Raw genomic sequence first — 108,694 nt, 5'->3', positions numbered from 1 at the left:
GTTTAAAATTAATATCTTGTAAATTTTGTACCTACACAGAGAAAACAAGTGTGAGCTGGAAATCATAAAATCTTTTCATAATTGCTATGAAATGTTACATAAAGTAGTAGAAGATTACTGAATTCATATGAAAATGAATGGCATCTGAATGAACCATAAATACACAATAGTTTTTCTTATGGTTATTGTAGCAGTGTGAGGTTTAAAATCGCCACTGGAGGGCTCACTAATTTCATGTTAAATGACAAGCTGGACTTTAAAAGCCAGTACTTGTAGTTTTTAGATAAGATGGTATTAATTGACGTACTATCCATTTGCAGAAGGCTGGAAGATAACAGATTTTTTGCAGGTAATGAGCAGAGAGTACTTATCTTTTAATCTATAAGAATAGCACTCTTGTAATTAATAACTGTATCATGATGTGCGAACATTTACAAAGATTTGAAAGGTAGGAGGATCTTAATGTTGTAGGATAAACATACAGGACCGGAGTTTTCATGCCCTTACTGTAAACATTTAAAAAGTTGTTCTGTGAGGCAGCAGGATTTTCCCATTTTGAGCCATTCACTGACAGATTTTCCCTGTGTTCCTCTGTTCTGTGGGCAATGTTGAATCCTCAGTTATGAGACAGGCTCAGGGCTGTGGCATTTTTAGACTACTTCGTAGACTGGAATAAAATGCAACCATTTAATTGATGTCAGTTTCTCCTGGCATTTAGAATCAAGTCTTTCTTTCATTGTTAAACAGAACTTAGTTTTCAAAAGCTTTAGGAACAATGAATTCTGCATACATATTCTAATCTTTTTGTATTTTCCTCAGCCTGAATTTTTCCTTTGCCCTTGGTTTTTTTGTTGTAATCTTTCTTGAATATGTAGGTTATCATCCATCATACAGTAAATGCAGCTAAACATTTTATATTTGGTATTTCCATCTTGCTTGAGCTCACAGCACTATATACTGCTCTTCTGTGCCATAAACATGTGATGAATAAAATACACTGTGCCTAGAGTGATTTTGCCAGTCACATGGGAGGGTTATATCATTCTTCCTGCTCCTGTGAGTCTGTATTATCCCAAGAACTTCGTGTGTTGCTTTGTTTCATGGAACCTTAACTGATTTTTTGTTCTTTAGTGGCCATTTTCAGTTGTTCTTATTTCCACATGTTTTCCTTGCACCAAGTAGCTATTTGAATTATTTACCATTATCTTGAATCCTGCATTTTACAAGATGATTTTTTTTTTCTTTTTAGTCTCTGCTTACATGTCTTAACTTTCAGTGTTCCTGGTGACTCCCTTTGTTATTTTAGATACTAAAACAGTTATCTGTTGCAGGGACTATATAGAACTTTGAATTTATCTCAGCAGGTAAAGTTCTTTTACCATTCACAATTAAGTATACATACTTCTAGTTTCTTAGTGCTTAACCCACATCTTCCTAACTGCTTTTTAGTCTTTCATCTAAAGAAAAATATTCACAGTTAAACTTTCCCATTATACATTACCATGCAATAACTATGCAGAAAATAATTTAACAGTTATAACATTGATGGGAAGAAGACCATCCCTGGAAATAAGTTAATAAATTTTGTAACTCTCTTTTTCCTACTCCTTAGACTAAAAACATTAATTGAACTGAGTTATGCATTGCGTTTGTTCATGGTTCCACGATACAGAAAAGAACATTTTCAGATCACTTCTAAAACTGGCACATGTTGAAAACCTTGTCCTTTTTTACCAAGTGTATTCTTTTATATAGTGGAAGAGATTGCCTTAGCTATAACCTATTGCAGTTGGAACATAGAAGACCATACCTTTTTTCAGTTATCCTAAGAATATCCTTGACTGAAGTCTTGTTTGACCACACTTGAAGCTTGCATTATTACATACACATATATACAGAAAAAGTTTGGCAAACTAATAGAAAAGAAACAGCCATACTGATTCAGCTGGTGTTACAGGTATTAAAACTTAATGCCTTTTCTTGTTTTTAGCAGCTCATCCATAGTGTTGTCATGGATACTGAGCCAGGTCCTGTTTTGCCAGTTTGCAGAGGTGCTAAAAATGGGATTTTCCCTTCCCACCTGTTAACCATTCATATGAACTTGATTGAGAGTTCACTGAAAGCAGTGGAAAGTCTTTGGTCATCTCCGCAGATTTTGAACTAGGTTGTAGGTGGATAGTAGAATGCCAGTAAATGTTCTGTTTCATAATAGTTGTCAGCTATTTTTTAGGTCTTATTTCACTGTTGAAAATTAGGTACATCTTACGAGCTCTTTCTCATGCCGGAATGCACCAAGCTCCAAGCTTCTGCTGGCTTAGTCTGGTAATGCAGCTCCTGTATCTTAACGATTCCTCCCATGGTAACCTGTTGTTGCTGCAAGCGAAGCATAAGAAGCATGCAGGCTCAAACTGTTGGGTCTTGGAGTTAGCTTTTTTTATTTTTTTAAATTTTATTTTCAAAAATTTTATTTTGGGGCATAATCTTTGAATCAGAGGTTCAAAATATGAACTGACAGCAGATATGGAAATTATTATCCTATATTGTTGCATTTTCTATTTTCAGCTCATTATAAGTGCATCAGGAGCATGTTCTCCCTGGATATAATTGCCTGCAGGAACCAGGACCAGCACTGAGCCAGTGCAGCCAAGGGCGATTTGTGGTGGGAAGGGGCTCCCAGGCAGCACCACAGGAGCCCACGCTGGGGTCCAGCCCAGCCTGCAGGAGCTGCTTGAAGCTGGGTCAGGGCCAAGCTACGGTCTCTGCTGTGTCACAGTCATGTCTCTGCCTGGACAGGGACCCTGGACCTGCTGGCTCTCACTACCCCTTCCCTTAGGGACTTGTTGGTCCTTACATTGAAATTTTCAGCTGTATCTTCAAACTGTCACATCTGTCATACCTCCTTTTTTTGTCTTTTACTGTAAATTCAAACCCTGCCAAATACTGTGTGCCAATTTCCAGAGGGAGCTAATGTTATTTTGGTTTTCACCCTCTGCTCTGTGATGCTGGAGTCTCTTGCCTTTTCACAGCACAGCACTGCTGGTCCAGCCTTGCTGGCCCCATCACTCATCCTACTTGCTGTACTGCACAGAGCTGAAATCTGTGTGACTCTCCCCATCCTCAGCTTCAGGTCAAAGGTTATGTGATGCGCTGTCTCTGAAAATACTGCTGCTAGCTGAGACTTTTTTTTGTGAAATTCACTACACTTACTGCTAGTCATGCTGATTTTAATCTTAGATGAAGCAGTAAAGACTATGGAGAGCACCAGCTTGATTCTTTGTGAAGACAGACAATTATTGCTAATTATTCCGGAATGAGGTGTTTGGTAATGTAACCTCTGCAATGCAAGTATTTGTCAGGGAAAGAGGAGTGGGGAAGAGCAAACCTGATTCACATTTTTAACTGAATCTGCACTGTGAAACTGTACACACATCTACGCCCATGGGACGTGCCTGCCAAATATATCCTGGGCTTTCTCTGCACAGACCAAGAACTGGCCAAAATGTGCTACAACTCAATTTTCATTGGAAAGTACAGTGGGTGGTGGAAATGGATTACAGCCACATATTTACTGAACTGCAACCTGTGAGGCACAGTTGCCATACTCATCCAAACCTGGTTAGAAGTTCCCCTTTCAGCCTCCTCAGCTTAAATATCTTGCCTTATAAATCTGTATAATATATTGTGAGGACTTTAGTATATATAAATTTCTGTAGAGTATAACTTCAGCATCAAATCCTATAGCTGTCTTTAAAAAGAGCTGGGATAAATATTGCCACTGTTCTTGATTTGCAACTGCAGTATGATGACAATATACATCTGGAACAGTAGTGTTTAAAATAGCAATAAAATGCATAACACGTAGAGAATATACTTGGGTTTTAGTCTTACAAATCTGTTTTGGGAAGGTACCAGAAACAAAACTGAGAATACAGAGAGTATGTTTCAGGTTACCAGGTGAACTGTTGTTTGAAATTGAGACACAGGTTTTTTTGATTCAGTGTTACAAAAATAATGATGCTTTAGGTAGATGGTGTTATACCTGGAGTTAGAAGCATTTCATTTTATACCAAAGGAAATGGATTTCAAAGACCTTGTGTTGTCAGGTCTGCATAAAGCCAAAAGAAAGCTGAAACAAGTCTTCATCCCTTGGAAAAATTCAGATGACATTGGTCTGTTTTTAGCACTATGTATTATTGTCATATGAGTAGTAGATTTGCAACAGAAATGTTAACTAGTAAAGGGTAGACTTATTATCTAGCCTGAAATCAGGAAATTGAATTCTTTGTCCATGGTTCCAGTTGGCAGAAATATGCAAGCATAGTATGGATTTAGATGTGTGGGTTTTTTTCTGAGGAGATGAAAGTCTGTATATGGGATGAATGCTCTGGTTTGATTGTGCTCTATTTTCTCCAGTTCGATATCAATTACTAATCTGTGCTGCTGCAAGAGAGACCTCAGTGAAGATAAGGCTATTTTGGTTTTTAAGGACATGAGATCAGTCTAAACTTAGTATTACTGGTCATCTGGGTCTCGTTGGTGACAGAGATGGACTTTCATAAGACAAAATTAGTTTGTGTTCTGAAATTTGTTGTAGAAGAATCTTCTACTAACTAGAAAGGAAGCCTAGGCAGATTAACTCACCGTCCTTCAAAGTTAATCCTTATGTATATCACTTATCTTTTAATGACATTAATCATTGACATATGTAATTAGATACTGGGCAATGAGATTTAGATTTCAAAATTGCCAGTCCCCCACCTTGAGAGCACTTGAAATGTATTTTAAACAGCAAAATCTGTTGCATCTGTGGAATAACAAATTGGCTTTTATTAGGGACAGACACTTTTGCCACTGTCTATGTATAGTATATTATAATTTTTGAATGTAAAAAATATACAAATAACAGATCTGTGAAATCTCCTATAAAAATATTGCTGGAGTGTTTTTTTTTTTTTTACATTATTGTGCATTTTAAATGTCTTAGTTATGCCTGAGGAGTCTGAAAACTTTCTTCAATATGTCTTAAAGCATAGCAAGCGTTACCATGGTACCTTGTACATTTTTCCATTCAGCAGATGGAGCCATGAGTGGAAAAAAATAGATTTGAGTGAAGAATTTTGGAATGAAATAATGCTAAAATAAACTCGTTATAAAAATGCTCCATACGATTGACGATAAATTAAAACAAACAGTCCTGTAATGTATCATCTGTTAGTTAAACATGTGCTCTCTCATTAATCTGATCTGTACATAGCCAAAGTCAATTATTCTAAGTTGGTAAAAACTAGTGACAGCCTTAACTTGAAGCTATATCTCTATATTTAAGCCCTCATCCTAATATTTGAAACAGTGGAAAAAAAATAACCTGCAGGACATTTAGTATTGTAAATGAAAATAGGGTCATTGGACTGAATTTGGGAATCAGGAATGTGGTGATTTAAGATTTTCAGAGAGATTGATTTGTCAATACAGTCCACTTCTGTGTAGAGATGGGGTGGTGTGCAAGAAGGATACTGAAGGATATTAAATGGTAGCAAGGCTCCACGCCAAATGATTGCATCCTTTACACAAATCCAGTTTATCCATATTTATTCTAAAGCACATACTCTTCATGACTGACAAAATACATCCTTTTGCCCTGTTTCAGAGAGCCCTACCAAGTATGCCTTACCAAGTGTGAGGTTCGTGACGCTTTCAGGAGATGAGCTAAGTAGTGAGGCTTTAAATATGTTTAAATATGTTGCTTTTTTAATATAGTCAATCATATGATTGAGCTTTTATAACTACAACATGCCTGTTGAAGACATACTGCTTTATCAATATGGAATACTTTATATGCTCCAGTTTCAATTTGTCACTGGATAAGGATGTGTTTTGCTCCAACTGTTGTTCAAGATGGAATTTTTTACAGATGAGAGCATATAAATTGCAATACAGATTGTACAATCCAATAACCAAGTGCTGAACTCAGTCTACTCTGTAACTTCAACAAACAAGGGAAGTTAAACAGTAAAGGATGAAATTATTTTTGTCCTTTTGTTTGCTTCACGTTTATGATGACCAATATAAAGACATGAGGAAAGACTCTGAAGCTCATTCTAAAATTAGCAGTTCTTCAGCATGTATTTTGGCTCTGTCAGAATTCTTCCTGCTGCTTGAGGCAGATTAGAAGGAAGAAATTGGGTATTTTGAAACACTAGAGATATGAATGCATAAGCATACCTCAGATTTTAACTTGGAATATGATGGCTTGAACCTTGCTTTCCTTGGTGATTTGTCTTACATTAAGGTGCTGCTGTTTCATTGGCTATTAATACTGTATCTCTTCTGTGACTGAACAGAGAAGTTCAGTATTCAGAGCGACATCCTTGGAAACATAAAATGCATATACAAGCACTTTTAAATGTCAGAATGTAATTAGAGCTGTGAGTTTGACAGTTATTCCTACAAAATTACAATATTTTTCACTGTACAGAAGGCAAACCTAAATGAAATGGATGTTATTAGCATCTGGTAAACATGGTCATAGTTTTTTTGAGATGGCTGAATGTCATATTTATGGCACATTGAGCGAGATCTATAGCTGTGATTGATCGTGCCTTACCATTCAATTGTTGCATCTCAGTCTGCCCCATTTATACTTGAGCATTGTGAAGGTTGCCCCTTTCTGCAGCTCCAAACTATGAGTGGGAAGGAGGTCAGGTTCTGTTTAGTCATTCAACCACGAGTTCTCCAGTGCAATCACACATGGAACCACATGCTCAAGACTTACTGTTTGGGAAGGCAACTGTGCAAATAGTTGCAAGTGACAGAATTGGTTCCTTACATTCAATTATCTTCTTTTATTTAAGATTAGGAAAAATGCTGCTTTAGTTCTGTTCCTGAAGGTTCTCTACTCGCCTTCATGGTCCTGTTACACCCTGTGTTGTTAACTGCTGGTTTTACTGCATGTGTGCAATGTTAGTTTTTCTGCATGTGTGAAATGTTAGCACACACATTCCCTTGTGTTGAAAGAAGATGCATGATTTGATGCAGCATAGATGTGGGTTATTTGCATAAATTCCTTGTACTCTTCTAGTTCTCCATTAATTTCTATCAGTGGCACACTAAAGTGTATGTACGCATCTTAAGACTGTCGAACATGTTAATTGATCAGCCTATAGGCCAAAATGTGTATTTACTGACAACTTTCCATACATCACAGGCATCCTTTCATGATGATTTAGTTCTGTGTGAAGCCTTCTGATCTATGGGATTTTCTTGGATTGCAAGTTTTTTATTTTCTGGGTTTTTTTAGTGGTTTCATGCACCATTTTCTATAATGGTGTTATGGTCAATGACATATATCACTGAAATATGAATAGTGAAGGTAATGAAAATTAGAAGGATGATAATTGTAGGAGGGTCTCAGTTTGGTTTTAAAAGAACCTAGAGATTCTGATTTGCTGAGTTTAAAACTTTCTGAAGCAACTGAGAAGATTCCTATAATCTTGCACTGCTTGTGAATCATTGCTAATGAATGGGCTTCACTGGATTTAACCATCTCCTCAAAAATATTATGAATGAGAGAAGTGTGTATTTGCTTGCTTGTCATCATCTTTCTATTGAATATTCAACAAAGAAAATCCTATCGTGAATAGTGAGCAACAAAAGATTTATTGGGAGAACTGAAATATCACCCCATTTTATACTTGCATGAAATGTATTTTTATTCATTTATATATTACTTCACCTTCAAAAAGTTTGTTAACTTCTCATATACAAGTAAGAAAATATAGTACCTCTTCTGAAATGTTCATAGTATACTATCTGTGTACATCTGCAATAAATCCCAATAAATGTTGTAGAGCTCTGCACAGGTAAAAATGTTTCCTGCAATACCTATTACAGAGTTACCTCTCAGATTATCATAGGATGCAATAAAAATTTAACTGACTTTCTTCCTCTCCTTCCTCAAATAAAAGCTGGTATGAAAAGTGGTTTAATTTGCAAAGTAAATACCTCATGTCTCTTATGTATGATGTTCCTGGATGCAGAATGTGGTAATGAGGAAGGCTCTATAGGTAGATTTTCTGAGCAGCTGTGATAGCAGGTAGAACTGATGCTGTGTGAATATTTTTGTCCTAGGAGAGAAGTTTGTGGGTTTTTTTTTTTTTCTGAAACAAAATTTTAAAAATAAATGTGCATTGTAACTTAGGAATCAGGAGATAATTATATCTAAAGATATTTAAAATCTGCTCCCTCTGGGTTTGTTGGAGGGTTTTTTTTTTTCACATTTGCTTGGTTCTATTTTTGCAGTTGTACTCCATGTTTTTGCCTTTATTTAGTCAACTATATTTGGCTTAGAAAATGTATCATTACATTATATACTCTGACTAGAGAGCTTCCTATATTTATATTTTTAAATCATAGATGGTTGAAGTGGAAAAGGCAATAAATGCACTTTTTTTTCCTGTTACCATTTTCTAAGACTTGTTGTATCATCCAGTAAAATTATTTAACCCTAATTGTCAACAAATTCTTAGTTAGAGATTTTGCTTTTTGGAGTAAAATTGATAAATGGTGAAACATTCCCAGGCTTTCTCTTACTAAATAGCGTGTGGGACAGAGCAGAGGTTTTGACTATGAGAACAGAAAATCCTTGAACACCATTTAAAATATTTTGAGTTACAGGTATTTTTAAAATATGATAAGCAATTGGGTGCACAAGCTGCTTGCACACCCGCAGTTCTCAAAATACCCACCCAACTCTGTTGTGCTAGTCTTCTAGAGAACAGATTATTATTTATCTGCAACTTGAAGAAACAGGAGGAGAAAGGAGGAAGAATTATATCTTTAAAAAGATAATAAATACAGAAGGAATTATGATTAAGAGGACATCAAGCTGCTTTTCACAGAAATAAAGAGAAGACTGAATTAGAAAAAGAAATGTACAGCTCATTTAAGGATTAGGTGGAATTTGTTCAGAATGCTACCTAAACATTTGAACTGCTAATATGCAGATAGCTTCAACTGAGTTATTTATCATTCATTCAGTAAGTCTAATTCAGCTGTGGTAATATCAGCCCTCTACTGATAACTCTCTTTTTCCTTAGCCTGTAGAGAGAGTTTAGTATGACTACATTTCTAACTTAAGCCCCTCCACTAAGTACCTAAAATTAGGTGTGTTGAAAATGGACTTAAGGGACATGTCGCTCAATGATAAAACTAGCTTTGAACCTGGAAACTCCCACCTGCAATCTGTGGATTAACTTGTCAGAAACATGTACTATATAAGGATGGGATAAAAGCAGTTGTACTGTTTATGGTCACATTGCGTGTCTGCTGAGATGCAATAATTATACTTGAGAGAGCTTTCTGTGTCTGTTTTAAGCACATTGAGTTCTCATGGACATATCTGAACTTTCCAAGCAAACATTCATAGATCTCATTCATCATCTTTATTTGTTGCTATGAAAAGATTTGTTTGTCTTGGTCAACCTTTTACTATCTAGGAATTAATTTTTCACAAATGCCACAAATAGAAATCAGGAATTAAAAAAGCTACCTGATCTTAGTCAGCTTTTAAAATTGAAAATCTTTGTCTTCCCTTTTTTTTTTTTTTTTGTCTATATAACTAACATTAAGAGGATATCCTCTTTTCCATAAAATGTGCTGTCAAAAATCTGGCTTCCAGCAGCGTCAGCGGTGCCCTTTTCCCAACTCAGTACCTCTTTTGGGTTAAACCCTAAAAGGAACCTATCATGCTTATGGTCTGGCTATGATAAATGAAGAATTAGTCCTCTGTTATTTTTCCAGTTCAGTTAATTATTTTGTAATTTTGAAACAGCAGAGGGAGGTGAATATTATATTCTTTATTAACTTTAGGAAAAATATTTTCTCCCAACTAAAGTAGTTACACAGTGGTTAATATTACAGAAACGTGATCATACCTTGGAGCTGAGTAATCTTGGATCCCAACATTAATTATGTTTAATTCTATAATATGATTTATCACAGTGTTGATTAATTTCCTTCAAAATGTTAGGCAAATGTTTTACAACATTGGCAGCTGTTAGCACTACGTCATTGGGACATGGGACAATTTTGTGTTCTTTTGATTGTGTCTCATGTTGTCCTACTATAGCAATATATTTTTGTATGAGAGATTCAGTGAAGAGGGTGACCAATGAAGAGTACAAAGGAAAAACATTGCCATTTTCAATTTCCTACTTCAAATTCTCTGCAGCACTCTTTATAGCTTTAATGCAGGTGGAGGAGGTGTGACCTGTTATCCAAGCCTTCGTGCTGATTCCTAATTATATATCTGATAGCAGTGCTTTTGGAAAGACCATTCTCATCTATGAGAGCTTTTTTCACACTCTCTGAGTATAGCCTTAGAATATTGACTTTGTGGTGTTTTATGAATTTCTCAAATAAATTGTTTAATGCTTTATTGCATTTTGCAAGCAGGAAGCTGTTCCTTTTTAAGGAATAAATATTAACTAAGAATATATTGCTTGAGACTATTTTCTAGTCTGTGTTAAGAAATTAGTTGTTCTATCTATGGAAAACCTCCTTGCTTTTCTTTGAGAACTTTAGTATTTTCAAGTCTACCAATTATTTCCTATTGCAACAATTAATTTCAAATTTCTGCACAATTTCTCGCTAAGTTATTCTTCAGATGTATTTCTGGCCTGATTTTTTTTCTTACTTCTGTTTTCATCATCTTCTTGACTGACTTTACATGATTTTTCCTTTTTCCTAGTCTTAGTCTGTAAGTGAGGACCTTAATTCTATTTCTCATGTGCATGGTTTTTTTGGGTTTTTTTTTTTGTTTTTCTCCCTGCAGATACAGCATTTCATTACTTTTCCAAGGAAGGATATTTAAATAAAAAAGTTTGTGGATTTTAAATGTCCTTTGGTTCTTTTTCAATTTTTGTTTTGCTTTGTGATAAGAAACTGCTTTCAGTCTTTCCTATGTACCTCGAATTTGTGGCTAGTGGTTTTGGCTGACCTCTATCTTCTATGTCAAAATAAAATGAGGTCTTTTTTTCTGGTAACTTTTCAAACACTCAAATTTGTCATTAGGGAGTTCTTCAACTTTCAAGCTTTTCTACAGGTTCATTATTTTTCATGCTAAATAACAGTTAAAATCCTTATCAGTTGTACCTGTGCTTGAATATAAGATATGAAGCTGTAACATCTGCCACTAAGAATGATGTAACTGATCTGATATTTAAAAATGCCAGAGTGAGCAGGTAGTTGCAGGAGATGATTCGAACACTTCTAGCAGGTGCCTTGCTTTCCAGTAACCATGGACCTTAATATGGGGTTATGGATACCTGACCTTTTCATGTTTACTGGTTGATTTTTTCATTAGTTTTGTTTGAGTTTCACCTTGTGTATGTGGTGTACTCATATTGCAGCAAATAAACAATTAACAGAATAGTTAACAGTCACATGAAGTATCAAGCCAAAGATAGAATTTGCAGTGAGTAAATGAGGGACAGAAATAGGATTATGAAGGCGAAGGTATCTATTTTGGAATGGGGAGTTGTGATTTAAAAACCCTCAGGAACACAGAACAGGGTTTTTTTGAGCTTCACAGATAAGATTGCTTTGCTGTAGATTTTACACCCTTCAGTGTTCACTTTATGGAAATATTTTGTTTCAAACATTTTGCCATTACTATAATGCATTACCTTTGGTTTGCCTGCCAATTAATTAATACTTTTGTTTGATATTGTGCATTTGGTTTTTTTTCACCTGTAAGTGATCATTAATAATGCATAGGAGATCTAAGCTGAAAGAAAGTGAAAAAGTAATTTCATTATTTTAATGCTATTTTTATTGCACTGAAAGAAAAAAAATCAATGAGGAACAATATTTTTGTGTCATTGCAGCATTAGACATAAAAGCTATAGGATTAACCAAAAGCTACATATACACCTACAGCGTAGTATTTTGCACTTATGTGCTGATACAGTTAGAGTCCTCGCTGCCTTGAATGCAGTTCAATTCAGCATTAGATGCTGCAGTCTTCTATTGTGGTGCAGGTCACGTAGCAGTGAATGAGCAAGATTGCATGAATAACGTGCTCTTTATTCAGCGATGGGATAAAAATGAATGCCCTCAACACCTACATACATCCAATCTCCACCACTTCCTGTGTGCTTATTCTTCCTGAAGCTTTAATTACTTGTCCTTGGAGAAAATTTGACAGTTACCAGTAGTCACAACTCAGCAGGTTAACCCTAGAAACGCCAGAACGAATCTCCATATTCAAGTACACTTGAATGTCTCATGGAATCAAATGTTGAATCTGAAGTGATATGACTCCTAATTAGCAGAAAAAAAAGGGCATCTGTAAATACTACATACTTTTTAATATATCACTGTCTTTAATTAAATTCAAATTGGTCAAATGTTCTTGTTAATTTCTAGAGGCAATCTTTAGAGACTGAAAAGTGTGTTAAGTGTGGTATACTTCAAATACCAACATTGTTATTCTGCAATGAAAAAGCATTTTTCAGGAGAGAATGGTCAAGTAATGGAGAAAGCAATATTAGTTCACAGCCAAAATATGTGTGTAGTTGCTCATCATACAATATTGCATGGTGTAAGAGTGGACTTAAAAAGTGTGATGTAAACTGATTTTGTTTTATACTTTTGCTTATAATCAGTAAACAACTGGTTGATGGATTACAGTAGCAATTTACCAGAGCTGTGACAACCTCTCTGCATTTTTAATAAACACCAGGTTTTTGATGAGAAAGTAACACCATGGTCCAGTGAAGATTTATTTCACAGAAGATATGCTCCCTGTGTTATGGAAAAGATTAGAGTAGATATAATAAGTGGTTCCTTTTTACCTTTTGTTCTAGGAATTACGAATTGTAAATATTAGGGCTAAGCTTATTTCAAACCTGTTGGTAAACTGCGAAGTGTTATGTTTAGTGCTATTGAAATGAACAGCTCAACAGCTGGATCAGTGGTTGAAATTTGCCAAAATACTGAGAAATCCTGTATTCTGTATTCTGACCAGTGATAGCAATCATAATGATGGTGAGATGGATCTTTGACAGATGAGGTGAACTGGTTCTACTTGCTTAAGTATATGGAACATGGCAAACTCAGATTTTAAATTTTTTAGTGTTAGCATGAGAGGTATTGACTAAGATAACCATAATGAAGCAATTACAATGGATTTATCCTAGTCTGAAGAAAGATACAGATGAGAGGTAGGTTGGCATATTTTGTGAGATAGATTAAAGGCATATAAACAGTCTCGGGATTTTTGAGAAAGGAGAACCTGGTCTGAAGCTTCAAACTTACATTAGAAAATCATTCTTACTCCTCAATATAAACACTGCTCTATCACATAATACAAAGTCATTTTCTTCTAATCCAATGACAGCAAAACAAGTCCTGCTAACTATATTGATTATATTGTCAGTGTCATTATTATCTATGAACCAATATCTCTGATAATATGTAAAGCAGGTTTATTAAAAGCATTAGATTTTAAGAAATAAAGACTAACAATATGGTGCCTTTGTCTCTGGAGACGAGGGTAGAATTTAATCTTTTTCCCAGTCCATGAATGTGTTTTTACTAAAGATCTTTGAAACCTCCTCTTCTTTGTACTTTTTTGGCTGAATTTGATCAGCAGTTTCATTTACTGATGATTGACCAATGACACACAGATAGAGTTACAGAGTTACTGAGCAACTACAGAGTTAACCAAGAGATGGAAACAAGCTGAAGTGTCAACTCTGTGTATATGTAAAGGACACTTTTATGGTAGTTTCCTAGCAATTTAATTTAATTTGCTTTGGCCAAAGTCTTACTCAAAATAAACAAATTAATCATGGCCTAGAAAATAAACATTTCTGAAAAAAAGGCACTTAACAGCCCTTAAAGAACATTTTCATATTGGTAAAGCTCAACAAAACCTCTGGTGATGCCAAATTAATACTCTACTGGTTCAACCCACTATTTATTTATTAATAAGGTTCTGGTGGTCTGCCATATTGAGAGGTTTCAAATTTCATTGTCCTGGAATAAAATATTAATTGATAAAAGGGAAAATCTGTTGTGGGGAATAGAAAAATTACTCTTTATTTTTTATTATTACTATGTATGACATGAAAAATATCTTTCTTTTGAGATCTTTTCTGGTTCATAGCTACAGGATAATTTTGTGGGCAAAATTAAAGATTATCTATTGGCAATGTTTTGTAGACTGTTTGGTTTCAAAAGCACGAAAAGCTGAAACAGCAATTGAAATAGGGTTGCTGGTCATCAGTGTAGTGCACTCTGAACAGATGAGACAGGAAAGCAGGAGATTGCTGGTCTCTTAAACAGGATTAAATTTTGGTGTTACTTTCTGATAGCACATATTCATTTCTTGCTGCCAAAACGTGGCATTGAAAGGGTTTAGATATAAGGTTTTCATATTCCTTTTTCCGTTTTTTAGGCTTGATTTGCAGGCTGGTGATATAGCTTCTTGTAGATGCTAGTGCTTTGGAGAAAGTTAACGTGCTCTGGAGAGAGTTAATGTGCTCTGGAGAAGGGAAGGCTCTTTCCAGCTTCTGCGTCTTCGACAGCAGAGGGCAGGTGTTAGTTTTATGTGACTGAAAGTTTATTGCGTAGAATGGCTTTGTGTGTACACATGATGAAAGTGTCTGTGTGCTAGAAAGAGTTAGAGCAATGTATTTTTTTGACAGAATATTCTTTTACTTTTTCTTAAAAAAAAAAAATTGTCTAGGACAAAAAATGTTAAAATGTTATTGGCAAGGTAAGAAAGAGTGTCAGTCCAGGAACACTACCATCAACCCACATGTCACTATACTGAAATCTTCTAATATCTTCTTTTTTCCTCATAACTGTCATCATGGTAGCCAATGAATATTCATGTTGATATTTAAGTCACTGTATGGGAGATGTGTGTATTTATTCTGATAAAAAGTTTTGTGCAGTAGACTTATTTTCGCATTAACTGTTGTGCTTTAATTGTATTTAAGGGTTTTGTAGCCATACAGCAATCCTAACACTTGTATCTAAAGAACAGATTTCTGCCTGTTTAGATATGCTGGTCAGGCATATATTGGTCAGGCGCTATGCAAAAGCAGGCTTTTAGTATTTACACAATGTTATGTGCAAAGACATGTTTTTATTGGTATAATTTCTTGCACTTGGATAGACTAGTGGCTCTAGTACGATAAAGCACCACTCTGGCATTGTTTTGGTGGTCCTAGAGAGATAAAGTGCTGCTAGTCATAACAAAGTATCAGTTTAAAGGTAATTGCACTACATGGTGGTCAGTAATAACTGTTGGCAAAGAGGCTTAACAGGTTGCTTCAGTGGCACATAATAATTTCCTGACAGTGTAGGTCCTTACTCTGTCCTGTCCTGGTCAAAGTGAATAATAACAACAGACAACCAACTCCTGTCCTGGTCAAAGTGAATAATAACAGCAGACAATCAACATTTGTGCAGTGCTAACTTGTTGACTGTAATAATAGTGTTCAGTTAGTCTCATGGAAGTGCTGTCACTTAAGCTTGTTGAACTACCTGGAGATAACAGCACTACTGTTGCTAGCTGGTGATAAGGATGATTGCTTTCAGTGCTGGTTTGTAGGATTTTTCCTTCTACTTTACTCATTGCCATAACCAGCCTCAGGCCATATGCTAGCTTCAACGTCCCTTTTTCCTTCTTCTCTTCTGGAATTCCAAGCTAGGATCAGTGTCTGCCGGTGGCATTTCTCTTCTGCCCCTTCATCCTGGCACCAGTGCGTCATTACAACTCAGCTGTCAGCAAGCACTGTGCAGCTCTGGAGTTAGCCTACAGACTCCATTTGTCAACAGACCCCCAGAGCCAACTGTTTACTTGCATTCTGGGATAGCTTCTCTGACCTAGATGCCCATCAAATAGCTGTACTTGTCCAGTGAGCTTCAGTTCCTGTTTTTCTTTTCAAGCCCTGGCCAACTTTTTGGCTCCAGCATTTCTCCTGTACATACCTGCTACATGACCTTGTTGTTACCAAACCTGACCCTAGCTCGTGTGCTCAAAGACCTTTGGAGAACTGTTCACTCTCAGAGTATCAGTAGCTTCCAATCTTTCTCAACCTTAGTTGTACTGATGCTTGTTAGAGCTTTGTCTTGCCTCTGAAGCAGGCAAACAAAACAGATTTTCCAAGGGTACCTGGAGAAAGCTACTATATACTTTTGTTACAGCAAAGAAATACACAGGTTACTGCGTATGACAGTAGCGCAATACACATTTTTTTTTGTCTGCATTTTTTAATCTTGGGGTCCTTTTCAGAGTGGAGGATGCTTGTCTCCCTTGTGGTCTGATTCAGTGTGTGGAGCTTAAGACAGTTTCTCAGTTTTCTCATCTGCAGTTGTTTTACTTCTTGCCTTTCCTCACATTACTAGCAATGGAATTTGTAAACTTCAGTCCAGTTAAACAGCTTTAAATTCTGCCACACAACCCTGCTTCATTACTCAGTCTTTTGCAGGTTGGCCACCGTGTTTGCTATGCCTGTTGTTGTATCTAGGTAGTCCAACTCAAATGTAAGGAAGGCAAGTGACCTAGCTTTGCAATGAATACATCCTTAATGCATATACACACGTGTTCGTGGCTGAGCCCACGCACACATACACGTGTCTGTGCATGTGTCTTCCATGTGACTGTACCCAGAAAGAAATTCACTATCACTTCAGGTCAGGTAAAAAGAAGCATTACTGTAAACAGGTACAGTGACTCACACCTGTAATTTGTACAAATAATGCAGAAATACACCATATTCTGAATTTGTCGGGATGAGTGCTGCTGCGAATAACCCTCCCCTGGCACTGTTACCCACTGCTGCACAGTTGCCAGAATTCTTTCAGTACAAGCGCTGATCAGTAATGGCTTTGCTATAAATACAGCACAGCATGTAACTCTTTGTTTGCCAAGAAAATCTGTATAGTTTTGGTGGCATGAGTTAGTGGGTTGTGTTTCAAGTGATGCAAGTATTAGGTGTTTGTCCTGGTCTATACAATTAATGTATTTCCTCACCTTCTTCATAGTCCATGACTGCTTAATCCTACTCTTGCTCGCCTTCAATTCAATTTGTTTAGTGAACTAGAGTTTCAAACTGATATAGGTGAAAAAACTAACCATTTTGTTTTGTGTGTGTTATTCTTCAGCCAGATACCACAGCATGCACTATATAGCAACACAGCAAAGGTGATGCAGTCAGTGACAGGAGGGCAAGAGCAGGCTAAACAGCTCTGTGACTGCTACCAAACCTCTACACATGCTGCCAGAACTTTTGCATGATGTGCAACATAAGACAAATATGGCCATTTGTACACTGTTGTTTTTTGGTTCTAACCATTTTGATTATACACTTTTGATTAGGGGAAGGGGAACATACAGATTTCAGAAAGTTTGATATTTTTAATGGCCTGCAGTCTGCTCAGACAAGGTACAGTTAACTCTGCCTGATGCCAAAAGCTACAAAGAAAGAGAACTGGGCATTCCTCCACATCATCTTTTCTGTTGCTCCTCTTCTTGGCAGTATTTAACTACCCTAGTAAAGAGTAAGTACCTGATTCTAAATCTTATCATGTTGATAAGACACATATTTGTAAGCATACTGTATATGCAATAGATTATTTTTTCATTTATTTAAAAAGGAAAATATCAGTAAAACAATCTACATTTTCACAAAAGTAAACATACTTTTTGAATGGCCACCAATTAAATAGTTTATTCTAATAACCTATGTCTCATGGGTGTATTTCCACATATTAATTAGTTTACCTAAGAAATATTGTAAAAAAATCAGAAACAGTTAAAATTCCCAGACCTGCATTTGGATTCAGAAACCTGTATTAAAATTCCATTCCTATTGAAATCAATAGGAAAATTTATGAAGTCAGAACTTCATATACAGTTTTTTTTAAACTGACTTTGCAGACTGTTCCTAGGAAAATACAATATAAACAGAATAAAAATGAAGTACAGAAAAAAGCCTACCAAAAAACACCAGAACAAAAATAGGCTCCTTATTGCAAAGTAGAAAAGAGAACAACTGAATTATTAAATGTATCTCATGAATGAGAACCAAAAAGACGCTGAGTTAACAAGTAAGTAAATGACTAGCTCGTCATCAGAGGAAGACAGCAAAAACAATTCTTGAATAGTTTGTCAGTGAACTTGGTTGCTATTTACTTTCTCCTCTGAATCTCCATTTTTTCTGATTGTTTAAAATTAAAGCACATGGAGACACTTGGACATTAATGTACATATGCCTGAAGAGCTCTCATTTCCATCAGTGTGAATGCATCATAGGACCAGAGAGAAGGTTATGAGCCTCGTATTACATTATTCACAATACAGTACAGTTTTTTGACCATGTGATAGTTTTTCTTTCTGGAAGATTTTTCTTTGGGAAGCAGAGTTCCTGTCTAGGGTAATGCTCCAGCTGGAATGTGACTTCTGGTGCAGAGGGTTGGCGGTAGCCTGGGACATCTCTAGGGAGAAAGAGGGAGAGCACCTACAAAGGTCTATGAGAGGTGCAGGCAACTGCATGTACATGTCTGAGCTTTATATTGTACTTAGAAAATATATCCCCGTTATAGCACTGTACCTTCTCTTTCTCACCTCAGGGGCTGGCTTGCAGAAAGGAAGATTTACTGCAAAAATATGAGTTTTCGTAAGAGAGGTCTCATATAACAAAGTTTATTTAGTGTCAGTTTGAAGATTTTAGTGCACTCCCCTGTCTGGCCTACCTTGACAAAGCTTAGTGTTGTGTGCTGTGTGTAGATTTGGGTAGTATTTCAGATCCATCTTTACTCTGAACTTTTATATTACATTGAGTTTTAACAATAGGTGCCCCGGAACCACTAATGGAGCAAAATAAATTAGAAGTTTCACTCCATTCCAAATATTTCATGTTGTATTTCATAGGGTGAAAGTGTTTTAAGACAAAATTGTTTCAGTATTTTCAACTAACAAAAAACCCATCCCCCTTGTTTAGGGTCAGCTTCTGTTTCAAAACCTAGACATCTGTACTGAAATTTGTAGGCATATTTCAGACTTTAATTGTACATTCCACTGATGTAAATTAAGTCAGAAGTTGATGTCAGAAGTTGATCATTAATGATTAATGATCACTGGTTTTGAGCACCAACAATGTGGCTTTCCAGAGAGATAACTTGCAAAGCTGCAGATAATGCTCCCATTTACTGGCACAACCCACTCGTAGCAATACGGTTGCCACGGAAACAGCAGAACTCTGATTGGGTGAGAGGGAAGGGGTGAGAATGAAAGGGAGATAGGGCAAATTACAGCAGTTTTTTGTTGAAATAAATCAACTAGGATTTGTTAAAATAGTTTTTTAGGGTGAGTTTTTGTTTGTTTGTTTGTTTCTCTAGAGGAGAACCATAGCCTTTACCTACAGGCCTTGAGGGTTTTTTGGTGGTGGTTGTCTTTTTTGCATAGGACACTAAGCTGAGGTCTGACTCAAACACCCAGTGTGAAAAAAAAATTAAGCAATGTGAGCCTTGTCCATATTTTTTTGCTGCAAAATGTTTCAAAATAGAGGCATATAGTCATGGCTCTTTTTTATGACCCTGATGGAAACTTCAGTGCCCTTCAGTACTTCTCCCAGCTATCTGATGAGTCTCCCTTGAAATCATAGGAGCATGTAACTGAGATCTGTGTATAGGTATGTCTGAGACACAGAGGAAGACAGAATGTGTTTTTTTACATATGCACAAATGGTCAGATAGAAATATTTGGCTTTTTAAAATTTAAGTAGCTACATACCTTCTTAGGAATGTTAGATCACAATGCTTTTTAGCTTATCTTGCTTGTCTGTAACTACATCATCAGAAGTTGTCTCACATGAAGAAAGCTGGATTAGACTGATTAATACATCCATAAGAGACTTCTGGTGTTTATCTAGCTCATGCAAAGAAAGCTGGTGTTTTCACTTCTCAATTAACTAATCAAGAGAATAAAAGTGCCCACAGGATATTAGAAACCTTTTTATTATTGTAATGCTATCTTTTTATATGAGGAATAGATCACTTGTTATTAAAGACTTTATTAAAGGCTTTACAAATTGATTTACTAAAGCAGAGCATTAACACTTGTTTCCATCATATTACAGTGTGAGGAATGGCATCCTATTTGCTGATGGCTTAATGCTGCATCATAATAACATTAATTGTTTAGGGCCTTCTGTACAGAAGAATGTCAGCTATGATGGCTCTATGCCTACTTTTTTGTGCTGCAATTAAAACTCATAGCAACATCTATACTTAAGTTTGTCTGACATATTCGCTGTTTCTTATAACTTAGCTAACCCAAATTCACATTGGATTTTTTTTTCCCCAAAACATTGTCTTTTTGGGGGGCATGTCGATCATGAAATGGTTTCAGATCTTCATAGAAGCAAGGAGGGGGGTCAGCAGACCTGCTACCTTAGATTTCCAGGGGGCAGACTTTGGCCTGCTTAGGATTTTGGTTGCCAGAGTCTCTTGGGAGACAGAGGAGTCCAGGAAGGATGCACATTCTTCAAGAAGAAAATTTTAAAGGTACGGAATCAAGCTGTCAAACTATCCCCATTTGCAAGAAGATGAGCTGGTGAGGCAGAAGCTCATCCTGGCTTAACAAGAGGGAGCTTCTGCTGGAGCACTGGAGGAAAAAAAGAATTTATGACCTTTGAAAGAAAGATCAGGCAGCTCAAGAGGTCTACAAGGATGTTGTGAGGTCATGTAGAGAGAAAATCAGAGGAGCCAAGGAACAATTAAGCTGGCTGCTGTTGTAAAAGACAATAAGAAAAGTTTCTATAAATATATCAGCAACAAAAGAAGGGCTAAAGGGAATCTTCTTCCTTTAATGGATGAAGAGGGAAGCTTAGTGACCAAGGATGGGGAAAAGGTTGAAGTATTTATTGCCTTCTTTGCCTCAGTCTAGCCAGCTCTTCTCTGGCTCCATGAACCAGAAGACAGGGGCAGGGGACAGAATAAAGCCCCCTTACAGAATCACAGAATCTCAAGGGCTGGAAGGGACCTTGAAAGATCATCTAGTCCAACTCCTATGCCAGAGCAAGAACACCTAGAGTAGGTCACATGGGAACTCGTCCAGATGACTTTTGACCTGCTGCTCCATCTTGACTCACACAGGTCCGTGGGGCCAGAAAGTGCTGAGAGAGCTGACAGAAGTGCTCACCAGGCCACTCTCCATCACCTACCAAAAGCTCTGGCTCACTGAGGAGATCCTAGAGGACTGGAAGATCTACAAAAAGAGCCTGAAGCAGGATCCTGGGAACTACAGGCCTGTCAATGTGACCTCAGTGCTGGGGAAGTTTATGGAACAGATCATCCTGATCACCATTGTGAGGCACATACATGACAAACAAGGGTTCAGGCCCAGCCAACATTGCTTTCTGAAAGGCAGGTCCTGTTTGACTAACCTGACCTCCTTCTACAAGATGACCTACTTAATGGATGAAGGAAAGGCTGTGGATGTGGTCTTCCTGGACTTTAGTAAGGCCTTTGACACAGTCTCCCACAGCATCCGACTGGAGAAAGTGGCTGCCTGTGGCTTGGATGGACTTACTCTGAGATGGGTGGAAAACATTCTGGATGGCCAGGCACAGAGAGTCATAGTGAACAGAGTTAAATCCAGTTGTCAGCCTGTCGTGGTTTGGCCCAGCTAGCACAGCAGCACCACAACAGTCTCTCGCTCGGTGCCCCCATTCACCCCCACCCTCGTTAGGATGGCGGAGGCCCCAGCGAAATGGGAGGAGAAAGATAAGCAAGGTTGTTGTGGATTAAGACAAGGGCAGGGAGGGCTCACTGCCAATTATGGTTCTGGGCAAAACAGACTCCAGTACTTGACTTAGAGAGGAAAGTAGAAAAGTTTATTCTACAAGAAACAGAATGGAATAAAAGCAAAAAGGGAGTAAGATGATGAGACAATTACAACCAGCACTTTAAGATCTCCCTCCCCCATCTCTCCTTTCTTCCCAGGCCCAGCTCACTGCTCCCGATATCTCTACCTCCTCCCCCCTCAACGGCTCAGTGGGGCAGGGAATGGGGAATGTGGTCAGTCTCTCACAGATGGGCCCTGCTGCTTCTATCTTCTCAGATGAGGACAACTCCAGGCGTTCTTTGCCTGCTCCAACACAGGGTTCCTCCCCCGGGACACAGTCCTTAACGAACTTCTCTGGTGTGGGTTGTTCCCAACAGCTGTGGCTTCTGCCGATACAGGTTCCCTCATACGGGACGCAGTCCTTGGTGAATATCTCTGGTGTGGATTCTTTGCCACGGTTGCAGTTTCTGCAGTTACAGAGTCCCTCTCTCCGGACAAGGCCTCTTCTGGGCATAAGTTTAATGAGCTGCTTTGTCGTGTGTTCCTCCCCACAGTTACAGCTGTGGATACTGGGTCCCTTCCTCGGGACATGGCCTGCTCCAACCATAGTGATAAAGGATCCCTCCTTTGGGACATGGCCTGCTCCAGCCATAGTTTTAAAGAAGAAAATCACTGCCCCTGGCTCGGAGTCTGCAGTGAAGTGGTTGGGTCCCCCGCATGGGACATGGCCTCCTCCATCCTATAGTCACTGTCCCTGGCTCAAGGCCTTTAGTGAAGTGAATCGCTGCCCCTGGTCTGGGGCCAGCTTTAGCAACATGAGTCTCTGCCCCTGATACAGGGTCATTATCAAAATGAGTCTCTACCGTTGATGTGGGGGTCTTTAAAGAAATGAAAATAAATCTCAGCTTCACCAGTTCTCTCCATAGAATGCAGGGGAGTCTCTGCTCCAGCACACCTCCTCCCTTTCATCACTGACCTTGGAGTCTGCATGGTTGTTTCTCTCACTGTTCCTACTCCTTGCACCACCACCAGCCAGAAGAAAAAGAAGGGGCAGAGAAGAAGGAAGAAGATGGAGGAAAATGGAGGAAGAAACCTCTTCTTTCAGCTTCTCCTTAAAAAGTGATCGTGGAGGCATCTAATTGGCTCAGCCCCAGAAGTGGGTCTGGCTCAGAGCTGGGGAGAGTAGTGAGCAACTTCTTACAGGAGCCATCTTTACAGCCCTTTCCCCCTTACCAGAAATGGCTGTCACGTCAAACCATGACACAGCCAGATACCAGTGATGCTCCCTAGGGCTCAGTGCTGGGTCTTATTCTGTTTAACACCTTTATCAATAGTCTGGATGAGGGGATTGAGTGCACCCTCAGTAAATTTGCTGATGACACTAAACTGGACAGGATTGTTGAAGGCATGAAGACTCTTCAGAGGGACCTGAACAGGCTGCAGCAATGGGCTGAGGCAAATCACATGAGGTTCAACAAGGCCAAGTGCCAGGTCCTGCACTTGAGCCACAACCCTAGGCAATGCTACAGGCTTGAGGCAGAGTGGCTTAAGAGTTGCGTGGAAGAAAAGGACCTGAGGATGTTAATCGACAGCTGTCTGAACATGAGCCAGCAGTGTGCTCAGGTGGCCAAGAAGGCCCATATCAGAAATAGTGTGACCAGCAGGACCAGGGAAGGGATTGTCCCCCTGTAACAGGCACTGGTGAGGCCACACCTTGAATACATGCCTCTCACTATAAGGACATTGAGGTGTTGGAACATGTCCAGAGACAGGCAACAAAGCTGGTGAAGAGTCTGGAGCACCAGTTTTGTGAGGAACAGCTGAGGGAGCTTGGGATTATTTAGACTGGAGACATGGAGGCTGAGAGGTGACATGATGACTCTCCACAACTACCTGAAAGGGGGCTGTAGTGAGGTGGGGGTCAATGTCTTCTCTACAGTAATTAATTATAGGAACTTTTTCACTGAGAGAGTTATTAAGCATTGGAACAGGCTCCCCAGGGAGGTGGTGGAGTCACTATCTGATTTATAGGTAGATAAGTTTAGGTTATGGAAGCTTGCTTATTAAAACTTACAATATTAGTTAGAAAATCACACATATAATGTTGCCACCTTTGTAAGCCCACAAACTGAGCCATTAGAACGACACAGCTATTTCTTGTAACATAACTATTGCTCAGTGCTGATAGTTCCAAGACTGGTATGTACCTAAACAAAGTTACTATTGCTTAGCACTGATAGTTTCAAAGCTGGTATGTATCTGAACAAAATTATTATGGTGGAGCTATTACATTAGTTCTACACTTGAATATTTGGACATTGTATTCCACTGATAATTACAAGGCCTGCCTAGCCCTAAACAAAACTGTTATCTGGGGTGGCAGAGCTTTTAGGCCAATTTTCATCCTGTCCAAGGACCCAGGAGTAACAGATACATTGCAAGAAAAGTTTGGATCTTAATCTAACAGTGATCCCTAATGACCACTGAAGGAAGCAAGAGGACACTGAAAGCAGCATGATGGAGGCATAACTTGGGTGGACCAAGACAGGACTATGGGTGGGCCCTTTCCTGGGAATGTGATGAATATTCATGTTTGTTGTAAATATAAACTGAAAATAAGGGTGAGGTGGGCACGTATGGTGGAGAAATCCCCCGTGTTCCCCAGTGCTGCAATAAAGAATATGTGCTTAATAGTCCCATTGGCTATTGAGTCCTGACTGGCTTCTTCATGGCATCACATCCCTAGAGATACTTAAAGATGCATAGATGAGGTGCTGAGGGACATGGTTTAGTGATGGGCTTGGTCATGTGAGATTAGTAGTTGGACTCGATGATCTTAAAGGCCTTTTCCTATGACTTTATAATTCTCATGCTCAGTTCTTAAAAAATCAGTTTAGTCCACAAGGAATTTTACTGCCACTGGGCAGCAGCTGTTGAAATGCAGTCTTTGAGCACAATGTTAACAGTTGCTAGCACTTATTTGTGTACAGTATATATTTAACCACAGTGTGTTACTGAAAAAACAAATTTTTTTGATTCTGATTATATGATTACATATATATATTTCTCTAAATATTGGTCACTGAAAGTCACCTTTTTTGCATTCAAGAATATTTTGTACTATGGATCGTGGAACATAGCAGTTGTACTGCCCATGTTTCCTTTTTATGATGATCACACTATTTTATGTGGTTTAGTTTGTGTATTGACAATGTCTCCTACCTTTGCATCTGCAGCAATTTCAGTCCTTTTAAACCTTATCCTAACAATGGAAAGCAGAATGTAGTTTCTCCCCTTTTCTCCCTCTAATCTTGGCCCCTCAATATATTCATTTCCCCTACTCTTTGCTGTTAATAAAATTCACTTTTCTCTGAAATATGGGCTGTAGAGGTAGTTAAGGTACAGAAGGAAAAAAGGTAGCAGCTAAAGATGAGCTCCTGAGAACAACATGAAGGGAGAAAAAGGGAACAGTCACAGGAAGCACAGACTGCATCAGAGTGAGAGGAGGATCCCTGAAAAAACAGAACTGAGAAAACAGAGAAAAAAATAAAATAAAGAGGGACTGGTCAGGGATGTCAGAGTTACCAGTAGTTTATAAGAAATACTGTACTCTATCAGAGGCAGTGTACATCCTCTCACCCTGTATGCATTGGTAGGATTATGAATTATTCTGCATTTGTGAACATTAAATTTCCATTTGGCATTTTATTACTGAGTCAACAAGGAACTCATTGTTCCATGGCCGTTTGTTCCTCATAGTGGCAGTGTCTGGTTCACATTCCTTCAAAAAGAAAAGAAAAAAGGTTCATTTTCAACTTGGACCTACTTTACTGACTCAGCATAAATGCAGATAGGTGGGAGAGAAATAGTAGTTTGAATGTCTTGCTGTCAGTTGTGATATAATAGTACTTACAAGCTTGTTTAAGGCTAGCAAACTGCAGTGTACAAAATGCAGGCATTTTGTTGGAACTGCAAAAAATATTATAATGCTCTTGCAAAAGCTAGTTAACTAGATCATAATTTTAATTGCAGTTTATACCTATTACAAGGTCTCCTAATTTAACTCACTATTTCCTGGAGTTGGATTTGAGCTTGCTGTCTGTAGGGTGAAATTATCTACCTTTTCTAGTCCCAAGAACTATAAAAAGCTGGGGTTTAAAACGTTCAGTTCTCCCAATTTAGGGCCAGATATGTAAAAGGGAATGGTTCTCCATCAAACACAGAAATGAGCACCAGATTTCAAGCACTAGGTAATTCAGTGGCTGCTACTCCTCCACAATGTCTAATGTCAGATTTCCAGTAGAGCTCAACATCTGTCAGATGTCAGATGTCTTGGTTTCTGTGTGCAGTGTCAGCAATTAGTCCTTTTACTGGTGTTCTGGGAAGCTATTATACTTGTATTCCAGCGTTCCCTCTGTCACTCTTTCAGTATAGTCATGATAATACTGTTTTTAAATATCTACTCTGCTAATAGAGTAAATAAGTGCTTTTTTTAATTGCTCCCCCCCGCCCCGCCCGCCCAGGGGTGTCTGAACGCAAACCTGTAAAATCTGTGAATCTGCTGGTGCGCATAGGGAGCAATCGCACATCAAAGGAAACGTGCACATTCATGTTCCCATCCTGGATGTAAATGAACCGGCCGAATGAACACGTCGGGGAGAGAACTCAGACCCGACACTCCGCTTTTCCTCGTGTGGCCTGGCCATGGTCACCCCGTGCCTTTCTCCGACCGCACTGTCTCTTTCACGGGGGCTCTGCGACCCACCCTCCTCTGCTTAGACGCCGTCTTCTTTTTCTGGCGTTGTCGCAAAAAAGGTGCCGCCTGTGCTCGGAATGGGATCTTCCACTATTTAGCAAGGCTTTGCTGAATGAGTCATCAGAGCTGGCTGGTATTGGCTGGGCTGGTGAGCACCCAAGGGATTGCCTGGCAGAAGCTGCGAGGCCTCACTTCATTCACAGAAATGTGGGGATGCTAGCCAGCCCTTTCATTCACACGCACAGCATCTCATTCACATTTTGCAGTTTCGCTAGCCGCTTCTAATGAAGAGAGCCATTTGGGAGCCATAGGGTTTTCTGGGCAGTAGAGACATGTAAAATTAGGCTATCGTGTGTATATTTGCTGTTGCTATGCTAGGAGGATGAAGAGAGGAATGAATGGATACTGTGTGGATGCTGTGGCAGGCTCGCAGTGTGGTGACGAAAGGCTATTCTGCAGATCACTAGAAACCTGCTTTTACACTGACTAGGACATTGTCAGTACTCATCACTGCTGGGATAAGAGGTGCTGACTTAATTTAATGTGTCATGAGTATACTAGTTAAATACCTGTATTTGAGCTGACTGTTTCACTGTATTTGCACTTTTTATGCTGCAGCCTTTAGTCATGAGAGAGGGAACGAATTCCTTAGGATTTTTCCTTTAAAATGTGCTGCAGATGGTAATTTGTTTTAAAAATAACTTTGCACTATGCAACTTCTCTGGTCTGAATTTGTTCGTAATTCAGTGTATTGTCCTACATAGAAACAGACGTTTTGCAAAAAAAAGGTCAATTTATAGAGAAGACCTATATGACCTGTGGTGGGAATTGTGTATCACGATGCTGGACACATTTTGCATTTTTCAAAAAAGAAGAAAAAGTAGGAGAAATGAAAGATATGTTTTCTGTATGTTTTGCTGCTTCTCAGATTAAATGTTTGTGGCTGACATTTTTGCTTAATGAGACCTAGTGGTTTATTTATTTATTTTTATTTTTCATTGCAGGATATCAGTTTGCTGTTACCTAGTCTTTCAAATATTCTTTTAGGATTTTTTTTTTTTCAGAATTAAACCAAACATTCCAGTGAACTGAAGATCCTTTCGATGTTCTTCTTTCGAGTATCATTGGTGACAGAAAAAAAATCTCTGTTAAGCTGCTTGTTTGACATCAGAAAAATACTTTCCTCCACACATAGGTACTTACATAATTCCTGCATTAAAATAGAAGGTTGTTGTGGGCTAACGGGGGGAAGGATTTCTTTCTCTATCAAGAACTGGATGTAACAGTTTCCGTGAGAGACAGCATTGACTCAAAGGCACTTGTAAAGTCTGTTAGGCTGCTTTTGTGAAGAAAATGTGTATATGCTTTATATTTATATTTGTATATTCTGCTGTCTGTTCTGAAAACCTCTAAAGTGTCTGTGTTTTTACCGGGAGTGTGTGTGTGGAGATGTATATATGTAAATATTATCCAGATATTTGTTATCTAATTGTGACTTCTTTATAGGTTCAAAATTATGTGAGGTGGAAGAACATTTAGACAGAAGAATAAAGTGTGGTGTTTCATAGAGGCTGTTACTTCAGTTTTAAAGGTAATTGTCTTTGGTTCCAAAAGGGTGGGAGGCTGGAGGGGGGAGGAATTAAAGATTGGAAGGAAATATCTGTTGGAGAAGATAGGAAAAGGAAATTTGAGAATTGATTGGTGCTAGTGTGCTGTAAGTGGGTGGATGGGGCTTTTTTCTTCTTTTTTTTTTTTTTTTTTTTTTTTTTTTTTTGCTACAGGAAGTGATTTGCAGTGTTCACTGAGCCTTTTGTTGAAAAGGGTCCTTCTCATTTGTGTGAGTCATGCTTTTGCTGTGAGCGAGTTGGCAGCTCTAAGTAGGACTGGGATCTCTGTCACAGAAAACTCTTACTTCACCCAACCTTAACGGGGAACCATAAGAAATTTCTTCCAAATACTTTTTTTAATTATTATTATTCCCTGTAGTCTTTTTTACTCCAAAATCTTGTTATCCATCCATGTTGTTATGAATCGCCTGCTATGTTAGCACAGACATCTCCTGCGTTGGCATCAGGTTTGCTAGAACATATGCAGGAAAACAGATAGAAGGGCATGCTTCAACGTACCAAGTATAACCGCTTCAGGAATGATTCGGTGACATCAGTTGATGATCTTTTTCACAATTTGTCCATGAACAGCAAGGTCTCAGCAGTTGCTACGACTTCGACAGCACCTTCGTATGTGGTCTCACCAGAGGTTCTCCGCAAGGACCAAGAAGATGGACCCACCACCCTGTGTACCCTCATTCATAAAGTGTCCCACTTAAAACTTTCTACCACAGGCAGCCTTTTGGGTATCAAAAACCTCTCCTCTGCAGTGAAGGAGCTTGCTGTCTCTAAGTTGCAGGGAAGCTCGAGTGCTTCTAGCTCAGCAGCAGGAGCTTCAGACAACACATGTAACCTTGTCTCTGCCACTTCGTGTTCTCAGCAGGACGTGAGCAAGATGAGTATGGGGAAAAAACCACGGCCAGAGGAAATGCACCTGGGAGGTGAAGACTGGAATCAAAGTAGCAGCTTTGTCCATAAACCCTCTCGAGGATGGCTGCACTCTAGTGAGAAGATCCTGGGACCTGGTGTGACGTACGTTGTGAAGGTTGGTCTGATTTCTTCCATTCTCTGTTTTTATCAATGAAAAATTCTCTTCTAGTTTTGATGACAGGCTAGACAGGCTGGAAGGATCTCGATTTGTAAATTTTATTTTTTTTTTCTGTGCATAATGCATGATATGTAAATGCAGGAAGGCAAGGTTGGGAAGCTGTGTTAATTTGTTAAATTAGAGCAAACCGGCAAATAGGTTGTCAGATAATGCTGTACAGCTGTGTAAAAGTACTGTTCCTAAGATAAAAGCTGCTTTTCTTACTTTCTGGTTTGGGCTTTTTTTTTGTTTCTACTGAATTCAGGCTTTCAATGTTATATAGCATACTGTATATATCTTGAATAGATAGGCTTTTGATATGTCTGGTGCAATATACAGGAGGAAAGAAAGCCTCCTTGATGTGTGAAGAGCTGTTAATTTTTCATGAAAGTAACTGTTCTTGAAAATACCTCTAAGGACATGTGCATTTTTACAGTAAAATTGTATTTGAAACGTTACAGCAGTAAGGCACAGAGTACAATTCTCATGTTCCACAAATAGAAATGCTGTTGTGGGTAGAGCAGGAAAATGCAGCTTGTTTTACATAATGAGAATTCAGCCACCTTAAATGTTATTGCTCTTTTTAGTTCATTGATACAGCATGTTGAGAGCAGAAATCCCAAGTTTACAGGGTAATAGTTCTGTATGCTTTGAAAGTATTTTGAAATGACCTGTTAAATTAGAGCTTTAGAGTGAAAGGTATGAGCAATGTTTTTGTAGTCAGGTAAGATTCTGATTACACCTCTCAGCAAACTGTGCAAAAAGTGTAAAAATAACATTATTGTCCAAAATCTGTTCTTCAGTGAATATATTTTATTTGCAGAGTGGCTTTTGTATCTTATGTCTTAAATTGTTTTTTTAGACCACCATTAATATGAGATTATAGGCTTTTTAAATCTCATCTTATTCTGGGGTACAAAAGTTGCAGCTTGACTTTATATCAGGATGCTTTAAAACTAAGTGACAGCCTCGTTGCTTAAGTCTCTAGTTTTTCTCCAGTCTCACTGTCAAGAGCAGAGTGCATAGTTAACAGTTGGAGCACTAGGAAGCATTTTCTGTTTCTTTCTGTTAGTGGTGATGGAAGATGTTGCAAGAGATGGTAGATTTATTAAGTTGACCAATTCAGAGCACTATTGTAATGGTAATGTCTGGTTTTTAGTCTGTTTTTTACTGCTCTGAAATGTACTAGAACTACAAACGAGTCAGTAGCACATTTCAGAAGAAACAAACTGCCGCTCTGTTACTGTTCGAGAAGTGTCTCAATAAAAATAACCCATTGATGATAGATATAGTGGTGCCAAGACCCAGTCATTCTTTCGCATGGAAATATTCTGGTTAACGGAAAGTCATTTGCCATTGTCTCATTAGCTCAAGGAACTCAAATATTTTGGTTTTTATTTTGCTTAGGACTTTGTAAGTAGACAGGTAATGACGGTGAGAATTCAGTGCTGCTGTTTGTTTTTTCCGAAGTGATCATTATGAAGCAGAGCAAACACTGTATTTATTTTCTTCATGCTTTTTAGGGGTTGATCTTCTGTATACTAGAGGAAAATGACATCCTTGAATTGCAAAGAGAATTAAAATTATATACAAGTGGTCTTACATTTAAAGTTAATAATTAATGCATGTCTAACACTTGGTAGTAGAACAGGTATTTTAATTAGCACAGCTGGTGCCAGATACGTGAAAGCTTATTTACACACATTATGTATATGGTACTAATAATTTATTTTGAAAATTCTAATGTAACTTACATTTTAGGCGTTTGTTAACATCACTAAAATGTATGGAATTATTACAGAATTAATGAATTTTTGTTTATATTTTAAAAAATAGGATTATATCTTTAGCTTCATGCTCTCTGCCATATCGAATCACAGAATAGTGCTCTAAATGTGAAAACAAAGGTTAAAAATAAACATAAAAGTCAGTAGTTAATGAATGAATGAAAACAAGCAGTCCTGGTTAGTTCATAATTTGCCTCTGTTCATTAAGTATCTCAGAATTTTCCTCAGCAACTGCAGCATTCATATAGATAAGAATAGAAGTGCAGTTCCCACAACATTAAACATTGTTAGTTCCCAGGGCTTTTATGCATTTAGACCATCAAATCAATACATAGATAATGTACACTGAAGGGAAACATTCCTTGGATACCTTATGGCTATATTGACTGAGAGACTCGTACCATGTTTAATTAGTACCATATGCCTTGCAGAAAATTCCATATGCCATTAGTTAAATGAGACAAAAATTAGATTTGTTCTTAACCAGCAAAGCTTTTATCATTTTCTGTGCAAATGTGCACTGAATTACTATTTTATCATTAATCCACATTAAAAACGTGAACATTCTCTGTGAGATAGGGTAAATTTTAACTACTGGGCAGTTTGATAACTCGTATTGGAATCCTCTGAAGTAAGAGACAAAAAGTTCCTGTGTTCAGTGTATGACAAATCTGTAACTTTACAGCTGTCTCCACATTTTCACATACTTCCCATTATTTTAAAAGACAATTTAATGCTTAAAAAAAGGACATAGGATTATGGTAAATAGGAATTATGATCTAATCTTCATGGTCTGCTGCGAGTGAGTTATTTTTAGCCATAAAAATACTGACACTTTCTGTATTTTTTTTTCCCTATGGATTTCACATTGCAATTTGATATATTATTTTAATGAGAAAATGTTCAGAAAACCAAAAAAGATATTATTGTAACAAAATGAACAATGAGCATAACCATAGAAGGGGACATAAAGTGTTGAGGTGCTGATATTTGCCTAACACTACAGCTGAACAGTTTAACAAATTATGGATTAATTAAAAAAAAAAAGAAAGAAAGAAAAAAAAGAAATAGTTTGCTATGCTGGAAGTCATTTAAGACCTCAGTGTTTTCCCCACAGAGGGACTGATTACTACAGGGAGTGATTATAAATGTTCATGTTGTCAGAAAAACAAATACATACAATAAAAAACAAGTTAAACTATGCAATGTAATGGTAGTTAAATGTTTCAATGAAATATCTTTTTTTTTTCTCCAACAGTAAATGTCTACTTATGACTTTAAGTCGGTAATGTCATGGATGTTTTGGGTTTTGCTACATTTAATTAAAAACACCATCAACAGTCAAGAGGCAAATGCATGTCTTTCTTTAGGTAACTCGTGGATGGGTTTTGTAACAAATGCTTGTGAGCTTAAAATGTTGTTTCTAACCAGTCCAAAGCTAAATAAACAGAAAATAATATAGCATAATTTTATACTCCTATATAGAGTATATCCAAAAGAGCTAGCAAGCTGTAAAACCAAGACGATGGTATTGAACAGATTTGTTAAATCTAGAATTCAAAAATCAGGTATAAAGACAGTATGCAATGGATAGACAGGAAAGAAGAAACTTCATCTAAAAGAAGCACTGCAAGCCAGGCAAATAATATTTCGGTGAAAAGCTTATTAGCTTATTAAAATTAGAGTAAAGTATCTAAAGAGTAGAATCCTAAGCAAAATTATTTCTTTAACATCTTAACACTTTCATGCCTTGAAGGGAGATAACAAGTGATTTAGATCCAATGACAAAAATAGACATTGCCTGTGAACACATCACCAAATGAAGGCTTCAGTTGTGCAAACATTTCTGTGACACTGTTTACAGGAACATTTTCATTGAAGTAACTGAGGCTACTGCTATATGCTGAAAGTTATGTGTGTGCTTAAGGATGCACTTAATTGCATACTCCTATTGCATTCTTTTATTGTGTACCGTAGGATTCACTTCAAAGTATATGCAGGGCAGCTGTGTTTTTGGCAGATGTCGGCAAGGAGACACAGAATTTACTAAATTTCTTTTCTCTTTAGTGACTAACCTAAACTCTGAAGCACAAATTTAATGGGAGAGGCTACAAAGTTTGTGGCCTTCCCCTGGAAGACATAAGGGCTCTTTGGAAGAGGATTGGTTTTTTTTGGTTTTTGGTTTTTTCAAAATCAGATTGAAATTCTGCTTCTATTAGTCAAGTTGCAGCAATGTTAATGGTTAATCACTGGTAGTTTGATATTGCCTGAGTAAAAACACGCTCAGAAGGGTTTTGTGCATGTGATTCTAATAATAAGGAACATGGTCCCAAAGCATCCTGTTTTTAATGAGGTTTATATGTTTAAGAAGTGGGTTTTGTGTTTCAGTCATACTGTGGTAATAAGTCTGAATGCTGATCCTTTAGTTCAGAGTCTGCTATTCTCAACACAGCTACCCAAACAGTGTTAGCCAGAGCTCAGGGGCTTAGGCAGTTGGCTAATCATCATGGATTTTAAAGCTGTGTGCATGCAGGTTATGGGAGGGAGAAGTAAATCACAAAGCATTGGTTTTAGCAATTAATCCCTCCTAGTATGCCATATTGCTTTGCAATCAGTTGGTATCCTTTGCCTTTTCTTTCACTCTTATTTGGACTGTGAAAGAATGATACCTGTTGCTCTGTCAAAAATGTTTTTTTTGAGCTTCATGAATTTGAAACACTGTAGGTTTATTGTACAATCCACTGATATGAAAAGAACATTTCTCACGGATCCTACAAGCAGAAATCATATAGTAGAGCTTTTAATTATAAAATTATTCTAATTGCATGAATCAAGAATTACTACTGTACATTTGCACGTCTTTCATGGAAGACAAATCACATAATGGTTTTGGTGCTAAAAGATTCAGCTTTCAATGTGAATATCTATTCTGCAGTATATTTGGAGTGTTTGCAAAATGCCTTGCCACGATTTGCATACCTAGGGTTATTTCATGAGTAACATGATTTAGACACTGTTAATGTTGATTTGAATAGTTAAAAATCAGAACTGTACTTGTTTAAAGCAAAAATCATACACTTCTAGTTAGGTACAGGACTTAAAATCCAGAGATGAATTTAGCTAGTTGAATACTGCATTCATCCAGAAATCCTTCTCTGTTTTTCCTTGGAAATTTGATTGTTGTTTCCTTTACTTGTCTTCAAATAATGGTTACAGTAAGAATACCATGTGTCCAATGTAAATATTTGCTACTACAAACATACAGAATACACATGGATAACTTGAGATCTTCAGGGGAAACTCATGCCTTTCTTTGCTGCTAGAGACAAGGCACCCCTCTATCCTAGTGACAGGGCAATCCTTTTATCCCTAGCTAAATAACCCATTGAGGAACTTTGTGTCCACTAACACACTGATTATACTTGTGCCATAATCTGGATTCAATTTATAGTAGAAAGTTGAAGTGAATACACAAAGTATCGATATTAAACTTTCTAATTGTTTGGAATGGGAAAAAATGGAGATCTGCCCTGAGATATAGTGCCAACCAGACCTCCCAGCTACTGGCACTCTCTCAGGGTAATATTCTCCACTAAGCAATGAAACAAATTCCACAGTCATAGAGAAAGAGGGGTTCAGTATTGCTTCTCTGCAGTTCTACATAGTCATGCATAATTCAGATTTCATTTAATTCTGCATATTTATGACAAAATGCTGTACAGCTCTACTTTTGGCTGCTCCAGGCACGTCTGAGGCAGAGTCTGTCCATTTGACTTATGAAGGGAATAATAATGGGACTTGGTGCAACCCCATTTCTAGTCATCACTTGTTTTTGTAGCGGAATTAGGTGCAAATCAATACAGGTAATCTAGAACAATTAGTTTAATAAGTCATAGATATTCCCCATGATCTTTCAAGTAAGTTTTCATAGGGCAACAGAAGATTTCAGTCTCAAAGATTGACTCAGATGATCCAAGTCAGACTTAAAAGTTTAAAGACTTAAAAAAAGCTCTTTGAAATTAGATAGGATTAGCAAGCAAAAAGATAAAAGATAAAATTAAAGAGGTTATAGGGAGAAAAAAAAATAATGAGGGAAATGGAAAAAGCATTCTGGGCCTTGTTTTTTTCAGAGCATTTTTGCTGTTACAATGATTTTTGTCCTTTTTTTTTTTTTTGGTTGTTGTTACCTCAGAACAAATCCTGAAATTAGAGACATAAGTTGACTAAATGCCTTAAATAATAAAGGCAAGATGTAAAGGAGTATTTTATCTTAAGAATTTGTCTTCACTTGTCAGCACCATTTCCATCCCTCTGGATATGTTGTACCTTTGTTCCCATTTTTGGCTCTTGTTAAATGCATAGGAATTATACAAGGGAGTGTATGTCTTACAGGACACTAGCATCGTGACTGACATTTGACAATACATACCTTGATGAGGTAATAACCAGAAACAGAATTGTCTCTTTTCTTATAGACAGTCTGCTTTAATTACCCACAGGATATCTTAAAAGTACCCTTAACTTCTTGAAAAATTTGAATGTTTCAGAAACATTTGTGGCCTTTGCCACAAAATGTAAGGCCCATGTTTTGTCACCACATGTTGAGCATCCATGCTACAGTGTCATTCATTTTTACTTTTTTTCTAAAGTCTGAACAGGAATGAAAAGAGAAGGCCAGCCAGATAAACTGTGAAGAATCTTCTTCTGAAAGGAAATAATTAAGTGTGAAGCTACACCATGAAAAGCACAGTAAACTGTTAAAAACATATCAGTCAAGCTTCTTCTTGGGTCAGAGACAGAAACTATGAAGGCAGTCCCCAGTATGTCCCTGTTCCTAGAAGATGATTGTTATCCTTAACAACACTCAGGCATGATGAAAACGTTTACAAGGGCCTGGTATGAAATCAAGCTGCACTAGCAGATGCAATGAACCTGTTTCTCTCATAGTACTTCAGCAGCATTAAGAAGACAATGAAGTCTGGCTCACACTACTGTAGGATTGATAGTAATAGTATTAAGAATACCTAGCTCCTATAGAACACTTGTTACTAATAGATCTTCATGCTCTGCAAAGTGATACTTGTTTACAAGCTGTAATACCAAAGTACTATTCAACACAAAGTATCAGTATTTTGATTTTGCTGAAGTGGAAACAAAGATGTGGAGAATGTAAGCCATGAGTGAAAGGTGTGCAGCAAATTATTGACTGAGGTGAGGCTTAAGACCTAAGTGCTCTTCTACCAGACCCAACTGTAAAGTTACTACAGTGTATTCTGCTGCTGTAAAAGGTATCCATCTGGGTAAACAAAATAGGCCTGAATGTCTTGTCAGTTTGCAAATTGAGCACATTTATGGCAGAAGTTAGAGTAGAACTTTTGGAGGGATGGAAAGACAGCTTTGCCTGAGTCAGCAGACATGACTTTGGAATCATGATCTTTTGTGATGCACTTGTAATAGCTGGCAAAGGAGATCACCCAGTACACACTGCATGCAACAGCAGACAGAAGATTCCCTATGAAATGCATAACTAAAAAATGTTTTATAGAAAACAAGAAATTGTCCATAAGCTCAAAATTCATATGATGTATGGATGTTTTGCAGGATCAAAGTTGGAGAGAATACCCTGGATACAGTGAAATACCAAATAGATTTTGTTCATTTTAGAGACTTCAGTCTAGTGTATGTTGTGAGCTTGAATGGAGCAGTATTTCTAAGTATATATTTTTAGGACAGCATTACGAATTAGAATTCAAGTTGCTCAATGATGGGCACAAAGAGTGGTAAGTTATATGAGAGACTTCTGAAGAAGTGGAATGGATGCACAGCCTGTAGATTTAGGTGCAACCGACTTTTCAAGTTGGAAACGACATTGAGACTAGTTTAAATACTGTTATTACATAATGTGGACTACCTCTGGGTTTGGGACCGTTCTGTAACCATATATTTGTTACAGCAATATTTAGGTTGGATAAGTAGCCTGCAACATGAAGCAGGCCACCTCTGGAAGCAAAAACTCAAAATATTAGTTGTTGAAGTTAGATCTTTCTGTTATTTTGAATCAACGACCTGGATGAGGGAACTGAGGGTACCCTCAGCAAGTTGGCCAATGATACCAGACTGGGAGGACTGACTGATTCCCCAGGAGACTGTGCTGCCATTCAGTGGGATCTCGACCAACTTGAGAGTTGGGCAGAGTGGAACCTCATGGGGTTCAAGAAGGACAAGTGCAGAGTCCTGCGTCTGGGAAGGAACTCCATGCACCAGTACAGGCTGGGGGTTGACCTGCTGGAGAGCAGCTCTGCAAAGAAATACCAGAGAGTGCTGGTTAATAATAAACTGAACATGAGCCAGCAATGTGCCCTCGTGGCCAGGAGGGCCAATGGCATCAAGAAGAGTGTGACCAGCAGCTCAAGGGTGGTTCTCCTCCCCCGCTACTCTGCTCTGATGAGGCCTCATCTGGAGTCCTGTGTCCAGTTCTGGGCTCCTCAGCTCAAGAGGGACAGAGAACTTCTGGAGAGAGTCCGGCGCAGGGCCTCCAAGATGATCAGGGGACTGGAACATCTTTCATACGAGGAAAGGCTGCAGGAACTGGGGCTGTTTAGTCTAGAAAAGAAGAAACTGAGGGGAGATCTTATGAATATTTACAAATATCTAAATGGTGAATATCAGGAGGTTGGGACATCCTTTTTTTTGATGGTATCTAGCAACAGGACAAGGGGTAATGGGATGAAGCTGGAACACAAAAAGTTCCATTTAAACATAAGAAAAAACCTAATTTACTGTGAGGGTGTGGGAGCCCTGGTACAGGCTGCCCAGAGGGGTTGTGGAGTCTCCTTCCTTGGAGGTCTTCAAGACCCACCTGGACATGTTCCTATGTGACCTGATCTAGGTGAACCTGCTTCTGCAGAGGGGTTGGACTAGATGATTTCTAAAGGTCTATTCCAACCCCTACCGTTCTATGATTTCATGATCTTTCATACATTAATTTTATAGTCATAAAATAAGCAGGGAGCACTATATAAAGAGAAACAGTGTATGAATTCTTTCTTGCAATATATTTTGTTCTGCCAAAGAGCTGAAAGAGCAGGGACACTCAGTGCAGGAGTAGAAGCGGGGAGCTGCAGGTGCCCATCCTGAGCTGACAATGGCATAGATGCTACCTTTTGGGCAGTGGTGCTGAGGAGGGGTCCCTAGGAAGGCTGGTAGGGGCCTTTAGAGCCTGTTGGTCCCCTCACCCCTCAGAGCTGCTCTGCTGGGGTTCTTTGTGGTGTTTATGCTGAAAGAAGCCTTTTTAGAGGTTCTTTTTCATGCTTCAAATCCAGCCCAGGACACCTCTCACCTTATTCCTCTCTTCTGCACGTTGGAGGTCATCTTTTATGCACTCTTACTGTGAACACAAGTAATGATAGCTTAAATGTAAGAAAGTTGAAGATTGATAAAGATGTATTTTAACTGCAGGACTCATGATGAAGACCAGAGGTACATGTGGCACTCATATTAAAAAGGACTTCTCCTCCCTCTCTGTATATTTTGGATTTTGAAGTTTAACAGTGACAGATCCTTCCTAAATCATATCTCTAAATGTACAACTTCAAAAGTACAGCCATATATAATTTCAGATATACCTTTATATTCATCATAGGGGAAAAGCACCTGTTAGATCTTCCATCTTCTGGGTCTATGCTTTAATAATACTCCTTATCAAGCATTTCTACTTAATAACTGAGGTAGTGTAAGTTCTTTAATGACTAGATATATTTACAGCATCCATATTAGGTTTCAAATGCATAATTATGACTTTCAGATATTGAAGCATAATGTTTTGGCTGCAGAGTGTTTTGCATGTTTGTGTTATAGGAATCTTGATGCAGAACATAAGCTGCTAGAACTAATCTGCATGGTCCTTTAAAGGGAGATGGATCTTCAAGGTAGCAAGCAAAACAGGCTGGAAAGTGTTCACTGAATTAAAGTATGCAACTGTGAAAATGACACAATCCATCTATGATACTGCAGTGCATACTTCAAGTGATTACTCACATTGAATGGTATCATACTACAATAATTTCATTTTTCCAGTATTATATATTTTAGAAATTAAACCTTAAAGGTACAGAATGAAAGTTATCTTTACAAATGTAGCCTTTTTTTTACAGAAAACTTATGGCATGTAAAAAAATTGAGATGTAATGCAGAATGTGTTTACATTTAAAATAACAAAATAAGTGGTCCTATGTGTGCACTTTTGATTCTCACATTTCTGAGTTTTTGCATGCAAAAAATATGCACATCTGTAAAACAAAAAAAGAGAAATATTGTACTTGCAAAAATACCAAGGTGGGATTTTTGTGGAATCTTGTGAAAACCTAGTCTACTTAGCATCCATACTGCATGAATATTTTTGAGTGTGATGTTTGCAATCTTGCCCACATTCTGACTTAAGAAATAAAAGAAAGATATTTTCCTTGAGAATGTGTTGTTTTCAACCCCATTTGAAATGGAGATTAAAAAATTGTCAGAAGCAAAATTTGCTTCTCAGTGATATCTTTCCCCTCACTAGCGAGAAATGAGACCTTAAACTTGACTTAAGAAATTGCTTTTCAAGATAAGATAAAATATATTATTCTTCCTCCAGCTGAATCCTTTGGCTTTTTTTTTTATAAGGGTTTCCAAATCCTTACAATATAATTTGATTATGAGATGCTGCCAGAGTACCTTCATGGGGGACAAATGTAAAATCACTATCAGTATCTATTGAGAATTGCAGATCTATTCCAGATAGAATGGATTCTTCTTTTCCTATGGACATTTATGGGACAAACTTTTTAATTATTTCCTTACTGGTTAGATGCCCCATATTCTCATTTGTGTGGAGATTTCTATAGCTACTCCTATCTGCAATTCTGATATAGGAAAAGTATTAAAAATTCAGATTATTCCAGTAAAATCAAATGAATATACATTCCATTACAAAGGGAAACCACGGTCACGTAAAATCTTCCTAATTCAGAGATAACAGACATGTAAAGTTTTGCCTAGTATTGTTCTACCTTATGTTCTGATATCAGTGGCACGTCTTTTCTTTTACAAATGCTATGCTTTCTCTGTGCCTCGTCATCACTGAGATCTGGAGGCATTCAACAAATGCCCACATATTTTCCAAGGCTTATGGAGCCTCTTTGCTTATATGGATCCCTAGCTATAGAAGGACTTCTTAGATTTTCTGTTTTCTGTGGGAGAAAAATAAATTACCTATTCCTAGCTTTTCAGAGTGTTGTCAAATCTTGATACCTTTTTATATATAGTAATATTTTTTGTTTTATTAATAGATATATACAGCTGCCTGTCAAAACTTAAAAATAGTTAAAAATATTTCTGTATTGCATTTTATAAAGAATTAAAAATTAATGGTTTTTTAGACTTAAGGGCTCTTGATAAGTGTTCTTCGTAACAGTGGCACACTGTATATTTGTGTGTGCTTGAAGTCAAGATATAGGATTTCAAGGTCTGTGAAAAGATTAAAAAATACATATATGTGTATAAAAATACATATAAAACAAAAGTAGATATTCAAAAAGAAATTTTTTTTGGTCATATTATGGTATGTTTATTATTTTTTGCCTTTTTAGAAATTAAGACTAACAAAGACATGTGAAATAGTACAACATAATTGTGTTCCTCTGTTTAGAAGCTGATTTTTCTACTGGGAGCGTGTTAGGATGAATTTATTTACATGAAAAAGTTTCATGGCCATTCAATATTAATTAGTCAATGCTGGGCACTTTGTTTTATAGTTGATCCCAGAATCCCTCTGGAAGTCAGTCTTGCTTTGCTGATGACTGAAAGCTTTTGTTAAAGTCTTCAGAAAATTCACTGTAAAAAGATTTATATGATCAAAGGTAGATGTCTAGCAAATATGCAGTGAAAATTTAAAAATGTGACCTTTCTTTTTATTATTTTGTACTCTAGATGCTAAACAAACACCGTTTCTGTTTGGTACAGTGAATCAAAATACATCAAGGCTCAGTTGTACAGTGAAAGTCCTACTTCCCTGTCTCTTATGAGAATGTTTTATACTTCTACTATGATAATTAGATTGAGAGCTTATGAAGGTTACCTCTTTTAACTGAATAGTTTCATAGCATAATTTTAGCAGCATTCTTGCTATTGAAAACCCAAGCATTCATTTCAAACAATAAGAGAGGTGCAATACATTGTAAACATCATAAATTGCCAACATAACATTGGATTATACTAAAACCAATGTGTTAATTAAAGAATCACTCTTGTGTTAATATAGGATAAAACAGCTCATTAAAAGAATAGACTGTCATTCACCAGTTAAGAATTGTTAAAAGTCTACATATAAGGGACATTTGAAATATTTTGTATTATAGAACCCAGTTATAGTACAAGAGAGTGCAGGAAAGAGCTAGGTGTGTGCCAAAATTGGAAGTATTCTTGGGAGAACTGTGTTCTCCTCTCATCCATTATTGAAGAAGCAAACCACTATTTCCAAGAGTAATGCAATTAACAGTAATATTCATCATTGTTTTTACTAGTTCAGGTACTCTGTTGGTTTACTTATCTCATGGAGCAATTTATGTTGATAAATTTACAGCCAAAGGGTCAGGGCTTATTTGTAGTTGAACTCTGAAGAAGACTTGTTTTTAGATTTTCTGTTCCATTTCCATTAAATCAATCCTTACTTAGAGTTTTCTGTCTGGATTAGAACATGCATTCCTTAATGAGAAAAAACCCTTTGGGGGAAATATTGATTCACTGTAAACCTCTATACATGATTAGTTACTGGTATAAAAATTACTAACTGACGAAGTATGAAAGCCTAGAAGAGTGCCTTTCTGTTTTTCACAGCAGCATATGTTTATGACACATTTTTGGTGTTACATTCTGACAATGTCTAAATATAGAGCCTTTTTCTCATTCAGAACAAGTTTGCCAGTGTTTCTTTCATGGAGAATTGCTGCTTTCCTGAGCAGGTGTCCTGTCTGTTACGTAGACACCAGGGAAACACAGAGCAAAGGCATGGAGTGGGTCCCTCAGTGAACGCTGGTGGAGCACAACTACCAGGTACACATGGAGATCTGCATCTTCAAATAATGCTGAAGATGTGCCGTGCTTCAGGGGGAGGGAAAAGCAGGAGACTGGCATGACTGGGAGATTTGCATTCATGTTAGGTAAGATTTCAGTATCATGTTACTTGATAGCTAAAGAAGAGCATTTAAAGGCAAATACTTGTATCCCAAACTACTAGAGAAACTGAAATCTCTAGCAGCTGACTTAAAGCTCTGTGACTGCTGCTCATAGAAATGTATTTCTTTTCGAATATCCAGTCTTACTTCTGCCCACAGCTTTTTCTAATATTGCACTTTACCCTAGTTTAGAAATATCCCAGAACTATTCTTCTGTTTCATCCTTGTACTTAAAATATCTAGGTACATTAACATAAATCTGAACAGCGTGTGCATGCAAGACTTTCTCCCACTGTGCTATCTGCTCAGTTGATGGTAGTCAGTATTTACCAAAGGCTTTCTCTTTTGCCTAATGAGACCTTTACATTATCATGGGCATCCACAGTGAAAGAGCATCTCATAGACTTCTGTGGTATCAGGGTCTGGGTGGGGTGTTTGCCACAGAGATGGAAAGACAATGTACAACTGTTCTCTACCTACTAGAACAGTACAGGGTTTGCCAGAGGTTTGTCAAACACCTCCTTGGCACTGGGAAGCTGTTAAGGTTAAAAAATTAAGAAAAAGTTAATAGGACATTAGAGTGCAGGTCTTCAGAAAATTAGGACTTTTTGGTGATACTGAGAAGTACCTCCTTATGCTACTACTTTTTTCTCTAGTTTGGCTTCAGAAAAGTAGTTCTTATGCTCTGGTGGACTAGCTGGCTGTTGAGTCAAGAAAGATTTACCAAGTTGCCACCAATATCTATGTCCCAGTTGGGTAGGTGCTCTTCATCCCTAGGTCAATGACTAGTATCATATGTATAAGGTATGAATGCAATACCCTATACAGATTTGAAGTGGAAATTCTGTCTTAGGAGCTTCCCACTGTCTTCAGTCCTCATAACTTCACAATGACATCAGCTCATATCCTACTTCTTGTCTGCTGTACTGTTGAAATATGCTCAACAGCTTCAGTCTTTGCTATGTAGGGATGTCTTCAGGGTACCTCTCCTAAAGCAATCTTTTTATTCAATGTGAATTCTAAATGTAGGCTGCCTTCATATTCAATCTGGTTCAAAAAGATTTTACAATCTTCTGGTAACTGGTTACAAGATTTAAGCTGCTGTATAAGCACATTACATTTTATATTGTTACTATTGAAACAAAATGTTATACAAACTTGAGGGCTGTAAATACTGGCCATTATTCTAATAATTCTATACTAAGCATTATTTAGCAAATTATTGCAGTTAAAGGTAGCTATGCTTAAGAGGATAGTCTGGGATGAAGTTTGCTGGGTTCATAGGTAACATGCAATGCTGTGTGCACTGTTATTTAGCACATTCTCATTTCCTTTTCATTTTTGCATTGCTAATGGGAGACTTTAGGTGAAGAAGAGCTCAGGAAGGTCAGTTTTCTATGCCTGGGCCATTTTTGTGATCAGGATGAGGACCCACTGTTTCATATTAAAAAAGGAATTCTCACAACTATCTGGATGCAGATTGATGCCTCCAGACTTTCTTTGCCTCCCACTCAAATCCAATAAGCTAGCCTGGTACAGGGGTGTGCACATTATGTCAAGATCAAAGGGTGCAAAGGTATTTGTGTGGAGGCTTTAGGTCCTTGTGCAGGCTGCATGAGTAAGGATGGAAGAGTTGTCTGCAAAAATGCCAAGCAGTTAGCTTTCCTGAAGATGTGGAAGGAAAGGGCCTCCTGCTGCAGACCAATACCTTTACAACCTTTTGTGGAAGTGCTTTACCATAGGCTAAGGGAGTTTGCTGCAACTAAATGAAAGGATAATTATATATTTCAAGTTCTAGGTATAACTCCATACCCAGTTTATCTTAAAAAACCAGCAAGGACTGTGTCATTATTGTATTTCCTCCAGACAGTTTTTTGTCGATGACTTCTTGCTGCACGTGTTGACAGATCAATACTATGAAGTACCTGATGGACTGATAACTGCCAATCAGAGGGTTATTTTATGGGTTGCCAAGGGTTTTGTATCGCCAAATGTGCCCAAAATATTTTTAAAATGTATGTTTAAAACTTTTTCTCTCAACATAAAAGTTTAGTGTTTTCATGAATTTATAATGCTTCTAAGATTCTCCTGTCTTCACAAAATTAATGAATTTACTGTGACAGGATGCTGTATAGTTTAATCAAATGCATATAACTATACTATGATGTCTTTGTGAGATCTTTTCCTGATGATTAGCTGAGTAAAGTAGTTTGTGGTGCATGTCTCACTTAAATTAGTAAGATATTCAAGGTAATAAATGTTCAGTTAAAGCACAGTTTAAAGGACTGGGAAATATTGTTGCACTTATTTTTCTTTTACTTAGTTAATTTTATTAAAGGGAACACCTTCTGATTACAGCTCCTTGTTAGTTTGTTGGGTGTTTTTTGGTTCAGTGGTTTAGAAAGTGAGTACTGTAAATTTGGTTAAGCTAGGAAATTCATCTAATATGAAAGCAAAAGGTTTCAGGTTTACTGTTTCATATTAATTTACTAGAGGAAAAAATATTTTTTAAAGATACTTGCAATTATCAAACCTGCTGTCTCTGACTGTGTCTTGGGTTGCTTCTGGGCTTTTTTCTTCTCTTTTTTAGATATTGGTATGGATACTAAAAATCCTGACTGGCTCCACTATTACATGTGGGCAAATGTAGGAACTTGAAATCAAGTAGTGGGTTGTTACTATTTTTGTATTATGATCTGCTTGTTAGGGTGTATCTGGGCTTGAATCTTAATATGATTTAGGAGTAGATATCAGCATTGACAGTTAGTTGTAAGTATTGTGGGACATTGTGAAACTCTCTAAGTTGCAACAGAAGCACTATAGTCTGAATTTGAAATAAAAGCACTTTTTAAGCAAAGGAGTCCTCAACTGGAGTTAACTCGCACAAGTCAATTCATGCCAACTACTCATTTACATTTATAACATACTTTTATTCTGGACTAATTATTTGGCTAACAAGAGTAAAATACAAAAAACAAACACCCCCCACCCCTCCCCCTGAAAACAAGGAATAATCAAAATGTAAGCACAGGACTTAGGATACAGTGAGAAACAAATGTGGCAAGTAGAATGATACTTTTGCAGTTGCCAAGTAGAAGCACAGTCTAAGCATGTGGGTGAGAAACCTGCAGTGAATTGACCAGCTTATTACAAGGTGTCTTATGTTTCAGAGATTTCTATTTTAAAAAGCTAGATCTACATACACCAAACTGAACTGCAGGAGTCTGAATCTATCTTTTGAGCCTTCAGGCTATTATCAGCAGCTATACAACTTTAGTGCAAGTTCCAGATACATCAATATTTGACAGCACTGGCTAATTTTTGGCTAACAATGAAAGTGCATGTTTGTTTGCTGATTTAACCATGTAATCTCTTACATAAGTTGCACCAGGCTCAGTTTGTTGCAGGTACAATCTACAGTGTTGCAAATAACTTAGATTTGATGATGGTCATCTGGTTTACACAGATTGAAACCAGTTTATCCTAATTTACTAAGAATACCCATGTAGCTTTTGTGAGCTAATGATGCTTCAGTAGTTCAGATTCAGAGACAGGAGTCCTTGCTTTATTTGAGAGTAGTTGATGGGCAGATTTTCATGCTACTCAAGTTCAGGGCAGACACTCGTCTGCTATTAGATGTGTGTATGCCATTCAAGCATTCAAGCATTTGTCACTCCTCATACAGTTTGCAGTGCTGTATGGGGCTAAATATTGCGACACTTTTATAAAAATATTTGTTGCTGTTGTTACTACTAGCTTCCCAGTCAAACAGTGGAAGATTTCTTCCAGTAACTTAGTATTTTGAAGAGCTTATTAGGAAACACTGAACAAAGTTGTTCATGTTTGTGGAGCAAAAGGCAGTTCTGACAGTGACTACCCTTGTTTGCCCTTTCTTTCACTCCAAGCACAGGAATGCACTCGGCATGCATGTGTTGAACTATTTGCTTCTGACAAATGTTGGAAGAACTCAGTACTCTTTCTTACATGGGATATAGTAAAAAAATTTTCATAGTTAAACAAAAATTTTCTCATTGACTCGTAGAGAAGACGGAGATACTTTAGGGAACATGGATATATCTTCACCTATGGGACAAACCGGAAACATGGGATATGTAGCCTTCTCTTACATTTATCTGGAAAAAAACTGTAACTGCTACCGACTTTGGAACATCATGAAGTGAGAAAGTATAGTCCCAGGAGCATGTGTCATGGCTTTCAGATTTACATCAGCTTTCCGCAAGGTTCTGTTTAGCATGAAATGTACTAGTTATGAGTCTAAAACCTCTGAATGAAAAAGTGTTGATTCATATGACAGACTATTTTTCTTGGGGCATAGTACCATTCAATGAAGGGGTGCAAGGTGGAAACTCGTTCAAATGTCAGAAAGTAGACAGAAGACAGATCATTAAATGAGAGAGCTTGGAATCAGGAGTTTTTCTTCAAGGTGTGCTGCGTCTCAGTATACTTGTTTCCTGAGCAATGAAAAGGAGGATGCTAATGGAAGCTGATAAATATCACAGCGTACTGTAGCTGATTGGTTAGAATATGCATTAAGTGCTGGATGAAGAGGAAGTTTTTAGAAGTAGACTGTTTTATAACTATATTTTAAATGTTTCATGGAATGCCTAAAGCAAAAGGTAGCACTTCTTTTTAATCAGAATATATATTTGTTGAAATAAATGAATAATTTATTCACTTGCTATCTTGGTTGTATGTCTTCTTTCTGTGGATCCTTGTCAGGATGTACTTCAAATGGATATTTTTAGAGAGCAATGTTGGTCTTGGGGAATAATTGAAGCATAGCAGTAGGTGAGTTATATGTCCCTGTAGTTGGCCTTTGGACCTTTTGAATGTCAATTTTTCTAGTAATTCTGTTACTTAAAAACATGCTGTGGTGATTAAGTGTTCACATCTTTTATCCCAGAAAATCAGTTGCCATCTTTGCCTTGATAAGTCAGGAATACTGCAAACCTTACTATGTTGTGTTCAGCTGTCTCCGTGCTATATGTAAAACAAGTATAGGGTAATTTTTCCATCTGGCCTTCCTTCAGTCTGGTTTTGTCTCTACTTTTGTTAACACAGCTCAGGAGTATGACTCAAAGGAGTCTAAATGCACGCCTTCTAAGTATGTTTATGGATATCTGTCCAATTATTTGTATGTTTATTCTGACACTGACTTGTGTGCACATATGTTTGTGTAATTATTTGCACGCCTGCATGTATTTGTCAATCTGTGTGCCAGAGTTTACTTATGAAATGTTGGACCTGGTTCTCCAACTTGTACAATTACTTTGCTTTAAAGACTTGTGGCAAATATATATAAGTGAAGGAACAAGTGCAATCCAAGAATGTTTCAGTATTGAGTGGTCTAAATGAACAAGTTGATGAAATAATGAAAAACAAGTATTTCAGTAACACAAAATCAAAGGGATAGTTGAATACTTACACCATTTATAACATCTTTAATTACAAAAGTATCTCACATGAAATAAATATTTGGAATATTTGTATACAAAAGCATCCTAGAACTAAATGAAAATGACACAAAAAGAGTACAGGAAGACATCTTTCATTGTTTCATGTTGTCCCAAGTTAACTGACTTCAATTGATTATCTCAACTGACATTTAAAGAATTTCATCTCCAGACAAATCAAATCACTCCCTGAGACACTTAAAAATTGAGTTAATTGTTTATCTTCTTGCGTCTGAGCATGAGAATGTTGCTCTGGATGCTTTAAGTAACATAAAAAAGGAATCTACTTGTATTAAGACACAAGGGTTACCTAATTTTGCACTAATAGAAAGGTGATTATAATCTAAACATTGTGAGAGTAGGACCCTTTCATGACATGAAAACTCCATGTGTCAGTATCTCTATAGACAAGATATTTTCCATGAGGACTTTACAAGCTTTTAAAAAAACACAAGATAAGATTGCATGAAAGCTAAAAAAAAATTTAGTAAATGGATCCTGAAACAACCTCTCCCAGAAAACTATGGGCCATTGTAATTCAAGTTCCATCAGTTTAATGAATAGAAGTCACTCTATATTCTAGTTTATTTTATTTACAGAATAACAGAATCACAGAATCTAAAGGGTTGTAATGGACGTCAAAATATCATCTAGCCCAACCCCCCTGCCAGAGCAGGACCACCTAGATAATGACTTCACAACATATGATAGCAATAAATCAAATATAATGGACGTGTGAAAACAAACTAAATACACCCTTGGCTTGTAAATGGTTTGTAGTATGCATGTTTCTATAGAAAAAACCTGTTGGCATTCTGCACTTCACAATCACTTTTTCAATATAAAGTTCCTCAGCAGACACAAAATGGTGTCCTCACTTGGGTTTTTACACCAGTTTCATAAACAAATAGATTACATTGCTCTGCAAATAGGTATAAAAACTCACATAAAAATGATATAAAAACGTAATAATAACATTATCATGCTCACCCCTGTCTCCCCTGACTTTCAAAAGTCAGGTGTGAGATTGAATACTTAATCCTACATGCAAAGATACTGCCATGGGATATGACAGTCAGGAGTCAGTTTGAACAAAACCACTGTCCAATTATCTGACAAGACCTGTAGCTGCATGTAGAACCCAAGAAATGTAAACTATGCCCAGTTTTGGAAGCAAGTCTAGAAGAATCACCTGAGCTTTTCTCACTCCTGTCATAGATACTGTTATATTTTAACGTATTTTCTAACGTTACTCCCACTTTTTCATGGAGATGCAGAACAGAAATCGGGGTCTGTAAGTCTGTCTTTTTCCGAGTATTAGCTAAGTCATTAAATAATTCCTCTCTTGAGTGACACTCTTGAAGCCATCTCCCAGTATGTACTTTTTTTTAGTGCATCTTGTTACCATTTTCCTCTATCTTTATGCTAGTGCCAGTAATGAAAATATTAAGTTCCATCTGTCCCTGAGCTGGTTATTAAGCAATCCTCTTTGGATTGCAAGTGCTCTTTTCATCTTTCCCTGCTACAGCTTACCTTTTTTTTTTTGTTGTTGTTCTAATGAGGCTTAGTTCTGTCCCACTTAAATAAAGTTTTCCTGATAGCCACTGCTAGATGAATTTGCTTCACCACACTTCCTTTTAAAAAAAAATAGCCCATGAACACATTATGGACTAGGTGTATTACAGTGGTTGGATTTAATGTTTAAAGATATATTGAACCAAACTCAAGACTTAAATGAAATAAAATATTTATGGAACAAACCTGCAACATACAAGAACATGACCATAAAAACCTACCTAACATGTAGGATAAATCAAATGTGAAAATAAGAACTGTGCAACATCTTCTAAAAAATTAGCCTCATTTTCTGCCAGAACTCAAGAATAGTCATACTACATTTTACAATTGTTTCTTTTTCCTTACAGTACTTGGGATGTATAGAAGTCTTACGCTCAATGAGATCTCTTGACTTCAATACTAGAACACAGATTGCAAGGTAAGACTTTGTACAAATACGTTTTTTAAAGTAACTTCTGGAAAGGCCTGAAAGATGACAAAACATGTAGAAAATATTTTTTTGATAACATTAGTCCGTTTGTTCATTTTGCATTTACAGGTGAATCTCTCACTTGGTATTAATATAGCTCCAATAGGGCTTAAAGGATATTTTCTTCACAGTCTTTTGATGTACCGGTGAAGTGTTTTAGAAAATCTTTCTTTGTTATTCCAAATAAGGCACTTATATGGGTACCAATTTCATGACACTTAGACCAGTGAGAATTACAATATGCTTAAACTCTACAATCCATTTGTCAAAATTAGTCTAGTGTGCTGGTTTGGAGCCACATGTTTACAGGTTTTTAGAACAATTTCTTTTGAAAATATGTCACATTGCAAACTGGCTGTTCAAAGGATAGAAATGAAAATATATCACCACAAGGATAACAGAGACAAATGAAAGAATGTTGCCTTTTCCAGACTGTAAGAAACATTAAGCTCATATTAGGTTCTTACAATACTTTAAAAACTCGTCATGATGTTTTAAGAAGAGCAGTACCTAAGTACAGCATTGTCTTAAGAAGTATCTGTGAATAATATTGTTTCTAGAAGACTATTGTCAGAGAACTAGAGAAAAGTGTGTTTTGTGGGTGTTTTCACCTGAAAAGCTGAGCTCATTGATTTCAGAGGACTGTAACACTGGTGTCTTCTAGCAAGTGGAGTCCAAATTCTGGCATAAAAATAATGAAGTACTCCTTTCCAAAGGAACCTGTGTAAAGTGATATGATTGAATACAGTGCTTGAGTTTCAGCTGTTTGAGACATCTTACAGTTGCTGGTTGTTGTAAGCCATTTGTCATATCATAGACAGTTAAATATTTATTTTATTAAATGAGAAAAATACTTATTTTTAGGCTTGGATTATGATTGTATGGTCTATATGCATTTGCTTTGAGTTAAACTTGCATACAGCAGATTTACATAGGACACTGTAAATGCTTAGAGATCATTAATTTGCGAAAATACTGTGACTGATGAGAGTTGTAAAAGCACAAGGATGAGCAAATGACAGTGCTGGTTTTCAGGCAATATAGACAGTGGAGGCATTTGAGAATTTTACTACTATACTTTTTAAAACTGGTCTTGTACATTTCTGTGGTATTTGCAGCAGTGACCCTTTTAAAATGATTTCGTCTCTAAGCAGACTTGTAGTTCCAATGGAGGTGACACATTTCTGTTTACTACTTGGAAGATAAATGATACTGGCTTAAAAAAGTTGTGATAGTTACTGGTTTTGTGTTCCATACCCAAAGGTGAACTGAATTGGGCTTTATTTTTCTGCAATCTCTTTCACTACATGTCTTCATTGGAAAAATTTTGCACTTTTCTTATTACCTAGCCTAAAGGCACAGCTCTGCCATTAATAATTTAGGATATTTGCTGATCTAAAGCAATGTGGTCTGTGCAAACAAAGTATCTTTGTCATATAGTTATTTCAATACAAAAATGATTCTTGACTTTTGCTGTAAAGCAGATCTGGATTTATATTTTTTTCTCTTTAAGTTATAGCATATTTTACTAGGTGGTGCGCATTTTCTTGGCTCATATTTCTCTCACCACAACTAAGGCATGGATATTTTTTCCAATTAGAAAGCTCTATCTTCCAGTTTTACTTGTTATTTTGCAATTTTGCCATTTTCTATTTATCAAAAAAGAAGGAATACTCATCATTCTAATCATGTAATTCCTGATGTAAAACTTTTTTGAAAGTGGGAGTTTTTAGATGACTGTTGAATCAGGCTCTTTCATATTAATCATTAATTCATCTGGATGTAGAAATCTCCATGCCATGTCTCCATTAACTTTTAAGCATCTATATGCTTTGTCATGTAGCATTTCACATACAAGCCTATTCTTTATTAAGAAGATATTCTTAAGGAATCATTAAAAGCACATTTGCTGATTAATTTGTTCCTATGAATTAAGAAACATAGTATAAGCCTCAGATATGTACTGAATTAATAAGGCTGATGTTTTGAAAGTACCTGCACCAGTTCTCTGTTAAGAAGACACATGGCACCAAGTGGTCTGTGTAAACTTTTGGTTACAAATAAAATCACCTGAAATGTGAATTAATGTCTACTACGTCCTACATTTATATTTAGATATATCCGTTGCTGATTTCTTTGCAGCTTGCTGACAGTAAGGAAAGTGTCCTTGTAACCTGATGGCTTGTGATGGACTTGGGCCTGTAGACCTAGTAATGCTAGCTGTGACTGCTCCAGCTGAGGAACCTAGATCCATAGCTGCAGTAAAAGCTCCTGTGTCCATGGGCCTGTCTAAATTTCTCTGTACCACTTCTCATTACTGGAGAAATAGATGTCAAGACATGTGTGATCCTTTTCTGACACAGAATTGCATAAAAATTGATCCCACTGCATGCATCACATCTGTTTAATCTGTTCTTTTTTTTCCCAAACCTTGTAAAATCGACCATAGAAGATAGTGATCTGTCTTGGGTCAACATGACCTCAGGTATTGTTCAGTACTTACTGGTAAAACACAGGTAGAAAAGATGAGTCAAGTTACCTGATTTAGTGTGGAAGTCTGGATGCATCTCCTCCTAATAAACTTGTATCATGCGTGACACATACAAAACACTTACTCGCTTTCTAAAACCACATCACACCTCTGATCCAGCCTGCTTGCTTAGACTTGCTTTTCCTTCACAAATCCTACATTTGCCTTTTCTCTGTCTTCCAGTTATTATGTCACTTTATCTCTCTGCTAGCCTTAAGGAGGAAAGAAACCCCAAAGTTAGATGAGCAGCACTAACATCTAGAAGAAAAAAACTTTTGTGACTCAATCATAAGAGATGTGTAGTCTCTGGCTCTGCTGCAATTTTGGTGTTATTTTGGAAAAAAACATTAGCCCCAGTGACAGATAACTCTGTGATTAAATGGATTAGTGCTTGTAAAGGGCACTTAAATTGTCAGGGGAACATTTAGAAATTACTTAAAAAATGGACTAAGATTTCCAGTTCCAGTGAATCAGACATCCATTTTAAATAAAAAGTTAATGGGAAAAGTTTGTCCAGGTATTTTAAATGGCTTTGAAAATCACAACAGTTATAACTAATACATTAGGAAAGGGTGTACATCAGTGTATATGCATGGACTATTCTGACAAATGAAGAATTGTGACTTCAACTCCGGGAACTGGATTGAAACCCTAGTGGAAGCAGTTTGGTCATCAATCTTTCTTTCCTTTTTACAACCACATGAAAAGTTAGCATGTGCCTTCTAATGCCATTACACCTGGCCTGTGACTTGGCGGGTTTTTTTGCTTTTTCACTTTATGTAAATCAAATGTGACTTACAGCAGTACATTTATCTTCGTGTGAAAGCAGTGAGCAAGCACTTTCACTTACACTCTTCATCGAATCTTAACAACCTTGGTGGTGCCTGACAGAAGGTATTGTCCTAATTTTGGATCTGATTTGGGGAAAAATGAGCAGCTATGCACAATGTATAACAGATTTTTCCTTTCATTGTTACATATTTGAAATCTCAATATTCTTTCACTACAGGAGAAATAGACTGGTATTAATCAGTTGCATTTTCTGTAATGAATGTAATGGCGTATGAATTCTTGGGCAAATGAATGGATGTGCAAGACAAGGGTCAGCAGTTATGCATAATGATAAATAAAAGCCATCTGACTCCTCATATTGCATCGTTACTCATCCAGTGATAATTCTTGTAACATACGTGAACTCAAGATGACTTTCTTGGGCAGCAAGACAAACAGAAGTGTTTAATTTTCAACATAGTGGTGGAACAGGAGGACTAGCAGGCGAGAGTACTGAACTAACTGCAAGTGGCAAGTGATGCTAAGTTCATCTATACCTACCATTGTCGTCATGGAAAGGGACCACTCTTAAGTTTGTGTGGCCAGGCCCTTTGTGCCCCCAGGCTGTTTGTTTAAAAAAACAAATTAAAAATCAGGTAAAATTCTTTTGCAACATGTGCAGTGCTTGCATTTCATATGTTTGCACACTTAGTGTTAGATCTGGTTTAGTGTAATGAGTTATACTCCTGTGTTGTATGCATGACTATAATTATGCACTGATGTGAATTAGAATAACATTGCATGCAGTGTTTGTCATACAGCAGTGTCTGGACTACAAGGCTACGTGTTCACTGGGGTTTAATTGAATGCACTCAGTTTGCTGCATGCAGCTTCAGAAAGCCACACCTCTCCATGCTGAGTAAAACATTATATTGCATGCTCTGTTAATAGCAGGTATATCAGAGGACTGAAATACTTTGTGTCAGCAGTGGGTCCAAATCCATACTCTGATCTCATTTCTCTCTCTGAGCCCCATTAAGGCTCAGAAATTTGAAGGACATCCCTACACAAATTGGAGCCTTGAACTTTATTAATTTTGAAAATTAAATCTACTTTTGCCAATATTATAAGCTTCTGGAAGGGAGGTGATGGAAGTGCAGATTTTAGAGCTGGGTTTGGGTCCAATGCTAAACAATATGAAGTTCAGCTGATGTTGTGATTCTTTCAACCATATCTATATTCTTTGCAGAAATTCACTGTCAGCAAGCATCATGGAAAGAAATGATGGAAGGCATCAAAAAGGAAGAATGTGTTTTTTGAAGGTGAATAGGTAACGTTATCTGCAGTGAATTCTGTATTCAGCCTCCTTCTTAACAAGCTCTCTTGCTTGGAAGGTGAGTGTGGTTCACCCTTGCTTTCTGCTGGTGAATGCTGGATGTGGGGTAGGGCTTAGAGGATTGTGCTTTGGAGATAGTGTTTAGGGACAACAGAATACACATACCCGCACCACAGTCTGCACGCGCAGCTGTATGCCGGGAGGGATGTGAATGAGAATCCTCTTTCCTTGTGCACACCTACTTCAAGGCCAAAGTTCTGGGAAGCATGGGGTGCTGACTACTGCTCAGTTCACTGGGAAAAAGATTCTCACAAATGAGTGGAGGCATCCTTATAATTCATACATCTCACCTCTGAGTGGGCCAATGACGCCTATAGTGTCTGATACTTTCAGAGAATAATTCACATTTGCTAGTTCAGTTGTCATAAGCATAGCAATGGGTCAGAGTAAATAGAGTTTTGTATTGTTAACATTGAAAGCTTTCGTTTTCAATGTAATATTAGTAGAGAAAATGTTAGCTAGTATTTGGATCAATTTGACTAACGTATTATAATACAAAACCTGAGTGAGAATAATCAGTTGAGGTCCCCCATTCCACTTGATTTTTTTGAGAAAACAAAGATACTCTGAACTTCTACTATTATCACCTAGCAGCTTGATTAAACAGAGAAACAAAGGTGTAACGAATCTGAGTGTCTGTTGTATGGCATGTCCAAGCAGTTCATTAGCACTGGATAATCCTATTTGGCAAATACAGTTTTTGTGTTTGTAAAGTGTCATGTATATTATGGGGTTATTCAAAAGGGCCGTGTTAGGACTACATCTCTCTAATAAAGAAGAGGTTTTGTAGGATATCTGTCACCAAAATCTTGCTTTGGACATGAAAAAATTAGAGAAAAGTACTTGTTAGACTAATTTTTTTCATTTTACTTTTGTAAGTAAATGTAAACTATGGCTTCCTTTGAAATATCTGCTATGAGCTGCTCTTTAAGAGAAACACTTTTGAAAATGACCTGAGGCTCAAGCTGTTCTGGAGGTTACTTTGATCCTGGTTTAGCAACAGAGCACAGTTTTAATTTCTCTCTCCCCATGTCCCTGACTGCTGCTAGGATAAAGAGCTAGAGATCAGTCTGAGTGGAAAAAAAGGTCAAAAAAGAAGTTAAAGATTGAGCTATGTAATAGATCTAAACCTCCTTATTGATCTTATTGTTGATAGATGAAGGGCTGTGCAGAAGGAAGGCATTTGTAGATGTGCATTCATCACCGAGGTTCTGTATACACCTACTTTATATTTGTAAAAATTGCAACCAATATTTTAAAAGGTCTCCTTTCTGAAAGGTATCACAAATTAAGAACCAAGAATGTTAGAGTCTAAATAATGCTTAATTGCAGGTTGATATGACTATGTTCTTAGCAGTGGAGGAGCAGCTGTGCCTTTCTGGTATCCCCTGTTGGAGGCATACTTTTGCCATAGCTATAAGGAAGAAAAATGTTATGTTTGCTTCAGTTTTGCCAAGCACAAATCTGACTCTGTGTGTATGTGCAGAGTGAAGAGATATCTAAATGAGGTGTGCTACTGGATAAACAGTTTCATTGTTCAGAACTAGTGTATTAGAAGAGTCAAGATCAAATAGACTTCTCTGGTACTGGTGAATGAAACAGTTTCTGAAGCTTGCATGCGTATTATAGAGGAAGATACAGATTGTATTGAAATTGCCTCAAATACTCCTTAAAGATAGATCATCTATAAATTTGGAGAACAGAGCTGTCATTGAGCATACCAATGAATAAAAAGTTTCCTTGGCATTAAAGCAAGAGTCCTCTGAAGTTCATGGACTTCTGTTAGAATATTGATGTAAGTCTCACATTGAAGATGAAGGAGCTTAAGGATAACAATCATTGGATAGAATATATAAAAGGCTGGTGTCAGGAAGATAGAGCCAGGCTCTTCTCAGTGATGTCCAATGATAGGACAAGGGGCAAATGATAGGACAATGATGGGTACAAGCTGAAATATAAGAGGTTCCAAAGAAGTACAAAGAAGAATTTCTTCACTGTGAGGGTAATGAAGCACTGGAACAGGCTGTCTAGATGGGTTGTGGAGTCTCCTTCTCTGGGGACATTCAAAACCCACCTGGACAAGTTTCTGTGTGACCTACTCTAGGAGGTCCTGCTCTGGCAGGGGAGTTGGACTAGGTGAGCTTTCAAAGTCCCTTCCAACTCTTAAGACTCTATGATTCTGTGATTGCATGCTAGATACTCAATAGCATACTCTAACAGTTGCCAGAACTAACCCTTTTACTGTATGAAGTTTATTCAATAAACTAAAATGAAGTCTGCTAGCTTCCTTTCATTTTCTGCTTGTAGATTTTCTACGTGTGAAAAAAATCCATTTCAAGAAACAAAATGAAGAGCTGAGGGGAAGAAAAGGAAGAGTCAGTCATCATTTCCTTGCTCTATGTTTGACAACAGCTTGTGTGCCACATCTGCCAATGTCACCTTATTCCACAAGCCTTTTCCTCCAGGCTTCCCATTGTTGCTGCAGTCAGGAGTGGCTTTACTGCAGCCAGGCTGGAGAGACAAATGGCACTGCGGGATCTCTGTGTCTGGGGGTGCTCCCCTGCAGGAGTACTCCCTGCACCTGAGCTCGTGGCAGGGGTCACATCCATGGCACAAAGTTAGCCTCCCATTCCCATCCATCCATCCATCCATCCATCCATCCATCCATCCATCCATCCTCTTTGTTCTGTTTCCCTTAGCTGCTTCTCCAGATGAGGTCAGTTTACCAGATAGCGTTTAAAGTTCTGTCAACAATGACATACTAGTTTAGTCTTCAGAGCCTGTGAACGTCCCTTGTGCTACTTCAGGCAGCACATGCTCTTTTTGTCTGTTTTGCAAATGAACAAATGATATTTAAATTATTAAACAGATTTCTAAAAATTAATTTTTGGTCTCTGTTGTTTTTTCTTTTTCAGAAGCAAGTTATTTTTATATTTAATATAGACTTTGTAATTCCTCAGCCAACATCGGTAAAACACCTTGTAATGATTTTTTTGTTAATGGCAGAAATATAATACAGTTAAGAATTAACTGAAAGCCTACTGTACAGTTCTAGATATGTCATACTTTCATACGGAAGTCTATCTTTTGATATCAGTTCTTTTTTAACCCATGAAGACCTACACATGGGAACTATAGAGTAATAGAAGATACTAACAGAATACTGGTTGACTTTTAAGTCTTGTCATACAAACTTTCCAAACTAAAAACTAGTCACAGTTTCTTTTGTTAATATTTGAGATAGCTATGCTTTTTCCAAATCTGTTGAAAATGCTGTGTATGTCCCTGTCATTTTCCCGAACTATGAGTTCCAGAATTCTGGTTTATAATCGATTAAATAATATTAATTAAAACCAGCAACAACAAAACATAGCATCACAGCCAAAAAACCAAATCTCTGAAACTACAAGAAGGGAGAGTGTTTTCATGTGATGATGTTTCATAGAGGAACAGATCTGAGCTTCCTGAGCAGGCTACTTTATATAACAGAGTAAAATATGACTAAAGTTATGAAAAATATTAGGGCATTAGCCTTTTAATGGAAAAAAATGTGCATTTTTGTGTGTGTGTGTGTGTGACAGAGAGATGTCAAGTCACCTTAAAGCAGAACAGGTCAGCCTCAGCCTTGGAAAATGCTTGTCGGTAATTTTTCACTGGATGTATTTGCATGCTGAAGTTATATGCAAAATACACACCACGTTTTGTGCCAAGAAAATGACTCCATGATATGACCATCTGCAAAGCAGAAAGTACTCTTGGACAGATTTGGAACTCAGCATGTGGTCCCTACTGCAGACAGCCCAGTAGCTAATTTTACAAGAGATCAGGGTAACTACACTGGTATTTATCTGAGCCTAGGTACTGAAACAGCATGTGGCTTAGCAAGGTGTAATGTGTGTCTATGTCAAATAACTTTCAGATTGGAAAGGAAGAAAATGTAGTCACATCTAACTTTTCCAGACTGTGCAACTGTTTAGCTGTGCAGATATATCTAGAACTTCTGCTTTTGCTTGCCTCAGGCAGGTGTTTGCATGCACAAGTCAGATAATGGCACACTCAAAACTAACAGGAATATCTATTTCTGGGTTTGATTTGTGGCTCAGGTGTTCATGCTGCAGAAGCATTTGCAAATCTGATTCTCTAAGTAATAGCGTATATCTGCCTGTGCTGCCTGGTGGGTCAGGTTAGAAAGGAGTCTTTAGGATGTCTTTTCCACATCATCAGGGTATCTGTGTAAAGAATTCTCCTAAAATGATCAAAAATATTCTAAACAAAGCGATATGGGAGTCCTTCCCGTGGTAAAAGTGTATATCAGTGTTGTGGCAGATATTCAGTCATCTTTTTACTTCTATTTTTAATCACATATCTTTGTAAGATTACATAACTCCCAGAGGGGGAAAAGTGCTGTGCCTTTTGTTGCAGGTACACAGAGTTTCTGTGAGGCCGCTTTGACCTTGCCTAGGCAGAACAAGGCAGACTTGCCTAGGCAGAATATTTTTTCTGAATTTCCTAGCATTTTCACGAAGAGCATTGTTAAGTTAAACCCTGCAATTGCTTGAGTACATGTAGTATTCACAGAGTTTCAAAAACTACTTGAAAGAGTTGTCAAAGTTCTAATGTCCTGTGTCATCTGACGTGTATCTCAACAAACCTTTCTCAGGTCTTTCCCCCAACTTCCAGGCTTCAGTCTTCCTGTAGACTTTGGGAAGAGTGAGTTCAGTAAAACCAAGATATTTTACTAAAAGTGAGACAGGTAGTTGGAGAAATTTATAGTGCCTTGTAACTGAATGTGAAGATACATATCCTGGCTTTTCAACTGCTTAGGGCTTTCTCTGCTGTGCCAAGGCAGGGGATGTACAAACAGTAACCAGGGCAGCCTTGCCAACCCTAAGCTCTGGGCTTCTGCCTTTTCAGCTGGTACGTTTCCTCTCCTACACTCAAGTGTCAGTTTTGATCAACAAGGTCCTTGACTCAGATAGGTCTATTGAGTAGTACATTTTATGTCTGATTATCAGAAACTGACAGGCAGAAGAGGTAGTAGCAAAACCACCACAAATCCCAGGCCTGCACCAGAAAAATAAGCTTGCATATGGTTCTTTGTCAGGCGTGGCAATCTAAATATTCCCTTTTCTCCCTACCTGCTCCATGTTGCTGCTAGAGGGAGAAGATGGTGGAGGCAAATAAGAAGAGGAAGGAATTTACAAACAACTTTATCTCTCAAGCACATTTCATGTCTCTGAGAAACAAAGCCTTTTAGTGAGAGGCAAACCTATGAGGGATCTCAATGTGCTAACTGGACAACTGGAGGCGACAAATAGGATGAATTGCTGGTGATGCCTCTGTGTCAACAGCTTGCAGAAAAAATGCCTGAGACACACCTGGTGAAGCACAAGGCATGGGTCTGAGAGATAGTAGTGGGATGGGGACTGTCACAGGCCTGGACTTCCCACCCTATTGCCTCCAAAGTATTTGGTTAAGTGCAAGAAAGAGATGGAAAACTACAAATTTTAGCTCTCTAGGAAGGCTGAGGGGATGGATCTGTAAAACATAATGTCTTTTTGCTTTTCATGAGTCAGAAAAAAACATTGTTGGTGGAGAAGAAAAAGATTAATTTTTCCCGATTACATTTTCAGGAGTAACCTATCTCACCATTATGATCATGGTATGGGCTGCTTGCTGTGCTGTATTTCTAAGACACAACAGAGTTGCTTTTTTAAACTGACCCATTTTTACTTACTCTGCAAAAAAAGTTAGTAGTCACTTTAAAATACTTGTTAGGAGTCAAAGCAGCATTTTGGTAAATGTGGGAACTAAATACAGGTACTGAACTGTGAAATAGAGTATTGTGGTAGCTGTGGCAATGTGAGGGCATAGGCAAGGCAGAGTTTGTAGTGAGAGGCAGTTTATTAGACAAGCAGATGTAGTTGCAGGGGGACAGGGAAGAGAATGGCAATCTGGAACAAACAAGCTGTCCTTTGCATCTGAAGAAAGAATTGTGCCTGAAAGCTTTCTTGACTATCTCTTGCTATAAATTTTATACTTCTTTGGAATGACAGGACTTTAAACCTGCTGCAAGACCTGTTCTACCCACACAAACACCCACCCCCCAAAATAATAAATTCATGTGATTCTTTCAGGTGAATTAAACTGCATACTGGGTCCTAGGTAAAAGCACCTGAGGCATAACTATATAGCAATTACTTATTGCAATGAGATGAATCTGTGACATTTGCTGAACGATTGTATATTGAATGCTGATACGGGTATGACATTTCTCTTGTGACTCACTTGTTGATCCAGTGCATTCACCTAGTGCGTAGTTGAAATATCACCCTGCATATGGCATAAAATTAAAGTAATTTGTGTTTTTATCAGGATGATGTTTCAAGGTTTTTATTATTTTGACTGTTCTTTAGCTTGTAGTCCATTGTCTCCCATTCTGTTTTGTTTGATTTGGGTTTTTGTTTCTAAAATACGTTTTATTGTCATATTTTTAGTTCTAAATATAATGTGCTGTTAGCCTCAATCCATGTTTAAAACTATTAAACAAAGCTGGGAGTTACATTTATTCTTCCCTGTGCAGCTACACTGTCTTACAGTATCAAGGGGACAGGTCTCTTACAGTTTTGTATCTACTGGTCACTGCAAGGTCTCTGTGCACAGGAGCAAATTCTAAATACTGACGAGATTGCCTATTCAAATAGTATGTTGTTAAGTGCTGAAAGGATCTGTAAGATTTGTTTGTAGCAGTATGATTTCAAGAGTTTTTGTAGTATCTACTTACTCTCCTAAGAGAGAGTGTGAATTCAAATTAATTTTCAGCACACGTTTCTTTCACTCAACCTGAGCACAATGGGAAGAATGAAACAAGATTAAGAAGCTGAAGAAAAAATGTCAATGGCATTTATTCTGCTTGCAATAGTAAAACAAGGCCACAAATAAATTATCAAGGTCATATTGAGTGAATATAAATTAAAATGTTGTGCACTGTGTGTACTGTGCGCAACAGGCATATTACCAGCAATAGTTCAGGTTTCTGATGTTACCTAAAGCCAGATGGTTTTGCTCTCACTGGCAAAGTGCATAAAATAGTAGTGAGAAAAATGATAGGTACTACGTCTTACATTACAATAAATGTTTAAAAAGAAAGTGGAAAGACACGTCATAGATTCCTCATGGCATAATAAGGTACAACAATGAGACTTGGAAGAAGGTATTTAGACAAACATTCTAATTTATGGTGAGGAAAGATCTTTTTGATAGTGTGAGAAAACATTTTTACACTTTGTACATCTCAAGATACTCTTCCTTACACTAACATTATCTATTTACTGTCTTCTGCTTTGCACTGAAGTAATACAAATTTGGATTGCACATATTTTAGCCTTGAGAAGAAAGCTAGCTGACCTTATCCTCACTTTTGAACAAAACTAAGATCTGAATCTGTTTTCTCCTAGTGCATTTCAAGTGTTATGAAGAAACCCACACATTTATTTGCCATAAAGTTTTTTTCTGTCTCTTCAGGGAAGCAATCAGTCGTGTTTGTGAAGCCGTGCCTGGTGCCAAAGGAGCCTTCAAGAGACGAAAGGTATTTTTATCTTCGTGTAGTGCAGTTGACTGCATTTTCTTAGTTCAACACAGAAGGGACCAGGCACAGCAGGCAGGTGACTTTAGAGCAGCTTTGAGAATTGCAGATCATGAATGATTTAAAGTGTTGGCTGTTTTTACCCACTGTATGTTGCATCTTACCGTCTTGGTGAGGATCTGCTTTTATAGGCATCTAGAAGTGTGGGTACATCTAGGAAAAAAGATTGTGGCTTGCCTTGATGTTTCTACTGACAATCCCCACCCCCACTGCGTTTTCATAGAATCATAGAATGGTAGGGGTTGGAAGGGATCTTTAGAGATCATCTAGTCCAAACCCTCTGCAGAAGCAGATTCACCTAGATCAGGTCGCATAGGAACATGTCCAGGTGGGTCTTGAAGACCTCCAAGGAAGGAGACTCCACAACCCCTCTGGGCAGCCTGTTCCACTGCTCCGTCACCCTCACAGTGAAATATTTTTTCCTTATGTTTAAGTGGAACTTTTTGTGTTCCAGCTTCATCACAATACCCCTTGTCCTGTTACTATCTACTATAGACAAAAGGGATGTCCCAACCTCCTGACACCCACCCTTTAGATATTTATAAATGTTAATAAGATCTCCCCTCAGTTTCCTCTTCTCCAGACTAAACAGCCCCAGTTCCCGCAGCCTTTCCTCATATGAAAGATGTTCCATTCCCCTGATCATCTTGATGGCCCTGCGCTGGACTCTCTCCAGCACTTCCCTGTCCCTCTTGAACTGAGGAGCCCAGAACTGGACACAAGACTCCAGATGAGGCCTCAGCAGGGCAGAGTAGAGGGAGAGAAGAATCTCCCTCAACCTGCTGGCCTCCTTGACCTGCTTCTCTTTCTTTTATGTATTGCATGTAGAAGGTGTAAAACAAATTAAAAGGGATGTGTTTTCATAACATGCCTGAGTAAATTGTGGAAATAGGTGCTGGAAGCTATTGCAGAGGCCAAAAATTTACAGGGTTTGCAAAGTGATCAGTTAGAACTTAGTGTTCTTGGAGCATAGTTCAACTAGTGAAAACTCAGGAGTTTGAAAATCACTGATTTCTGGAAACAGAGAGAGGGTCTAGGTGATCCTCTGTTCCCTATGTTCTGTCCACGAGCACCTGTGGCTGATGCACTGTAGCCAGCACTAAAGGCAGCTCCAGTGGGTGTTAGCCTGACAAGGTTATTACCATGCTTTTATTTGTGTGGTAGGAGTTAGGGTCTGAGTCAAGGAATGAAGGAAGTCTAAGCTTCTGCACCGATGGCTTTCAAGACCCTCGCACTGCCTGCTCTTCCTGGGCCTGCCAACAAAGCTGTGGTTTAATGTTTTCTCCAAGGGAAAGTGCATGGAAAGCAGGTTGTTATAGCCCTTGTGCATGTTGTTGGCCACAGAAGAACTTTCCTAGCTGCTCTCCCACCTAGGCAGAATCTCAGCGGAAGGAGATGGGATGAAATGCCACTTGTTTGCAACACAAAACCTTTCCCTGGTGAAATAAGGTGAATTGTTTCAGGAACTAAGGTTGTAGTCCCCACTCCCCTCACCTCCTAAATTTATCTCCTTAGTGTTTCTAGGTTCTCTGGCTTTTGTTTTTAAATCTGAAAGTAAAGAGGAAGATATATTTTTCCCTGGAAAGCAAAGTGGCTCAAAATATCGTTCGAAAAGTAGATTAAACAGAGTCCCTAGTGCCTAGCAAGACACTTTGCTCTATTACTGGCTTTAGAAGAAAAGAAACAATATTTTTAAAGTAAGTGTGCTGGATGAGAAAAACATTTGCCCAGCAACAGAATTCCAGATAATGTTGAAGACAGATTTATTTTGCCGGTTTGTACTTTCACCATGCTTTTGCCACTAGTGGCTTATGATTTGGTTTATGGTGACACATACATCTTGGGGCCATGTTTTCAAGCTTTACCCACACTCAGGGCAGGTGATTCTTGGGCATGAGCTGGGAACCATGAAGGTTTAAGGAAAGAAACAGGAATATTCAAGAAGGCTCATTTTAAATAAAAGAAGTGAAAGAAGTACTAGGTCTGTAACAAAGACAAAGCTAAAATAGTACAGTGCAAATATTACATGCAAGCAGCACAGATGTAGCATACTTTTGATCAATGATACCAAAAGAAAAGAAGCTAAAATTGAGTATATGTGAGTAAAGGAGTGAGGAATGTTAAATGTATCTATCCTGCTAGGGACAAAATTTCCTGAGCTTTCAGGCAGCTTAGGACAACAGCAAATATAGTGGCAGAGGAACACTGCCTCTAGTCACAGCTTTGCTCTGATATTCTAATGACCAGCATATATATTCAGCAGTGCAAGTACAGCAAGTGGAAGAACTTGGTCTGTTACTGCTGGGAAGCCTGATTTGGTACAGGCTGTGATTACCTGCATGAGGTTGCTTTTATGCAGCTGTGTCATTCCCTGTAGCTAACAAAGAGGAGAACTTTTCAAATTTTGCTTTGGTGGCATAGCGTGTATTGCTAAAAAAACCTCCTAAGGTCTAGTGAAAGGCCCATGAAAGTTACCAATATTATTGCATCACCTTTATTGCATTCCAATGCTTTGCACTTATTTGCTATCAGAAGTAATCTTTAGCTGTATGTTGTACCTCTGCATACAGAGGTTGTAGCTTTTATCTGAGCTTTTGCCGACTGCTAGAAGTCTACAAGTGTAATGACACTGTATATCCCATTTTGAGAGCATCTTGTCTCAGTATCACTAGAGTCCCATTTTCCTTGTGGGAAGAGGATACATCAGTCAGTAGATGCAGAGCAAACAACAGATTTCTCTTCAGGAACTGAAGCTGGTTTTACAGAATAAGAATATACCATCTGAAGATACTGACTCAAGGCATTTGTCTTAGTTTGCTTGACCCCTTGATAAGGACAATACTTTGCTGTCTCAACAAACCCTTATTTTGCTTGGTCAAGGGTGGATGAATACCTGCTTATCTGTTATTATTATTATTATTATTATTATTATTACTACTACTGCTACTATTACTACTTATTCAGTAGTAGTGAAAATGAAAAATTATCTTTAAAATAAAACAGCTGTTGCAATGAAATGATCTTTGAGAAGTCAGCAACTATTTAGAAACTTTTAAGATTACAGTTAACCCTGCTTATAATGAAGGTCATTCCAAGTGAACAGAGAACGAAAATGTGCTTTTTCCCACTGTCCTCACAGCCACCAAGCAAAGTTCTTTCTAGCATCTTGGGAAAGAGCAATCTTCAGTTTGCAGGAATGAGCATAATGCTGAATATCTCCACCACCAGCTTAAACCTGATGACTCCTGATACAAAACAGGTGAGTGCAGCTACCATATTAATTTGTGAGGCTTGTGATGAACAGCCTACTATACAGTTATTTGCTGTCTTCCAAAATACTTAGTTGCTGAAAGTTACTATTCCTCAATAATACCTATAAAATGAATGACAACCAGATATCAAGCACTGTAGGCACAATAGTTTGTTCACGTATTCAGCACAACTTTGATTAACTATTTTCTTCTGGATGTCTTTCAGGAAGATCAGCTTTGCTCTTAAAAGTCTTGTGACATGAAATGACATTTTCTGGTTGTGAGAGTTCTTATTGGGTACAACTACAAACTTTCCTTGTTAAAAGTGATACATTTGGAATAACTGACTGAAGGACTGAACGCGCATCCCTTATTTTGTTGTCGTTCTTCCTGTTTAGAGCCTTTAAAGGAAATGCATTCCTGGGGCACTGCTAAAAATACAGCCTCAGGGATTTTGCGGTGTAGTTGTTTAGAGAGACACGGCAGCCTTTTTCAAGCAACCTATTTCTTCTTCATTGTGCTGAAGGTACAGACAGACTTTGGGGAATCACTGCAGTGGATTGTGAATGATGTATGAGATGAGAAAAATCCTTGCTCAGGGTATATATAAAGAGAAAACAGTCATGCGTAGTCACTGCTGTGCTATTTGCTGTGATCCACATGTTGTGTTAGGGCACGCAACTTTCTGCCCAGATACAGATAGACAGAAAAAGACTCCAGAAATTTCTGCTGCCCTTAGGAGCCTCAGGATTGAAGAATAAGGAAGAAAACATACATTGTCTGATAAAAAAGCATAGTGTTTATGTTTTCATTGATTTATCTTCATTCTGATCCTTACTTAGAAAATATCCTCTTCTACAGTAAGCATTGAGACTGTGGGAGCAGCATTGTGGTTGATTCCAGTGGTTGGAGCCTTATTATGGAATACACACAGCAGTGCTTTTCATAAGGACAGACACATCCAGTCAGAAGCTTAGGAACTTGATGTTAATTAGATCTACTGCAAAAAAATGCCAAGTCCTGAAAGTTGTCCCATCCTCAGTTGATGTCAGGGTAGAAATGGAGTTAAGCTGATTTATCCCAGGAAAGAATCATCACTTGCCTTTTCTCTGAGTTGACAAAACTGTTTACCTCTCTCACACGATTGTTTCTGAGATAGACGTGGTCTGAGTGCCACAGGCCTGGGAAATACCTAGTTTCTCAAAGATCTCCAATCTGGCTGTCGTCTCCCTGGTTTCTTGTTTGTGCCAAGCATTCAATCTGAAAATGAGCAGAGCACAGCAGCTTTGCCCTCTGACTCTTCACTCAGAATGGAAGGAAAGAAAAGAGTTGTGGGATTAAACAACATTGAACTGATGTTTTGAAGCACTTGTCACTTTTCTTGAAATTATTTCTGTTTGTTTTTTTTTTTATGATACTGAACTAAATGGTGAGATTATTTGCACAATTCAAGATAGTGACAATATTACATGTGTAACATATCTTTTCTACTTCATCTCTATTGATAAGGTCACTTCTTTATGGGAAGAAGAGAAGAAAATTATCACTGATGAGTAAGGGAATGGTGGCCTGCCACTGAACACATAAAAATTAACTGCATCTTCAGAGGCTGTATGGGACAATCAGGAATTGAAAATTAAGCACCCTTTAAATGAAAGAAGCACTACAAATAGTTGTCAACTCTCTCTGACTTAGTGAAGCAACAAGATTCAGAAAAACTCTTGTCAGGATTTTTCTTTTCGAGGAAGACAGTTTCTAGCTCAGGTGTTTAAAATGCAGGATGGAAAAAACAACATAGAACGTCATTTTTTTCCCCCCAAAACTGTTTTCTAAGGTATGTGGCACCCTCTCCAAACTGAACAAATAAGATCCAAGAGACCAATATTACATACTCTGAGGCACTAAGTAAGAGGCCTGTCCTGCACCAGACAAATTTCTTGTCGTGGTTTCTGTGAGTCAAATGATCAAGTGGAGTTTCTTTTGAAATGACCTTTCTTTCTTGGTTGTTACATGATATAATTATTGAAAAGATTTCATAAGTTAAATCTCAGAATAGCAATGGAACAGGGCTTTTCTCCATGTATTATAGGTTCATGAAAATTTGTCTCTTTCCAGAGAAATATACTATTTCGAATTGTACATAAGCAAATTGAATTTCAAATGCCCTGGAGTATGTCTGAGATTTTGTCCAAAATGCTACATTGCAGCTAGATTCAAAACTCTGTTTGTATATTGCAAGCATCTTGATGTTTGAAGCATAAAATGACACTGTATGTTTTGCAGCCAATGTGAGGATCCTTAGCTGGTGTGCAGATTGGTGTGATTTAATTGATTTCAGCAAAGTGGCATCAGTGAAAAAGTATTTTGATGAATAAGACCCTTTACTCCATTCATCACTATCTGTAATAAAGGTAGCTTTAACAGATTAAAATTTCTCCAAAGGTACTGTATGATACATATGTATGATTTTTAAAAGTTCTGAGCAAGCTTAGCAATTTTCCCACATATTGCTACATTTTAAAGAGCACCAGACCATTCATCCTTAAGTTTGTTTATATTATCATGTTATTCTTTGTGCTCCTTGTAGGTGAAATGCAGAAGTCAATTTCATCTTGTTTTTTTATTTCCTCGCCTATACAAGCAAACAAAAAAAGAAATCAAAAGGGTAAACTGTAAGAAAACTTACTGACTCACACGTCTTCTTTCTGATCCATACAGATCATAGCAAATCACCATATGCAATCCATTTCTTTTGCGTCTGGAGGTGATCCGGTAAGCATTTCTTTAAAGCTATACCCTACATATATATATTGCTTTATGAGGAATGCTTGACAAAATTTATTGCATATCTTACTGAAAGAAAACTATAGGCACAATAGCTCCTGTTTCTTGTTTCATAAATTGTTCTTGATTGTTGCCATCAAACTGTTTTTGAGGGAAATGACTGACAAGCAGTTGTAAATCCTCCTCTGTGAATAACTGCAGCAAAAAAAAAAAAAATCAAAGGGCTGTGAACATTCAGACTGTGAGCATTCGTGCAACAACTGATAGGCAGGGCTCTGTTTTTGAGAGTAACGTAGTATAGTCATATGGGTAGCCTGTGAATTTTCGTAGAATTGTTAGAGTTGGAGAAGACCTTTAAGGTCAAGTCCGAACACTAACCTCACACTGCCAGGCCCATCACTAAACTAAACCATATTCCTCAGCACCTCATCTATGTGTCTTTTGAATACAGATGGTGACACCACCACCTCCCTGGACAGCCTGTTCCTATGCTTTAATAAGCCTCTCAGTAAAAAAGTTTTCTTAATGTCTGATCTAAATCTCCACTGGCACAACTTGAGCCTGTTTCCTCCTGTTCTATTATTTGTTACTGGAGAGATTGACTCACCTCACTACAACTCCCCTTCAGGTATTTGTAGAGACTGATCATGTCTCCTCTCAGCCTCCTCTTCTCTAGACTAAACATCCCCAGCTCCCTCAGCTGCTCCTCATGAGACCTGTTCTCTAGACCCTTCACTAGCTTCATTACCCATCTTTGGACATGCTCTAGCAGCTCTTGTGAGGATTCCAGAACTGGACACAGTATTCAAGGTGTGGCCTCACCAGCGCTGAGTACAGGGGGACAATCACCTCCTTGGTTCTACTGTCCACAGCATTTCTGATACAAACCAGGATTCCCCTGGCCTTCTTGGCCACCTGGGCACACTGCTGGCTCGTGTTCAGCCGGCTGTCAGTTAACACTCTCAGATCCTTTTCCACAAGACAACTCTCAAGCCACTCTGCCCCAAGCCTGCAGCATTGCCTGGGGTTGTTGTGGCCAAAGTGCGTAACCTGGCACTTGGCCTTGTTGGACCTGGTACAATTGGCCTTGGCCCATAGCTGCAGCATGTTCAGGTCCCTCTGAAGGGCCTTCCTGCCCTCAAGCAGGTCTATTCTCCCACTCAGCTTGGTGTCATCTGTGAATTTACTGAGGGTGCACTCAATTCCCTCATCTAGATCATTGTTAGAGATATTAAACAGAACAGGCCACAGCACTGAGCCCTGGGGGACACCACTGGTAATTGGCCAACTCGATTTTTGCCCTGCCTGTTTTTCATTTTGTACTTTTTACAATAATAGACTATGTTGCAGTTATATTTATAGCAATGCATGCTTTTTTTTTCTTCTTCTTCTCCTCATCTTTAAGTGTGCATTGAGAAAACCGTGTCAAGTATTACCTTCAAGTATACCCGCTACACTCATGCATCTTGAAGACAGGCTTTCAGGAACAGCCTGGGTATTTCTTTCTAGTTTTGCAAAGCTTCCAGGTACAGCTACATGTTTGGTCCATTTAGTTCAAAAGGCAGAATCCTGCCTGTTGCACTTTTCCCTGTATGTATAAGCAGTCCATTCAAAGGCATATTAAATGAGCTTAAAAAGTACTTGTACTACACATAAGGCAATTTCTGCCCTGCTTTGTGAGCTAATTCTCTTAGTTAAACTCTGACAAACTGAAGATCCCTGGCACTTTCTCTATTCATTTCACTATCCTCAGTAAACATAAGGGCAAACTTCAGCATTAACATACTTAGTTGAGCTCAGTTCATTTCCAGAAGGGAAAAGGATACCATATCATAATTATTTGGGGAACAGATAATGGAACAATAGCAGCTTTGAAATACAACAGATTGTAATGGATGCTGTAAATGAACAATTCTTGAAGTGGGCAGAGGAGTGATTAGCACAGTTCCCAGCCTCTGTAAGAAGATTCTTCACTCCCTATCTGCCATCCAAAATGCTAAGTCCTGGAAACATCATTGCACACTGCCCACTGATAGAGTGATTTACCAGGAAAGAGGTGACGAGCAGCAGTAGAGATTGGAATTGGAGTAAACAAGCTCATCCAAGTGTTTTAGACAGAAAAAAAACGTGCTGCCAACTCAACATGCTACCAGAGAAATAAAATTGAATGGTGTAAGGAAGCCTACAAGAAACAGTGAAAATGTAAAGTTGCATTTCCAGTAAACCCACTGCATGGTGGTCTCATTCTGGGGATGGAGAGGGTGGGTTTGAGTTTCTAATGACATTCTACAGGCTTGTCTCAGTTATTATCTGACACAACTTTAATTCAAAAGCCTGCTCATAAAGCAGATGCTTCCTTTATCCTGTGTGCACATGGAAGAAGACAAGATGAAAGGATGTGATTTAGATCACAGCTTTATTAAACCACCTGAGGGTCATCCAGACATAACTTCCATTGGCCCCTAGTGATTTCTGTGTGGTGGAGGGTTGCCAACACCAAACTGTGTTGCCCAGGCGTACCCGGGCTCCAGCTCATGAGCTCATCTCCTCATATGCGATTTAAAATGGATGAAGGAAAGCCATATTGAACTAGGAACACACATCTCTGTCTATGTTTCTTTGGGAAATACTTCCTTTATTTTGAATTTTGAAGTTTGGTTTATTTACAAGCTAAACTGACCCCACTTCTCACCCCATCCACTTTTCTACTCTGGCTGCCACACATTCATGCCAGCAATTGGCTTTGTAACTTTCCTCCCATTCCCTAATTGTTAATTATCTTCCTCATTCAAAACATATCCATTTGAGAAGTGTACCACAGTCCTGTACCATATGTATTTTTTCAATATTCTTTGCAATGACTCAGACAGTTTTTGCCCATGTCAGTACATGGGTGCCTAAAAATCTACCCACCAAATCCTTTCATACACTATTTCAGAATTATTTTTAGTTCACTTCCAAGACTACATTCTCAATCTGCTTTAGATTTCTGTTTCCCTTCCTTATGATACACTAAACAATTTTCATCTATAGTTATTTGAGGTGGCTATTTCCAAGCTGCAAGAGAAGATGTCTGTTTTTAGAGATGCCTGCTGAAATTTCAGAGGCAGATCTCATAAGGTCTAATAAGGCAGGTCTCTCAGAGGTCCCTGAAGGCAGTAGTTTTTCAGTTTCAGCCCTGGCTCCAGATTTTAACACCACAATGCAATTTCTTTGAAGCAAAAATTATAGCGCATCCATCCTTGTCTTCCTTCCTTGAATGTCAGGGAGCACTTTGCTTGCATCAGGCCAGCTCTGTATAGCCTTTTGATAGGAGTCTTCTAATTTAGCCACTTTAAAATGTGCCCACCTTAGGTTCTTAATGGTTTATCACTGTCAGCTTGAATCTGAGAGCTTTAGATGAAATAAAGAGTAGGTGGTTCCAATCTCTCACACCCACACTAGCTATGAGATAAATCTATGATTTACTCACACATAAATGTACCCATTAGCTATGTCTGTACTAGCAAACAAAATGATCTGTTGCCTGTTTTCTGGCCCTGAAACTTAACAGCACAGTGAAATTTGTATCCATGTGTTCACTTCCTTTCCTTCCAGTACCCTCTTGAGATCAATACCAAGCATGTGCTTAATTCCCCAGAAAGTTTCAGAGAATGACGTGGGAAACCAGCATAGCCAGGCAACGGAAAGTGGCAACAATTAAGTGGTACTGTCAACTGTGGGATAACTCATGCTTTTACCCTGGCTTTGTATTATTGACTAGTATAGACATAGCCACTTTTCTTGTCCTTTTACTTGTTGTTATTCATCATTACTTCCACTGAAGTTGTTGCCCAGACGCTATGTCACTGAGTCCTTAAGAAACGATTGGACAAAATCATTTTTTTGGGCTATTTTTTGTCCTGCTTGTTTTTTACAGAGCAGCCTCATTACCATTGTGTCTGAGAGCCTTCCAATAGTGCATTAAGTGTTATGGCTACACATAAGTCACCGGAATCATGAATGTGCTTCATCATTTCCCTTCCCCTGTCCTTAGGAAGGAAATTATACAATTTATGCAGCACAGTGATTTGTTTTGGGTGGGTGTTGATGGTGTGTGCTTTTACTACAGAAACCTAAGCTAAAGAAGTCTATCTTTCAATTAAAGACTGATGTTTATTATGATATTAGACCTTGAAGTAGTTGTCAGCGGTCTTGGATCAGTTGTTTGAAAAGGCTTTGGGTAAATTTATGCAGCCAGACATAGTGTTTCCCAAACATACCTCAGTTAGATTTAACTATACCTGACCAGCCTGGCATGCCTACTAAGGGCTTCCTGATTGCATCAAGGATACATAGCATTTCTCCAGATGTGCCAGAGGGCCTCATATTTCCTGGAAGCTCTGGCCATTCTGTTTCATCTGGAAAATTATAAAAGCCTATTCCACTTGTGCACAGCAGATTGAGTGTAGCAAGAGAGCAAGCAAAAAGAATTCTAAAACCCAAATAAGTGAGCCTGCTCTTGGCAGAAAATCCATCTAGCATGTGGCAACAGGGATGGCTGTGGGTAGCCTATGGACTGGCGGGGAGCATCCTGGGATTCTGCTTGTCACAGCCAAGCAGTGACTGAGCATCTTTGTGCCATATGACATTGTAGTCAGTAAAATAAATGTGCCGGCTTATCACACATGAATAAACACCACTGCTCAGTATTTCTAGGGTGCAAAGCTGTTACTCCCACTCTCTCTGCCACAGAACCAGTTGTTTACTCACTTTCTGAACCAAAATCTCTGGGTACTTTGAAGATGAGGACTTAAATTCTACTCCCTTCTAAATGAAGCCTGATCTAAAACCTACTAGATTTGCTCAATTCATTTGCAAAAGACTTGGAAAAGGTTTTTGATTTCTGCTGGAATAAGTCACACTCTGAAGAAAAGAAGGTGGTGGGATCTGTACCCAAATCCATAAAAGTTTATATGAGGTTTAAGGAGTATACAATTGTAGACTAAAACGTACCATTTGAGGCTCTGCCTGCAGGAATATGCATAGCCTGGCCTGTAACCTTTTACTATGTTAAGTGAAAGGGTTTTTTTGCATTCATTGTAGATGTTTTAATTTTTTGACAGGATACAACTGACTATGTTGCATATGTAGCTAAGGATCCTGTTAATCGGAGAGGTAAGTTTGAAATGTCTTTTTGGCATTTTTTTCCCTTTGAGAAACTTGAATTGTTCATTGTATAATTCAGTTGTATTTTTTCCCCCAGAAAAAAAAAGCAGCCCAATAAAAAGATTGCCTTTGACAGAGTCATGGAAAGATTGTGTAACAATAAGGAACATGCATGCACAAATTGATTGTCAAGCTTGGAAGAGATCTTGCCTGTAGTTTATCTCCAAACATTACTCTGATTATCTTCATCTCTTAAAAAAAAAAAAACTTGCCTTACTTGCCTGCATGAGCCTCTTGGCAACTAACTCTTATGTACACCCAATCACTGTGTAAGAAACAAACAGTCCTTTAGTTAAGTCCTCTGATGAGGCAGGTGAATCCATTAGGTCTTCTCAGTACATGCCTCATTTGTCCTAGCAGAATCAGATTCTTTACCAAATAGAGAGCTTCCAAGACAGCCTGCTGGAGATGGTAATCTTCTTTCCCACTGCAGATTTATCCAAAGTTTTATTCTTAAGTTAGGAACAAGGAGCTTCTTATTGATTGTCTTCAAAGACTAAGACTCAGTTCATTTTCTCAAAAATAAAAGGGAATTATAAAAAGTACAAATTGCAGTCTGAAATAATAGGTATGGAAAACATTCCTGCTTGTAAAGGAGGAGGCATCACTAGGTCTTAATGCTAGATACAAAGTTTTGTATAATGCACCTGAGAAACTATTTATTATTCATACATTCTTAGAGAAAAAAAAAATCGCCAAAAAAAGGCTCAAGTACTTCAACAGGATTTCTGCAGAATTCAGACACTTTAACTCCAGAATAGCAATTCTGCAAACCTTGAGCTACCACCTTACCATGGGCACAGCTAATTCTGTAACTTCTGTATTTTGTCACCTTTAATGATTTCAGATACCTCAACAATCTGTTGTGTCCATGTGCAGAGATTTCCAGACTTGAGAATGTTATCTCATAATATTTGCACTAAACATGCTAATAAGCTAAATATTAGAGAAACATCTTGAAAACTTATGGGGAGTGGGAGGCAGTAGGATAGTCCAGCTCTCTGCTGTACTTTTTATGTTCCAATATCATGTGTCCCCAGTTAGAAAGACTCTGGCATTGGATCATGGCTGTATGGTGCAGAGCTGCTCTCCACCACACCTGCTTTAGCAATACCCTTCTGTTAAACTGGAGACCTGTTTAATTATTCTGAGAGATATCAGTGTGGTGGACCAGCATTGCAGGCGAGAGATTTGCATGGTATGGTTTGAAGGAGCCTTGCACTTCGTTTTCCATTCTTGTGTGAGTGGATTCTGTGTAAAAACAGTTTCATGGACAATGTTTATTAGAGATAGGTTGAATATGTTTAACCTTAGCTTCCTGTCACTGTTTCTTGTTGATCTAGTCTATCCTAGATTGAGGGGTCATCTAAGCAATCGGTATTGTCTTCCTACAGTGTATTTAGTTCCAGTTATTTCTCAGTTATCTTTAGGAACAGTTTGACAGAGTGAACACTGTAGATCTCCAGCTGCAGTGCACATCCTCCACCCTTCAGATAGTTTCTATTCCACCTTCTTTTTCTGCATTGTTTTCAAAGGTAGGTGATGCCTGTTATTGTTTGGAGCAGTCTACTATTAATGTCATGAATCTATTACAGAGGCTGCACCTTCCTGTTCTTTCTTGCTTTTGTCTCCTCATTAGCTAGTTTCTAATAAGCCTTTTTTTTTTTTTTTTTTTTCTCTGCAGTGAAGCACTGTTACCTCATGTGAGATTCTTCCATGCTGTGATCTTTGATCTTTCTGTGTCACAGCTTTCCATGGTAGCTTTGCCCCATTGCATGTGTACATGAGTGTTTGCAGATCAGTGACTTTATATGTGACTAGCTGCTGGAAGCTTTTGCTATATCAGACAGACACAGTGCTAGTCAGCTCCAACACAGACCTGGTGCTTAACAAGACTGATGCAATTAGTGATGGTGGTAACACCTCTCTGATTAACATTTTTAGGAAGGTAAAAAGGAGAGTTACTGTTTGCAGAAGCAAAACTGCAGCAAGAGGGGAGAGTGAGAATGAGAGAGCAATAGTACTGCAGACACAAAGATCAGTGAGAAGGAGAGGGAGGAGGTGCTCCAGGCTCAGGGCAGAGATTCCCTGTGACCTGTCATGCCGCCCATGGTGAGGCAGGCCCTACTTTTGCAGTCCATGGAGGCCACGGTGGAGCAGAGATCCACTCGCAGCATGTGGAGTACTCCACACTGCAGTGAACAGATACTCAAAGGAGTCTGTGATCCCATAGGAAGCCTGTGCTGGAACAAGTTCTTAGCAGGACCTAGGAATCTGTGGATAGAGGAGCCCATGCTGAAGCAGGTTTTCTGGCAGGACTCATGACTCCATAGGGGATCTGTGCTGGAGCAGCCTGTTCTTGAAGGACTGCCTCCCTGGAAGTGACCCACACTGGGGCATTTTGGGAAAGGACTATAGCCTATGGGAAAGACCTGCATTGGAGAAGTTCACGGAGGACTATCTCCCACGCTGGAGTAGAGAAAGTCTGAGGAGGAGACAATCTGTGACGAATTGACCATAATTCCCATTCCTCAAACCTCTGCACCACTGGAAGGAAGGATGTAGAGGCCCAGGAAGAAAAAAGGGGTAGTGAGAAGGTGGTTTAAGATTTATTTTTTGGTTTCTCATTACCATTGTCTGATTTGGTTGGTAATAAATTAAACAAATTTCCACAATTCAAGTCTGTTTTGCCCATGACAGTAATTGCTGAGTGATGTCTCTGTCCTTACCTCAACCTGTGTGCTCTGGTTACATTTTCTTTTCCCTGTTCAGCTTAGGGGGGTAGAGTAGCAGAGTGCCTTTGGTGGGCTCTTGGCACTCAGCCAGGGTTAGACCACCACATCAATATTAAACCACATTTTATTAAGAATCTAATTGACCAAGGGATCTGGACTGCCCTCTTTCACCATTACTGGTCATCCTGTCAGTCTTTGTGTTATTTGCAAATCACTTTGAAAGAGAGTTCGAATTTACTTCTGTATCTAGTGAAAATGTTACTGCTGCTGTTACTGATGTTAGCAAAAATGTTACTGCTGCTGTTACTGACACTAGCACTGTAGCTTTCACTTGCACATTAGACTCATTTTGTCCCAGAGATGGACAAGCTCTCTTCATGCTTAATATTCTGTATCTAGCAAGCAAAAGGCTATCTTCCACTGTAACATTCACAAGAAATCATCTCCGTGTGAGCCAAACCTTCTCATCTTTTTACAAGAAGCACACCTCTTACCTGCTGGAAGTCCATTCATGTATCCTAGGAAACAGGTTGCTCATTATGTCACCTACTGAAACTACTTAATGACTCATGCTTCATTTCAGCTACAGACAGGTTTAGCAGTGAGCAATCTAACCTCTTTAAATCCCCACTGTAGTTACAGAGTGAAAAAATTATAGGCTTGTTCAGCCTAACTACTTTTGGTCCATGTTCATGGAGATAAGTCTGCACCTTACTTTGAGGCTGATTGCTCACTGCTGCCAGCAGTGGTGCAGAGAGGCTAAACAGCAAACATCCTGCTGCTAGCCAAGAGAGTCTGCCTCTGACAGGCAGAGGAGAGAGTATCACTGGATCCCTGTGCGAGAAGCATCACTGTGTTTAGCAGGGCAGCACCATGGTGCCATCTTACCCTGTGTGAGAATCTGCTGCTGTGGGAGGGACAGCTTGGTGCCTTGGTTATTTCACACCTGCATAGTTGCAGGTTTCTTGGCCCTTTATTCTGTCTTCTTCAAAAGTCTGTCCAGCTGATCAGCCTCTGAAAAGTTGTTGCTAAACCTCTTTGGTCTCTCTATATTGCTTTAACTAAAATTATGTCCCACAAATGTCAAGACCAACCATTATTTGTAGGAAATTGGCACCCAACACACTTGAGTCCACTGAGCTGAACATTGGGCACATACTACAAGGTAGTTTTTCAGCTGAAGAATTTATATTCAGGTCATTAAAAGTAGTCAGTGGTGATAGAAATCGATAACTTTGAACAGGGTCCCACTGTAATGTGGCAAGAGTTGAGAAAGAACCAGAGTTTCAAATCCAGTTCAGACACTAACCAGTAGACCACGTGCTTGTTCAGCACTGAATATAGAAAATGAACTTGCAAGAGCTTTTCTAAATATCACCAGGGTATTTTTTGTTCAGATCTTATAGCTTCCAGCTCTTAATACCTAATCTAAGTTCCTGCAGTGTTGAGTAAAATTTTCATGAGTTCAGTTGTTTACACTATCACATAAGATGATGCCTTTGAGCCACTCTCTGATTTCAAACCAGGACAGATTTGGCTGCTCAGACAGCTGGTAAGGTTTTCTTGGTTTCCCGTAAAAATAGAACTTGTGTTGACAGCCTCCCTCCTTACTGTCTCTGTCACAGTGGGTTCAGAGGGGTGGCACATGGAGGAGTGCTAGAGATAACCAGAGTCTTGCCTCTGTGCTCCCCAGTTATCCCACAGTTTTCTGGGAGTGTCTTCAAACAGGCAAGGAGGAAAAGGTACCAGACTCTGTATTAATGGGATCAGATCATCTCCTGGGATCCAAGAAGTGTCCTAGTTACCATTAATTGGCAAATTCTGGAAAATCAAAGGAAGCGAACAGGTTGCAAACTTGAGGTGGTTAGACATAAAGCTGAAGCAGGAATAAAATTGAGGAAAATAAAGATTTTTTTTGTTGTTACCATCCACTAATATTGTTGTAATTGCAATTTAAAGCTTGGAAATCTCATATAATCTATTGCATTCAGGTAATAAGAAGTGAAATTTTATGAGAGTTCCTGTCTTTTTGGACTTGTTAAAATTGTGGAACTGATTTGTGGTCTATTGTAGTTACACAGCAGAGAAATTTTATTTAATCTTTAAAAGGATGCTATTGTCTGAAATCCATTATTGCCAGAATTAAGTTTTATTGAAATGTGCACACCATGAATAAGTCAATTTTGAGTGCTGTGTGTTTTGTCATAGTTAAGTGCATCCCACCATAAGATGAACAATGACGTGTCAAATCTTTTTCATTTAGCTTGTCATATACTGGAATGCTGTGATGGCCTCGCCCAGGATGTCATCAGCACCATCGGGCAAGCATTTGAACTTCGATTTAAGCAATACTTGCGATGCCCCTCTAAGATACCTACTTTCCATGACAGGTGAGTATCACTGCACAAGACTGATAAAGGAACTTGTTTAGCTTTGTATTTACTTAATAAAATGTGCTGTGGACAAAGTTCCTGGGGAGAAATGAGTTTTAAATACTTTGAAAAAGAGATTTCTGCTGAATTAACAAAACAGTGTTTGCCTAATGCATATGAAAGGAGCACAGACATTTCAAAAGAATGGGCTAAATATGGATTTCACAGTGAAATGATGCTATTTCTGTTGTAGCTAGTAGGCAGAGTCAGATGGCCAAGAATGGGTGTTATTTGTGGCAGTTCCTCATTGTTCCTGTCACAGCAGCTCTTAATTTAGGTGAACTAAGATAGAGTTTCTCTGCTTCCAAAATGACTAGTAATATTTCACTATTTTTTCTATTAACCAAAGTAAAGTTTTTAGAAATAGAATGTTTTGTACAGAGGCTTTGACTGTGTTGTTTTCTGAAAGATATAAAGTGTGTCTGCTTATATATGTTTAAAAGGCTGGGGTATAGCATTCTGCTTTCTTTGTTGAGCTGGATTTTCAACATAGATTGCTATATGCTATATCAGGGTAAAATGTGCATGGTGAATTTAAAATGCTACTACCCAGAACTGGAAGCATTCTATACTCACTTTAGTCTTGTGTAAATGCCTGTTGAATCTTTTGACTTCATGAAGTTCTTCCAGATTTATATTGGTGGTAGAGCAGCCATAATTAAAGTTTTAGAGCTTAGTTAATCAATCAAGTAATGACAATATTACAAATGCTACTGTAAGCTTAAATAAAATTATTTGTTTAATGTGATTTATAATGGTCTTTAAAGATAAGTGAAAACATCCTTAGCACAAAGAATTTCATCCATTCCAAATGAGGTTTAGATTAGTTTGTCTAAAGAGGGAAGGTTTGCCACATGATTCATCATTGCTTCCTGACTTACAATGCTCAAGTGTCAAAAAAATACACAGCACTGCTACCCTGACAGGAAGTCCTAACATGCTGCACTTATCTGTAAGTGTTTTGCAAATGAGAAGCAAATTAAAAGCATCCACTTTCTTGCAGAATGCAGAGTTTGGATGAGCCATGGATGGAGGAAGATAAGGAGGCAACAGAACATCCTTATTACAACAACATCCCAAATAAAATGCCCCCCCCTGGTGGCTTCTTTGACGCCAGGCTCAAAGCAAGGCTTCCCTCTGCTGTAGACACAGTTCAGGTCAGTGTAGATGCATCTCTGACCTCTTGGTGATGGATCCAAGATTTCTTAAATTATATATCTTAAGATTAATATATTTGGACCACTTATAGCTAACAGCCCTTCACATGTGGCAAGTTTCCTTTTGCATAGGGACTGAAGGTCTAGTGAGCTACAAATTAGGCAAGTGCCTCAGGGCATTAAAAGGTTACACAGGTTCAAGGAAGAGAAATCTGCTGAGGGTTACCACATTTCTAGAAATGGCTACATCTCTTTCACAGAGCACCAAACAGTGCACACTAAATGGGAAAGATTTGATGCAGAATCATTTAAGCAATCTAGTACAGTCATTGCTAACAGGTCATTATGTTAATAACTCAACAGTGATCAGCATTCAGCCAGGTTCCTGGGTAGGTTTCCCATCTCATATTGAACTGAGGTCAGCTTGGATATTTCTACAAGCATGACTGTCAAAAGTTTGATTATAGTATCAATATAGCCATCTAAGAATAGTTTTCAGATCAAGCACAACTTTGCTTAAATCATAGAATCATAGAATGGTAGGGTTGGAAGGGACCTTTAGAGATCATCTAATCCAACCCCCCTGCAGAGGCAGATCCACCTAGGTTGGATCACACAGGAATGTGTGTAGGTGGGTTTTGAAGAACTCCAGTGAAGGAGACTCCACACCCTCCCCAGGCACCCTGTGCCAGGGCTTCCTCACCTTCACAGTAAAGTAGTTTTTTCCTTGTGTTTAAATGGAACTTTTTGTGTTTCACCTTCTTCCTATTACCTCTTGTCCTGTCACTAGATACAAGAGAAAAAAGAGATGCCCCAACCTCCTAACATCCGCCATTTAGATATTTGTAAACATTAGAGAGGTCCCCCCTCAGTCTTCTCTTCTCTAGACTAAACAGCCCCAGATCCCGCAGCCTTTCCTCATAAGGAAAATGCTCCAGTTCCCTGATCATCTTGGTGGTCATGCGCTGGACCTTCTCCAAAAATCCAGAGATGTTTTGTTTATGGACAGCATCCTGCCTTCAGTACCCAAGTGCATCTCCTGGTACCACTGTGAGTCTTTCATCTCATGCTTTGGAGGGTGCCGTGGTTTCTTCTGGTCCCAGGTGTGTTTCTGTAGAACACTTTTCCCAGGCATGGTTTGTTGGTGCTTGCTAAGTGAAGACAAAAGTACTAGAGGAGATGATGTATCATTTGGGATTGGAGGGGTTAATAAGAGCAGGAAGCAGGGAGGTTTCCATGAAGGTCACCAGTAATATCTCACTCCTACGCAAAAAGATTTGTGAGATATATATTCTGACATGATGAATCGGAAATGAAGAGTGGGAGTACACAGAATACAGCCAAGGAAATTGTCAGACCACTCAAAATATATCTGAGCATTTTAAAGGTAATTGAAAAATTCTTTGCATATGTGTCCGTCCATTCTAGTCAGCAGCAGGAGTGGGAAGAGAGCAAACCTATTACCAGAGTCGTCACTTAGGGGACAAATTCAGTGAAGACTGGCATCACAGGCCTATTAAGCAAGGTAAGTTTTTCTAGTTTTAGCTGTAATACTACTGCAGGAGGTCTCGGGTGGGCAAAGTGTGTGAAAGTCTGATGCCTCAGAGTCTTAAGGCAAAGAAAGACACTTTGTTGATGGATTCCTTTTGTCCAAATTTTAATGCTGATATCAGTGAAAAGCATTTAGTAACTACCTCTGGATAAATTATTAGATGCACAGCTTCACATAATCTTATATTTTTCAGAACAATTTGTCAATAGTATTGGCCTAAACCTTCAGCTCTCTAGCTTGATATGTCTTAAAACCCCATGGTGCTTAAAGATGAGCTGCATGGTATGTTCTGAAAATCCAGGGTATGCAAGATGAAGTTTCCAAAGGAAGAGCCTAAAATCAGAATTTTTAAAAAATGTGGAGCAATGAATGTGTTTGCACGTGGATCTTTGCTTCATAAATAGCAAATAAAGCATAATTTTCTTTTTGCTGTTGTCTATGAATTTTAAACAAATCACGTCAAAACATATATGTGACATTTCACCCCATCCATCTTCAGGTGACAGTTTTACTGTGTTTCTGGGGACATGTTATTTTCAAATGATACAATATATTATCGGTTGTTAATCTGAGTAGATTTGAGCATTTTATTCCATTTCTTCCTCGGATGACTCCCCAACTGAATATAACTTTTGAAAGTGACGGTTTTTATTTACAAAAGTTTATTTCCTCCTGAATAATAACTGCTCCTCCTGTGTTAAAACACAGTTCTGAATCCATTCATCAACATTTTTTTTTCCCAACTAGGTCCTGCATTTATTGACTTTACATCTCCCATTCCAAGTAATTTTAAACATGTAGTGATGAGGTGTGATGTTATTTGGGCATTCATTGTAACAACATCATTCTGTCAAATACAAAAAAGAAGAAAACTGTCTTGAATTTTCTAGGATCTCTGGATATTTGCAGTATGCCAGAAGGGAAATCACAAGTAACTCCAACAGCAGAGATGCCAACATACGTGAACACACAGCACATAAATATAGAAGCTCTGTTGGCACTTCAGACGGATGCTGAAAGTTCCTTCAGTGGAGCAGCAGATGATACCAAAGAAAGCAGCCCAGGAAAGGATCTGTTTGATATGAGTGAGTTCCCTTCCTATTCATTCTATTTCTAGCAGGCAACCCAATATGTTTATGCATTAGTTCTGTATAAAAATAATTTAAATATTTTCCATGTTTCAATATTCCTGGTGGAATTATGGTGAATTTTAGAATGTACAGTAGTATCATGTTGGATCAAGTTAAAATAAGGGTGACTGAAGATTTGGAGCTAGTTTGTATTTTATCTGAGCTAAGGTGAGTTTCAGGCTATGTTATCCTTAGCATCTCAGGCAACTACATCAGAAGGAAAGTACATCAGGACGCTTGTATCCCGGAAAGCGAAAGAGTGAATAGCTGGTGAACTAGCTCCAGTCTGTCCTGTGAAAATGTTACTAGGAAGTCAATGCATACTACAAAAACTTTGTGGCACAAAGAAACTGGTGAGCAAATTAGAAGGCTGAGTTGTCCCTTGCTCTGGATATGTCTGCTATCTCTTCCAACTTTGAAGTCAGCTTTTCCAAAATTACAATCTTAGCCATAGCTGTAAAACAATGGTTTAAGCATCAGTCATAGTTTGATGTTGGTGCTACCAATATACATTGTTTTCAGACTTGAATCATAGAATTGTAGAATGGTTTGGCTTGGAAGGGGCTTCAAAGATCACCTAGTTGCAATCCCCCTACCAAGCACACAGACACCTTCCACTAGGCCAGGTTGCTCAAAGCCCCATCCAGCCTGGCCTTGAACACTGCCAGGGATGGGGCATCCACAGCCTCTCTAGGCAACCTATTCCCATGCCTCACTACCCTTATAGTAAAGAATTTCTTCACTCTGTATGATCTAAACATACTCTCTTTCAGAAGAGGTACTTAACATGAAATATGGGGAAAAGAGTTTGATGTACAGAAAATGTCTTTGCTTTTCTACCCTTCCTACCTCCAATCAATTGCTGATACATGGTTTATTTAATTCAATTCACATAATTAAAAGGCAGTGAAACAAAGCAGTTGGTGTCTGTATGTTATTTGTAGAATAACATATCTGCATTTGTCTTGCCTTAGTGTACATAAAATTGTCTTCCTGGTATGTTTTTGGTGAGATTTGTTTCTGTTTCCACAGCTTAGGGAGATTTTCGATTGAAAAAAGGAGAAGAGAGGAAAGTTGAGACAGTATCTATCTGTGATGAAAAGCGTTTGCTGTCTGAATGGGATGTTAGCCTTGATTTCTAACACACTGTGCACTTAAAACATGCACATGCTTCTATTTTACATGCATTCTTTTCCTAACAATAGTGACAATGTATTGTTTTCCAGCCTTCATTAGTATTTTTTAACCATTGGATCATCAGGGAAAAGTAGTACTAGAAAATGTGACAACGAGGCCTAAGTTAGTGGCCTGCCAAGTTAAACATGTGTTGGGCTTAGTGCAAACTGCAGTGTAGTTGAAGGCATATGTGAGCTTATCTTAAGAGTTTGCTTGAGATATCAGTAAGCTGTGATAATACAATATTTACGCTATTTCTCTGAGGTAAATTAACCTCTCTGTGGCCCCATTCAAACATGGTTGTGTACTCCTTGCAGCTGAACAGCCTATTTAGAGCTGGTATATTGCTTCATGGTACTGCTCTGCAGATGTCCTACCACAAGTCGATTTGGTATAAAACAGTATCTCTTTTAATATGCACTAGTTGTCCAGATGAAGGGCTTGCAAGGGAAAATAACTTCCGATAGGTCAGTACAGCATATAACGAAGCATTCACTGGGCTGTTTACTATTTCTGTAAGGCTATTGGGATCTCTAATGACACATCTTTCCATTCCACTCTACAAAATGTAAACACTGAATTCAGGATTTAGATGAGGTTTAAGGGTGCTTCTCTGAGGGTGACTTTAGGTAGTTAACCATATTAAAGGTGTCAGTCGGTGTCGACGTTGCAAAGCCTTCTTTCTAGGTGAAGGCTAGGTTTAGGCTGAGTGGTAAAAGCAACTGATTCCATCTAGACATAGCCTTAGGAAGGGAGACTCAGTAATGGATAGTTTTTAAAGGAATGTGTTACTCGAAGAAAAAAACAGATATAACTATAATGTCACCAAGTACTCACGATTACGCACTTTATTTGTAGTAGAACTGTCCGGTATACCTGGCAAGACAAAAGGACAACTCTGCCTGGTACCAGGGCACGTAAATGCAACTGTTGACAACATCCATTACTGATATAAAATCCTTACCTTTCAAAACCTTCTGCCAAGGTTTGCTGTGATGTTTATCATCATCTTTCTGTGTATAACATGCATTTTTTAACATATTGCACTCCTTAACCTTAACATAATTCTTAAATCAGTCGGCCCAGCAGTACATCTTCCTTTATTTTTTTTTCATAAAGGTAAGTGGCTATAACACAAAATAAAGCCAGTTAAGAATAGCTGTAATATTACCATTTAGTAACATGATTTACCTCTGAATCATCTTGACCTTGTTTCTACTTCCATAACCAGAGCCATTTGAAGATGCCCTCAAGAACCAAACGTCTGAGGCTGCATTGACGAAATCCACTTTCATGGGATGCACTAGTCCTCTTTTATCCCAAGCAGCTGACTGGACTGTAGCTGAAGAGCTGAGTAGAGAGCCATGGTATCAAGGAGAGATGAGCAGGAAAGAAGCAGAACAGCTGTTAAAGAAATGTGGAGATTTCCTTGTGAGGAAGAGTACCACTAATCCTGGCTCCTATGTGCTGACAGGCCTGCATAATGGACAAGCCAAGCATCTCCTTTTGGTGGACCCAGAAGGAACTGTAAGTACTGACTCCTACGTAATACAGGTTTCTGACTATACATTTTCTCTAAATGTGTTTAATCTTATTTACAGCTCATTAACTGATCAATGTAGTACAGCTTCATATCTCTAGTATGTAATCACATTTCCAATTGTCTCCCTGATGACTAGCAAGAAGATCCACTGCATGATTCCTGCACATGGCAGGAAGCTGTAGAGACCTGATTCACCAGCAAAGTCAAGATTTGGCCAATGCAATACAGTCTTAGCCAAAAGCCTAGTCTAAGCCTCCTCTTAGTCATCCTGTTGAGAAGCTGCTAGTGGCAGTGCAAGTTCCACATGACATCTCTGTCAGCCAAGATACTGACCAGGCCCTCCATGTCTTCCTGCATGTAATCAGGAGAGAAATGGGGTGAACTTCTTCCATCTCTTTGATGCACAGGGACTCCCATAGCTGACAAGCATCAGAATGGAGAAGGCAAGGAAGATCCAGTTTTCTGCAGCTGCCCTGTCCTGCTTCTGGGCAGCCTTAGTCACATCTGAGAGAATGAAAGCACTGCCATGTGTTTTATTAGAGGCTTCTGGCAGCTGAGAGTGGGCAACTCATTTTCTTCTGTAAAGGATGGTTTTAGATGACAGTCCCCAAAATAAATGAGAGACTCCTTTACAAGATTTGGCCTGTTGGCATCTGTTTCACATGAGAAACCTGTGGCAGAATTATGCCAGTCCGGCAGAGTCTGTAACGCTGTGGTGAGGAACGCCCATGGTAGTTGTAATTACATTTGCCAAATGAGGTCAATCAAAGAAGGATTTTGCACTTCTTAGGTGTCAACTGCCTAAGCCTAGGTTTGACCTGGACAGCAGCCTGGAGAAGTGTCCCTACACCTCTTGGAGGGTGGCCTCCTTCACTGAACTTCTGCTCACAGTCTTGTGACTCCTGCAGCAGGACGTCCTAATTCTCCCTCGGACATAAACCAAGCTGTTTAACAGCATAACAGCTGTTACAGGCTACTGCAAGAAAAACACTTGTGTGATGTGGCAAGTGTGGGAATGCTATGTCCTACCAGGAGCTCTGCTGTTCTGCTGACTGGTATGGAGTACTCAGGCCCTGTGATGACTCCTGGAACATTTTCCTCTTGCAGAGGGCAGAGGCCTTCCATCCTTTCTGCACTGCCTCTAAGAGCAGCACTAACTTGCTGAGCTCCCTGTGTACGGATCTTCTTGTTCCCTCCCTCAGCCTACCTGTCATGTGCCATCGGAACCAAATGGCTCCGAAACTCCTCACTCAGAAAGCACTGCTTGAGAACAACAGCTTCTGCAGCTGTCTTTAGGTTGGCTGTGATCCTGACAGCCCTATTTGCAGCTTGTCAGAGCAGAGAATCATCAATAATTTGCCAATGTGTGGCCAGCCACAGCAGTATGCCAGCGGCTAGCATTTTTTCCATGTGGCCTTGGCATGATTATTTGTAAAAAACAATTCACACAAAGGCTGCCTGGAAATTCATTTCATACACAGATTACCCAGTGACACATTACAGCTCTTAAGGTTGTGTTTTCAGAGTAGAGTTAGCTGTCCAGTTGCTGACCTCTCTAGTTCAGGTAAGGGATGCTTAAAATGGAGTGCCACAGGATTTTTGCTGCCTTTAGAATTAGAGCTTGAACTATAGTGATGGCAGAGTGTATTTCTTATAGTGAGAATAATCTCTGCTGAGCTGAATGGGCTGAAAATGTGTTAATCTGAATATAGATAAAGAAAGTTACTGCTGTTTTAAATATAACTTTTCATTTTGAAAATGTAGCTTTGAATAATTTGAGAGTGATTTTTCAAGACTGTGTTTCAGAAACTAGGAGAGCCTGTTGGTTTTCTTCAGTGACAGAACTACATGGGGACAGCAGATAGCATCATTTGCCATCAGAGTTGTTTCTTTTTTAATCCTGTGACATCTGGTGTTATGTTTTCAGCATTTTTGCCAGAACTTGATGATGAAGACTGAAATATTTCAAGCAAGGTGCTCACCACAACCTAAACTGGCTTTGGAAAGTTTTAACAAAAGTTGTTCTCTATTTCTGAGAAAAGTTCAAAGAAAACAGATGACTTGTCTTACTTCAGAGCAGTGCACACAGGCATTTGCTCAAGGCAGCACAGAGCCATCCCAACACCAAGCTTTACTGCACAAAAAAGAACAAAGCTTTTTGCTTCAGTGGACCTCTGCTCTGCCTATGAAAGTTGTATGCCTATCTAATTTTAAACATAGGAAGGTAAAGTTTTATGAAGATGTGGTTAAATAATTAAAGATTATATTGTGATACAGATTAGTTTGTGGCTTGTCCTGATAAATGTAACTGTTTTCTGCTTTGCAATATCAGTTTCTTCTTATCACAGGTGTAATAATTTACTTTGCAGGATGACAGTGCAGGTAAATGGCTTGAAAAATGGTGTTCTCTGACCTCAAATTTCAAAGGCACAGGGATGTATCATGCAGCACAGGGCAAATCCAAACCAAGTACATATGGTTCTTGGATTTCAGAGGAGGGAATTTTCCAGCACGTGAAGGAGAAGGTCTTTGTTAAGGAAGGCACAAAAATGCTGAGGTGCATGGAGAACAGTTGGATTTTGGCATCTCTGGAGGGATTTTTCTAATGAAGAAGGTGAAAATGGATAAAAGAAGCAGATGGTCTCCTAAAGGAGAAAATTTGACCTAAAATTCAGACTTATGGTGAAATAAAATGTTGCACACAAAGTTTTCAAGAAGAGCTATTCAGAAAATCTGTTTGGTGAGAGTAGATGGGATTAAGAGATAAAACAGAAGCAAAACTCCAGAAATGCCAAGTTTCCACTGATTTTGATGGGAGAGAGATCAGTCTCTAAGACATGACTGGTTGTATCATTTTATTCTTAGAGAATTGGAATGCAGAGTTAAGGGAAAAAGTATTTTGCTCTTTAATCTACCTTCTGGCATCCTTTCTTTGAAGGTTCGTACAAAAGATCGTGTCTTTGACAGCATAAGTCATCTCATCAATCATCATCTTGAGAATAATTTGCCAATAGTTTCTTCTGGAAGTGAACTCTGCTTGCAGCAGCCTGCTGAGAGGAAACACTGACTTCAGATAATTGTTTTAGTGTTTGTAATTTGGAAGCTGTAACTGCTAAAATTTGCAGATCTGGGGGCGGGGGGAGCATGTTCATATACGTTTCACTAATATATCCTCTTTAGGTTTAAGAAGCCTCATTTCACAAAGTACACTTGAAAATTCTCAATGTTTTATGTAGACCCAAAGTCATAGCAGAAGGCTTTCTTAAAAAGTAATTTCAATAAAATTGTTCAGATTCTCTAATGTGAATATTGATAGTGTATATATACATATTATATATATAGATACAGTATATATTTCTATTTTTCAAGTCAGTCTGTTAACAGTATAAAACTATCTTCTGTGCCATGTGTTTTTACCAGAAGCAAAATACGAATTGTGATTGTTCAGATAAAAATAGAATTCAGCAGTCTCAGTTTCTTGAGAACATTAATATTGGGAGTCTTATTTCTGATTTTACCTAAGAAGCACAACTATGGGGATTACAGATGGTTTACACTAGTTAACCATGAAAGGAGTCTGAATTCAGCAACTAGTATTCCAACTCGGAAATTTAGCATAAAATGATTTTTAAAAGCATTATTCAGTGTCATTGATATCAAAAGCATTTTATCTTTCTGATGTCAAGTTTGAATTCTTATATGATGCTACTCAAAATATTTGTATCTTGCATTAATAATGATTCTATGTGATCTTGCTGTGTACTAGATGTGTGCATTTGATTTTTCTAATGATAATGTAACAATATTCTGTGACTTCAATTTATTGATTTGAGTGCTAAAGTCATTTATAAGTAATTCTCTGCTTATGGTGAAGTCCTTGACTACCAGTCTCCAATGAGATGTTACAAACTGATTAGACAAGTTCAAATACCTTGTGTTTAATGCAAGATGTATGTGGTTGTTCAAAGACATAGCTGAAAGTTCTTTTCTTCTTACAAATATTGAAAATTATCATGACCCAGTGGTCAGTTTTGCAAATGATGCCATTTGCATTTACCTACCAAAGCATAACTTTGACTTTGGCCTTCAGCAAGTGATAGATACTGCAAGTACCCTGCTTTTCTCTAAATACCAATAGACACACACTAAAGAATAATTTCTGGCAGAAATGTCCTTGGCTTTTGATATTGGGAAAATGTTTCAAGGAAGGTTTATACTATTCAAATGTATGCACTAGATGAAGTTATTTTCCTATTTTATGAAGTATACCAAGAGCCAAATTTACCATAAAGGCAAAGTTTGTACCAGAGTCAGGATTTAGCCTTCAGTGTTCCAAGGTCTTCTCTAGGACCTGTACCAGGGTCTCAAATAAAATCTTGAGATTTCACTCAACAAAACACCAAGACTTTGCAGGATAAGTCAATAATATACACCTGCCTCCCTTTAAGAAGTCAATACTTAAATCTACTTAAAATTAGATTTGCTTTTAAGAATTTGCTAAGTTTAAAATTTATTTAAATTACAACCAAACTGACTGGATGCATTCACTTAGAACACATTCAGGTAGGATAAAAATATTGAATTTCTGAAATAATTCCCTTGTACCTTTTGCTTTGAAATATGGTGAAATTGCAACTTGGGAAGTTTGGTTTTGGTTATCTCAAGAATGAAAATTATTGAGGTACATTAAGACTAATCACATGATCCATGCAACAAAAATAAAAAATACACACTTGATTCAGTAATCAAGATATTCAGAAACCAAACGAAGATGTTAATGAACCAAACCCTTGTGATTAATTTTATTGCAGACAGTTACTACTTGATATTTCTAGGCCTGGGTGGGAGCTGAGTGCAAAGGAAAAAAACAAACGCTGTATTGCAACCCAAAGTAGTATGACACTGAGGTTAGTGTAATTCTTAAAATTCAGGTTGTCCTTTTACCAGGTTGGAAATTGCAAGGGAACTTGAGGAGATCTTGTACCCCAAAGCAGTATCCATCAAAATGTCTTTATTTAGGAGCTTCCATGTCTCGTATTTCAGTCTGAAGTATCTAATTTGACATCTTTTTTGTCATATAAAGCACTTATCCTGGAAAGCTTTTAGTGTAATATCACTATCTGTAAGCAAAGGCCTCTTTTGTACATGAGAGTTGTCTATTGCTTCAGTAGGAGTCAGGTGCCTAACATCCTTAGGTGCCTTCGAAAATCCCACCTGTTGCCTATGTCTGTTTCAGATTCCTGAATATCCTGTCAATGAAAGCCTGGAAGGATGTGACAAGATATGGATGTATGAATAAGACACTAAGCATATACTGAAATAAGCATCTACAATTTTTACCATTATCCTAGCTGTAGCTTTAATAACTTAGCACATGTTTTGGAAATCCAAGCAGGTGGCAAGGGGACAAAAAAAAAGGAACATCTTGACAGAAATATTAAATTCCCCAGACTACGTTTCACAAACTCTGCCTCCAGGAAAATGTGGCTATTTTAAGCTGCTCTGCCAGCACTGCCAATTTGCCCAACTCAGCATGCCCATTGATGATGAAATGTTACACATAGCTCAATGAGGCGCAATTTGGTCCTAGGTAGTGGTAGCACCTTTGGGTTGCAACAGTGCCCTGCTGCTGTAATAGACCAGCAGATCCTCTCTGGCCAGATGTGATGATCCAAAGGCTTTTCCAAGTCTCTGGGAATCACATGATCTCAAAGCTGTCCAGGAAGGAAGGCTGCGTGGGCCAATCAATGTTCCTTTTGCAGATCCTGTCATTGTTTTTTGTCACTGTCACTCTGATAGATTTGGCTTTCTCCTACAAGAAAATGGTATAAAAACTGTATAGCTGTTTGGATAACAGTTCCAAACCTGTTGTTAGATTCAAAGAGCTCAACATGAGCTAATTGAATCTGTGAGAAGTCATGGCTCATTTCTGCTAGGAGACAATGCTGTCAAATTAAGAGCTGCAGATGTTATGAGATAGGCTCAAATGCTGTGTGACTGGCTGAAAACCAGACAGCTTACAGCATAATAATTTAAGTCTCTTAATATTTGCCTTTGGTTTTGAGTGTCCCCCGCCTTTGTTTGTATTCTCTTTTATGCAACCCTAAGGGCTAGACACTTGCTGATGATAGTTATGTAATGTGACTTCAAGATCTGGAACGTTACCGAAAGAACAAATTTACTAGACAATATTATGGTACTCTTTGTTATTTTCCCAAGGAAAAGATGATATGTCAGAACTGAAACTTTAAATACTCTGCAAGACTGCCTGATTGATTTTGAGTCCTAACTGATTACCAGTTTTGATTCCAGTTGTATGGCAGCTATATGAACCATAGGCAATGAAAACACCTTCAATGTCTCTAAACAAAGAACTTTCAAAAATGAACCAAATGCTTCTGATTCATTCTATTGCAGAGCTAGAGCAATTATTAGGATAAAAATAAAATTCCAATGAGACTGGCAGTGATAGACTGGACATAGAGATACAGCCATTTTCCCAAACTAATGTATTTCAGTACTTTGGAAGCAATGAAACCTTAAAGGTAGAAAATGCGATTTGAAAACTTAATTATCTTCTCACTTCAGCATGAGTTTGCTCATAGTGAGGACTGCTAGGTTTGCTTCCCTCATGCAAGAAGATGACATTCAAATTGGCCACACCTGGGTGGAGACCAGAGAGGATGCAATTTCCATGGCTTCCTGCTTGCCTACCTGCCCAGGGCTTTGCACATGCAGTGAGGATAGAGGGCTATACAGTAGCTTCACTCCACATCCTAAAGGGCTCACAATGGGAGACAATTTCGGTTCCTCCAGGGATCTCTCTGCTGCACACTTTCAGTAAAAGCCAAACAGAGGATATAGTCCTGGGTGCAAGATTTGAGTGCAAAATGCTTACTGTCACCAGAAGAAAATGTTTACTATCAATCTGGTAAATTTCACTTGCCAACACTAAATTTTCTATATCCTGGGTTCATTCTTTTTCTCCTCTGTGGAATAATAAGCTCACATTTCTTATCATCATGGTCCCCAGACAACATGCTCTGCAGTAAGATGAGGATAATTTTTAAAAATTCATACCAAGGTGCAATTGCTGCTAGCACATAAAATGCCAGATGCCAGCTACAATGTATTCATACAGAACTGATGCATATTTAGATACTTGTAAGTGGAAAATGCTCCATTTGAAAACTAACAGTTTTGCAGCCTCCAGGAAATTTTCAGGTTTCAAGGACAAATTTGGAACCTGTGAATGTTCTGACAAAAGGCTACAAATCATGCTTTCAAGCCTTTGTTCGAAGCATCCAGCGCCTATCTGAAGTAAGTGGTAGAATGAAGAATTTATACTAAGGAAATCTTACTTGCATTAAAAAAGTCTAAGCTGAAGTAGCAGACATACTTCCCTTTTTATCTTCTGGACATTTTCAAAATGTGTCTGCATAAATCCCAAATTCAGATTTATCTTAATATACTGTCAAAACCACATTGATTTGCATGGTCTTTTTGCCCAACCCTAAGGTTGCAGACTCCACAAATCTACTCTTGCTTAAAGCTGTCAGGAGATGGGCAAATCCCCACTAAAACTGTGCCTAGCTGTACTTACTCTACTCACTCACACACGCAGCATCTGTGGACCGGATGCACTGGATGCAGCTGGAACAAGGGAGGCCTGTGGAAAAGATATGATGGGCACACAATTTGCCTGCAGTTAACGAGAGGCTTGGATAGGAAGTGAAAAGTTGTCTTGGGAGACAAAACCCCGGGGATAAGAAAAGTGAAGCCTGGAAACATGAGCCAAGAGGCACATAAGCCACTAATGAGAACAGAGAGCTGTTGCCAAACTGGTTATAAACAAGCTAATTGGTCAATAGGGTTAAAGCAGAACCTCTGGGGAGAGGAACTGCAAAATACTCAGGCAATGCCTCCTGCTCATCTCTTTTTGAGATATTTACCTTCATAAGCCCTGATTGCTCCTTTGCATACCCAAACATAAGCATCATGTATGGCTTCCACAGGGAAAAAGCAGGGCTTCTTTTTTTAGTATTTTTGTCTCGATAATGGGGATAAGATTTCACAGCTACACATTTTTAGCAAAAGCACCATATAGGGGAAAAGCTAAAGCTTGTTTAAACTTTGTTTGACAACAGAACAGAGCATGGAAACCAAAGGAAGAAAGAAGCTAAAGCTGGGTGACTCAGTCTGCAACCCCACTTTGTGGGAGACATCATGGATGACTCAAAAAAGAAAGGCAGCCTCAGAGTTTGACATTAAGATGCAGATTTACATTTTGTGTAGCTATCATGAAGGTCAAATAACATACCAGTCAAATGACAACCTTTCCAGCAGTCCTCCTCTTTCTTCCATGAGGCAAAAACCACCAAACACATCCAGGCTTATATTCATTCAAAATATGTGATTTTTTTTTTTATTGAGTGAAGAACGTAAAGATTATAATTGGTATATATTTCTGTCCTTTGTGGCTGGATTGGTGTGATAATTGCTTCCCAGTAAAGTCCTGCAGAATTGAACCTTGAAAGAAGCCAGGTTTCTTCTTTGGAGGTAAATGTTTTTCTTTACATTGTGCAGGCAGAAACAACAAAACAAAAAAGTGACTATTTTGCTGTAAAAGGGGAGTTTGACTGTACATTTGTTATTTATTAATATTTGTTACTTTAAAAAATATTTTTAACTGAGAATTGCAGGAAAAATAATGTATGTGGAAATATTGTGATCGTTTATATTCCCAATCACTTTTGTGAACCTTACGTTTTTGCCTGTCTGCTGATTGTGGTATTCTGGTTATAGAGGCAAATTTTGTCTCTGAGGAAGCTCTTGAGCAACAGAATTTGGAACGTAAGTGTCATGCAACTGTTTTCTGATTATTCAGTTTGTATATGATTAACCAAAGTAATAAAATAATGAGCACTACTATCAGATCAAAATGCATGCAAAGTGGGCTTAAGTCTGTTCTCCTGTGCTCGGGTTCCTTAATGGCCTAATTTGGTGGGGGTTTTTTGGGGAGGAGGGAGTGTGTGTGTGTGTGTATTTACCTGAAGGGATGTCCGGTTTGTAACAGAATAAATGAAATTCTATAAGGTTTACCTGGATATTGAATATTAATAAATCAATGAACTGCACATCTCAGTAGCAACAGGGATGAAAAATGTCAGAGGACAAAATGGAATGTGAGGGGTTTGACCTTAGTTACACTGACTTTACACCAGAGGACCGCCACTTAACTTTGACAGAGGTAACACTGACTTTCAGGAGTTCATTTTCAACAAATATCATTCTCATGATGAAAGTAACGGCTCTCACAGGCCCTCTTCCTGGGACAGATGATGCCCTCTCCTGGGAAAGTAGCTTTCCTGTTTGGCACACTGAATAGCTGAGGGGTAGCCAAGGGTAGCCCACTCCATGGTCTTTCTGTGGAGAATGACTGCAGCAACAAGATCCATGCAAGAGCAGCTACTTAAGAGTATTGTGGAGAGGAGAAAGACTCCCTGTCAGAAGGAAGCTTAGCTGGCCTGATGTTCCCCGATCACTTTCCTTTACCGCCCAAGCACCTCCTTGCAATGGCCCTTCCTCCTTACCCACTTGGAGCTGAGCCTGGAAATGCCCTGGGCAGTTACATTGCTCTTGAGAGGGAGGGGACGAAATGCAGTTCTGAAGGCAGCATGGGCACCAGCATGCATCTGCATGCCTCTGCACCGTACCTCCTGCCTGCTTCAGGTGCCAGGAGGCCTCAGGGCTGCAGGAAGACTGAAAGCTCAAGAGCAGCCAAGCAGAAATCCCTGATCACTGCTGCCATGCCCATCCCCATGAGTTCTGCCATCCCAGGCCTGGTGCAGGTGTAGGGCCTGTAGCTCCCAGCAAAGTCAAGGCGCTGAGCTGAGACCTTGGTGTGGTGTCAGGTTAAATGGCTCTACCCAGGGTGGATGCCTGCATGTCTTTACTCAGCAGGGGTGGACTGTCTGTGCTCAGCTTTTTGGCACCTGGCACTTTATGCACAGTTGTGTTTTCCATTTCCTTGCTACAGCGGTTGGAAATCACAAACCTTGCAGGCAGCATAACACCTCAATTACAGTCACTCCTTACAAAATGTGCCTTTCCATGAAAGCAGTGGCATGCAGTGCTGCTGGAGGAGGCAGCCCTCTGAGCAGGAGAGCCAAGGGACTGACCGTACTCCCAGGAAAGCAGGGGCAAGGCCTTCCTCTAACTTTGGGGATGGAGGAGGCAGAGCCCCTGCAGCAGTTAGCTGTGTAGCGTTCCCATAGGTATGACACCAGAGTTTAAACGCATGTTTTCTGTAGAAGGCCAACTCTTTTTACAGTTCTTTGAAAAATGACTGCTACACAACTCTGGTTCAAAGGTTTGTGATTTAATTAAAAGTTTTCAAAATGCCTGTGGTACTTAATGAGTTGAAAATACTTCATAAGACTGTTGGCAATTAAAAGACTCTTGGAAAGCGACTTGTGAAAGCTTTGTTTCTCTCCTTAGGTGGTTTGATTTGCATTTATTTTGTAGTCAAGAACTGAAATAATTACTCCAATTCATGAAATAATATGAATTAAATGTTGGTCTCCTTTGTAGCATTTGCTCCATGTAAGACCAATTGGGAAATGGAGACATGATTCAGTTTCTTGCATGCTCAAACCAGCCTAGATGATAAAAATCTTGGATTCTGGGATGCACTTTAAGTACATTCAAACACTTTAGGGTGATGGAAGCTATTCTCCATCTTTTTTCTGTTTCAATGATGGGACATCTTCCTGATCATTTATGAGACACTGCTGTTAACCTCTTGACTTGTCCTACATGAAGATTTTTCTCTGAAATCTTCCAGAATCTGTTCTTTAACTGGTATGCCCCAGTGGGATGTACCTACTGAAGACTATATAAACAACTAGGTGTTTTTTTCTCTTCAGTCATAAATAGTTTGTACATGATATTATCAGTTTTGCACAGGAATCCTTGAATCTTGGGAGCCTGCTTAAATTACAGCAGGGTAGTGAACTTACAAAATATCCCCACAGCTCCAAAATAAAAGAAAGAAATCAAAGTAGAGTGAAAGGGTTCTGTACTGACATGCAATCACATGGCCTCCCAACAGTGGAGTTCCTTGCGTTACTTGTACCTCGCATTCACTCTGACACAGCTAAGGATAGAATCCAGATATTAAAACTCAGTTTTATGCGCACGTTCTAGGGCTTTGGCTATTACTTTTTTTTTAACCTAAATAGCAAGAATCATGTAACATCCTTGATATAAGACTTGGTGTGGGGTCAGCCACAATGTTTTCTCAGACTGTTGTGTTGCTAAGGCCTTCCTGTTCTACAATAGTAAGGAATGCTGCCACATGCCACTACCTCCTGAACTAACACTTAGAAGCACATGAATATTTTAGCTGGCAGTTTCAAAGACACAGCAACAACTTCAGGGGACAAATTCCACACTGCAAACACAGCCAAATAGCACTGTAAGATCTAAACATTTAAGCAAGCCACAGCAATGCAATGTCACCAGATCCGTTTCTCAGAAAGCTACAGAGCTGCTGACCCAGTCTGTATCTGCAGTTCATATAGTTATATCATGCTTAGCTTAGTTTAGCTTTTTCTTGTTCTCTAAGTGCACTGCTTTTCAACATTTTTGGTACAAATAATTTCATATTTACTACTCTCTTTCACAGTTACTTCATTCAAATACAGTTTTCCTTTGTTCTTACACTTTGCTAACAGTATAAAACATTTACAAGCAGACTGTTAACTTGAAAAAGATAATTACAATGCAAACTTCTACAATTTAAAGGCTTTTGCTACACACATTACACAACTTACACACTGTACATACTTGGGAAGAGTCTAACGCTGCTGGCTTTAAATGACCAAGACTGGAGCAAAGCTAAGGATGAGTTCCTTCAGGTTGTGTATTGAAAAAGCCTCAACTACTTCTAACTGCACACAAGGCAAGGTGTGATTTGAGATATTATACATAAATGTTTGCAAGAGCCCAATAAATTGAGACGCTTACATTCTTACCGAAAGACAACGGGAACTATTCTCAGAATTACCCATCAACCCCCACTGAAGTCTGCAGCCATAAAATACAATTGATGGAAGTACCATGGTCCACTTCCATGTGGACTTGAAACCAGATGTTTATGAAGTCCTAACTGCTCTAAGTCTTAGGAAATCCATTTGATGCTGAACACCATCCTGTACTGAGGCTGGTAAGGCCGTGATGAAGTGTAAAGTTGTTTTCATACAGATTCCTCTGAAACAGTCTCTCAGAAGAGTAAATCCAGAGCTCCACAAAAGTTAGGAGGTCTTCCAAACTGGATGGGCTGTCATTCCAGATACAAGGCAGGGTCAGGTATAAATAGAGGTATGCTTCTTGGCATGATCCTGCTGTACCGCACCTTCCCTCTTATATCTGCAAAAATGCCTAGAGACAGTAGGAGCACAGAGGCCTGCTGCCAGAAAATGGGATCAGGTCCCACTGGCCGAACTTCTTCCCAGGGAGAATTTCTAACACAATCCCAAGCTGTGGTAGTGCCTTGAGAGAAAAGAAGAAACTCCACAGGGACCTGTCGTGGTTCGCTGTTTTCTGAAATGACGTCTCTGTTTCAGAACTGAAGAATCTCAGCTTAGGTAGTGCATTCACAATGTACGTAAGTTTACATAGATTTGACATGCATTTTTAAATACATTTGAAACAGTAAGGAAAAACATATGTATTGAAACAGTACATATACATGTCTATTGTTGGGTCACATTTTAACTACTTTAAATAGCCTCTCTCAATGGTTATTTACTACTGCTTTTTTAAAAAAGTTGTGAAATGCCACAGTGACAACTGCCACGTTGTCTTTCACTAAACATGAAAAGTTTGAAGAACAGTGGAAAATACTGCACTGATATGACATATTAAAGTTCCTGTCAGTTAAAAGCTACTACTTCATATATTTTCAAATATCCCCAATGAAACACATCTATTTGCATAATTTGTCACCTTACACTGTATACTACAATACAATGTTTAGCATATTGTAAACTTTTAACAGACAACTTTTTTAATATGGAATTGTACAAATATACAGCTATTTATACCACATATATATAAGGCCATTACATAACAGCAAGTTACATATAGAGAAATATAATCACCAACATGAGCTCTTCTCCCAGTCAGCAACAATCAGGCTCATTTTCTGATCATCATCAGTGCTTAGTGAATGCTGATGTTTCTAACAGGTTTTATTGATCTCTTGCAAGATCAGGCAGCGCCAAAAGCAGTCTCATTGTGCAATGCTGTTGTGGTGCACGATGTCATTAGATGTGCCTGCACTCTGTTCTGGCTGTTGGGTAGCATGAAATGTTTTTTTCTGAATCCGGTGTGTTACTGAGTAAACACCCAAAGCAAATGATTGATTGTTGATAAATAAGTTCTCAAAGTTAAATAAGTGGTTAGTGTTTTCCACTGTGACTTAAGTGCATCAATACTTAAGCTACACTTGTAGTTTAAATCTAAAAGCCACAAAAAGGTACTTGTCTTGAGGAGTCCTTTACTTACAGAAGTTTCCATTGTGAAATGAAGATTCACTTTTCTCAGCAATACATGAGGGAACATTCATTGGTGGCAAATCTTCCTTTGGCTTCTGGGTATTGCTGCTGCTGGATTTACTTCGACTGTGGTCTGGTGTGGCCTGAATAGGCAAAGACCTGGCCACCTTGGATTTCACCAGGCAGCCACAAACAAGACGGAAGAAAGCCCGACGCATTTCCTTACTGGCCAGAGTGTAGATGATGGGATTCATGGCAGAATTGATGACTGCAAGAGCAATAAACCAGTCTGCTTTGTACAATATAGAGCACTCCTTCACTCTGCAGGCCACATCAATGAGGAACAGGATGAACAGCGGAGACCAACAGGCAATGAAGACACTGACAACAATGACGACAGTCCTCAGGAGTGCCATGGACCGCTCCGAGTTACTGTGGTTAGTGACATTGCGACTGCTTGACTTCACCAAGATGTAGATACGGGCATAAAGGATGACAATGGCAAACAGAATGGCTATAAAGATACTAATGCAGAACACTACATACTTCTTGGAGTAGAGAGGCAGAATTGTTGAGCAATCTGGTAAGTTGTTTATACAGTTCCAGCCAAGAATGGGCAAGGCACCCAAGGAAACGGAAATAAGCCAGCATGTACCAATAAGAAGGAACACTCTGTATTTTTTATTCGCATCGTACGGCCTCATTTTAATCATTGTCAAATGCCGCTCAATAGCTATGGCTAGCAAGCTGAAAGTGGAGGCACCCAGGGCAACAAACATGCTGCCTTCCCTAATGAACCAGATGGTGGAGGACAAGCTCAGAGTTTTCTTCCCAGACATAAGAATGTTTACTTTGTAAACAATTCCAGCTAAAAGATCACAGAGAGCTAGATTGCCAATAAAAAAGTACATGCGGTTGTGAAATTTATTGTTTTTCCATATGGCAATCAATACCATCAAGTTTTCCAGGACTATGAAGCTACATAAGATCAGAAATGCAACAGAAGACAGGTCTATGTTATCAGTTGCCTTTTCCCTTAAAATAAGCTTTCCCGTGTAATTATAATGAAGTACGATCAGAGAGTCCATCTCTTCACTTCCTTGAGGGCCAAAAAGCGCATCAGGTGGCACAGTAACTGCTGCCATTATTTGTTCACAATGCTGGACTTTTCTTCTTTAGTATCACAGTCATTTAGTTCTGACAATTTTCCACAAGAGGGAGATCAAGTCACGTTCCTCCAAGCACTCCTCTGGGCAGGCTGTGTGTATCCCTAGCTCCACCGAGCCTTGCATATTAATTCTGAACAGCACTTGCAAACCAGGCTCTGAAAATAAAATCAACAAATACAACATAAATCTCACTGTCTCCTCACATCACTCTCAGCCCATACATGTGCTTAAGCCACCACATAAACCCAGAAGCCAAGAGGTATCAAGGTAGCTGTGGCAAGCTGTTGGTCATGCTCTGCACAGATGCAGCTCCACTGTGGAAATGCACAGGCAACATGGAGAACTGCTTCTAAGTGTTCTCCCCTACAAAATTTCCATGATGAAAAAAAAATGCAGAGGAGCAGCATGAAGGATCCCAGCAAGCCTGCACAGCAACTGGTTCACTTCTTTCCAAAAAGTCCCACGGGTACCTGGCACTCCCAAAACACCGCCCAGCCATCGCTGCCTAAGAAGCAGCAGGGCAAACTCACTGCTTCCTAAGCTTGTCTCTGTTCCCCATGCAGACCTAAGGTGATAGAGACCCTGACAAAGTTGGTGGCAAGTCTGGAAGCCAGTATACATGTTGCCAATGCCTAAAATAACTTCCTACTCTTCATGGTACAAAATTATGCTATTTTCAATTAAAGACATGCTCTGAAAACCAGTCATTATAAAATCAATCCTCTTTCCCATTCAAATTATTTGGATTTCTGTTAACCTTTCATATAAACATAGCAAGTCACATCTTTGTAACTAGTGCTTTTCCTTGTAGTTTGCTTTTCTTTTTTTGCCTTTTGCCTAGGTATAAAGACATACATTTAACATGTAGGGCTTTGTTTAAATAAAAAATAAGTTATATCAGTTTTAACTGGCCTTCTCGATTTACTTCTGTTTTTCTTTAAGTTACAACTTAGATTAACTGCAAGGTTTTCCCATGGACTTTGGTAGGCTGCATTTTTGCAGCAAATCCTCCTATTTGTCTTTTTTCCATTGTCATACATAAATATTGGAAGAGACCTGCACAGCTTTGTAAAAACATCAGAAGATGTCAGAAGCACTGACTGGTGTGCCACAAATGTTACAGTTCAGTTGCCACATACTCCAATGACAATCAGTGCTCATGCCCGAAACATTTGTACTGAGGATGAAGGGATAGCCAAGTATTTTCATTTTGGTAACCAAACCAGCATAGGGATGAGTAGGGAAAAGATTTCATCTGAATGAAATTTGTAAAGATTTTTTTTCTGGGAAAGATCAGAAAATAAAAGTTGTGCTGGGCATGAGGATAACCTTCCATTGGGCCAAAATTAAATAGCTTAGTTTGGGAAACTCTTTAAGAGCTAGAGCTCCTCATCTTACCATTTATTTACTCAAGGATCACAAGCTTCTGAAACACATGAAAGACACTTCCAAAGGATGTGTATCAAGGGAAGTAGGGGTGGAACTAGAATATCTTTAAGGTCCCTTCCAACACAAAATCATACTATGATTCTATACACGGTTTTCTTAAGATCACAGAAACAAGGGAGCCACTGTTGTTCCAGCACTCCATTTTGAGATCTTGAAAAGTGGGAGATTTGTTTTCAACTGCCTTCTGAAAGAGGAGAGGAACAAATCACATCCCAGATTACTACTTTTCTGAAGGCGAGAACCCAGGAAAAGGGAGGGTGGGAAAAGAATAACCTAACAGGCTACAGCAAGTTGACTTTAATTCGTTAGTACATTCATGATATTCTAAAATTATTTTCTGACAAAATAATTTATAATTTACTCATTATTATTTCCCCATTCTAGTTCTTAGGAACAAACTACTTTGATGAAGAGACCTGCTGGGAGAGACATGCTATCCAAGAGACACAGTTGTTGCTTCATGTCCTTGGTCATTTTTAACTCTGAAGATGACAGTAATCACCTCATTCATTGCTCAGGAACAGAACTAGGCTCTCAAGTTGTTAACCTTTTTATAGAAACACAACAACAGTGAAGCTGTTCAACCCAACGACTTCACTTTGCTAAGGTTCAATCTAATTGTAATTCAGTTACAAACTGCACACTGTTATTCACATAAACTATCAGTCTTTCATTGTGTTGGCTTACAACAAAATGCTACTGTGTCCATATGAATTGCAAGTGCTTTCCACTGTAAACAATTACATTTGACTAGAAAAGTATTTGTTTGCGATAGCTCAACTAGCAACACTCACTAGACTGGCTGATGTCTGCCTGAGAGAATCATTTTCATATCATTTAAGAGCACCACACGCAACATAATAAATGTTTTTGTAAGTCTCTTCAAAGACTTATCATACTGGTTTACTGAAGCACAAATATGTTTCTTTCTGTGAAGAAAACTGTATGCCAGACTCAGGACAGTGTCAGCCACAATTCAGCAGTTACAAACCATCATGACTTTACTAAAGGTAATGGTGCTATACCAGTTCCTCTGGCTGAAGGCATGGACAATGCACTCAATCAACCAAAAACATATAGAGAATCTTCCAATGTTCGCAATTACTTCTTCTCTTAAAATTATTACAGCAGACTTAGTATAACAAAAGTAAACCTTGCCAGGCTAGTGGCAAGGCAATGTAGGCTGTAACGCTACTATTTGCCAGAAATCGCTGGGAATGACTATGACTTATAAGACATTTGAAAGTTAAATAACATTGTGATAAATTAAAATTTATTCTCTTCTGGCAGTAACATTTCCAGGTAATTTTTTTCAGCCATACTACTGTTTTTGTTTTCATCCTGCTTTGTGGTCAGTAACTCAGAAAGTACATTTAACAGTTTGAAAAATTAAAATTGGTTGTATATTGTAATAACAAGACAGCAGCTGCCAGGTCATTGCCTCCTGACAGCTCACAACTTACTCCTCAAAACATCTTTGTCCCAGTCTAACAGAGGGCTAACCACTGGCTGTAAAGTATGGACCTCAGGTCGAAATATTTTTAAAAAAGGACCCAAAAAGCCTCTCTGTGGTATGTTGTGTGTTGAGCACTGCCTTGGTTAGGTACCTCAATACCCTGAGCTCTTGATACCACTGGAAATCAGTTTTACTCCCTCTAATATAAAGTGGAGGATCCCTATTGCTGTTTCACCAGGTACCACCATAATGATAATGCTGCTGGCAATCTGGCTGTACTTCCTCACAGTTGTGATAGACAAACAGCGTTTGCTAAATCACTTAAATAAAGCAGTACAATGTCAAGATCCATAGTTACATGGAGGACAATTCAGCTACTTGGCTGTCTTCCCTACTCCAAGGAAGGAGGAAGCAGTTGGGGTCATCAGCAAGCACCACGATTTCCTCCTCCTGGGTAACCTCTCTGCCTATCAACATTTTTGGGGGTTTCCACAGGAGTCAGTGTGGTCTCCTACAGATGTCAAGGATCCTAGCAGAGTTGAACACTCTTTCAGGCTGGAACAGAAGCTCTCCACTACAGCTTCACATCCCTAGGATCTATCAAAGCCTGCACAGTCCCTGTGCCACTTGTGCCGTGAAAAGAGGAATGCCGTGCTGTAGGCCATGACTCCTCGGTCCGGGCAGAGACTCAGGGACATATCATACATCTCACAACCTCCCCACAGATAATGCCCTGGGTAAGGTAGTTGGGAGTCAGCGTGCAATTTTCCTCTGGGAACTTGTGATAATGGGAGTGTCAAAGCCCTTCAGCAATCATCTTCAGTACATCCCTGCTCTCTGCTCCCAGTGGGTGCTCTGGTAAGAGTCCCACAGGGAGTGGAGGGCTTTTACCATCTCATGAGTCACTGGGTACTTTACAGCTGGAAGAATAGAAATTTCTCATTTAAAAACAGTGAGACAAACTGCTCTCTGGTTTTGTGATATCCTGAAGACAAAGCAATAAGTAAGAACAAAAGCACAAGTGAGAATAAGACTTAACTTTCTGCTACCTGCTTTTGCCTCCACAAGAACATAAAACACTACGTGTTCAGTATGCTTACTGTAATTCATCTGCGGTTGTATTTTCCTGCCTTACAAATATCCACAAACAGAATCTGACCAAAAAGACCATCTCAGCCCCCCCTTCACTTCCATCCCCACGCTGCAGTTCTCCCTTCTCTCCCACACACAACCCTACACTTTGGCCACCAATGACAATTTTAAAAACAGTAAAGGGAAGGACTTGCAAGAATGTGTACCTGAAGCCAAACTTTTGTGTATTTTATTTATTTGTAAAGCCTTTCCAGATGAAAAGGAAACGTGTAATTTATCAGACACACCCTGGTAGTGTTATGTTTAAGAACAGAAAAAAGGCTTTTAAGAACAGCAGCACATTTCAATATATATTTCCACTCTGAAATTAATCTATGTTAGACGCAAATGCAGTTTAGACAACAAACATCTGCCTCAGAACAATGTCTTGGACAACTCAAATAAACTTTTGAAACTTTGGGGTTTTTTTTGAAGTGAACGTGCTGGCACCTTACAGCCTCGAAAAAGCCTCTAATAAATGTTTATTTTTCTTGGCTTCTGGATTTTAGACACAAGCTTGTATTCTGTCTTCCCGAGTAGCACACACGCCGAACTCCCACGGGAGCTGCCGGCCGGTTCCACTCGGCACGTTAAAGAAAAGCACATCTACTTCTCCGCCCTCACCGGCTCCCCTCACTTCAAACTCCAACACTCCCTTCACAAATTCGCATTCCTGCGGCGCTCGGAACTTTCTGGGGTGAGAAACACCTTGTTTCAGCCACCCAGAAACAGCCGCAACGCGTCCGCAGCGCGGCCGCCTCGCAGGGGATGCGTTACCGTACTCACAGCCTCGGGATCCGGGCGCGGCCGTCCCCGCTCCACGCCGGCCCCTGCACCTCGGCGCGACCTCCGGAGGGACGCTCCGGCGCAGGGGCTCTCCCGCTCCCCGAGCAGGCAAGGCAAGGCAAGGCAAGGCGGGCGGCCCGCCGCCGCTCTCACGACCCAGCAGCGGCGCACAGCCGGGCGGCCCCGACGGGCGGATTGCACCCGGGGCGGGCAGGCGGCGGCAGGGCACGGCGCGCAGCCCAAGAGGAGAGGGGCACAGAGGGAAGGCGGGCTGCAGGCTGGGCTGTCCCGTCCCGGAGAAGACGCCAAGTACCTGCCGCGTCCCCGCTGCCTTCCCCCCGGCGCTCTGCGGCCGCTGCATCCAACCTCGCCGGCTGCACGGCGCCGCTCGGCCCCTGGGGCAGCGCGGGGCCGGGCCGAGTCGGGCCGGGCGGGGCGGGGATGGCCGCGGCCCTGCCCCGCCGCCGCTGCCCGGAGCCGCCCCTCCAGGCGCCCCCCGCCCAGCTGCCCGCGCCCCCGTTCCGGGCTCTTCTCGGCCCTCGCCCGGCCACCCGACGGCCCCTCGGGGCTCCTCGCGGCCCCCGCCCCGCGCCCGTCCCTTCCTCCCGTTGTCTCCTGCCTCCGGCACGCTGCTCACACGCCGCCGCCGTCGTCTCTGGACAGGGTTCGCCCCGACTCCGGCGAGCCCTACCCGGCTCGCTCCCTCCCTTCGCCCCTCACCATGCGCTCGGGGCCCACGGGCAGAGCAGGCAGTGAGCCCCGCGGGGCGGCCGTCCATGCACGGCTGCGGGTGAAGCGCCGGGCGGTATGGGCAGCGGGGGTGGAATGTGAGGCGGCAGGGCCCGCTGGTGAGTATTTGTAACGTCCATGAACATTGCGGAGGGGAGGGAGCAAGTTCTCGGTAGTCCCTACTCAGCGCGAGCTGTTAGGGTGCGTGAGCGAGGTGTATCGCTCCGGCATTAGCTCCCCTGCTTTACTGTGCCTAATAACGAGTCCTTCAGAGCGATTGTGACAGGTGACACGGGGCAAAACTTTTGAAACCCCGAGAAAAAATACGGCTGGTTTGACCCAGGGCTGCCAATTGCAGCATGCACTTGGTAAGATACCTCTTGACCGGGCTATTGACTGAGTCGAGGGTAGCGGTAGGCATACAGATTGCCTTAGTGATGGGAGCAGCACTCGGGAAAAGAAGTGGAAGCCTGGATCCTACAACCATCTAATTTAAATGTAAGATGCCTGTGGGTATGGCAAAGCCTTCTGTCCGAAATGAATGTGATGAGCTGGCAAACCGGAAAACTACAACAACCTTGCAAAGTGCAGGCAAATGTGCAGGGTTGCCTAGTTGTCTCACTGCAATCAGTGTTTTTCTTGGGAGCCTCCTGTCTGGAGCTGGGCTTTGTCACGCTGGGACCCATGCCACACACTTAGCTGTCAGGTCACTTGTGCTGCTACTCCATAGGGAAGAAGAGCCCCGGAAAAAGGAAGAACTAGGCTTTTTATAGCCAAAAGTTTCAGCTGATGTAGCAGAACAAACAGCATGTTTCTGTGACTGCTTTTTGTCTGCTGAAAATGAGTAATAAAACATTTCTGGTTTTGATAGGAAATAGAGACTAGACAGGGTAAAGTGCTGGTAAAATTGCTTAAAAGCTGATGGACCCAAGGGATACGGCCCACTTAGCTATGGATAGGTCTACAATGTGTCGTGGTCCTGGCTGCATCTCCTGCTCTCCTCCCACACATGTTTGAAAGCTGTTCCCTTCTATGGAAGGGGAGCTGAAAACTCCTTCCATGCCACATGAAACCACACGCTACTTTTTGGCAAAGAGAAGCCTGGGCCTGCAAATTGGTCCACAGAATTGCGTAGAAAAGCCTTGTCCAACAGCTTCTCTGCAAACCACCCCAGGAAGCTCTGTAGTCCGTTGGCTTGCCACGTGCTGTCAAGGCCCAGTTCTTGTGGAACAGATATTTCAGTAAGCAGCCCCTGGCCTGGCTCTGTGGTCTGATATTATTTCTTGTTCTTTTGCCTGTTTCCTTGTTTTTACCTTTACAACCTTTTAACTATCTGGAGAGGAAAGACAGAAGACTTAGGTGTTCTGATAAGACCTGTCCTAGGTGTAGGGCCCAGATACTACTAGCAGAAAGATTTTTTGGCAATGGTACCAGGAGGTGGCAAACTGTGCCTGGCTGCCTATGATGGTTTTGATTTGCCTTTCTGAGTTGAGCTTGCCACTGCCCTCTAGGAACAGCCCACAACGAGGCCCCACTACAATACAAGGGAATTACTTCCTCTGCAGAGTAGTTTGCATGGGCAGGGGTCTAGCAATGATGCAGATCAGATGTTATCTCTGACTGAGGCCTCTGATAGTGGTATCTGCAGGATGGCTGCAAAGCAACTTGAGCAATGACATACCACCACTCAGTAGAGGCATCTTGTGCTCCAGCTGTTGTCTCCATCACAGGAAACACCTCAGCCATAGCTGCACTGGAGGGATGTCTGGCTCATCATGGGTCACTGGTTTCTTCCATCTGCCTCTTGATCCCTGTGGTTGTGGTGGCTGCTGATACTGTCAGAGGAGGCAGGTGGCCAGTCACTGCAGTGCAAGCCAAAGAAGCTGCCCAGGAGCAAAGTGTGGTCGAGTCTCTGCACAAATGCTGCCAGGAATTTGCCTGAGATGGCCTCTCAGGACTGAGCAGCTGTCTGCAAAACATGGGTCCATTTTCAAACATCACACAACAGGCTGTGAGACATATGTATTGTACCCAGCTTTCCACAAAGCTCTCAACCTTTTTGTAATACTCTTATAAATTACAGTTTTGTGGCGTAAAAAGATTAAAAACTGAGTAAAAGATAGAAAGTAAAAGCCAAGAACAATAATAACTTTTCATGGCAACAGGAAGTTAACAGCTCAGTTTCCCGGGAGTGAGGCGTATGTTCTGCCCTGGAAATTGCTAAGTGAGTGGGTAAACATGATGAGTAATGGGAGAGCAGCATTTACTGATGTTATTGGGGGTAGTTGTCAGCAAAACTAAAACTGACAGCAAGAGGTGACAAGACATGGAGGTCCTGAGTGACCTGCTGATAAAACACTGTGTTAATTTCCATGCTGCTAAGTGAAACATCAGAAAAACAACTCTAACGATACATGCACAAATTTCCATGGAGTGGTTACACTCAGAAGAGGAGTCTTTGTGGATAGTTCTTCAAAAAATCCATCACTATCTGCCAAAGGGAAATGGAATGCTAGGAGTGATTAAGATAGGAATGAAGAACAAAATGGAAAACATCATTAGACGAGTACCTTGAGTACCACAGGTGTCTCTGGTTGCTTCACCTGATCATGAATGCAGTAAAATGCAAAAACTCTCAAAAGGCAACAAAATGGTTATACAAGTTGTTCCTTCAGGAAGAAGGCAAATTGGCTAGGTCTTACTGATGGTCTGAGGAACGGGAGAAACACAAGGACACAAATTTCCAACAATGTACCAATGAATTGTGGAACACTTTGCTGCAGGAGAGAAAGTGAAAAGGTGGTTAAACAAATCACATGGAGTAAAGGCCCATAAACAGCTGTTAAATACAATGAGAAGGCAGGGCAGGGTGCAAGGACTGAGTGGACCCAAGCTGGGGCTGTAGCTGCCCTGCATGCTTCCAGCTCCAAAGTTAACATGGGCCAAATCCTGTCTGGGCTCTCCTGTGTTGCAAGAAGGCATGATCTTGACTAAGAGGGCAAGCTGTGGAACATACAACAGTATGACTACAGCCTACCTCTGCTGGTAATGAGAAAAGGAGACATTTCTGAAGGGAATTTACTCTGGCTATGGCAGAGGAAGTGTCAGCGAAGTCACTGAGAGAGAGGTGCCTCAGCCAATGCAATGGGCCCAGAAAACCTCCTCATGTAGCTGTTTGAATGGTCTAGAGTGTCACAGCATGCCACAACAGCGCTTGGCTTTGATCTTCTCTTATGGGTGCTACATGGAGGATAACTGACTAGAAAAGG

At 39.2% G+C, this 108,694-nt stretch overlaps 2 protein-coding genes across 4 annotated transcripts; one reads left to right on the top strand and one right to left on the bottom strand.

Moving 5' to 3' along the window:
* Window positions 1-28,733: 28,733 nt before the first annotated feature.
* Window positions 28,734-88,210, top strand: SHC3 (SHC adaptor protein 3). Its single transcript, XM_010206906.1, has 12 exons — window positions 28,734-29,273; window positions 49,712-49,782; window positions 62,055-62,118; window positions 65,315-65,434; window positions 68,145-68,198; window positions 73,316-73,367; window positions 78,417-78,543; window positions 79,589-79,742; window positions 81,171-81,267; window positions 82,185-82,379; window positions 84,832-85,127; window positions 88,082-88,210. The coding sequence occupies exons 1-12, from the start codon at window positions 28,734-28,736 to the stop codon at window positions 88,208-88,210; spliced, it is 1,899 nt and encodes a 632-aa protein (XP_010205208.1).
* Window positions 88,211-96,615: 8,405 nt separating this feature from the next.
* Window positions 96,616-105,094, bottom strand: S1PR3 (sphingosine-1-phosphate receptor 3). Of its 3 annotated transcripts, none has more exons than XM_062018942.1 (2): window positions 105,010-105,094; window positions 96,616-100,029 (listed from the first exon to the last, which is right to left on the bottom strand). In XM_062018942.1, exon 2 carries the CDS (start codon window positions 99,848-99,850, stop codon window positions 98,708-98,710), a length of 1,143 nt encoding a protein of 380 aa, XP_061874926.1. In that variant the 5' UTR covers window positions 99,851-100,029; window positions 105,010-105,094; the 3' UTR covers window positions 96,616-98,707. The 3 variants fall into 3 exon arrangements, with proteins under 3 accessions (XP_061874926.1, XP_061874925.1, XP_061874924.1); XM_062018941.1 differs by having other exon boundaries at window positions 104,688-105,088; XM_062018940.1 differs by having other exon boundaries at window positions 104,697-105,088.
* Between the last annotated feature and the right edge of the window lie 3,600 nt (window positions 105,095-108,694).

Source organism: Colius striatus, chromosome Z, assembly GCF_028858725.1.
Source record: "Colius striatus isolate bColStr4 chromosome Z, bColStr4.1.hap1, whole genome shotgun sequence".
Classification (NCBI taxonomy): domain Eukaryota; kingdom Metazoa; phylum Chordata; class Aves; order Coliiformes; family Coliidae; genus Colius; species Colius striatus.
The sequence above is the reverse complement of the archived record's forward strand: the minus strand, read 5'-3'. Positions and strand labels throughout refer to the sequence as shown.

Coding starts and splice junctions, on each gene's coding strand:
- SHC3 (XM_010206906.1), top strand. CDS start 28,734: ATGCTTCAACGTACCAAGTATAACCGCTTCAGGAATGATTCGGTGACA. Junction 65,435..68,144: donor TGACTCCTGATACAAAACAG/GTGAGTGCAGCT, acceptor TGATCCATACAG/ATCATAGCAAATCACCATAT. Junction 73,368..78,416: donor GGATCCTGTTAATCGGAGAG/GTAAGTTTGAAA, acceptor TTTTTCATTTAG/CTTGTCATATACTGGAATGC.
- S1PR3 (XM_062018942.1), bottom strand. CDS start 99,850: ATGGCAGCAGTTACTGTGCCACCTGATGCGCTTTTTGGCCCTCAAGGA.